Raw genomic sequence first — 144,179 nt, forward strand, 5'->3', positions numbered from 1 at the left:
GCCACCTGATTCCTGTTGATTGGAAAGGTATCCTCTAGCTTTCTACTTTAGCTTTGCTTTCTAGGTTGGGGGTTGGTCTTACTTGGGCTCTGTTTCCCCTTCATCACTTCACATCTCTCCTCTTGAGAGCAGGACTGCTTACGTCTGACTCATGGTAGTATTTTGGAATCAGTAACTTGTTTGATCTCACAGCCCATAACTGGAGGCCATGTTTGCTTCCACATGAATCACATCCCGATCTTAACCCTTTCTAGACCAGCACTGTACAGAGCAGTGCTCCCTAAGTGTCTCCCATAGTGTTTCCCATACAGCAGCCGCTGTTCATGAGTGACTGGTACAATTCAAGATTTAGACGGTTAAGTTTGCTCAACTTTAACTAAAACCTATAATATTAGAAATTGAAATGTTCCAGGGTTGATGGCTACCTAACAAGTTTGCTGAACTTTAGCTAACATTTAATTATTTTATTGGAAGTGTAAATGTCCCAGGGTTGATGGCCATCTGTTAGGCAGTACAGTTTCAAGTTAAGATGAAAATAAAAAAAAATGCAGCTGATAAATAAAAATAAAAATGGAGTTAGTATGAAGCAATATAGGGATTGGCTGGTTTGAGGCAAAGATAATCAATTATTATTTTAAAAGGAATACAATCCCAAATTATAAAACCGTGTGTTTCTAAATGTTGGAAATATGTGCAACTGTCCATGCATGCAGAGAAGAAATGGTTAAAGGGATGACAGTGGCTAATGCTGCCAATGGCCAGATCCATCCAGACTGATTGTGACTCTGAACACATGACAGAGTCCGACTCCTAACAAGATGGGGAAATGAAGCACTAACACACAAATCATGTCGTGTTGTGTTCTTGGTGTCTGGGTACTTCTCAGGTACAGGCGAGCCCAGTGCACCTGCCAATCAGGTCTTAGGTTGTATCAGCTCACAGAGGAGAGTCCAGAGTAGGAGGAAAACAGCCGTATCTCAGGACCTCCTGTGCATCATCCCTTCACATACATCTCAGCCCATAGCAATTTCTTCTCCTACATGAGCGTCTTGTTGACATGGATTTTCACAGAGCAGCATCAGGCTAATACTTCCCAGGATGCTCAGCATTAATGACTGCACACCTAGAGTGACCATAGATGACAGAACAAATTCTTGGGAAGTCTGCTGAATCAAGGGAAGACCTAGTTAAAAGGTTTGTTCTACAGCAAGTCCCATCTGGGAAGGTTTTGAGACCATTTAAGCATCAGAATAAAATTAAGACCTATGAACACCGTCTTTCATTGCTGCCTAACACACACATCACTGAGGACAGATAAACACCAGCTCATTCCAACCCTTCATCTCTGGAAAAGTTCGAATATCTTTATCTTGTTCTAGATCAAATGAGGGAAACAGCAAAGCCCCTCAGAAGCCAGGCAGACACACGCCCAATATTCACACCATGAGCCTTGCTGTGGAAAAGCCACAGGAATTATTCTAAGGCCTGGTGTTTTCCACATGAAGCATTTATTCAACATACAGTCTGTGCATGGCACTCTTGCGTGTATGCTGTACTGTAATGTTAAAAGAATCATTCAGCACTATGTCTCATGATATCCCTGCGAAGCAACTGAAAAAATACATAAATATGAGGTACAAAAATAGCTATTCAAAAATACTTATGAAAACATGTAGCTTGATGAGCCTTACCAAGAAGAAAAGAGGTAGTGTCAGAAATATCTCTATTTTTAAACTAGCCTCCATTTTTTTGCCTGAAGTTAGAAAAAAAATTACAGTGTTTGGGTCTGGGTGCTTAGTGGACTGGATTTTGGATTCTCAGATAGGCACCTTGGCTCACCTGTAATTTCAGTCTTTATAGACAGAGACATGAGAGTTCCCAAAGAAAGCTGGCTAGTGAGATTAACCATGTCCATGATCTCTGTGTTTGATTGAGAGACCCTGCCTCAAAATTAATAAATTGGAAAGTAGTGGAATAAGGTTGCTGACATCCATTTTAGACTTACACACACACACACACACACACACACCCCTATACACATGCATATATGAATCTACACTACAGACATAAGTGCACACACACATGCACATGTATAAAGAAGAATAAAAAGCAAAACACACAGTATTAGCTGAGAGCTCTTACAGATGTTTGAATAAAATGAGGAATATATTGAGTTGAGAATAGTCCCATGTACTAAGATAAGATTTAATAAGCTCTGAGATTTTAAAAAATCTCGAGACTAAAATCTCTTTCTGATTAGAGTTCTAAAACAGAGCTAAATGATATTTTAGGACCGAAAGTACATGATTAGGGCAGGAAACAAATGTTTTACCTGCTAACAACCCTTGCTTGGAGAGTCAGAATAAAGTAAATGGATAGCCTCCCTCATCTGCACACTAAGGAATGGCCTGAATGACAGTTTCTGGAAATGAGGCCTTTTGAGTTGCAAGTTGCCTCCCTGTGAGCAGACTCCATTTGTAGAGATGTGTGTGTGTGTGTGTGTGTGTGTGTGTGTGTGTGTGTGTGTGTGTGTGGCCAGGGCATATCTCCATGCACCAGGAGCCTCCCCAGCATTACAAGTACTGAGGTGGGACACAGGGTAGGATGAAGGCCAAAGGCTGATGATCTATGACTTTGTAACTCTCTCTTACTATTCTGGGGGCCAGAAACTAATGGCCTCTGGAAACTTAGCTCCTTCTTACTGTTCTGTGCTGGTAAGCACTGGTTTCTTACTCTGTGGCTCTGTATTTGTGCTTTAATAAGCACTGGTTTCTCCTCCCCTCTTTCCCCAAGGACTTCTTGCTGTCCAGGTAAGAGGCTTAGAACTCATTAACTCGTTGTGAACCAGAGATAAAAGAAAAATAAAAGAATTAAAAAATCTTTACACAGGCAACATGCACAGACACACACACTCTGGTCAAGCCCTATCTCATCAACTCCACAAATGTTCATGCATACTTACATACATACACATACACATATACTTAGTAGGTATGTATAGTCAAACAGACCTATACATATTTACATTTGATAGATGGATCAGAGACCCAGATGCTACCACATTATTTTTTATCTCTTCCCTTCTTATACCTTCTTAGACAAAAGTTCTTTGTAAAATTGCCCAAAATGAAAGTTTCAAAAGGATGCTGATATTAAGCTCAAAGCAGTGTTTCATTCTGCAAGCTCATTATAAGTTCAAAGCAACAGTTTCATACAGCCTTGCTTTATCATAGTGCACAGCTGTGGCCTCATCCTTGGACCTGACCTAGAATGAGTGTTTTCCCTTGATCACAAATCTGTCCCAAGCTTATTTCTCTTTTTTAGTGTAATTGTGAAAGCTCATGGTATTCCTTCCTATATAGCCTTTTCTTAATGTTCTAGAAAGGAAGGGTATATTCTATTCTTGATTCCAACTTTATTATATCTTTCTGGCAAAAGAATTAAAACCATCTCCTAAAACCTTCTTTCTAAAATTATTTGAATCGAATCAGGAATTTTATAAAATCATTAATTCATCTAATCAACATTAGAAGTTTATCTTCATGTTGATCTGCAGGAAATCTGCCCAGTAGGCTGGGCTGATGTTCAGAAATCATTAGTGTTAGGAAAAGGCATATCAACAGTAAGAAGCCATCCTGGGATGAAATCTCTGAAGGCCTTGCAAGTTAGAGCTCTCCCATCGCAGGCCAGGCAAAAACAGTAGGGGCCATCTCCAGAAAATTACACACACACACACACACACACACACACACACACACACACCATATATACATATGCAATTAAATCAATGTGTAATATAGTTAACTGTCACTTGTGTCTCTGCTCAGCCACACTCAGCACATAAAGGAAAGAATCCAGGATTCCATTTCAGAAGCCATTTGCTTGTCTAAGTTTTTTCCTCCCTGTTCCTACTCCCCTTCCACCTCAGGAGAACAGCAGTCTTTTGCTGTTTACAACCTACTTTTACCAGGGAATAGAATATCCATTTTCCTGACAGAGATCTCCAGCCTTCTGTGTTGAGATGCTAGCATTTGCTACCCTGAATTAACTGTGTACATTTAAAACACAAGGCCCAGGATTGAACTCAGCCTCCACCACTGCAGCTATAGAGATGGTCTGAGTGTGACTTTCTCCAGGTTAGTCTCCACCAGTCTCAATATGCAGCCTGTCCTTCAACTCCCAGCAATCCTCCTGCTCCTGCCTCTCAAGTACTGGGGTCATAGGTGTGTGCCACCATACCTCATTACATAGCTTATGTTTGTATGTTTTATGAAAGTATGTGTCTGTGGTTCTGTCTGTACAGTTACAGCTTCAGAGTTATTCTTTCTTCAATAAGTCAGCTCCTTCCAGGGATTTCTTGGAGCTAATTGGCTTTCTCCCCATAAACACTTGAGATAAGGAAACCGTAATGCCATAGGTCCCCAGAGTTGTTGTTTGTATAATTAGGTTTGTATGTTTTTTAAAATTTTGATGTTAATAGTTCAAATTGGTATATAGTTACACAACTTTTTCTCTTGTACATTTACTGAATTTTGGCAAATTGTTTTTCTATTTAATATGTTTCTTTGCACTCATTGGCCCAATATTTAGCCTAACACTTTCTCAGTATTTTATTAATGTCTACGAAGATCTTTAGTTGACCTCTCATGCCTTATTCACAATGGCAGTTACTTTCCCCCATTTACTTGTACTCTTTCTTACCTTTAATCTTATTATCTGCGTTTATATTTTCTAGGCATAGATCATTTATTGAATTGATTTGCTCTAGTTGTATTCTATTTATTATATAAATATTACTTTTCAAATATTAATCTTTGTTATAGTTAAAATTTTACTTATTTTGATTATAATTTGTTTTTCTTAGCTTCCAGGTCTGGAAGGTTAAAGGTTATATATATTATATTATAGGTTTTATATATATATATATATGTAAAGGTTATATAATATATATTATACACATATATATTATACATTGGCATTTTGCATGAATGTATGTGTATGCATTGTGCATGTACTTGAAACCCAAAGATATTAAAAGAAGGTATATGATCTCCTGGAACTGGAATTCCATGTGGTAATGAGACACCACATCAATGCTGGGAATTGAACTCAGGTCTTCTGCAAAAGCGGTAAGCAATTTTAATTGCTGAGCCAGCTCTTCTGGTTCTTGACATTTTATCTAAGTAATGAAGCAAAACACTAACTTCAAAGCATATACTTTGGTCTATACTATTCCTGGCATAGAAATTTTCACCCTAATGCAATTAAATAACATAATTTTCTTATTGCTTTGATTCATATGTTTTGAGTGGTTGAAAATTTTTTAAGCATTTCAAGTCCTTCTTATTCCCACTTAAACTTCCAGCCCCTGCAATGTGCTTCTGAAGGCTTTGTAATGGTATTGCTTATGTTGAATGGCATGTTAGAACAATCACATACCTTACTGTTTAAATGAAAAATGCATTCAGAAATTATCGTCTATGTATCTGTCTATCTATCTATATATCTATCATCTATCTAGGTATGTATCTATGTATCTATTTATGTTTGTATCTATGTATCCATGAATCTCTGTATGTATGTATCTACTTACAAATTTACCTACCTATCTACATGTCTCTCTTTTATGCTATGAAAGCTACTCTAATGGTCAAGTTCACTTCATCATATGGCTTCACCCTCACGTACTTATTCACAAGGTAATGACTTACGCAGCCTTACCTGTTCCATTCTTCAGTCAGGTGTTTCTGCATCAGTTGATAAAACCTTGTATTTTATCAACCTTCAATGTATTGAGTGCCCTGTCTTCGGATTTTCATAATTTCAAATGTGCTATGCATTGTACATTATCTTTTAGTTTTAATTTTGCCTCCTCTGCATATCTGATTGTTTTCACTTTGACTTGAGCATTTGTTTTTGTTACTAACATTTTTACATTTCCGGTTTGAATATTTTCGTGACTTCAATGTCTGTGCTTTTTGGTCTTACTGTGAGTTGTCTGTTACTAACTCCAGGCTGTTTCCTCTCTTAGTTGCCTCTTCCTAGGAGGCTTCTAGCTACATAGTTAGACTTTGCTCTTTTCAGAGCTCCCCCTTGCTTCTCTTCTTTATGTTTCATTGCTGCATTTTGGCATTTTGGACACTGCTCACTGGCCTCTCTTGTGTAGGTGGCTGGTTATTCGAAGGTGTGTAACCTCTGCTTAGCCTAAGGGAGAAACTGTCTCCACTGCTCATACTTCTGAATTTTTCTTCTTGGCTTTTTTAGACAACTAAGCCACCCAGACTCCTGGCTATTTTGGTCTCATCTTTTGTAAACTTTCTTGCTTTTTTTAAGGATGTTTTGCCAGGTCTTCATGCTTATTGTTTATGGTTCCTAAGAGGCTTTTAAAAGACAATTGTTTTGGTCTGGAGGTGGCTCTGAGATTAAGAGAACTTGCTCCTCTTCTAGAGGACCCAGACTCAGTTCCCAGCATCCATATGGTGGCTTAGAGCCGGAACTGTCCAGTTCTTCTGGTCTCCACAGGCAATGAAAGCATGTAGTACACTTACATACATGTAAACAAATAATCACACACATAGAATAATTAAATAAAAACAATTATTAACTCGCAACAGTTCTCACATCTTTGTCTAATGTTTCCAATTACTTATTTCTTTTTTCCTTTTTAAAAATTAAATTATTTTACTTATTTACATTTCAAATGTTGCCTCCTTTCCCAGAGTTCTTCACCCCATCCCCTCTCCCCTTTGCCTCTGAGAGGGTATCCACCTCCACCTACCCAACCCCACCTCACCCCTCCAGCATCCCACTTCCCTGGGGCATCAACTCTGTACAGGATTTAGGTGCATCATCTCCCACTGAGGCCAGACAAGCCAGTCCTCTGCCACATATGTACTGGGGTGGGGGTGGGGGCACAGACCAGCCCCTGTGTGCTCTTTGGTTAGTGGCATAGTCTCTGGGAGCTCTGAGGCATCCGTGTTAGTTGATACTGTTAGTATTTCTATGGGGTTGCCATCCCCTTCAGCTCCTTTAGTCCTTCCCTTAACTCTTCCATAGGGGTCCCCGACCTCAGTCTAATGGTTGGCTGTGAGTATCTGCATCTGTCTCAGTCAGCTGCTAGTAGAGCCTCTCATGCTAGGCTCCTGTCTGCAAGCACAACATGACATCAGTAACAGTGTCAGGGTTTGGTGCCTTCATGGAATGGATCCCAAGTTGGGCTGGTCACTGGATGGCCTTTCCTTCAGTCTCTGCTCCATTTCCCACCTCACATTTCCTTTAGATAGGAACAATTCTGGATCAAAAATTCTGAAGGTGAGGTTGGGGATTTAGCTCAGTGGTAGAGCTCTTGCCTAGCAAACGCAAGGCCCTGGGTTCGGTTTCCAGCTCTGAAAAAAAAGAAAAAGAAAAAAAAAATTCTGAAGGTAGGTGGCCCCATCCCTCCACTGGGGGGTCCTGTCTCTCTGCTGGAGGTGGTCTCTTCAGGTTCTATCTACCCGCTGTTGGGCATTTAGGCTAAGGTCATCCTCGTGGAGTCCTGGGAGCCTCTCATATCCTAGGTCTTTGGAACTTTCGAGAGGTTACCCCTGCCTCCCACCCCCTACCCCGGTGGCATATTTCCACTCATTCTCCCGGTCTGCTTTGGTTTCTTTCCTGTTTCCCCCACCCCATACCTGATCCTGCCCCCTTTCCCCTTCCCCGCTCCCACCAAGGTCGTTTCCTCCCTCTGCATAACATGATTATTTTGTCCCCCCTTCTATGAGGTATTGAAGCATCCTCACTTGGGCCTTTCTTCTTGCTAAACATCATATGTCTGTGAGTTGTATTATGGGTATTCTGTACTTTTTGGCTAATATCCACTTATCAGTGAGTACATACCATACTCACTGTTTTGGATCTGGGTTACCTCGCTCGGGATGGTATTTTCTAGTTCCATTTGCATGCAAAAATCCATGATGTCCTTAAATTTTTTCAGTATTTTATTCAAGTTTTATTTTAAGTGATGTTAATTAGAGCATTTGAAGGGGAGGAGCTAATTCCACACAAAAGGGAAGACTCTATAATGTACCCATTAAACTGCTAAAAATAGTGGTGCGGCTACAAGAGGAGTCCGTTGAGATCCCTAGTGTTGTCAGGGTGTGACCACAATCACCCACCCCCGGAGAACCCGGAAGCTATTTTATACTCTGGTGCAATGGCAAAAAAAAAAAAAAAGGAATTAAAAAAAAATAGAAGAAAAAAAAACCACACCACAACACAAGGAAGAATTAAGTCCTGAACGACTGGCTCCATCAAGCCCACCCTCTCCACCCTAAAATAGCACAAAAGAAATAGCTGACCACACCCTAAAGACTACTTTCGGTGTAAAACAGGTAACTGATGAGCTATGACGGGAACAGGGCATGATGGGAACAGGGCACGGTGGGAACAGGGCGTGACCATCTGTCTAAAACAAAACAAAACAAAAACCGTCCCTTTCACCTAGGTGTGTACATGCTTCCGAGCAGACAGGATCGGGACACCGGGGTTCGATGTTCAGGAAGTCAAAATTTCATGTGTGGACTGGATACAGATTTACAAAGGGTCCACACGTTCCCAGCTTCCACTTGCAGCCTGGCATTTCTAGAGGATCTCCTCCCCAACCCACCCTGACAGCTAAAAAGGCCCCTTCCTGGAATGGGGTTTCCGCTGTACCTCTGACATGGTAAACACCTTAAAGCCGAGTTCATCCTTAGCCTGGAGGTCTAACGTGGCATTTATCAACTCTCGCATCCCCAACCCAACATATAATATTAAAAGGTACACTAAACTCTGAAGGCAGCTATGCTGCAAAATAGTTTAAAATTAACAATTGTACAATACTCATTTATTCAAGTTTTATTAAGCCAAAGCCTGGTGAAGATATCCCTGGCGGACTTGCCAAGATCAGCGTATGTGGGAGGCACAGCCATGTTCTCGGAGGCGGTGACGGCGGGAGCAGCAGCAGCTACAGCAGGGGTTGCGGCGAGGAGGCTGGGAGAGCAGGGAACCGATGTCCTTATTTTTAGTAGCGGAATAATATTCTGTTGTGTAAAAGAATGACATTTTCAGTGTGCATTCTTCAGTTGAGGGATATCTGGATTATTTCCAGCTTCGGGCTAATATGAGTAAGGCTGCTATGAACACAGTGGCGCACATGTCTTTGTGGTATAGCAGAGCATCTTCTGGGTATGCACCCAGGAGCAGTATAGCAGGTAGAAGTAGTTCCAGTTTTCACCAGATTGATTTCCAGAGTGGTTGTACCAGTTTGTTATCCCACCAGCAATGGAGAAGTATTCCTCTTTCTCCACATCTTTGCCAACATGGGCTGTCACTTGAGTTTTTGATCTCAGCCATTCTGACTGGTGTGAGGTGGAATCTTGGAGTTGTTTTGCTTTGCATTTCCCGAAAGACTAAGCATGTTGAATATTTCTTTAAGTGCTTCTTGGCCATTCGAGATTCCTCTGTTGAGAATTCTCTGTTTAGCTCTGTACCCCGTTTTTTTAACTGGGAAAACATCATTACTAACCCTAGTTAGACTCCAAAAGACAATTACTAGTTTCCAACTTCAGAGTTTTGTTGGGTTGATTTTGCTCCATTCCTTGTTTCATGTTTTTAAATTTAGCTTGTTCATTTCATACATGGATATAATGTATTCAGATTATGTGCTATGTATATAATATATTTAGATTGTATACAATGTATATAATGTACTTAGACTGTGTGAATCCCCCTCTGTCTCTTTAATCCCCTCCCACTCTTTCTAAAGCTTGCACTTTCCCATGTCCTCTCCCATTCTCGCCCCCCTCTTTCTCCTTTCTTTCTTTCTTTTTTTTTTCTTTTTGTGATGCATAGTATTAGGTTATGATTGGCATGGCAGGAAAAATGGGAAACGCGGCATGCTGGAGGGTCTCGTCACTAACCACTGACCTCCAGCTGTGGGTTGTCCAGCTTTCTGTCTGAGCCTCCAGCACTGAAGTCTCACCACGGCTTAGTGCTCCTTCATCCTCAAGGTGTCTGCCTGTGAGTTCAGTTCTCACAGGAGAGCTTGTGCACGTTTTCTCCGAATAGAGTGATTCCCTTCATGGTTCCTTGCTTAGCCCCCTGGGAAAAATGCAAAGTGACTCTTTGTTGTTCTAGGGGGACAGCACCACTCTTGAGCAAGTCCTCTCTGTGGCTCTAGCTCACTCTGAGCTGTTCTCGCCCTTCCTGAGCTTGAGTCAGTTATGCTATTCTGTGTGGCACTTCTCAAGGGTGCTAGGCAGGAGAGAGTGAGATGTACTTGTCATCTTACTAGCCCTGCTCTGACTGATGCACAGACATCTTTTTTGTGTGATGCTCTTATCACGTCTTTTAGCCTTTGTACATATTAACTATGCTTAGGTATAGTCTTGATCTATCTTTCCAGTCGTTTCTTTGTAGTGTATTGAGTTCAGCTGCGCCTTCCTGCATGCCGTCTTTATGAATGGAAATTTTCATTGATACTTTTAATGCCTATTCCTTCCTCACGAAATTTCTTGTGTTTCTGTCAGGCAACAAAGGGGAGGGCAGCCGGTTTCTATCTTCCTAGAATTTGAATTGGATTTTTATTGTTTTAATACTAAACGCATACTGGTTCCTGGGAGATCAGAGTGAGCATGTGCGATGGAGGTGCTGGAGTGATGGGCAAGCCTTCACCCTCTGCGGACTCTGACTTCATTTGTTCCCTAAGCCATGTGAGCAGGCTGCCCCAGTATCCAGGCAATTTCATCCTCACTGAAGCTGATCGCAAACTAGTGGCTTGAGTGAGGAGAAAAACTTCCCCTAAGGCCCACCCACTCCTCCTGGAGTCTTCCACTCCGTCATGTTCTACAAATATCAAGTGTCTCAAAAACATTCAGAGGCCTTTTTGCATTCATAACTATACTAAGTAAACCCAGATATAGTATATTAATGTCTCTTTAAATGTGTGAGTATAATAAGTATACATTTATATGTGGGGTGTGTGTGGGGGTGGCTGGGTAACGCTGTCCTGTTCAACTCTTTCCATTCACAGTGGCTTTTTAAAAAATAGAGCCTACGCGCATGCAGGACTGCCTTGATTTAGTAGAGACAGACCTCATTAATTTGGCTCATTGGTGAGTCATATTATGATCCAGTCAGTCCTAGCACCTCTACCAGGCTGTTGCATTCACGCATGAAACACAGGGCCTCTTGACTGACATGTCACGCATGCTCTCTCGTGAGCAGATGGGGCGCTATGCAGTGTAAGTGCACCACAGGGATTCCTGCAGAGACTCTCAGAAAGTACAAACCTCATCGTCTCTTAACTCATTACTGTCTTGATGTGGTTTGCAGTGTTGTTCGGAAAGTCTGTCTATAATGAGTGAAAAATTGTTAATCTATCTGTGTTTTGTACTACTTGCTCCCCCGGAAAGGGAGTCTGGAGTGTACCTGAGTAATGGGAAGTTAAGTGAGGATGGCTGGTATAAAAAAATCCCTTATAGACTGCAGTATCAGTCAACAGGCAGCAAAGGGTCATTTCTGAGTCCAGACCTTGGTATAGAAGGGCGTACCCTGACTCTTAGCACACAATTAATGAATCCCCACCCATCATCAAAATCATGAGTGTGGAGTGGCTTCCATAGCTTCAATTTGGGCAAGATTAAGTCCTGTGCTTGCCGCGATTTTCTTACTTTATTTCCCAGAAGAATTATGTTAATATAGATAACCCACCACAAACCTAAGGCCTATGCTGCCTTAAAAATGCAAGAGCATTTTAAATGTAAAGGCAACGACTCTTAATCTCCAACACATATGTATTTTGAATAAGTTTATGTACTTGAGAAAGTCATGTTATATCTTGACTCAATAATCAGAGTGCCTTAGTAAAGAAAATTATATGCCATGCGGAGCGACAGAAAGCCATCTGCAGAAGAATTACTTGAAAGAGAGAAAATGAATGATCTGCTGTGTGAAATGAATTCACGGAATAATGCAGCCTTAAGAATCTTCAAGCCCTCTCATTTGCAGGTGGAATAATAAAAGTCTATGCTCACAGAGAGGAGTAAATGGCAGGGCCAGGGACTGGGTACTCTACTATTCCAGTCACGAGTCACATCTCTCAAAACCTCCTTGGAAGCCAACGATGAGCTGGTGTCGCAGCCCTTTCCATGATGGCCATCCTCCGCTGTCACACTTAGAATACATCAGGCTTTTTAGTCCTATAAATTGACATCTTCGTAAGGCCTTAAACCTATTCGAGTCAACCCAAAAGGTCTTCTATGTAAAGTTAGATTTGGTTCTTCCTCCCAGCCCCATGCTCCCAGAAAGAAGGCTCAGACTCGAAACATATTTACGAATACCTTGGCCATGTAGCTAGGCTGTTCTCTCACTAGATCATAACTTAAAATAACCAAATTATTCTAATCTATGTTCTGCCATGTGGCTGGTTACCTGCGCTCAGGTACCTTCTCCTCACGTCTTCCTGGGAGAATCTTTCTGTTCCTCACTCTATCCCAGAATTCTTTCTGTCTCCCAGATGTCTATCTTCTATTCTACCCATTCCCACAGGCCATAGATTTTTAAATTGACAGATGATGCATCCATATAACACACAGGGTATTCTCTCTACACTTCTATCCAAAAAATAAAGCTCACTGGTGGCCCAAATACCTATAGTTAAGGAATCACAACTTGTAAGTCATGTCAATGACCTGATGGAGAAAGGGCATAGTTTCCATCAGAACATGTTCAAAATGATTTTAAGTAAAACAGAAAACAAAAGCAATATGTTTAGGAACATGTCCAAATAAAAACACAATGAAAATAGGGTGTAATATGTTATTTATTCCATGTTTACACAAGACACGGTGTACATGGAGTGCCATGAAATCCAGCAAGATCTGCCTTAGTATCTGCCTATCACTACACTGTGGAGGATGCTGGAGTGGGGAGGCACATGCATGTGGTTCTCATACTCTTTTTGCTCTGCTCAGACATTGCTTTTGTAACAACTTTATTTCAATTGCTGCTGGCACTGTAACATGCTACCTATGGAAGCCAGCATGGTCATCATGAGTTCCGAGAGTCTTCTGTCAATGTCTACTATGTGAATGACATGATATATCTCAGGGACATCAGAAGATGTTCCAGCCAGTAGTCACCAGGCTGTAGTTATCTGGAGTCACTGAAGACTCTCTCTCTCTCTCTCTCTCTCTCTCTCTCTCTCTCTCTGATGTTGATCTCATGGTCATGTTCTGTCATTTGACTGTGGAACATTGCCAAGCCCTCCACCTATGATAGATGTAATTTCATCAAAATACGTGTGTCTGCATTGTGAGGAGGAGCTGCCTATACATAGGGATGCCGTAAGAATGTGTGTGTGTGTGCGCACAAGTCTCTGCTCTTCTTTTGGATGAACCCATTGATTCACAATCTGTCACAGTTGCAAATAACCACTAAGTTTCAAGAGTGTCACACTGCTGTCCTAGGCTGCCTAGCCGAGAGTGCCATTCATATTGGGATCTACATCATTGATTGTTTTTTCTCCATAAAACCTATTTCTTTAATGACATATAGCTTGTGAGATTGCGAGTTCAAATAACATTGCAACTGAACAATTTGCAGGCTGAGGCACTCTGTGTGCTTTGAAGTAGCACTGGAAACAACAGGACATGCATTCAAGTTCCTGCCCTGTTTCTGTGGCACTTGAGCTGGGACATAAACCTCAGACCACCATTCTTGTCTTTTGCTGTCCCATTCACAGTGACTTTGAGAGCAACAAGACAATGTCTCTATGTGTCTTAGTTTTCCAAAACTGTTTGTCGCAAATGTGATTTACAGCATCATTTAATCCCTCAATTCTTCCTGATGGCTGATAGGGGACATCTAATGTGGAGGGTTCGATATCTTCAAAAGTTGCTTGGGCCCTGGATTACACAGTATTCTTTACTTCTGGAAGTTGAGATGCTAGAATCGTCATGCCTAATAAGATTAGACAACCAATTTCTAACCACACAAGCAATTCAGAAAACCCTTGTAAAGAATGCTCCTCTAGAACTACTTGATATCAAATTACGTACAGTAACTGAGATGTTTGAGTTCTATGTGAGGATTTGAATATGTGCTTGTGGACATCATCACATATGTATATACAGAGTGCTGTAGTAAGTATAGGAGATTGGAGAATTTAGAGGTCCAAACATCTGTAGATTAGAGCCGAGGAAAGTCAGTGAATTTCAGCATGACTTTAAGTTCTGAAAACTGGGGAACCCAATAGTGTAAATCTGAGTGTAAAGGACTGAGAGTGTGAGATGAGATGTCCCAGCTTAGGCAGAGAGGCAATAAAACAAGGACAAGTTTCTTCTTCCTCTGATTTTGTTTCACCGAGACTACCAGATGACCGCAAGCCCCCCTAACCCCCACATGGGATAGCCTTAGTTTCCTGAGACTGCCAATCCAAATGTTCATCTTGTTGAGGGTCTAGGAACCTCCTCCTATACTCAGAAATGCAATCTTGGTTCTCTGTGTCCAGTCAAGTGGTACTCAAAACTCATCAACCCCACCCAGCTGGTAATTAAAAAGTGTCTCTGAAAAGCAGGGGTGCATCCCTGGTTCTGATCTCTTGTAGTATTGCACCACAAAGAACATGAACTTGACTATCACCCCCTAATTTTCACCTAAACACAATAGTATCCTAATTTCTTAGTGTTTTCTGCCTTGCATAGTCTTCTCTTCCTTCAGATATAAACACAGCATTTGCTAAAACAAAGGCTCCGTTTCCGACTGATGAGAGTTTCTTTCTGCAATATGACCATTCTCATTAGCTCACTGCTAGTTAATGAAAAAGACAATTGCAAATTCACTCAAGTGATGATCATGAGCCTTTTGCATTTTGAATATTACTCAATATTCAAGCACTCTGTGCTTGCTTGAAATGAAATTCCCATAAGAATTTATCTCCTTATTTGTCTGTGTGTGTGTGTGTGTGTGTGCATTTGCGTGCACACACACACACGTGGGTACATGTGAGTATATGGATGCATGTGTCCTTGTGTGCACATGTAAGTGGAATAATAAGAAGAACCTTGATTTTCATCTTCAGATACATCTTCCACATCCTTTGAGACCTTGTTAATTATGGTCAGCAAGTCATGCCAGGATTTTTATATGGGTGCTGGAAATTGAACTCATGTCCTCATGCCTACAAGGCAAGCATTTTACTAAGAGAGTTATTTCTCCAGACCCTCTCATTCCCCTCTCCTTTATGTCTTCATAAGGTTATTGTGGATGTTTGTTGGCTTCTATTGTATAGCCAGCTCTTTGGGGGGGGAGCGGTCCATGCTGACACAGCTGCCTATCTACAGAGCATAGCATTTCTCTAGTTACTAAACTTTCATATGGCAGCCTGATGTTTGTTAGAAACAACATGTATGTACTTCATTTTAATTATTTCCTGGTTAAAAATAAAATTTCCCAGTCTAAATACAATGGCAATCATGTGTGGACGCTAACATCTCAGCCATTACCCTAGCTCATGTTCACTTTCAAATTGCCATAGACATTTTTGGTCTTTAAAGTTGCCTGGAGTGCTTCATTATTCTAGGAAATATTTTCATTTAGTAATATAAGAAAGACAGCACAGATGAGACTACAATTAAACACCAGGAGAACAGTGAAACTATCAGTCCTAACAAAGGCAGACATACAACTATGAATCGTGTATGTCTTCCCAAGCAAACTTGAATACAGACGAGGTCTTCTTGGTCTGCCCTGTTTGTCCCTCAGCCCTGTTTGCTTTAGTGCCTCAGAATTGGGATCATGACAAATACATACAGAATGGAATTCATGCTGTATCACAAAGAGTCTCCATAGCTTAACCAAGAGTTAACCTAGATGTATATACATATAAACCATTGAACATTGCATATTGCAAGTTATTATAATTTCACGTGGAGATTTAGTGTTCATGCTGAGGACAAATTTGCCAAAATATCAGCAGGAAGCACAATTACGTAGACTTATAACTAACGTGAGTGGACGTTACTGACAGGTACGCCTCTAACCGAGAGCAGCAGAGTACAGTTGTTCTTCTCATACTGCCTTTTGTTTTCCTCGTTGATTCTGTTCTCCAGTTGTCACTGGGACCGTCCACACTATTTCATGCTATGTGCTGATGTATAGCGACTCAGCCCTCAGCTCATCTACCCTGTGTACTATGTCAGTGCCTTCCTTTCAGGATAGTGTGGCATGTCTAGCCAGTCATACTGGGAGTGGCTGCCCCCTGGAATCCCCATTAGAGGTAATGGTTTATGGCAACTTTTGACAATTAACTGGAAACATTCCCCCAGACTCCTTCCATTATATCCTAAGTACCTGCATTATGCAATGGGAAATGGTGTTCACATTTTAAAAATAGTTTTGAAGTTATTTTACATCTGTTGCTTGTGGGAGAGGCACAGCATGCTGTAGTGTGCACGCAGAGGTCAGAGGACAGCTTCCAGGCATCAGTTCTCGACCTCCACTGGGCAGATTCTAGAGATCAAACTCTGATAGGCCAAGCCCATGATCTTAAAAGCTTAATTTTATATTCTATGTGTATGTGTACATGTGTATGCCTGAGTATATCTATGTGTAACACCTATTTGCAGGCACCTTTAGAAATCAAAAGAGGACATTAAAACCTGATGACCGTGAGAGTTTGGGATGGGTGTAAACTTCCTAATGTGGCTGCTGGGAATTGAACCCAGGTCCTCTCCAAGAACAGCAAGTGCTCTGAGCTGCTGAGTCAACTTTCTAGCCCACAGGCCTGATTTTAATTTTTTAAAATGCATACTTATAATCAACTTACACTGTAAAAGGCTCAATCAGCAGATGACTAGGAAGCAATTTTGAAGAGTTGCAGAGATTTCGATTAAAGTCATCATGGACTTTAATGTTTGATGCATTCCATCAGGATGGTGTGTGTGTGTGTGTGTGTGTGTGTGTGTGTGTGTGTGTGTGTGTGTGTGTTACAAACCATGTTGGCTATGGACAAGGAGGATGGTTTTGAAACCTAGCTGAGATAATAACTAGCCCTGAACTCATCCTCAAGAGAAATTCAAAGACTATCTTGCATGTTATTGCAGAGCGTAATAGGACCAGGTCCCTTTGCCCTGTGGTTCTGTAGGAATAAACCCCTGTGCTGTGTACCTCACAGGCAGAGAGGTTTAGTCTCCAGACCTTCTTGGTAACCAAACAAACATGGCATTTCGGAAGCTTCTGCACTTTCTCAGTTGGGCTTCTGAAGAATCTATGCTCACGGGTTTATCAGTGAAGTTGGGCTGTAAATTTCGAGCTGATATTTTTCTTACAGGTTTAACACTATCATCAGCAAAACACTCTCAATCCAGTATCCTCCAGGGGAAGGAGCCAAGGCCAGTGAAAGTCCCCAGTGTGCATGCCTTGAGATTGCCTCCCTCCCTTTATTATCAGAACTTCTAGAGGCTTCTATTCACATTCACATGGGGATGAGACAAGCATAGTGGAATGTTAGACATGGATCTGTACAAACAGGAATCTTTACATCTCTGAAGAAAGTGGAGGGAAATGTCTATTCCTTTTCATTACACATGCACAAAAGTTTTCCATCTACACAACTCTTCCTGCTGCTGCTAGTCTCTGCAAGAAATTTATTAATTCACTAACATGCTAAGTTTATCTGTAATTTACTTACAAATTGATTAGTAAAAATACTCATATTACATCCTTGTTTTCTTTGTGCTAAAATGAATTAATGTTATAAGGGAGAACTCTATCTAAAGCAATTGCCTTGTTTAAATTAGGCAATAAAATTGGATTTCTTAATAGCCATGCAATAAACTCAGACTGCTTTATAATCTGCCAAGTGTCCTCACTTATAATACTGTATCTGATGCCCATACTGGATTTGTAGACTACGTGTGTTTGGTATGTCTGGTCTACAAAAGTAGATCAAAGAAGAGAGGATAAGACATTTATTTCTTAACCTAGTGCTGATGACTGTAATGTACATTCTGAGATTTTTGAATAAAAGCAGCTTTGCCTGTACCAGTTCTTAGGATGTTATAGATGTATCATGTCATAGTAAATGTCCCCCCCTTCTCCTCCTCCTCCTCCTCCTCCTCCTCCTCCTCCTCCTCCAAGTTCTGCTCCTTTCTTTTCTCTCACTTCATTCCTCCCTTGCCTCTCTTTCCATCCCTTCTTCCTTCCTCCTCCCCTCACCTTTTCTTTCTCTCTCTCCAATTCTGTGTGTGCACATGTACCTGTTAATGTTGGTGTAGGTAGATGCTTGTGAATGTTAGACATCCATGGTGGGCAACTTCCTCAGTTCCCATTCACCTGATTTTTTTTCTTCCTTTTTCTCTTTTTGAGCTAGGGACTCTCACTGAACCTGGAGATTATCCTTCAGTTAGGCTGGCTGGTCAAAGAGTTTCAGAGATCTCACTCACCCTGGTGCTCCTGCTACAATACATGCAGAGGGTGCTGAGGAAATGAGCTCAGGTCTTCCGGCTTCTGCAGCAGGTGCTTCTCAGAGACATCACTTCAGATCCTATTAGGGTTTCTTAAATTGATCACTCATTAAGTCACTGGTGTCTAAAGATGCTCACCAAGAGAATCGTACAAACTGTGTAGTCTAAGTTCTACTGGGTTTTTGCTCAGAGATTTTCAGTATATGTATTTATATGCGCCAAGTATCCTCCACCTCCACAGAGGTCCTGTGTTTGAGCTCTTGGTCTCTAGGTGGAGGGAGGGACACATTTAAGAGGTAGAATTTGAATGAAGGAAATGGGGGTCTGAGGGACCGAGTCTTAAAGACACTGTCTCCCTCCTGTTCCATCCCAGCCCTCTGCTTCCTGATTCACTAAGCTATGAAGGGTCTTTCCTACACGCTCCCAATGCAAAGAACTCTGTCATGCCATTCTTACCTCGATGGAATGAAACACAGCCAGAATAAAAACGGCTGATCCTCTCTCAAGGTATTTCTTTTAAGTCTTTATTCAGGGCAACTAGAAAACAAACTAATACTAAAACTAAAGCATATTGCTTTCCAGGTCACTTCTTTCAAAAGCTGTGTGACAAGTGTGGCTTTCAAGCCTGTAATAATATGTGCAGAGACAGCCAGTGTTTCTAGTGGGATACCCACATTCCCTTCTCTCCTCTGGTTTCTCTCCATGGAACTGGACTTTCTGATACACGCTAAAGCCTGACATCTCAGTTTTTCTTTATCTCTGTGTGATCTGCTAGTGCTAAACAGATCTGTATTATCGTTTGTATCGTGATTAAAGAATTTTTCTTTCTATCTCTCTATTCCCCATGTATCAAAGATATACTTAGAGGTACAAAATTCATTAAGTAATCTCACTCTTAAGTTATCTTAAAGTAACTATAAAGAGTTATTCTTTTTAACAAAGTCACACCCCCTTATTTTTAAACTGCATTCATTTTGGACTAGCATTGATCACAGTGGCTATCATTGATCTGATGATATTTTCTCACCTCCTTTCTCTGACTCTTTACTTCTAATTTGTGACCTATTGCTATACCAAGGTACTTCATTTAGGAAGATTTTTCTTTTGTATATATATATATATATATATATAATATATATATGTATATATGTATGTGTGTGTGTGTGTGTGTGTGTGTGTGTGTATCTGTGTGAGTGAGTATATGCCACATGTATGCTGCTCCAACAAAGGCCAGAAGTAGGTGTTGTATATCCAAGAGCTGGAGTAACATGTGTTTGTGAGCATCAGCACGCAGGTACTAGGAATAGAACTCTGGTCTATAAGAACAAGCTCTCCTGAATCCTAGATTCCTACTACATCAGCATAAGTCTCAAAAAGCAGCACATGAGATTGCCCTATAATGGTAATATTTCAGTACTTAAAAGATGGCACAGTGGATAAAGGGGTCTGCTGCCAAGCCTGGAGACCTGAGTTTAATCCTTAGGACTTACCTGGTAGAAGGAGAGATCTGACAGTTATTAGGTTATCCTCTGTCCTCTGACCTCCGACCACCACATTTGAATATGTGCATAGTAAATAAACAGATAAATAAATGAGTAAAAATGCATAATATTAAAAAGACAGTATTTCAGACATAGTTCAGCTTCTCCTTGGGCTTGAGTACAAGGCCAGACTCTGGAGGTAGGAACCAGGATTGAGAAACTGCGGCATACGCTGGCATCATAATTAATCAGTATATTCCCTGTGGTGACTATGGTGGCATGAGATCTGTTGCAACCTCCACGGGACCCTAAGTGACTACTGTGCCAGCAGGAATGATGGTGACCAACTGTGGGATGGAGTCCTCCTGGGGTGCACTGGAACACTTACAGGTACAAAAGGGCAGGCTTAGATTCCAGCTTCAGTCAGGTCTGAGAACCAAGGAAACCATCATCATAATACTTATAAGGCTCCCATTTATTATTTAGCTAATATCACTAAAAGAAAGCATAAAATTCAGTCATGTGGGTGGATAGAATATGATGCTACTTTCAATGTACCTGGCTAGCTTTCTTCTGTGAGAGATGGGCATTCTTTGGTAAGAATGGGATTCTGATATTCGAGACAGGTGTTAGAACCCTGGTGAAACTGGCTATCTTAAATCCATAATTTGTTTTTGTCTTGATGACCTGTTTATTGGTGAGAATGGGGTATTGAAGTCACCCACTATCACTATGTGAAGGGCAATATGTAATTTTATCTGTAGTAGGGTTACTTTTCTATGTCCAGCTTCTCTTTTGTTTAGTATTACTTCTCATCTACAGAAGCAACTTAAATCCTGTGTCCCAAAATCCTGCAACAACTTCCCCAGGGCACGTAACTTGAATAGTATCTTAGTTTGGGTTTTACAAGTGTGAAGAAATGCCATGACCATGGCAACTCTTAATTAAATAAAACAAACAAACAAACAAACAACAATGACAATAGGAACACCAAGACATTTAATTGGGGCTTGCTTACAGTTTTAGAGGTTCAGTCTATTATCATCATGGTAGGTAGCATGGCGTCATGCAGGCAGACATGACGTTGCAGAAGGAGTTGAAGGTTCTACATCTTGATTTTTAGGCAGAAGAAGGGGACTGTGTGCCACACTGAGTTTAGCTTGGACATAGGAGACCATAAAACCTACCTATATAGTGACACACTTTCCCCAACATGGCTACACCTCGTAATAGTGCTACCCTCTGTGGGACAAGCATTCAAACACACAAGTCTGTGGAGTCCATAACTATTCAGATCACCAGAAATGGTATACTGTTTAGCTATAGGACATTTCATAATGGTATAACAGAAGAATTGTGAATGGGTCCTAAGGGTGAAGACTAGAGGAGGCAGGAACCCTTGATGCAACCAAATTCGTAGATACAGACATACTTCTGGTGGGTGTGGTAGCTATTTCCCTGGCTCAGTCATCTAGACTTGACTCTTATATCTTGCTTCACTGGTTGACTGTGACATGAACCCAACTACCACTTACACTTAATGAGGTCAGAGCTTTCCTAGTATGACAGAGAAGAGGGAGTCTGCAGGGAGCCAAGTATAGTTCACTGCATTTACAAAATCAGGGTGCACATGTCTGCTGCCCTAAGAAATAAATTTTAATGAAAAGGTATAGAAAGGGTGAAAGTCTTAAGATATATACTGACATACAGTGTGAAACCAATGTAAGAGTCCACATTTTCTCTCTAGAAGATCTAGAATATTCTCTGAAAGTGACCTGCTATGAGATGGGACTGGACATATTTCAATAAATGGCTTTGTTTCATTTTCATTTCAATTGGAATAGGTTTTTAATACATTCTGTTTAAGGTTTTCTCTGACTCTTCCCATATCCTCCATTCTTCTCCATCCACCCAAATCTTCCCCCCCACCCCCGCCACCCCCTCACTGGATATAGACAGGTATCCAAAAATATCATAAAATAAAATTATATAAAATGAACCAGAATAGGACAAAGCAAAGAGCTAAAGGAAAAGCTCAAGAATGCAGAGATATGTACATTCACACACAGAGAAATCCCATAAAAACACAAAATCAGAGGCTATAATATATACACAAGGACATGTAAGCTGTCAAAGAGAAGAGAGGGTGGGGGTCCTGACAAGGTGCTATGATACAAAAAAAAAAAAAAAAAAAAACCTTCCCAAATGCTATCGAGTACATTTTGTGTGGCCTGCCCTTAAATGCTGTTTGTATACCCAATGAGACTTTGTTAGAGAAAACTATGTTTTCAATTGCAAGGAGTTATCAACTGGAGACGGCTTCTGGGTTAGAGATGTGGGCTTTGCTCCACATCCTCTCTCAGCACTGGAAACCTATCAGGCCCAGACCAATGTCATCCTTATGTGTGCTGCCATCATCTCTGTTAGCTCATATATATGTCAGTCCCACTGTGGTTAAAAAGCCTTGTTTGTTTAATGTTTAGCTCTTATAATCTTTCAACCTTCTCTCCTACAGAGTTCCCTGAAGAGAGGGAATTGATGGATCCAATTTAGAACCAAGTGTTCCAAGGTCTCTTACACTCTGCGTATTATCTGGCTGTGGGTTTCTGTATTTGTTCCCAACTGTTGAAGGAGGAAGCTCCTCTGATGTCTGATGAGTAAGACACTGATCTATGAGTTATAGCAGAGTGGCTTTAGGAGTTATTCTGTTGCAATTTTCCTTGAGTAGAACAGTAGCCCTTGGTTTTTCACCTAGTTCACTAGCCTACCTAGTTTTGGCTACCAAAGCAGTGTTGGTGATGGGTTCAATCTCATGGAGTTGACCTTAAATGCAGCCAGATAGTGGTTGGTTACCCCCACAGGCTTTGTGCCACTGTTGCACCAAAACATCTTGCATGTAGGCAAGTCACAATTATAGATCAAAGGGTTTGCATCTGGGTTGATACTTACCTTCCTCCCTTGGTAGCACACTGAGTACCTCCAGTAAAATGGACACTACTCATTATGGATGAGGGCATAGGCAAGGTAGGCACCAGTTCAACTTGTACATTTTTAGTGAGTTGTGTAGGTCTTGTCTTCAGCACTAGGATCTTTCTTTTAGTTTGTGGAGAGCAACCTATAACTTCAGTAACAGCCTGGCTTGTTCAGGGATTCCTATAGGAACTCTTTGGCCAACAATTAGATTTGATGGAACTCATTTACAATACTGAAGCTTCATTTGGTGGCAAGGGATGTCCAGCTGGGATTCTGTCTTCCCTAATATTTGGTAATTTACTTTAGATTGTCTCCATGTATGTGTATATTGTAGGAAGCTTCTACTGCATTATGCTTGCTCTATAACATGCCTCAATAAGCCCTTAGTTTCAGTTACTTCCTTCCTCATCTCCTCTTCCCTCCCAAACCCTATTTGGTCTTCCTGTTCTAGCTCCTCCACATGTATCTATTACTATCTCTTCTATCTCCCTTGGGTAGGGAGGTCCATCCCTCCTTCCCAATCATTCAAGTATAGTTAATCTATACCTAACCTCTGTGGTTATATAAATCGTAGCCTGATTATCAAAACTTAGCAGCTAAATCCACACATAAATGAATACATAACATATTTGTGTTTTTGAGTCTGAACTACCTTAGTCAGCATGATTTATTTTTCTAGCTCTATCCAAATGTCTAAGAATTTCATAATTTCATTTTTTAGTGGCTGAGTAATATTCCATCGTATAAGTGTACAACATTTCTTTTTTATCCATTCATCCATTTGTTCTGCTTACTCCAAATCCTCACCAATATGAGCTATCATTTGCTTTATTCATCTTGGCCATTCTGGTTGCTGCAAGATAAAACTCTAAGTAGTTTTTATTTGCATTTATCTGATAGTTAAGGATGTTGAACATTTCTTTGAATGTGGGGGGGGGGGGTGAGCAGCCCCAGCTGGGGTCTGCTTCGTGTTGGTTCTTCTTGAGGCAGCCAAGGGGGAAGAGCATCAGTGGATGGTAAGACTTTGTCTTACGAGATATTTAGGGTTGCTGTATAATAATAAGTTTACTTATCTAAGTCTAAGTTGCTATGCTACTGTTGCTGATTTACTTATCTATGTCTAAGTTACTATGCTCTGCTACTGTCGCTCACCTGCCTTCTGTGTTCCTCTGAGGCCAGAAACTGCAGTCTCTGGCACTTAGCATCTCATTCTAAAACAGCAGGAGATAAAGTAGAGGATTAATTATTAGAGCCTTTTCCCTTTTGTTCCTATGTCTCTTGCTTGTCAGGCTATGGGGAAGTTTGGAGCAATAAATTTCTATTGAATAAAGAGAAGTGAATAGCCCTTGCAGAAGGAAAAACTTTTACATAGGCAAATATGCATAAATTTATATAAGTTCATATACAGATTCATGAATGCATATTTATACATTTCACTCATATCAGTTGGGTTCAGCTTACATGCATTCTCACAATTACATTCTTACATATATACACACATACATACTCACAATTACATACTTACACACACACATCCGCACTTATATATGCATATGGAGCAAAAGATCAAGCACTGGTGCAGAAAGAACTCACTCATTCTGGAGCTCAGAAGAATGAGCTCCAATCTTTATTGCATAGAGAAAGAAAAAGGGTCTACCCTTTTAATGGTAAATGAATTAAATCCATTTGTAAGAAAAAAAAAGCTTATTCCTTTTCATAAGACTAAGTCTGCCTTGTTATTAAGAAATGACCTGTTCTATTCCATGGTAGGAGAAGCCTGCCTGCTCCTTCTGCTCTCTGCAACTTCTTCTTTTTCCTCTTTCCCTCTGCATTCTGCACATTGCTCTCTTAGTATTTTATGTTACCTACAGTCTCTACTCTGCCTTCTTCTAATCTTGCTCTCTTCTCCTGCTCTGGTGTCCCAGTAATGCTCTTACTCTCAATGTTTTTTCTCCCAATGCTATGCCTATACTTGAGTTCTTCTTGAGTTCAGTTCTGTCGAAAAGTGTTCTGTCTAAAAACTCCTCAGCTCAGTTCCTCTCTCAGCTTGTTTCTTCTCAGCTCAGATCTCTTCAGCTCAGTTCTGCTCAGTTCAGTTCTCCTTCACTCAGATCTGCTCAGCTCAGATCTCTTCAGCTCAGTTCTGACTCTTCTCTTTGTCCTCAGCACTTAAACATCATTCAGAATACACGATCACATGTCACAAAGTTCATCTCAAGTTCACACACACACAAAAATATCAAATCATAAAATGAAATAGAAGTTTACAACAGAATGTTTACATGCATATCCATCAAGAGTAATTATCTGGCTAAACACCCATCACCTGTCTCAGCTCTACAGGTTCATTGAAGGTTTAAAACCATAACTAAGTTATTAGTGAAGTTTGGTATAGATAAACCCAGTCAATATTTTATCCTCTGTCCTAGCACCTATAATAAATCATTAGTTCCCTTTTTATGACCTTTTAGAGGTTTAATTGTTTTACAACCTCTTGGAATGTGCTCTGAGTTGGAGAAAGTCTGGTTACCATCTAAGAGCAATTACCTGGTAACACTTGGGAGACTGGCAGAGTACTCACTGCAGCTTTGACTATCAGAAAGAGACTTACTAGCAGTCCCACTATAAAAGAGCTTGGTAATCACTGTTATAATTTTAGGAATTCTTACAGGATCATTATTAAGACTTAAAAAGTCATCACTACAAGACAGTACATCTTCATAGATCTGCAGAGATCTGCTCGAAAGAGCAGTTGTTATATGTGGTTAATAATAACAGGAAAAGCATCTTTCTGTAGCAAGAATCTTTCCTAAAGTGAATCCCTTACAGCCTTACTTAATATGGGTCACAGATTATATAATAATCCAAGGCAGGCCAGGTCAGGATGATCACCTGCCAGTTATTAGCTTGTCCAGTTATGGCTCCTGACATTTGAGTACATCTCAAAGAAACTTATTTTTCTTCAGTTAAGAATCTTCTTATTTGTTTAATTGATGTCCAGTTTTAGAGTTCTTCATAGATTTTAAGTATTGGCTCTTTATCAGATGTATAGTTAATAAGAAACTTTTCCCATTTTGTAATTTGCTGCTTTGCCCAAATGATGGCGTCCTTTACCTTACTAAAGCTTTTTTGGTTTCATGATGTCCCAATTATTAATTGTTGGTCTTAGTGTCTATGCTGTTGGTGGTCTGCTCAGAAAGTCTTTTCCTGTCCTGCTGAGCTCAAGATCAGCCCCACTTTGTCTTCTATCAAGATTCAATATATCTACCCTTAAGTTGATATCTTTGGTCCATTTGGAGTTGAGTTTTGTGCAGGGTGATAAACATAAATCTACATGAATCCTTCTATGTGCCAATGTCTAATTTGACCAGTACTATTCATGGAACATGCTGTCTTGTTTCCAGTGTATATTTTTTGGTTTTATTATCAAAAGTTCAAGTGTCCATAGGTATGTGGATTTATGTGTGGGTCAAGTCAATTCAATTCTGTTTTTATCCTAATACCATGTTGTTTCCATTACTATAGCTATGTAGTGTAATTTGAGGTTGGGAATGGTACTGCTCCAGTATTTCTTTCACTATTCAGGATTGTTTTCACTATCCTGGGTTTTTGTGTTTTCATATAGAGCTGAAAACTATCCTTTCAAGTTTTGTGAAGAATTGTTTTCAAATTTTGATGGGTATTGCATTGAATTTATACATTACTTTTGGTGGAATGACCATTTTCTATTATATTAATACTATGAAACCATGAGCATGGTAGATCTTTCTGGCATCTTCTTCACTTTCTTTCACCAGTGCTGTAAAGTTTTTATTGTATAAGTTTTTCAGTAGCTTAGTTAAAGTTACCCTAAGATTTCTGTGGCTATTGTGAAACGCATTGTTTCTCTAATTTTTTTCTCAGTCTAATTGGCATGTGTGTCTCAGAGGACTATTGCTTTTTGTGTATTAATTTTATATTATGCCATATTGTTGGCACACAGGCAGACATGGTGTTCAAGAGGTAGTTGAGGGTTCCAAATCTGAATCTGCAGGCAGCAGGAATAGACAGTTGAGCCACTAGGCCTTGTTTAAGTTTCCGAGGCCTCAAAGCCTGCTCCCAATAACACCTACAACAAGGCTACCCCTCCTAACAGTGCCAATTCCTATCAGGAATCATTTTTATTTAAACCAGCATACTACTGTTTTGTTGTGGTGGTGTGGGTCCCACTCACTTTTGCTTTGCTGGTCTGCAGTTATTTATTCTTTGGTTACTTTGGATGTGGTTATCCTCTTTAGGTTGAAGTTTTTATTCTATCACCTTCTATAGAGCTGAATTTGTAGTTAGATACTGTTTAAATTTCATTTTGTCCTAGAACATTATTATTTCTCCATCTATTGTAATTGAAAATTTGCTGAATACTGTAGTTTGAGTTTGTATCTGTGGTCTTTCAGAGTTCATAAAACATCTGTCTAGGCAATTCTGGCTTTTAGAGTCTTCTCTGAAAAGTCAGGTTTTATTCTAAACAGTCTGCTTTTTTATGTTACTTGGTCTTCTTTCTCTGAAGCTTTGAATATACTTCCCTTGTTCTATAATTTTATTGTTTTGTTTATTATGTGTTTTTCTCTGTTCTAGTCTACTTGGTGTTCTGCATGCTTCTTGCACCTTGACAGACACCTCCTTCATTAGAATAAGAAAATTTTTCTGTTACTTTTTTTTGAAGATATTTTCTGTGACTTTGACTTGGGTTTCTGTTTCTTCGGTTTCTCCTTGTAAAGTGTGTAGTGTTTGTAGTTTTCCATATAAGGAATTCTTTTAAATCCCTGAAAGCTATGGCTACTGGGAGTCTGAGTGAAACTTGTTTATAGATATTAGGAGTTGACATGCTGGACTGGGAATGAGCCAGAAGTGTGGGAGGCTTGATAGGGAGCACAGGAGAGAAGAAGGCTAGGCCTTAAATGAGGATATGTGGAGTCTACGGGGAACAGATGAAAAAGGAAGACAGATTTCCTGAAGGCAATCTGCTACAGGACTGTGGATGAGATTGAGGAATTGTGATTTGAGGACACAAAGGAGAGTGAAGGTTGCCTATATGATTCACTGTTTGGCATGAACAGTGGGTTTCCAGGGAGAGATTGTCATTACCAAGGCTGTCCTGCAAACCGGATGCCTCAGACTCCAGGGGGGCTGAGATTACAAGCTTGTACAATCACACCCAACTCTAAGAGTCTCCAAAAATCACAAATAATAAAACAGTAATCACCATTAAAAATATAAACAAAGCCACAGCTGTGTATTGAGACAGAGCACATCCCAATGTGATGGAAATTCAAGCTGTTAACCTCCCATCAGGATGATGGGATTAGTGTAAGGCAGCCTGTGACTGGAAAGATAAGGGAAATGTAACTTCAACATTCTCTTAGATTGTTCCTCCTGACTTACTTGCTCTGCCTGTCTTCTTATAGAACTCTTTACTACCAATCCAAGGATGGCACCATATATAATTGTCTGGATCTTCCCCTAACAATCACCAGTTAACAAGACGGGCTACAGCCAAATCTGATGGAAACATTTTCTCAGTTGAGATTCTCTCCTCTCAGAAGACTGTAGCTTGTATCAACACATAACAATACTTACATAACATTGGTGTCAATTATAAACACAACTGGTAAGCAAAGGGAGGGAGGTGAATGAAATGTATTTTGGTAAAGATCTACCTTTTGTGTTGTGGTAGAACAGCTAATAATTAAACTTAGGATTGGACTGAAGACAAGATTCCCAGTGTGGTTATGAAAGAAACTACCAAGGCAATGCACCAAACGCAAGGATAGGACCAGATGGGGAGCACCTGGGTGGCTAGAGAGAGTGGCATGGTTGCTTCCTCCTTGTGAAGAACTTAGACTTGCCAGGGATTTAAAAAGTAAAAATTTAAATTGTGTTAAAATATCTAGAGGCATGCAGTTTCATGCACAAAATAATATGGTCATTACTATAATGTCAAAGTAGCAGAGGCAGTTGTAACAAAATATCCCCATGCCTCTTTGATAACAACTGCACAAACAACAACATGTGCATAATACAAATCAAAGCAGGAACTCCAGCAGGAATTTGAGACACCAGAGTTCTCATGCCTGGCTGGTAGGTGTGTAAAGTATGTCAACAGCTCTCAGAAATGACAACAACTAAGAAGAATGTTAAATTACACCTGGTGTCATATCCATTTTTAGGGTTGTATGTCTAGGAAGAATAAACACACACACACACACACACACACACAGAAAGAGAGAGAGAGAGAGAGAGAGAGAGAGAGAGAGAGAGAGAGAGAGAGAGAGAGAATAGCTATGCAGCTTAATTCACAATAGCACAGAATGGAAACCCCCAAAACATCTCTCAGTGGGTTCTCTGTAGTGGGTTCCTTTTCAACATCAAACCCAAGATCTGTGAGCTGTATACAACACATACGCCACACCTGTGGTAATGGGCAGTGCCAGGGACTTTCTCAATCAATGGTGACTTCTATCTACTGGTGTGGGTCCTGGGAATGTGAATATGCCATAGTAAGCATTAAGAGCCAAAGACCAGCTTTGTACATTTGACACCATATAAATTATACCTTGATGAATAAAACAGCAAAAACAGAAAGAAATTATTAGACAAGTAGACAGAACCCTGGAGAACTTTTGCTGAGTGTACTATGTGTGTGATGTAGGATTGTATCTGTGGAGAAGTCACAACGCAGAGGCCAGAGGAGGATGTGAGTCTGCTGTTCTCACATTCTTCATCTTACTCCCTTAATATGGGGTCTTTCATTAAACATGGAGAAAGGCAGAAAATCCCAGTGATCCTCTTGTCCCCATCCCCACCCAATTCTGGAGTTGCAGGTTCACATGCAACCATGCTTGGCTGTTTTAAATGGGTGCTGGAGATTTGACATTGGGACCTCATGTTGATCCATCTCCACAGCCTTCAGTAAATTCTTATCATAGTTAACACAAATGATAACTTCTAGAATCTAAGACAAACCAAGAGTACCTGCAATTATTGGTGTCATATCCATAGTCTCCCAGTGCCAATTTGATCCCTGGTGAAATGGGAGGGCATGCCCATACCATTGTCCAGTCATGGAGTGACAGTGTGCTTTCTTCTTCCTCTTCTTGTTCTTGTTTTTCTTGTTCTTGTTCTTGTTCTTCTTGTTCTTCTTGTTCTTATTCTTGTTCTTCTTGTTGTTCTTGTTCTTCTTGTTCTTGTTCTTGTTCTTCTTGTTCTTGTTCTTCTTGTTCTTCTTGTTCTTCTAGTTCTTGTTCTTGTTCTCCTCTTCTTTTTCTCCTTCTTCTCCTTCTTCTTCTTCTCCTTCTTCTTCTTCTCCTTCTTCTCCTTCTTCTTCTTCTTCTTCTTCTTCTTCTTCTTCTTCTTCTTCTTCTTCTTCTTCTTCTTCTTCTTCTTCTTCTTCTTCTCCTCCTCCTCCTCCTCCTCCTCCTCCTCCTCCTCCTCCTTCTTCCTTCTGTTCTTGTCCTTCTTCTTGTTCTTGTTGTCCTTCTTTCTCTTCCTCCACCTCTTCTACATCTTCTTTATCTTCTTTGAAATTGTCTTCTTTTTCGTCATCGTCTTCATCTTCTACCCACATTTTCTAATGTCCATTAAAAAAGGCTGCCTTTGTGCTAAACAATATTTCCATATTAAAATTTAGAAGAGAGAAGATTCATCAGGATCTATCCTGCTTATTAGAAAATTAAAACCATTTCCTAAATCCCTCCAACAGATAATATTCCAAGGTCTAGGTATCTGAACAGTTAGGCCTGGATAATGGAAGATAACAAAGCACTATGTCTGAGAAAGACAGAGTAAAGAGTACCAGCCAGTTATATCAAAAGACACTTTTCTTTTTCAATCCTGTCTCTTCTGCCAAGAGACTGGTTTCCTCTCATGTTATTCAGATCCACAGATGGGAATGACCATGCCAGGGGATTCATCCTCACAGGAAACTAAGGCCATCACTTGAACTTTCCTCTTACCCCCATTCTGAATGTCTGGGAATCCTCTCATCACCTCACTGTTCCCTGGAGGTTAGATCTTTTAGTATGCCTCAAGCAGAGTGTCCTCTCAAGTAATGGGAATCTTGTTCTTGGTTTCGTAAGCTGTCCCAGCATGTTCTGAGGCCCCACTACACCTGAGCAGGTGTCTCCAAAGGAAGCTGACAAAGAATTCTGGTCAGATGTCATCATGGTGTTCTTCACCACAGAGATGTCATGAGGAAAAATGTTTTAATGTTTTCCTTGGAACAGAAAAACGTGATCCGCTGCCTGACACCTTAGCACCATGGTCCTTTTATTCTAGAGAATTGCCTACACATAATCTTAGATCCATTGACAAATTAGTTCTGATATCCTATTTTCCACTTTGGAAATAGTTAAACAAAAGAGAAAATTAGACATGAATATATACAGGAGGAACAAGCAACGAGGGTTCTTCTAGAGTGGAAATGAGGAGCAAAGGTCTCAGCTCATCTCTCCATGGCCCTGGGTCCAGAATCTAGCATTCTCTTGGCTAAGTCATCACTTGGCTAAGTGGTATGGATTTTAGTTCTGTATTTTGCTTTATCCCTTCTTCCTCTTCTTCCTCCACCAAGGATCTTTATGTAGCCCCAAGCTAACCTCAGGCTCATTATGGAATTTCTGACCTTCCTGCTTATCCATCTCTTAAGTGCTGTGATTACTAGCTTCCCCTGTGCTGGGCAAAGCCTTTACCAATGATTGATAGCACCCACTGGGCTGTTAGGGAGCTGTATCCCAGCTGCAGTATAAGTTACCACTTAAACTTTGTGTGTATCCCACAAAGATTGTGGGCTGGGTGAGGCTTGCAGTATTTGATTGTGAAGCACGGGTCAATAGAAAGCCAGTGCCGTGTAACTTTACTGTACCCAGTTGGCCGTAACTGAAGTTCCAGGGTTAGTTGTCCTCCAAGGCACACTGGCTGGGGAGGTGGAAACTGTGGTCCAACCTTGTATGTGTTAATTCACTGTTCATGGTGAACACAACTTAGACCAGATTCATGTGGACATGGAAGGTGAGCAGAGTTGAACTCGTTTTCCCAGGGAGAGGCGTCAAAGCATAGCAGGTCTCAGGAGGTGGGCTGGGAAAGGTTTAAATTAACTGCACTCTGCTTCCATGACCTGTCTCAAAATATACATCTGGAAGGTTGCTACTCTGAGGGCAGCAGAGTAGGAGACAGAAGGAGAACCTGTACTTAGCCTGTTACACATTCACTCTAAATAAAATCCAGCAACGTTTCCCAAAAGCTTCCAAAACCATTGAAGACCCAACTTTTATATTGTCAACCTGGAAAAAATGAGAATGTACATGGTGCCCAAGAGAAACTGCAGATGCCGATTGCTCACCTCATACCCACACCACAGAAAGCAACCCTTGCTGCCTTCAGAAACCTAACAGCAGATTTCAAGTTAATAATACAACTGCTGGTGTAAGGATTTTCAGCATTTGCAGAATCTACTTGGTGATATTAGAAGTAGAAAATCACTCTACCTGCTGAATCACTAATGGCTCTTGGTTCCCAAATTCCAAATGCAAATGTCATGCCTGTATTCCAATTGTGAAGCTAATTAGAAGCTGTAGGGCTCTGGTGTTCAGTATCTGAAGGTTTAAAGGACTAAGTCCCATCCACAGAAGCTGGTTCAATATTGCTTTTCAAAGGGAATAAAAGATCTTTTATAAATATTAAATAAAATACCATTTCCAGGCAGTGTAAACTAGATAACATGTAAAAACAATATTTAGACAATGACTCTGTAGCTATTTAAACAGAAAACATCTATCTATTATATTTGTTTATTGTGGAGGAGAACATGCATATTCTGTGACACATCTGTAGTGGTCAGAGAACAACATGTAAGCAGCCAGCTCTCTCTCCCTTGGGAGCTCAGGGATCATCCACCTTGGTAGTATGTACTTTTACTGAGCCACCTCCTGGTCCCAGGTATAATTATTAGATAATTACTTCTTAAAGATGTATCTAGGACCTGCAGAAAAAGTTCAGCCTTTAAGGGAATTGACTGATCTTCCAGAGGACTCAGGTTCTTCTATTCCTGGCATCTCTGTGGTGGCTCAGAACCTTCTATTACACTGGTTCAAGTTAATCTAATGCTCTCCTATGGTCTCCATGTGCACTGCACTGCTTGTACACTGTACATAAACATATGGAGACAAAAACACCCATATGCGTAAATAAGTTTAAAAATTAAAAACAACGTTTCTGTACACTTTATATGTGCACACACATAATATTACTTGTGTTGTTGTCTTTGGCTTGTCAGATAGAGAAATTCCACCACTTTAATTTTCTTACATAGAAAGTAAATGATGAAGCACTATACACCTATCAAACTGAAACTGATTTGTATAGCAATAAAACATTACAAATATAAATCTCATGTTTTTGTAATGAAGAATAGTTCTATACCATTCCATATTTTTGCCATTGTGTATATACGTACAATTTAAAACAACTAGTGATTGTTGGTATCAGTAACTGCTGGAGGTGAAATCAGTGACACTACTTGGTCACTGTTGCCATGGCAATGGCCATACATACTCCCAATATACCTTTGGCTTAGTTCCCACCTTCACCTGGGAACAGTTATATCATATTTCAAATAAAAGGCCGACATTTTCTGCCCCCTTCTCTCTTTTTCTTTCTCTCTTTTGCCCCTCTCCCTTATCTCGTCCTCTCATTAAAATCGCTTGATAAAACCATGTTGCCTTGGTGTGGTTGTCTGGATGGGAACCTCTATCCCACATTGGTGGCCCATACAGGGAGACTTGATCTCCACATGACTGTGCCTGGCCCAGCACCCCACCACTGTGCACTGGCTTACAGCAGAGCCGACAAAGGCCCTTCCCACCACATGCCTCCATTGCTGCCACGTGCACCACCCGAATTTGATCACAGTCACAAGTCCCAGTCTGCTGCTGCCTCCACCTCATATTCTAGGCCTCTGCTGTGCCGTTCAACCACCACCACCTGCTGGCTGCTATCACCCGGTATGGCCTCCAGGAGTCTAAGTTACAACTCAGACACCTGACCTGGCAGAGTGCTGCTTTTGAATTACCCACTGGGATGCTGGGATGGATAACTCAATAACTTCCCCCAAAGGGTAAATTCGATGTCTCCATTGGGATGTCTCTTGGAAAATTTCAAAACTCTAAAACTAACATTGCACCTGAGGACATCAAAACTGATACACCCTTGCAATAATGTCTGGGCTCAGTATTCATTAGACAATGGTTCAAAATGGCCACATAATGGCATGCTAGATTCCTCAATTTTACAGGATCTTCATACTCATTGCCAGCATCTGGTAAATGGAAAAAGGTTCATGTTCAATCACTTATCTACCTTCACTCCAACCCCTCTCTGTGTTCCTCTTGAAGCCTCGCCCAATTCCATTTAGCTATGAGACAGGCCCCAGGTGACAGTACAACCCTTGACCCAGCTAACAGACTGCCTCCTCCTCACCACAGGCCTGTTTCCATGCTTCCAAAAACCCAAGCTGCTACCTCAGTTTCTCCTTCTCACCAGGTTACCCCAGAGACTCCTTGCTCAACCTCTCTAGACCCCTCCCCTCCTGTGGCAGCTGCAGGATGCTCTAATCTCCCTGCATTGGCACCTACTTTCACTCCTCCTATCACCTGCTCCAAGGCCGTAGCCAAACTCCCAAACCCTTCTCTCTAGAGCCTCAGGGAACTTAAACCTATCATTTCTGACCTCTTAAGAAAAAAAAAAACCTCCTTTTTCTTACCTCGGCTCACTTTAACACCCCTATACTAGCAGTTAAGAAGCCTAATGGAACCCATCGCCTGGTTCAAGACCTCAGGCGCATCAATTCTGCAATGGTTCCCCTCCATTCTGTTGTGGCTAACCTTTATACACTTCTTTCTACCATCCCCTCGGGGACTTCCTGTTTCTTAGTCCTAGATCTCAAGGATGCATTTTTCTCCATCCCTCTAGATACTCTCTCGCAGACATATTTGCCTTTGCCTGGACAGATCCTGACACCCATGTCTCTACCCAACTTACCTGGACTCTACCTCAGGGATTCTGGGACAGCCCGTACCTGTTTGGCCAGGCCCTAGCTTCTGACTTGTCATCCTTGCCTCTCCCTGAATCTAAGATCATACTTTATGTAGATGATCTTCTCCTTTGTAGTCCTTCCTGAAAAACTACCAAACTAACACCTCTGTTCTTCTAAATGTCCTTTCCAGTTGAGGCTACAGGGTCTTACCTTCTAAAATCCAACTGCTCACTCCTCAAGTCAACCATTTGAGACTAACAATTACCCCAACCCATAAGGTTTTTATCTTGGATAGAAAGAACCTACTTCAGTCTCTAACAAGGAGGAGATCGCATCATTTCTACGAATAGCTAGTTTTTTACGCTCCTGAGTTCCTTCATTTTCCCTCCTTTCTCACCCCTTACGTGAAGCAGCATTAGGCTCCACCCACGAACCTCTTCTCAAACCTGTTACAAAGCCTTTTCAGAGGCTCCAACAGGCTCTCCTTAAGACCCCAGACTTACATCTCTCTGACCTGACTCATCTTTTTTCCCTTTATGTAACCGAAAAAGAGGGATTTGCCTGTGGAGTCCTAGGTCACCAACTGGGACCCTCCTTTATACCTGTAGCATAAAGGTACAATGGGCACCTTGTATTCATACCTTAGCAGTTGCTTATTTGAGAGTCAAAAAACTAATCTTTGGGTCGCCTATATCTGTCTTCTCTTCTTATAACCTGTCACAGCTTCTAACTTATAAAGGCTTACAGACTTTACCTCCCTCCAGGGTTCTTTCTCCCCAGGTAGCACTAATAGAAGACTCTACACTCACTTTCCAATCATGTCCGCCTCTCAATATTTCCAGTCTTCTTCCTCGACCAAATACTAAGCACTCCCTACCTCACACTTGCACTGAAACCCTAGAGGAACTATTACTTCATCCTTCACACATACAGGGGGACACATTGCCTCGGGCCATTTATACCTGGTATACAAATGGAAGCTCCTTTCTACATGAAGGGGCCAGAAAAGCTGACTACACCATAGTGTTAGACATGGACGTGGTAGAGGTTCAGGCCCTCCCTGCTCAAACTACCAATCAACAGGCTGAACTAATAGCCCTTTCCTGTGCCTTTTAACTGGCACAGGGACAACTCGTTGACAACTACATAGATTCCAAATATGCTTTTATATCCTCCTGTCCTACACAGCTATCTGGAAGAAGTGTGGGTTATTTATGACTAAAGGAGGATCAGTAACTAATGCAAACCAAATTATGGCCAGGCTAAAGGCCTCCTACCTCCCCACAGCTATGGGGATTGTCCACTGTAGCTCCCACCAGATGGATGACTCTATTGTCTCCAAGGGAAACAACTGAGTCAATGAGGCAGCTAGAGCTGCAGCCCTTAGGGACCTAGACTCATCTCACCCTCCCTAGGACATTCTTACACTGCAACCCACAACCCTACTTTCACCCCCAAAACTCGCCAAACTCTGTCCTATCTTCACCAACTCTTTCATCTAACAACTGAGTGTTGTCTTATTTGTTAAGACCTCCTACAGCCTACGCCTGAGGATTTGAGTTTCTTAAAGTCTATCACTGCTTCTTGCAAAATCTGTCAGCTGTCGGACTCTAACTCAAGATATCGTAGTGCCCCTTTCCCTACCCACCAGGCCAGAGGTTCTCTTCCTGTAACTGACTAGCGACTTGACTTCATCCACATGCCCACTGTCAAATATACCAAGTACCTCCTGGGCTTGGTAGACACCTTCTCAGGGTAGGTAGAGGCATTTCCCACAACTAACAAAAGGGTTTAGACAGTCTATGATCTCCTTTTCCAAGAGACCATCCCCCTATTTGGTGTCCCAGCCTCCCTCCAGTCAGACAATGGTCCTGAATTTACCTCCCAAATCTCTCAAATTCTGGCTAAGGCCCTAGACATCCTCTGGCATTTTCATATTCCATACCATCCTCAATCGTCAGGAAAGGTAGAAAGAACTAACTGCTCTTTAAAAAACCACTCTTATCAAGCTGTCTCAGGAACTTCATTTAGATTGGGTAAAACTCCTAGTTCTGGCTCTCTTAAGACTACGACCTCTCCCTAAGCGACCTCTCCAAGTTTCACCTTTTGAACTCATGTATGGACACTGGTTTCAACTCCTGGTCTTTCACCTAACTGCTCTCCCCTCCCAGACCATCTACTCACCCCATTGCTTTGCCACCTTTGTTCTCTCCTATGGAACTTTGCTGACCACCATCTACTTCAGCCACACATTGTCCCTTGTCTGCTGCCTATCAACATTAGAGACCAAGTTCTGCTATTCCCCCCAGACCATCAGCCCTCATCTCTCAACCCTAAACGACAGGGCCCTTTTAAGGTGATTCTCATGATACCTACTGCTGCTAAATTGGAGGGACTCCCTCATTGGGTCCACCTTTCTCACCTCAAACCTTTCACCCCTCTTCCTAAACATTATTCATACACATCGACCCTAACAGAACTGTGCTCTGTTAAGTTCCAGAAGACATTGACACCACCCACCTTGTCCCCAACTCCAGAAAATGAGATTCCAGCACTCCATCAGCTGCATTCAACACCACAGGACTAGACATGGGCTTCTCATCCTTCCCTTGCTGTTTGTTTCTATCCAGGCTAGCCCATACATCTGGAGACTTGAGGTTCAAGAAATAGCCACAGATAACAAACAGTCTTTCCAAATAGGGTCCAGAAAGTGCTCCATGGCAGGGTGCCAGGAACCGATCCTAATTGCTGTCATCCCTGTATCAAGCATCCCATCTAAGTATTATAATCTCTTGCTTTCTCTTTGACCAGACAAAAGATGATTGTAAAAAATGGCCAGATAAATATGGGGGCTGCCCATATTGGTCTTGTCAGATACATATGCTAGGATCACAGACCAATCGCTTCTTCTATTAACAACACAAGACACTCTTTTTCTGCATAGAAAGATCCAGGGAATCCCAGGGGGGAGACAGGAGTTATTGGTAAACTCTACCAAAAAAATCAAGCAGAGTCTCCAATAATTACTCTCCACATTCAGAGAAAATTTGTCTCAATTACCCAACCTCTAGATATCGGAAAAGTAGGGGAGGTAATCAAACACTCCTCTGAGGTCCTTACCTCTTTGACATCCTCCCTCATAAATGGCACCAACTTGTTATTTCTTAAAGAATTGAGTGCAGAAAACCTTACATAAATTAAAATTAAAATACATTTACAGGTGTCAATGCAAACGTTCCCAACTCAAGGCAAGTAACAACCCATGGTGGTCAAGAGAGAGAAAAAAAAAACAGAATGGAAAGAGGGTCCTAAGGCTCTCACTTTCCTACCCTGTTAGATTGGCAAGAAGGAAGTGGTAACTGGTTCAGGAACCCTTGCCAACCTCAGGAAATCCTGGAAGCCTGCTGTTGGTTAATACCCTGCACAGATCACTACATGGTGCTCACAGAGATCCACCAGGCTAGGGACTTCTCTTCCACAGTGTGCTCTCCCCAGCCACCAAGTGACTTAGCCACCTGAACTAAATGGACTGAATCAAGATATGCACAGGGTATTAAACATATACCAAGGGAACAGTTAATCTGAATACAAGGTCAAGAATCAGCAACAAGTTCTACGATCCAGTGCTGATATCAGATACAAGCTTCAAGGACAAATTTCTTTTCAAAGGCTTGTTCCCATTTCATGAATCTAGCATGAGGTGTGTACATTGCCAGGGCAAATCAAAACTTCAGAATCAGCTCATGCAGCAGATGCCTGGCACCTGCTCAGTCCACCTAGAAGCATTTGCCATGGACGATGGAGGGGCACGACTCGTCACAGTCCTGCTTGCTGATCCACGTCTTCCGGAAGGTGGAGAGTGAGGTCAGGATGGAGATGCCAATCCAAACTGAGTACTTGTGCTCAGTGGGAGCAATGATCTTAATCTTCATCGTGCTGGGTGCTAGGGCTGTGATCTCCTTTTGCATCGTGTCAGCAATGCCCGTATACATGGTAGTACCACCAAACAGCACTGCGTTGACATCAGGTCTTTGCGGATGTCCGCATCACACTTCATGATGGAGATGAAGGTGGTCTCATGGATGCCACAGGACTCCAAGCCTAGGAAGAAAGGCTGGAAGAGAGCCTCCGGACACTGGAACCACTCATTGTCGATGATGATCACCTGCCATGGCAACAGCGACCAGGCGGTATCACTGCTGGAGGCGAAAGAAGTTCCTGATACTCAGAGTGGTGAGATGCAAGACAACTTAGTTATGACAGGATATAAAAGATGAAATCTACACTATCTTGTGCTGATGAGTTATCATGATATTATTGCCTTGAATAGCTGCCTAATAAATAATTACTTTTTGTGGACTATTTTGAAAGTTTTTAAAAGGTTATCAGTCAGACAATGTCGCATGGCAAATAAATCGTTATTCGAGATCGTCAGAATAATTGCTTAAACATAGAGCATATGACACATCAGAAAATACAAATGAGATGATATAGTATATTTAAACACTTACATCCATATTTACAAGGAATCACAGATTTGAGATAAATTCTCCTAAACTGTGCACTAGGAAACTGTTGGTGTGAAGGGGGATTTACATGTGCGCCCACACAGCCACGAATGAAAAGGCCCAGAATAAACGCTGGGGTGGTTGGCAGAGTATCAAGGCCTTTGTTTTCTCTTTCCTCCTGTATTTTAAGAATATTCCACGTACTGTAGTATTCATTTTTATTATACATGCCATTTTGGAGGCGAGTGGGACAACACAGAGAAATTGGCAACCAATGGGGTAAAAACAATTATTTCTACAAAGCAATTTTGTGACATCCTGTGAAATTGATAAATATTAAACATTTGACCAGTGCCTTTCCTACTGTAGAGTTAATTATAGCATGTGAATAAGAAGGATTATTATATGTCTCCAGCTGAAAGTAACACTTAGAGAAATCCCAATTAGTGCGTACATCCTTGGAAATAATTCACAAATTTTAATCAAAACTTTTAACACATGCATAGTTACTTTCCCACTTGCTGATTTACAGACATTTATCCAAAGCAAAAAAATAGGCCATATGCATCCTGATTCTGGATATAAAGATGCTTACAGTAGGAAAAACATAAACAACAAATTATATTTCTATAATATTTTCAAAGTAGGTTTATATTAATTTTTAAAAATCAACCTCTCTTTGCTGATTGAAAACTATTATTTTTGCTTATGTTAAGTGATCTTTTAATCCAGTACAATTTTGAGATCATTAAGAGGTGAAGAAGATCCCATTTAATTGGAATTTTCCTAAATTTATATTTTTATTTAAAAACTAAGTTTGTAGTGCCTTCCTCCCCTGCTCATCTTTTAAAATGGGTGTACAACTAACTATAGGCACGGAACCCAAACATGAAGTGGTTGGTTACATCCTAACATCTGCTTCTCTGGAGGAAGCACATGGGTGGTGTGGCAAATGTGACTGAAATCCCAGGGTGAACCGAGTCCTCTTTTCCTGCTAAATAGACACTGTACCATCCTTCTGAGTTTGTCTCTCTCCCCACAGATTAGTGCAGCTCTCAGATCTCCTCAGAGAAGCTTCCTTGTGCAGTGGACACTGGTGAACACAGAAATCCAAAACTGGTTCAAGTATAAAGACCACGTGTCAGTCTCTGGGCTCAGCAACAAACGGAAGCTCTATCGCACGCCCCTTCCCCAAGTTTCAGGACCATCATGGAAGAGAGGTTGAAAAGATGATAAGAGCAGAGGTCAGAGGTCAGGATGACTGGAACAAAACACCATCTTCTGGAACATGACAGGACCTCTGCAGTCATCAACTCACATGTGCTTACATGCACATGATCAAGCCAGTAAACGCAAAGGACAGAGACCCTCATGAGCCCCTAACCCTGACTGTAGTACTATGGACATTTGATGGCTTCTGGGAAGAAGAGTTAGTTTTCTTTGTGAGCATGGCCACTTGATAGGTTGACCACACTGCCATGGGTGGCCCAATGCCCAGAAGTGAATGAATAGCACAAATTGGAGTCGATAAATTGTTAAATTCAAGAAACAAAGAGAATACAAATTAAGGACATTGTTTAGAGGGTGGTGGTGGATCTTGAAAGATCAGGGCTGCAGCTAGGGTTGAATATGATCAAAACGCAATTGTATGAATTTCTGAAGGAGTTAATTAAAATATTTCTATTACCATAAAAATGAATATAGAAACCAATATTCACCAGTTACAGAAGCCTCAATTCTTTCCCTAGATACTAACTTGCCTTTCATGGCTGGCTCTCCAGACAGTGACTTTATAATATAATGTAATCAAACCAACCCAATGTTTCTGTCTCAGAATTTTGACTGTCTCAACACTGCAGATATAGTATTACATTGCATCTGATCAATGGGAAATGTTCAAGGCATTTATATTTTCAATCATGTGTGTAATAAACAGAAGCAGGTAAGAATGTTAACTGAGATCTCGGCATCTAAAGTTAACGAGCTGTGATGGACCCTTGCCTGAGAAGAAAAGGGCAGTCAGAGGGTGTACAGCATTTAACACATCAGTGCCATGTCAACCTTTGTCTTTGCCAAATATAGTTAATCATCCCTGAAGGGCTGCAACTCAGTGTCTCCCCTTCCAGGAACATTGTAGACCCTAGGAGGTACAGTTATAGGAAGGAAGACTGGCGTCTTCAGTAGATCCTGAATAATAATACATTGATGCCAAACTGCATTCTAAAGTAAAATCTAGTCTAGTAAAAATAGCCTACAAAATGAAAGCTTTTATTTATCACAAGTTTCTATATTTGTGTGTATACATCATTATGCATACACACACATACATATGCACTAAAGATTATATGACTTGTGATTTTCATGTAAGAGTGGCTATGACTTCCTGGGAACACTATCTCTGGGTCACGTGACTGTGTTCCACTGAAGCTAGGGACAGAAGTTACTCTGTGCACTGTTCTCTAGTGAAACCTCATCGTGCATTAGTTAGAAAGCAAAGGTGTTTACTTAAGACATTTGAGAAATCTATTTACATCTTCCTTCAGTTTGGACAAATACCATGGTAAAATATTTAAACAGACTCTGTGCCAACACTATGTTATTGCTTATCCTAATATGAATGAGTCCTCTAGTCCCTTAAGAGGTTTCTAATGACATCTCCTTCACAGATGGCCCACATCTCTGTCCACCCATGTAGCAACAATCAACCACAAAGCACCATGTGCCACTGGTATGAAGTCAGAATCATACCCTAGCCTCAGTACAGCCTTGATCATACAGCCATTGCTATTGTGTGGAGTCTCTTCCTCTAGACTCTCACTGATATAGTGTTTGTGTTCTGAGTTATTGCTGCAGAATCATATAGAGAACATGGAATGTGCAAATATATACTCTCTTAGCCTTTGAGGTGAGGTCATCTTGTTGGCTCACTCTGCCTGTGAAGAAGTCTCTGTAACTAGGGCTCCTTCACTGAAGCTCCAGTCTGGCATCAGATGTCTGACTACAGTCCTGTGAGGTGATGTGTTGCTTGTGTTTTGAGATGAAACAGTTTGTAGCCACAGCAAACCAATGCATTTTCAACTGTTCTCAAATCCTCCAGTTGACAACAGAAGACTGTATCTTCATAGTGGAGATTGGGAGGGATCAACATCTTAGGTCATTTTGCCCAATCTACTTTGATCCTTCCAGTGTTCCTATTGTCCTTAGAAAATAAGCCTAGTCTCTAGCCCAGGCTAGATATTTTCTGTGTTATGGCTCCTGTGGACATGATTAGCCTTTCCACAGCTCTTTCCTGCTACTTGCCTATCATATAGGCCTCTTGTCTCTCCAAGGCCTGCTTTTCCTTTTCTGTGTTCTCTTCCCACACTGCCTTCTTGACTGAACATGGCTGTTGGTTCTTACCCCTCACTCCCAGAGTGATGTCTGTCATACTGAGCAACACACTTGATCTCAGTCCTTACTCTTACCATGCTCATACATATAAGTATATGATGTATATGTATAACTACACACACACATATATACATATAACTATATGGACATATATGTATATGTATGTATATGTATGTATATATATGGCTATATGTATTATATGTGTATGTGTGTGTCTATGTGTGTATGTGTAATTTGCAGGGCTGTAACTCCCCTTTATACTTCATTCCTGTTTATTACTTTCTGTAACTGACTTCTATCTATTGCCACCTCAAGCAGGATCCCAAAAATCAAGCCTTTCTTTGACTGCTCAGCATTACAGCCGCAGTAAAAGGATCCAGAATAGTGTGGGTAACTGAAAGTATACTCAGTAAGATCAGCAGAAATGAATATGGGCAGTAGGTATTCTGCTAATTCTTTGAGAGGGAAGGCTCTCCTGGAAGACTCAAACAAAAGAAAACGGCTAAAATACTCCTGCCAGCCAACCACCCCCATGTTTACTAACTTAGGCTGTGGGTTCAAGCTGCATGAAGTCAAATTAAGCAGCCTCATGCCTTCTGTGTGTCAAACCATCTCTCCTTTGTCTCTTAGGAAGGACAGGAATGTTGGCCTCCCATTCCTGAAGGACACACTAGGACACTGTGCCTTTTTTAAACCTGGACCCCTCCCACTGCATGCTCACCCAGGAGGATAATGGCCACAACCACTCATTCTGCTGTACACCTCCCATCTCAGCAGAATAGTCTGTTCTTTCTAATGCTTTCCAGGCAGAGTGGGTAGAAATTATCTGATGTGAGCTCAATGGTGAGCTCACAACACAGAGATCCGAGTGCCTTATCCTGTCCTGCAACCAGCATGAAGCGCTGATAACCCCATGGCTGTTGATAGGGAACACTACGTTATTGTTTGAGATCAGACAACTTAAACATCCTAGGACTCGCCTACATATACTCACCCCATTTCCCACAACCTCCCACATGCTGAGATCCTTACAGTTAGCAGTAGTTCAGATACACTTTCACTGTAGCAGAAAATATGGCTCCAGTCAAACCCTCCTGCCACCTACCCCACACTAAAGGGCATTCTTCATTCCCAGGCAGAGCATTTTGTAAATTGGAAGTGTATCAGTGACAATTATCAAGGAATGGTTTCTAAAATGCTTTCCTTCCTGCACAGCCTGGCAATCCTTCTTTCAAAAAGACATTAGCCAAAAGCAATGCTCTGGAAATGTCACTTGGAGCAAGCGATTGAATTAATTTATTTGTTTTACGGTATGTTACGGTTAGTCATGTCAGAGACTTTCACTTTATTTTTTTGTCTGCTCATTTAGATAATGCTCTATCTGCCATAAATCCCAAGGAGGCTGAATACGGTATCTTCTAAATATACCCTGCTAATAGCGGCTGGCCTAACTACTCATTGCAGGTTTCCTCCAAGCACTTGGCTCCCACTCCAAAGGTGGCATTTTTGCCAGGTCGGACTAGCATTGTACAATTAATCTGCAGGTGAGAAGCAGAAGCCTATTATAGGGAAGACCACAGCTGGCGAAGTGCATCTATGGTGAAAACATAAAGGAAAAGCCCTGGGTCTAGCCAATGCCTTTTATTCTGGGCTCATCATTTATGTTTGATGGGACAAGGGAAACCAACAGAAGAAAAAAGAGCCCTAGGAGAAGGCACAAGATTTGGAGTGCCATGATTTACGCACTCAGGCATCCCACAAAACTCAAAGCTGTAATGCATATGCAGAGGACCTGGTTTAGATCGAGGTTGGCTCTGCACTCGCTGATTCAGTCTCTCTGGGTTCATATGAGCGTTGATCAGTAGATTTGGAGGGCTCTGTGCTCCAAGACTCAGTTTTTAGGTGCAAGAGATGTGGACAGTTGGCACTCCATTTCCAGTCTCACTCATTATCGGGAGACTCACTGGGACAATCTTTAATCCTAATTTTGGACTGTTTTCACTGTACTAGGATTTAGGAAATTAGGATTAGGAATTTGATACTTCTCTATTACCCATCAAAAACCCTTCAATTCTAGCTGGCTCTCGCCCCATTTCCTCCTTTAACCCTACTTCTCCCCCCACACCCAAACCTGATCCTCCTGTTTCCATCTCTCCATCCCCAATCCATCCGTCCAATCTCTCCCTCTCTTAGAGAACCTTGCACCCCACTTAATCCTTCCCTCCCTGGGGCTGTGGATAATGCCTTGGTTGTCATTTACTTAACAGCTAATAGCCACATACAGGTGAATATATAAAATTAATATCTATATAGAAGTGAACGCATAGCATATTTAGCTTTCTGCTTCTTATCTAACTCAGGATTGTTTTTTCTAGTTTCATCCACTTGGCTGAAAATTTTACAACATCGCTTTATTTAACAATTGAGTAATAATACTCCATTGTGTAAATGATCTGCACTTTCTTCATCCATTCTTCTTTTGGGGGGACATCTAGGTTGTTTCCAGTTTCTGGCTATCGTAAACTGAGCATGGATAGGGCAGTAACGAACATGGTTGAGCAAATTTTGATGTGGAAGGATGAAGTATATACTCATGAGTGGTATAGCTGAATCTTGAGGTAGATCAATTCCCAACCCTCTGAAGAATATCCACTGGCAATGGAAGAGGGTTCTCCTTGCTCCATGTCCTCACCAGCATGGGCTGTCATTTATGTTTATGCTCTTAGACACTCTAACAGGTGTAAGATGGGTTCCCCAAGTAGTTTTGATTGGCATTTCCCTGATGGTTAAGGATGTTGAACATGTCTTTGTTTCTCAGCCATATGAATTGCCTCTGTTGATAGTGGCCTGTTTAGATCCTCACTTCATTATTGTGTAGTTTGGGCTTGTTTGGTTTGGTTTGGTTTGGTAACTAGTTTCTTAGGCTCTTTATATAATTTGGATATTAGTTCTCTCTCAGTTGTAGAGTTGGTTAAAACTTTTCCCCATTCATTCTGTAGGCTGTGACATTGTCTCAGTGACAGTGTCCTTTGCCTTACAGAAGTTTTTCCATTTTATAAGGTCTCATTATTAATTGTTGATCTTAATGGCTTTGCTAATGTCTTCTCTTGTGCCAATGTGCTCAAGGTTTTATATATATATATATATGTATATATGTATATATATATATATATATATATCCCCACTTTTTTTTGATCAAGCTCAGTACCTATGACTACCCATGCAACAAACCTTCATAAATCATTAATATAAATGTATATTTCTAGTTGATGAGGGTTATCATTTTCATATCTATAAAGCAGTGGTTGGTGACCCATCGGCCTGAAGAAAGTCTTGTTCATAATTCCCTTTCCACTGCTTAGCAGGACAATCCCAGAGGTTCATGTTCTCTCTTAGGGGTTCCTACCACAGTTGGAGCCTCCTTTTTTGATACTATGTCTGATAGTTAAGATCACTAGCTTGAGCCAGCTAGAGTCCCCCTTTCTGGAGACCAGTCAGCCCACTGCTATATTTCCAACCCCAGGCACATTCACATCCTCCCTGAGCATGTCCACCCCTGCATCATTCTGTAGATACTTAATTGTATCTTACATGCCAGATGTGAGCAAGGGTCAAAATAATGAGGTTATAGCAATGATTACAAGAGATAAAAATCCAGTCTTCATTTCAATCCCTTCTCAATCTATCTTTATCCTCTCAAAAAAGCTCCTACCTAAGATTCCTGAGTTTCTTAAAAAAGTTACCCTGAAATGCTATTAGAAATGGTATCATCAAATGTGAAATATAATTTGGAGGAAGGTTACAGTTTAAAATTCACCATCTTACTTTTTATGTTTTATGGCCCTCTATAAAACTCCTGTCTTTTTGTGTGTTTGTAGGTTATTATACATTTTATTGTATGTTCTACTTATGACATTTAATTTTCTAATATTTTAAAATAGACTTCTCTTCATCTTATAAAACAAATGAAATTTTATTTAATATATGTCTAGGAACTCTATGTGCATGACTTTTAGGAATAATACTTTTCACAATGAAATCAATAGATAAAATCATATACATACAACTTTTTCTGAAATCTAGAGCTGTAAAGACTACCATATACTATTTTTAGTTTAACCAGCATTCATTTTATTTTGAGTGAGAATGACATACATGCTATATGTCTCTCTGACATGTATGCTCTCTGTATGTGTTGTATACTCACATCGGTTACCTCTGAGCTGGTTCTGACATCTTCATGCATCATATCTATGTGTTCTGTATTAAACATTCCATGAGACCACTTCTTCTTTGTATGTGTGTGTGTGTATGTGTATGTGTGTGGGAGGGTTATATTTATTAAGCAGGTGACTGATTTATTTCTACCACAAAAATTTCATACGCACAAAATTCTGTATGTGTGAAATGGTTCATATCTCTTAAATGTTAGAGATTATGAAGTGCGAAGCCAGTGGTTTTTAGTATAGTCACAAGCGTGCAGCCTGCCCTGTTGACCTTGAGGGCATTTTTGTCAACTCAAAGGAGATTCACATCCTTCAGCTATTGCCACCATCTGCTTCCCCAGCGTGAAGCAGCCACTTACCTCCTCTGAAGGTTTGCCTTTTCCGGACATGTCACATTATAGAATCATTGCTTTCCTTTCCCACAGTAAAATAATTATTTTACCACTTTGTCACAATCATGGTCACTGGAAACCATAAATCCACCCTATAGCTTATCCTCCCCAGTTTGGGAGGTAACTGAAGTCCGTTAGGATGAGGAAAGAAAGCTTTAGTTTTCTTACCTCCTTTGAGTTGTCCTCAGACACAGCCATTCGAGATAAAAATTTACATAAAAAGAATGTTTTGATTCAAGTTTTGACATGCTGACAACCTTAAAGACATGACGGTATGAGGAAGTCACAGGAATCCTTGCCCTATGTGAGTTCTCTTATGTGACGATGCCTCTGCTAAGGGCAGTTCAGGGATGCTTTGTAAGGCACTCAGGAATCTTACCTGGGAGCTTATGTGAGAGGAAAGAGAGAGACTTGGGAGGGATTAAAATGAAGGCTGAATTTTTATCTCTCACAATTATTGCCATATCCTCACTATGGAGTACACAAGGTCCACGTAGTTCACAAAGTAACCTATTTAGGCTCTAAACTCTAATCACGATTTTCCAGGATACAGGCAAATTATCATATTCTTTCTCCATTCAAAATTTGTAAGAATCAAACTTTTAAAAACTGGGTTTTTTTTTTTGCTTTTTCTCTTTTAATTTTGTTTATAATTTTCTACTTTGGTTTTCTTAAACAGGCTTTATATTTGAACTTTTGACTAAATTATTCTTCTACTTTACTAAGGACTTTATTAAACTTGGTTTCATAGTTTTAAGTATTAAGCTGGTTCTCTCAGACACACTAGTGTACCAAACATCATCATTCCACTCACATGAAGGCAGGGCCCATGATGGTGTGGGTTTCTGCATCTCCCTGTGTCTGTGCCACGCTGACCCATAGACATCTTCACAGCCATAGGACGAGTGTTCACACAACTGAATAATTAAGTGTCTGATCTGTGGAAATCTTTGTCCTGTCAGTGAGGCGCCGTGGTCTCAATAGTTTCTAGTTGACTGAAAAACCCCCCTTTTGTGTACCAGTGGGCATTGCATGATGCACTTGAATAATGTCACTCCTAAGCATGTTGATGTATACTTCATATGATGTGAATGTCACCATGAACTGTAGGACGGAGCTTGGGTTCATCCTTATGGGTCTGTTTTGTAGGAGCCACTCACTATTGTCCACGCCTTTGACCCTCCTACTCATAACTCAGGTAACTCATCTCATTTGTGTCTTGGACACATTGGGGAAGCCACATCATGCTGGGTAAACATCTCAAATGTGATACTTTCTGTGGCATTATTTCCCATTGCTCTTTCTGACCCTTGTATCCTATGAATAGAAAAGAATTAATGATGTCTGCCTGCCGCCCATGTTCAAGGATCAGAAAGAACCGAAGCATCACTAATATCCAAAACGCCCTTCACCTACACCTGGAGAAACATTTCACAACATTTCAGCATTCCCGGGACTGCATTCCCATATGGATTCACACTCTCCTGAACTTGTCTGTCAAATCCTCTCCAAAGGCCCACATGGTTGGGAACATTAGTTTCCCAGAACCCCCTTGACTCCATACTGATTTAAAGTACATTCCTACTGAACAAATATCCAGCCCAGGCCTTCGTTCTTAGTTCACCTTTTCTTCTCACTTTATTCCGTGCTGTCAGCTCCTACCCTCTTCCTCTTCAAGGTTCCTTCCACTCCACATATGTGCCCAGTGCACACACCCCTTATATTCCCACTTTCCTTGGCTTCATGTTTCTGAAGATTCTCTGAATATTCTGCTTCATCTTTTCCCCATACTGGCTCATAAACTCTGGCTTGGCAGCGGTAAGCTCCAATGAAAGGCTTCCTTAATGCCACAACCTGGTGACAGGAAGACCACTGACCAAAAAATTCTACCTCGCTCAGTAGCTACAAAAAGGGAAATGGCGTTGTCCACCCCTCTTGAGGCGTAACATGAGTTCTATGCCATCTGCTTATGTAACTGTCACCACTCTCAGTATCCATTCACTGCATTAGCTATCCCAGAACCATTTCTCCAAAGTCCAGCCTGCATCTTTGTGAACAGTACTATTTACTGAATATTTATGACCAAAGAATCATACTATGTGATGTGATTCCTCTTCATGGTATCTTTTATGAGTAGGGGAATATAATGAGTTCTTGGAAGATAACAGAAATCAAATAACTCTCTGGTGCTACCAATTAAAGCCATTTGCTATGTCAGTTCCTCAAACTAGTTGACTTGCAATGTTCATCTGTAGCAGGCATCTCAATAAGAATTAGTGAGGTCATTAAAATGATTAAAATTATGTGTGTGGTGCCAACATCATAATTCAAACCCTTAGCTATTTGTTTCAACTACACAAATTCTATACTTATTAATAAACATATCCCTCAATACTTTAGCACCAGAATGATTTAGTAAATATAAATTTACCCTATGCTCAAACTTAATAAAACATAGTAATTGTAAATATATTGATTATTTGATTAATTCTTTTGAAGGTTGATAATTATGTAAGATTGGATTTGATATTTCTATACCTATTTCTAGACTATTGTAAATTTTCTGTATTATCTTTTTAAACCATGTCAACTTGCAAGGAGAGACATGTATACACATTGTTTTTAATTATATCTACTGCTCAAACTTCTAAGTAATTATAAATAGCTAAGTATATTGATGAACACAGTTTTTGATTATCGAAATAAAGACTTTACTCCACAAACAACTAAAGCGTGGGCTTGTGCTCCTTGTCAGTTGTGGGAAGTTTGCCTTTGGAGAGCAGAAAGGCATGGTTCTTGTTTTGTATTTCTAGCATTTCAAAAGCTTCTTGGGATATAGTTGCACCAAGGAATCAGTTCCCTGCTTCATTTCTACATATTTCCAATGGTGTACTTATTGTTTGATATATTCCTATGCAAAATTACCCAGTCCTCTAAGCAAGAAAGGAAGGCAAGTTGGCACTCTTTTAAATTGGGTCTACTTTTATGGCAAAGTACCAAAGAGTGTTGGTAAATGGGCTGCTCAGATGATCATTCCTTAAGGTTTAAATGAAATATTTTAAAACCATACAGCAGATGAACCAAATCTGTAACTCATTTACCTGCTTGTTATTTTTTGAAGTTTAAGGAAAAAACTCCAAAGTCTGTTAGCATAGAACATCTTTTGAAAGCATACTTACTGTTATATTTAGATGTGCATTTGCTATCTCTTAGGAAGTAATAACTTTTGTCCCAGTTGAACTTTGTGGCTCTGCTAAAACCCTCACAAGAAGCAATGGAAGGGAGTAAAGGGTTTGTTAGGCTTACAAATCTCCACCATAGTGATCACTGAGGGAGGTAAGGCAGGGTAGGAATGCAAGTAGGAGCAGAGGCAGCAACCATGGAAGACTGTCTGGCTCTCATGGATTAAAACATTGTTTTCTTTTTCTTTTTCTTTTTTCTTTATTAACTTGAGTATTTCTTATTTACATTTCGATTGTTATTCCCTTTCCCGGTTTCCGGGCCAACATCCCCCTAACCCCTTCACCTCCCCTTCTATATGGGTGTTCCTCTCCCCATCCTCCCTCATTACTGCCCTCCCCCCAACAATCACGTTCACTGGGGGTTCAGTCTTGGCGGGACCAAGGGCTTCCCCTTCCACTGGTGCTCTTACTAGGCTATTCATTGCTACCTATGAGGTTGGAGCCCAGGCTCAGTCCATGGATAGTCTTTGGGTAGTGGCTTAGTCCCTGGAAGCTCTGGTTGCTTGGCATTGTTGTTTATATGGGGTCTCGAGCCCCTTTAAAACATTGTTTTCATGCACAACCCAGGACTGCCTGCCCAGGTCCACCTGCCTATACCGAATGGAGGCGATTTCTTAGTTGACAGTTCCTCTTTCTGGGATGACTCTAGCTTATGTCAAGTTGACAGACACTAACCAGCATAGCTTTCAACCTTTGAAAAATGCTAAGGCATTCTATACTTGCCCTACCCCTGCACCCTGTCCGACTGCCTGTTCCCTGTATGCTACAACACTATGATGCTTCCATAACTTTCTGATGACTTAATAGGTTTCAAAAGAGCTAATTTTTGTACTCTTCAGAATGGCATTAATTGTTGGAAGTAGAACAGCTTTGATGAATGTCAAGTCTTAAAAAATCATCTAAAAATGTCCCAGGTGCTTAATGATCATCAAAGCAGCACAAAACTAACCTAGAACAAACACAGTGCGCCTTTCACCACAGCCAGCGATATCAACTCCAAACGCAGACCTGGGTGAACATTTGCATCTCTAATATACACATTTTTATTTTGTTTTGTGCAGCCTTTGACACCAAGTCTCACGCTGACCTGGCTGACCTTGAACTCGGGAGCCTCTTAACTCTATCCCCCAAATGCTGGGACGGCAGCCAAACCACAGACCTGGCTGTAACACTTTGGGTCTGTCTTACATAGTCAATTGTGGAACTAGGTCGCTAACCATACTGTCATCGATGAAACATCATTCCAAGCTTGCTGTCATCCTACCTCATGAAATACTCATATTTTATGATCATCTGCATCCAGGCTACTGCCTGACTCCTTACTGTTAATACGTAAAGGCTTTTAAAATCACTTCCCAGGCTCTAGGCTGCGAGTATCTCGTAGAAGCAGCCTCACCTCTTTTCAATTCTGTAACCGAAATTCTAAAAGCTTCCCAAACCAATGACGCCAATTGCCATCCCTGTTTCCAGCGGTTATTATAAATAAGATTGAACAAGGCACACAGTCACAAAAGTGAAGGGTCACACACATCTGAAGTCAGTGCCGAGGAGGAAGGGCAAGCCTCTGCATATGCAATCCAAGAACAGCAGCTCTCTGAAACTCCGACCTGCTGGGCCCATAGCTCCCTCTCTTCTGAAGATCTGCTCTTCCTTCAAAGCAGCCATCAGCTCTTTGATCACTGCCTGCAGCCAGCTTAGCAGGGCTGCCCAGCTTTCTGGGGGGTTGGGGGGCGGTGGTGGAGTGAGGAGAAAAGGTCAGAGAAGCAATTTGCTGACTATGGAAGTCAGGGTAATGGTGGGCTTGGCTAATCTTAGCAGCAGACAGTTCATTTCTAAAGGAAGGCCAAAGTCCTGGAGACTTGCCAGGTTTGGGGGAGGATTATTTTGCTCCTTTCCCTCTTCTCTTTTATTCCTATGTGTACGTAGGGTATGTGTGTAGGATGCACATCTGTCCGCGTACATATGGGTGCACTTGAGTGTATGTATGGGTGCACTCGTGTGTGAGTACACGTGAACAAGTTTGGATGTGTGGGGCTCCAGATATTGACATCAGGAATCATAGTTCCATCTGACTATTTTGTCAGCAAGTTCTTGCAATAAAAACCAGAACAGCCCTTAATGTCTAGCCAGGCAGCTTCCCCTACGGATAGCCCTCCTTGACTTCTGAAGCTGGAATTATAGCTGTACCACCACACCCACCTGGCCTTTGGGCTCAGAGGATCAGAGCTCTGGTCCCCTTGCTCACCTGGTGAGCACTTGTAACTATATTCAGCCAGCCCATGTTGATTTCGCACCATGTTCGGGTATAGTCCTTCGATTACTTAGGGGTATCATTAACTACAACAAAGTGAGCCTCAATGTCAATAGCACTCAACTGAGGGAAGAGGTAGCCACACAGAGCGAGTGCTCTGGTTAAGCTGACATGTGGCACGCATAACAACAGCTAAGACATGAAAAAGTTACTATTTCCCAAAAAGAAACTATGTGGGGTTTGTTTGACATGCATTCTTCAAGTTGCTTTCAAAACCACACCAGGCCATGAAACATGCACAGTTAGGGGCTTTGGATGATAAGAAAAGAGACCTTGTTTTCTAGATGAACCAACTACCTTTCCTTGTTGGAAAATGGTAAAAGCCAAATTTTGCCTCCCAACTACTCTTTTTTTTTGTGGTAGCTGCATATTTATTTTATTGTATTTTTTAAAAGTAGGAATTTTTTTATCTTTATTAACTTGAGTATTTCTTATTTACATTTCGATTGCCATTCCCTTTCCCAGTTACCGGGCCAACATCCCTCTAACCCCTTCCCTCCCCCTCTATATGGATGTTCTCCTCCCCATCCTCCCCCCATTACCACCCGCCCCCCCAGCAATCACGTTCACTGTGCCTCCCAACTACTCTTAAGTCTGCCGAGTTCCAGGACAGTCAATGCTTACGCTGTGCTTCCCGGGTTCTTTAAATGGTTCATCCTGGTGGAAAACCAGTATTCAAGCCTGGTGTTCTCAGACTCAGAGAGGCTCTCATAGGGAGAACATGTCTGTTACCTCCCACTGTAGGTTCATTTCAGTAGAGAACGGAAAGGTGAAAATGAAGGCTCTTTCCATGTACCAAGGATTCCATGTACAGGGATTCTGTGTCCTCCATTGTCACTGGACTTGCTTTCATTGCTATGTTATCTGTTTCTTCTGGAAAATCTACAACTGACCAGAAACAAAAACAGCACCCTTGGGCTAGGCTAGCAAGTCCAATCCAATAGAGATTCCATTATCTCAGTGCACACTAACTCCACTGAGGATGGGAGCAGTTTGCCATGTGATTGTTCATGAACAGGATGCCTTTGAGGCAATTGGTCCCTCAGAGTCCCCAGCGTTCCTCTCTCATTCTGTCCCTTCTCTTAAAACTTTGTTTCCTTTCACTCTTCTATACCTGCTAGTCTTCCTTGCTTTTAGTATTCACAGTTTTCAACACTGTAAATATTATCACCTGAGGTAGGAGGATCCATGTGTCTAAATGAGAGCACATATTGTATATGATGACCCCATATACTAGGTCTGCAGACCTGGCCCATTGGATCATATCATAGGCTACATATGCATGTATGGGAAGATTATTGGGGACACACACATAGGAAGGATATGTACATACGTAATTATAATTTTTAGATTTATTTCACTTTATAATATATGTATATATTGATTGCATGTATATCTATCTGTGCACTGTGTGTATCCCTGGGACCGTAAGTGGTCAGAAGGGGACATCAATCACTAGGAACTGAAGTTTGTGAGTCATGATATGGGTTCTGGTTACCAATCTGGCCTCTCTGCATGAGCCACAAGCACTCTTAAACAATGAGCCATTTCTCTGGTCCCAGGGCCTATATGATTAAGTGAATGTGAACTATGGAATCTTTGTTTCCGGACAGTCCACATATAGATATAGAGTCTAAGTAGCTTTGATATATTGAAACAAACCTTCACAGTTTTACAATAATTAACCACCTTTCATTTACTAATCTCAATGAAGCCTATATTATTTATTATCCCATTTGGTTACTCAGTTTTCCTCTCAAGTGTAAAGAGAAAAACATGAATTATTTGGCAGTATTTTTCCATTCCGTTGTGAGGAAAAGTACATGAATGCAGTGCTGGATCGTTTTGTGTCTATGTGACACAGCTAGGAGGAGCCTCAATTTATCTAGCTGTAGGGCATTTTCTTAGTGATTGATGCAGAAGGGTCCATCTTATGGTGATGGTGTCATCCATGCGCAGGTGGTCTGAGTTCTATTAGAAAGCAGGCTGAGGAAGCAATGGGAAGCAAGCCACTAAGTAGCACCGCCTTCTGCCCTCCATGTCACCATGACCTCTTTATTAGCTCCTGCCTCCAACTTCCTGTCCTGTTTGAGTTCCTGTCCTGGCTTCCTTCAGTGAAGAACTAGAATGTGGAAATGTAAGCTAAATAAACCCTTTCTTCCCTAGCCCGATTTTGTTTTGTTGCACTAATAGAAACCCTAACTGAGTCACATGGCCTTCTAACTTTTCATATATGCTAAGTGAAATACAAATTAACAAAAAGGGCTTCACTGACTCCTGCAAACCCTATGCTGTCCCTGTCTGCTGTCCCTGTCTGCTGACCCCTGAAGTCTCCATGCTGTCCCTGTCCCCTGTGAGACCCATGCCATCTCTGTCTACTCAGCCTTCTCTGTTTTACACAGTAGTCATTCTCTCTTGTTCAGAGGAGAGCTGATTCCCAGAAGCCCTTTGTCTTGGGGTCTGCATCAGCTTGGGGTGGGATTGTTTCTGTCCTCAGTGCTCCCATTTGTCTTGACACCATCCTTCTCCCTTTGGGTAAAGGCTTGAAGGGACACAGTCTAGGAAAGCGATTGGAAACACGCATTCCGCCTGGACAATCTCTATACATACTCTCATCCTTAGAATCAACATACTACTCTGAGCAATATCTCCTGGGAAAGTAACCATTGGTTTCAGAAGGATGAATCCTCAGATCCTTGCTGTTGTCTATGCCAGTGTTTGCTATACACACATTAGCTTTCTATAGCTTCTTTCTTCAACTTCATTTTTCTTATGCCAATTGTTTGAAATATTGTCATGTTCATTTGATCTTCCAGGTGGTTAAATGCCCCATATGTAGTAGATGGGTCTGCTTGTTCTTTTTCTTACTTCCACCAAATCCAACCTAATACCGAGTACAGCCCTATAACTTCATCGTTCACCCTTCTTGCTTTTAAGAATTTTAAATCTCAGTTTTAATTATGTATATGTGCGTTGGGATGGTGGTAGTATGAATGCTGGTGCCCATGTAGGCCAGAGATATTGGATCCTCCAGAGATAGTTGTTGGACACACTTTCTCTGAGCGCTGGCAACCAAACTGAACTGCTCCACGCTCCACAAGAGTGTTACATACACTTAACCACTCCATCGGCTCTCTGGTAACACTACAAGAAACCCTGAGGGCATTGCCTTGAACCTCAGCAAAGCCATAGTTCCTTGGGTCTTCTCTTGTCCTCCACACACTGAGCTACTTATAAAGCTGCTTGCTTGTCCAGAAGTCTCTGTGGCCTCTCTTCGCATCTGAACCTCTCCAGAAATTAGTCATAAACAGCATCACACAATGAGTCGAGCTACCTTGCCTTTGCTAATGCTTTTAGAGAAGAAAGGCAATCTTGATTTATGAGAGAAGGACAGAGGGAGGGAAGGGGAGAAGAAAGGAAGAGGGAGAGAGGGGTAAGGGAGAGAAGGAGGGAGAGGATTACAAGAGCTTCCTAAAGATAACAGTAACAATTCAGCAGTGATAAATGAGGTTTTCGAGTCTCAGTGTTCAATTCCCTCTTCTTCCTGCTCTCCTGGCTGGAGCTCGTGTCACAGGCTGGCGAGTGTGCCAGAGGCATGATGGGAAGGTTTTCTTCCTGGAATGACCAATCCATTCCCGCAAGACTTTTTAAATTATGCTCACTGCTGCTTCTCCCCACTCCTTGAATAATGTAACCTTTCTCGCTTTCTTTTATCCATTAATATTTTGCTCTCCTATTATTTATCATTGGCTGTTGTTTAACTTTGTGAGGCCATTCATCCCACTCACATGACTAATGCTACATAAAGTAAAGAAGCAAGCTCTACACCATAGATTAAGGCAACCTTCTTCATAATCTATGATTAACTGTAAGCAAAGACCCTTTCGATAATAAATTAATACAAAATGTGCTTCATCCTGTGTTATGGAGACTAGTAAGTCATCAATAGTTCCTTGCACTTAGCTTCAATCAGCATTTTCTACTAAGTTGCTTTACCGTCTGTGGTATAATTTCAAATTATTTTCTTGGCAAGATCATAAAATTCTTCCTTCAAGTAAAACAATTTAATATTTTAATCTTAAATATCACATCTAAAGTGGCAGTAAATAAAAGTTAATAGAATTTTTTTTCTCTCTAATTATTTTGGTCATCTCTAGGCAAGCCATTTTGTTTTGTAAATCAAACTGTATCTTTAATTAGGAAAAAGTTGATGGGGAATATTACACAAAAAGACAGAGTTTCAAACATTGACTCTCTGAATTCTACTTCTAGTACAACAAGCAAATGCCAGAGGTTCCTTGGTTGACAGGGGTTAGTGCTTCTGTGAAGGAAGAGGGATACCCCAAGCCACCTCCATGCCTAAGGGCCTTGTGTAAGTAGCAATATGGTTATGGCCTTGGGATCACACTGCACTTTTCGAAGTATTCACACATGTACATGTGCACACACATTCCCAAAGTCTGAAACTTAATTCATGAGCACCTTCCTCCACATGCTGTCAGTATGCCTGGACTTCCATATGACCCTCTGAGAAAGAGCTGAACAATTGGACCTCTTTACATCATAGTCAGGGAAGGTATTGGTCACCCTTTCCAATGTCCTTGACTCTGATTCCAACGCCAGAGAAAAGCTCTGTGCTAGGTGTTTGTCAGTGTAGCTCCAACATGCTTTTCCCAACTACTCCCAAGGTCACTCCAGAAGACACTGGAAACTAGGTGATCCACTAGAAGCTATTCTGCTTGTCTGGCCTCAAGTGTTTAATCTCAGCTCACTAGGAACTGGGCCCCAGGTTTGATGATTAACCAACCTTGAGTAGGCTTCTCTCTGGGCCGGGATCTGTCTAAGCATGGGACAAGCTGAGGTCTCTAGCATTTACACTGTTTGAAGACTATTGTGAGTGCATGCCAAGAGCAGCCTGTATTGTGATCCTCTTAGAGCCCCCTCCCTAATATTTTAGGATGCATCCTCAAACTCTGGGTAAGCTCTTACTCTGCCTACAGCGGCTGTTGGAAGCCTCTGCACACGAGCGCTTTTTTTAAGGGCACTATTTAGATTTTGAAACTTTTGTAAGGTTCGGACTCTTAACCTGTGAAATTTAAATAAAAAGATCAGTTTAGCTGAGTTAAAAGCGAGCAGGACTTACTGGAAAACTTGTAGTCATGAATATTCAAGAGGTACTCTGACAAGGCACTGGCAAAGACACCCTCATTAGCCACTCTAAGGGCTGCACCTAGATGTATTTAAGGGCCCTATTTTCTCCTGCATTTCAAGTAGAAAGGCCTAATCCCAGAACTAAGTTGATATTTTTCCTCACACACAGGTAAAGTGGAAGTCTTTCCCCAGTTCTAAATGCCATTCATTTCTACGCTTTGAAAAGGTTACAAGCAAGTATGCACCCGTGCATGGAAATTGAGCCTCCAGCAGAGCAGGGAGCTAAGAAACCAGAGCGTGGGACAGGCAGCAGACAAGGGACAGCTCCAGGCAGCTGCAGTAGAGGGGAGGAGCCAGCAGACCAGCCAGGAGGATGAGGACATGTGACTTGAATAGTATTGATTTTCTCTTCTCATTCTTGTGCCCTTCCAAGTTTTAAAAATTAATGCTTTTAATTCTCCTTTTACATTTGAACTTTTAATGGCCATATAAAATAGAGCAGATTGAAAATACAATATGGAGACAGCTTAATGGGAGCGTTTTAAAGCATTTTCTTTCTTTCTTTTTTTTTCCTTTTTTCAAAATAAAATGCTATGAAACTTGGAGAGACTAAAATGGTGGTGCTGAAGCAAGTCCAGCTTATGCGTCTCTTAACGATGTACTGAGAGATCTTTCCAACCCTGGCAGGAGCAGCCTCTTGCAAGCCACCCCATTGATCTATCTCAGAACAATCTCCAGGCTGCTTAAACTGTATTTTAATCAATATTTAGTTTTAAAATGATGGTACAAGTAGCTACGTGGTTATCTGATGAAATACTTCCCTTTAAAAAATATGCTGTGCTTTGTAGCTTTCTGAACAGGATGCAAACATTACAGCCCCGTGTGCAGCCCTTGGCAGCCCAAGGTCCCACCTGCTCTGTGGGAAGCCCCATGGGCTGGTGCTCATTCACTCTCTACTGGAATTGTCCGGACAAAGGTGTGGATAGACTTACTCAGTAAAGCCATCCTTGCAGGCCTAGATGATGACCACAGGGCTCAACTAGTCACAGCAATATGATGACAAAGGTCCCTTTAATGATCTATTTGCTTTGAGAATTAAAAACAAAAAGTCAAAACCACACTTATTTTTCTACAGCAGCTCAAGCACTAGTGTTTTCATGTAACATGTAGAAGGTCTGTTGTGCTTTGTGCCTGGCAGAGTGTATTCAGCTGTGAATAGCTACTGCCTTATCATAGTTTCTTTGTACTCATTTAGAAACTTTGGCTATTAGGCAAATTTTATGATTAAATTTATTTTAAATTATATAACTACCATATACAAAATCCTGACAGATGGTCTTCTAAGTGCTTCACATATAATGATTTGTCTGCTTCTTAAACAGAGTCTGTATCTGACACTGTTCCCATTTTATACAGGAGACGAAGGTGACATAGAGACTTGGCAGGAAAGCTAAGACCATGCCACCATGAAAATGCAAAGCCAGGGGTAATAGCATCAGCACCTAGGTTCTCTGGAGAGACAAGTCAAGAAAGGGAAGGAGAAAGAGACAGAGAATAAGTAGATAAATAGTAGAAAATAAATATTCATGCATGCACACATACATACCCCACACACATAGATATGTAGAAATAAAGACAGACATACTTGAAGAGTTGGGCACTACCATCATAGAAGAAGACCCACGGCAGAGCATCTGCAGTCTAAGGGACTCAAGGATGCTGTTAGCACGGGCCAGAGCAAATGGGATAATTATTGCTCCTAGATCCAAAGATCTGAAAACCCGGGAGAACATTTGCATGGGTTCAAACATCTAAGAATCAGGACTTTGGGTGCCAAAAGACAGAAAGGAGAGTAAGAGCTGAAGCCGACCAGGAGACACACGATGCTTGTCTTCCACACTCAAGGGACAACAAAGGGTGGGAAGTTAGGGAGAAGCACAAATTGCTGTAGGCCTTTTTGGGATGGTGCTCTCAGGACCTTTCTCTACAGGATAACATGGACTTTATATATGCTTATAAATGGACAAGACACTTGGCAAATGCCTAGTCTCATGGGAGCAAGGCACAAGGTGGCCAAGTAATTTTTCATAATGGTTAGATAGATTCTCTCTCAGGTCTTCTGGGGTGAAATCAGGGCACATGGGAGCCTCTGAATCTTCTTGCCAGCTTCCTAGTTGGTGGAATTCATTTGTCAGTAGAGGCATGGAGAGCCCTGCTTCTCATTGGCTCTATCTGAGATGGTTCTCATCTGCAAGAAGCACCTGTCTCCATATACATCCCACACCCCACCCCATAGCACACTCATGCTCATTCTTCTGAGGGACTGCAAGGAAATTCCACACTGAACTCTTCTTCCCTGCGTGGGCTGTGGGAACTGTGATAGCCTCGCCCAGATAATCTTTAAATTCTAAATTCCCTTGACTTGGCCATAAGTCTGGTCTATATAGCTCTTCCCAGAAGTCTCTAGGTCAATGTCTGCTTGGCTAACTTGGGGACAAGAACACTGAGGTCACTTACCAGAGAGCAGTTTCAAGGGTGGGTTTGAACTTCTCTGATTCCTGCTTCTTCTGGACTTTGGACATAAATGTTGCCATCTTTGTCCCAGGCCACTCTGTTTGAGCATCTGCTAGCTAGATCTTCTTTCTAATTTCTCTAAATCCCCCTTTCTTAGCCCCAGTGCCACTCCTTCATCCCGTCCTAAGCAACCAATATAATACTGGAAATCCTTTGTCCCAGGAATCCTAGATATATGTTTTCCCCAGGACATTTTTGGGTCTTTGTGACACTTAAATAATTAGCACTTGGATGATGTCGCAAGGTTTCATTATTGTGAAGAGTCATCATGACTGAAGCAACTCATACAAGGTAAACATTTAATTGGGGGTGGCTTAGAGTTTCAGAGGTTCAGTACATTATCATCATGGTGGGACATATGGTAGCAGGCAGGCAGACATGGTGCTGGAGGAGCTGAGAGTTCTACATCTTGAATAGATGTAGGAGGAGATTCTCTTCAACACTGGGTCAGGACTGAGCATAGAAGAAGCCCTCAAAGCACACCCTACACCCCAAGTGACATATTTCCCCTAACAAGGCTACACTTCCTGCAAAAGGCTATGCCCCCAATAATGCCATTTCCCATGGACCACCACAGAATATAACCTGTGAACACGTGTTGTGGCTTCATAAAGATGAGCTCCCTGAAGTTGTGTAAAATAAGTAGTTGTTATCTACAACTATGATTTAATCTGAGCTGTCCAGGGTAGACATGAGAATTTGCCACATCACCACTAAACTAGCATCATCTTCATGTTTCTAAATATTTTCCTCTACTACTAAGCCTCTCCTATAAACATTGGGACATACTGGTGCTATGAGCCACATAAAGATATTACACATCCATTTCACTGAAACTCGATGCAAAACAAGTCAAGACAGCATAAAAATCATGAGGAAAAGGTAGACGAGCTTTTGTTCACTGCAGGCACTAACTACCAACCAGCCACATTAGCTATCCAATCTTTAATACATTTGTTGGGCAGATACTACTTTATGAGTGGACACATTGGGGTTCAAAAAGATGAAGAAAAACCCTCACTTCTGTTTAGATTTGAACTTGAGTACATCGGCTTTATAGCTGGAAATCTTACTGTGATTGTCTGCTCTTTGATTCAGTTTTCTCATCTAAAAAATAATTGCTAATGATCCTACGTGCACAGGGGTGTCCTAAGCATGAATTGGAGGATGTCAGTGTGAGAGACATGCAGTAATTGCAAAACAGCGCTTGTCACATCTGATCTGTCATAGCTTCTCTCTAAAGCACATTTTGCCCAGGAAAAGGGTATGAGATTTCATAAACAGTACAATCTGTGTTAATGAAGATCCAGTGGGAGCGGGAAATCAATATATGACATGCTTTTTTCATTATGATATGATGCTTCTATTTGCGATATTTCATGGTGGACAGTTAGTTCAGGGCTTATCAGAGTTGTTGGAAAGGCCCTCTGGGACTGCTAATGCTTAAGTCTCTTCATTAACTAAAGATGAAAGCCTTCCACTGGGATCTAAGTACATCTCAGAAACTCGCTCACAAGATTAGATCACCTCTCTTTTTTATTTTGTGACACTTGAGGTTTTCACTGCAATGACTGAGAGAAAGGTATTTACTCTGCTCATCAAGAGACTTGCTATCACGCTAGCCCAACAGTACCTCAAATAAACTAACCAACCAACCCTCAATTTCTTACAACCTACCCTCTACAGGTCACTCTACAGGTAACTCTACAGGCTCGTGAGAGCTATTGGGTCATCCTGATAAAAATAACCTTCTCCATAAAACAGCTCCCTATGCATATCCTGGCATAGCTAATATCACTAATCATGTGCTCATCCAGCCATCTTGTTGGTGGGTTTTATTTCTCCTTTTACCTCATCTGCAAGGCTAAACACGAAACATGCATATTTCATCTAAGTAGTCCTGGAGCCCAGTTAATCTTCAAAGTCCATATCATCACTCTCTTGAGTCAGGGTCTCATTAATCCCGAGGCTACTGAAAGGACTACCTTATTGATTGGCATGCCTTGGGCTTGACCCCTACATTCAACCTCCCCTTGCTCCAAATGAGTGCTATTGGAGGGATTCTCCTGAAATACAGATGAGCACAGCACTCCACTGTTAGGCCAGTTCAATATGCTCAGCAGATCCCTCGGCAGAGACAAAAGACTTGTTCAACACTACTTTGAACTGAGGGATGTAGATGGAGTTCATTTAAACTTCGTTCAAGGCTCAGTTTAGTCATAGAAATACATCTATGTGTTGCAGAAGTTCATAGAAAACTCAAGGGTAGAGGTCTAGGCTTGTTATTGCTCATCTGTGGGCAGAAATCACAGCTACCTCAGAGAAGGTGAAGGATAAAGGTGCTACAAGTGTCTCAGTTAAGAACAAAAGCAACGCCCTCCACTAGGCAGCAAAACATTCACTACTTAATTCTGAGATACCATATTATAAACCTGTGGATTTGGTTTTTGTATGTAATATGTGATTAACTATGTATCAATTCATTTGACTGCTCTCTTATAAGCTATTGCATGCTCAGAAATATCCCATGTCTTGGCTAGGAGCTCATTATAAGGAACTGATAGAATCTAGGCTTGCTTCCTGAGGGAAGGAAGTGTTAGAACTTGGTGGACTGATGGTGTATTTGAGAGTGCTATAGATGTTAGCCTTCCCACCAGTTGTCCATGAAGAGAATCAACTCCGCTCCAGGCAACAAGTTTATATGGTACCAAGGTGAGTGTGGCCCTGCTCTCCTGGACTTAACTGGAGAACAAACTGTGTGCATCTAAAACCAAAACAACAACTGTTGTCTGTTGTAATAAAAGTTTGGACAGAGACTGCACAGTCTAAAAGGAAATGATGTTTATGATAGAACAGCAGGGAGGGAGGGAGGCCTGTAATATGACAAAGAGTTCACAATGACCTTCTTCTCTTACATTTGTTATTCATGTAACAAATGCAAGCACACCAAAGCTGGTGTTCCGGGTTTTGATAAACTGAAATATAAATGATTGTTGATATAATCCTAAAACATTTAGATGCTATCATGTAGGAAAGAGTGAAATGTCAGGGGAATGATAATTGTTGGATAATTACAAGTACTAAAATCAAAATAGCCGTGGAAATAAGATGAGAGCAAAGGAAATCACATCCAGTTGTAGAAGTACACCCAAGGCCTCACTGAGAATACAGCTTTTCACCAAATGGCCTGTGTTAGTTTTCCATTGCTGCGATAATGTGTGATCAGACCTGTTTTTCTCTAAGACAAGATAGATTGATTGGCTGAATGCTGTAAAAGTCTGAATAACCAAATGAGTTTCATTAGACTAAAAGCTCAATGTCCCAGAGGGACGTTATGCCTTCACCTTGCCCAGCTTCCATGGGCAGCCTACATTCTCTGCCTCTTGATCTATATGCAGAATAGGAATTTTACAAAGTTGAACTCATGGAAACTTAGTTGGTTGTTGGGATAACCCACACATATTGTATCAACTGGCTATGAAAGTGTGTCCCTGTATTCTCAACTGTTAATTGCTATGCCTGTGGCTCCAGGTTAATAGGATATGTAAATGTTTGTCACTTCTTTACCTACCTTCCCCAAAAAGGCAAGCTGCCCTGGTGAAGGTCACATAGCCCTCAATGCCAACTGGATGAATAAGGACTGTGGCTTTTTGCATAATAAAGAGCTGGTGGCTAGAGCTATGGCAGAAGGACTTAGAGAGGGACAGAGGCAGAAGACAGAAAGGAGACTAAAGAGAACAGGGAGGTAGAGCAAGTCATGTGGAGAGACAAAATGGTTGGGTTAAGGTAGGGGCTGGCTGAGGGACTACTGCAGCAAACAGGCCAACAGCCTTATACTATACAGATGTCTCTTCCTGTCTTTAGAAGATGGACCTGTCTTTAGATGTCTTTAGAAGCAGGACCCCTAAAGTCCTGCAATAGTTTGCAGCTAACTGAGGGTAAAGGGGTAAGGGAAGTAGGAGCTGGGGTTTGTTCATCAAAGGTACAAATTTTCTCATAAACAGGCAGAGTGCTTGGAGCTTATGGCATAGGAAGTGACTGCAGTCAATAACAGCATTGCATGACTCAAAATAAGCAAGGAAGTACATTTCAAAATCTCCCTAAAAATTATAGGTTATCAAGATGATGGATATGTTAATTAGTTTGATTTAATCATTCCATATTGCACACATATATCAAAACATCATGGCATCCTATAATGTATATTATTTATGATGTGTCAAAAATAACGTAGGCATCTCTGCATCCAGAGGAGATTTGTTCCCAGAGCCCCTCTGGGTACCTACATCTGTGGGTGTCACAGCCTGGCCATGAAATTCAACAGCATTTACATATAGTATCACATGTTACCTTCTCATGATTCATGTAAGTGCTATGGAGTAATTGTCATATTGAGTACACGGACTCAAAGGGCTATATTCTTAAATGCTATATTCTTAAAATGCTTTTAACTTGTGAGTGGTTAAATCCATGAATGTGGTACCCGCAGTGAAGGGGGAACTATATGAACAAAAACAGGGGCTGGGGATGTGGCTCAGCGGTAGAGCGCTTGCCTAGGAAGCACAAGGCCCTGGGTTCGGTCCCCAGCTCCGGAAAAAAAGAAAAAAAGAAAAAAGACATTCCGTAAACAAAAACAACTATCTAAGAGAAATGGTATTTGTACTGAAAACAAGACTGTAGCGTTGAGAGCTGTCTTTATATCTCTGAGGTTCTATAAGGAGATCCAGGTTGGAAACAAAGACTGGAGTGGAGTACAGAACCAGAGGATTAGATAAGTTCATCTAGTCAGGAGAGTGAAGAAACTGATGTGCCACAAATCCCATATAACTGGTGAGGGACAGAGGAAAGACCTGGGAATGCAACCACACAGGAAGTGTGAGGGACTCAGGTATCCCGAAAGCCAAATGAAGAAGGGACAAAGGCAGGTAAAGACGTGCATCAGGCTGATGGGCTGAGAACAGCAGGGCCAGTGGGAGTTTGGATAGCCAACTATTTCGAGAAGTTTAACTCCAAAGAACAGTTACAAAACAAACAAATAAAGCAGTAATAGGACCCAAGTGATGTTAAGTAGCTTTTTTTTTTTTTTTTTTATAAATGTGCAAGAGATGGAGACTACAAAGACTTGGGACAATTGATCATAAAGGAAGGACTGACCAGGGAAGTGGAAATGGTGCCCTTGAACAGACAATGGAACCTATCTTAGGGTACAACGCAGTTCACATCTAGGAGCATAGTGGGAGCTCAGTGAGAAGAAAGTGAATGAGGGAGGGAGGGAGAGAGGGAGGAAGGGAGGGAGGGAGGGAGGGAGTTGGTAAAACTGAGGGCATCTGGATCTTAGGAATTAGTAGGAGACCTTTCCTACACCCATCCCCCCTCCCTGACACACATATGAGGAAACAAAACCATTAGCTGATAATGAGGACATTTGATGATGCTGAGTTGAAAAGACATAAGGTACTTACCTGGGAGCATGGGAAACAGATGAGCCCAGAAATGCCACGTAAATAGTTGGATTAATGGTTTAGTTTAATCACTTTTTATTGATTTAAAGTGAAGAGAGTGAGCCTGGTAGGTGGTCATCTACTGCCAAAGGCACAGGTTTGCAAAACCTATGGCGGGCTTTGGCAGGCAAGACTGTATCGACTTATAGTTGGAGGTCACTGGTATTTTACTCTGCTCTGTCTGTACTAAAAGGATGGATTGGGACTATATATATATGACTTTTCAAAGATAGACAGGCTGATTCCAAGAGAGCTTGATGCATTTTCACCAAACCTTTGCTAATTTTTAGAACCCTACCTCACAGAGACCATAAGGTTGATGGGCTTTGCCAAAAATGATAGGCCATTGATGGGAGGATGGACTCTGAACAGAAAGCAATGGTAAAAGGAGAATCCATTGCCTAAAATTTAACAACATCATTGATAGGAAGGAGAAGTCCTTGGTCCTTCCAAGGTTGGACCCCCAGTGCAGGGGAATGGGGGGAATGGATGGGGAGGGGAACACCCTTATAGAAAAAGGGGAGGGGGTGGGATAGGGGGGTCTTATGTCCGGGAAAGGGAATAACATTTGAAATGTAAATAAAAAGTACCCAATAAAAGAAAAAATATTAAAAAAAAAAAAACAACTTCATTGAGAGATGAGACCAAAATTGGTAGTAACATATTTACCAATAAGAAGGCATACAAACAATTTCACTCTAGGAGACTGCTTAAGATCTTATCAAAGTAAGGTGCTTGGCTAAGTTAAGAATCTATCATAAAAATAGAGGGGTGATTGTTGACAGGATTGAAAGCAGTAGGTATCAAAACATGTTTTCTCTTAACCTATAACCTACCTTCATCCCATTTCTCTCTCTCTCTCTCTCTCTCTCTCTCTCTCTCTCTCTCTCTCTCTCTCTCTCTCTCTCCCCCCTTTCCTTTCCTTCATTTCCCCTCCCCTCCCTCTGTCATGTTTTGTTTTGTTTTTCCAGATGGTTATACTGTGTATACTGGCTATCCTAGAATTTGTTCTGAACTCACAGAAATCTGCCTGCTTCTGTCTCCCAAATACCAGGATTAAAGGTGTGCGGGACCCTGTAATTATTCTTAAGGCAGTAAGGTGATGGTTCAAATCTTGCTATTACATCACCTTTCAACTAATGATCTATTTATTTGAAATGGTATAATATGCTTGGGTGATGACTCATAGAGCAAAGTCCCTGACACACACATAGGAGGACTCTGGCTTCAATCTCCAAAGTCCATGTAAATGCCATATGTGGTAGCGTGTGTCTGTAATCCCAGAATTACTAATGTAAAATGGATGATAGAGACAGGAGAACCTGACTCATGGTCCTGCTGGCTCTACATGCACAGTGCAGCACAAACAACCTAGAGACCCTGTCTCAAGCAAGGTGGGAAGCAAAGACTGTCTTCTGGGTGTCACGTGACAGCTATATCGCAAACTCATCTGTGCATAAATTACAGACACCTATCTACACAAAAATAAACAAATAATTGAATGAAGCATATAATGTGTCTTTACAGTAAGTAGCTTGTTTTTCATAAGAACAATTCACTTTTGGAGGCTGGAGAAATGGCTCAATACTTAACAGCATTGCTTGTTCTTGTGGGGGACCTGGGTTTGGTTCCAAGCACCCACACAATGGCTCTCAGTCATGCATAAGTCCAGGTCTAGGGAAGCTAAAGCCCTTTTCCTACTTTCTTGGGTATCAGGCACACACAGGAAGCTCATATGTACTGGCACACACAACATTCACATGAGTAAGAAATAAATAAGCAATAAAGAAGAAGCATTCATTTTCTTTGGGTGGTCAGTTATTTGTAGGTATACAGCACTTTGGCAGAATTGAATCGTGAGTCATTTACAGAAGAAACACTCTATAACGTCAGTCTGAAGATGGACTTGGAAAGATGGCCACATGAAACCTAGGGCAGTTTCTCCATACTGACCCTGCTCCACCCAAAGAGGGGTGTGTGTGTGTGTGTGTGTGTGTGTGTGCGCACACATGCGCGTGTGCACATATATGTGTGTATGTGTATATGTGTGTATATATATGTGTATATGTGTGTATATATATGTGTATATGTGTGTATGTGTATATGTGTGTATGTGTGTGTATATATGTGTGTGTTTGCGTGCATGTGTATATGTGTATATATGTGTATGTGCGTGTTTATGTGTATGTGTGTGTATGCATTTATATATATAGTGTGTTGTGTGTGTGTAATGTGTGTATATGTGTGTATATATGTGTGTTTGTGTATGTGTTTGTGTGTATGTGTATGTGTGTGTATGTATATGTGTGTATATGTGTGTATATATGTGTGTGTATATGTGTATGTGTATATATGTGTGTGAGTGTGTGTATATGTGTGTATATATGTGTGTTTGTGTGTATGTGTGTGTATGTATATATGTGTATATGTGTGTATATATGTGTGTGTATATGTGTATGTATATATATATATGTGTGAGTGTATGTGTCTGTGTGTGTATGTGTCTCTGTGTGTGTGTGTATGTGTATGTGTGTGTATGTATATATGTGTGTATATGTGTGTATATATGTGTGTGTATATGTGTATGTATATATATGTGTGAGTGTATGTGTGTGTATATGTGTGTGTATATGTGTATGTATATATATATGTGTGTGTGTATGTGTGAGTGTATGTGTGTGTGTGTGTGTGTGTGTGTGTGTGTGTGTGTGGTGTCTCCCATCCAGCATCTCTGCTTCCTTCTTCAAAAGGCCTTATGCTGTGGCTTCACACATGCATGCTACAGGAAACCATCCTTTCAACAGTCTAAGTAGCTAATGCAGATTTTAAGCCATAAGTAAAATTTAAAAGTAGCAGACACCCTTATTTTCTATAAATTCTGATCAAGCAATTCATAAGTAGGACACAGGTAGAGTGAATTCACACAAAAAATAAATGTTTGACTATAAACGACAGAAGGAAGCTGTCCTTAGATTTTAACACATACAATTTTATTGCACCTTGTTGTATTAGAGTTGATACTAGTTTCCCACTAATTCATCTAGCTGCCCGTGGTGTCACATCTACTTAATTCAAATTTACATCCCAAGGAAAGTATTGGGTCTTGGACTAAAACACTCATGTAAAAATTGAGTGGTCTTTCCATAGTGAATTGTGGCACAATGGAGATACTACATGCCTGTTGGCCTCACAAATATCTCCTTTTCACCTCTTATAGCACATGCATGTCAACTACAGATGCTGATGTCCCTGGACAGAAGAAATGAGTTTCACTGGCTTATACACTGTGACAAATTTGGGGCCTGCTTTCAATACTCTAGAAAAAATGAGACAGGTAGCCTCTGAGAGGGTCCTGTGGCATAGGCAAGTTCCTTTGTAATGTTCTACAGGATGTGTGAATGTCAGGATTCCGTGTGTGGAGTGAGCTGAGACTCAGCTGGGTCCAGAGGAGAACAGGGTGAGTTAAATCAACAAGACAGATTCAAGCGCGAACCTCTTCTCAGAACTGAAATTTCTAACAATGTTTCTAAGTCCCCTATAAGAAGGAGAACATGGCCCTTCACTGTGCTTTAAACGTTGTGTTTGCTGTTACATGATTAGCTAGCATGCGGTGACTCAGTCAGTGGATGGGACATTTATCTCTTTGAATAACTTGAGTGGTCATGTCTCCACCAGCAGTCACTGCCGTCTGTGTATGATCTGATAATTCCCTCAGAAAAATGGGCCTTCCAGGTATGGCCCAGATGAGGCCCAGGATGTGCCCTCAGCAACTAGATCATTACAGAGAGCCCTGCAGAGGGAGGTGACAAGCCAGTGATGCCAGGCCATGCATCACGCATGCACTGGCAGTGAGGGAGTCTTCCCCCCCCTCCCCATAGGACTGATTTACACCAAGAGAAGCAACCTCCCAGGTGCTGGAATTTATACCATGATTTTTCCACAGCTCCCACAGATACAAGAATCTTGTCACAAAAGTCAGGAGCAAAGGAGACTGTCTGACAGAGGCGGTTGGGAGAACTGTGCTTTCACTCCTCGTGCTTGGGAATGCAGAAAGCATTTGCCTAAGGAACCCTGGCATAAATTCAAAATCCAGCATGTCTGGTAATTTCAATTTTTAACAGCCAAGTCCTTAAAGAGAAGCAGGACTGGACTCAGGGAAGAGAAGGAAGGTAAATTTCAGATGCAAATGACATCTAGCTGTGGTAGGCTGGGGAGAGCATCTTAAGATGAATACACCCTTCCCCAGAGTAATTTATGGTGGGTCACTGCAGGCTGTTCTCTGGTCTGGGAGAGTTCTCCATGCAGACCCTGGGAGTGATGAGGACACTGTCTGAGTGTCAGTAAAGGGTGTCCAGTATTTTCTTTTCAGAATTTGCCTCATTAAGCCTAGTTTTATTGTTCACACAAAAACTGCAGCTGGTGGCTCAGGACGCTAGAAGATGCTTGGAGTCAGGGCTAATTAGCCAAATTGTGAAGTCTGGGATGATTCATACAGCAAGCATGCAGGAAGCTGAAATATTGCCCCAGGAGGAAGAATAGCCATATCCTCTGCAGGCCAGAGGGTGGTGTGACTCAGAGCCTTCTCTGGACCTTCCAGCTGACGGCCTTTTGGATCACCATACAATAGGAACGGTCACATAAGATTCAGGAACACAGGAAGCACACTGGGGACCTCCATCAAAGCAAAGCAGGAGGAGGCTGTGTGGAGGGACCCAATACAGAGCAGGGTATTCAGAAGTCTTATAGGTATTGTTGGCGCATGCTCATTAAAACAATAACAAACAAAACCAATAATATTCCCTCATAGAGAAGAGCAGAGTTCTACCCAAATCCCAGCAGAAGCAAGCCCAAGCCAGCAAGACAGTAAATGGACCCGGTCTGATGTTGAAGTAATTGGTAATGAGCAATATAATTTAATAAAATATCAGACACATATTATCAACTGAAACCAAAGCAGAAAGAAAAAGACTGTGAGCGCAGTGTGGGAAGTAACTATAGTTGATTAAGCAGCAGACTTCCTCTGTTCAGGAGGTTGAAATGGAAATCTTAAGTAAAGGAAGCCACTCTGCCCCTCTACAGTCAGATGTTCAAACAGAGCCTGTGGCAATCACCCGTACCCTGCGGGATGCTGGAAAAACTGAGAGGTTCCTCCTATATCGAAAAAACCCCAGACTGAGGTGCAGTTCTCAGAGTTACAGGAGAGGGTGTTCCTGGGAGGCATTTAGGCAGTAGAATCATCGCGCCCGGTAACAGAGTGATGTAAAGACCGAGAAGGAGAAGACGAGGCTCACTTGGAGTGTCCTGTACAAGTATGGCTACAGTGAGGAAGAACAGAGTTGAGAGAGACTACCCAGTCAGGACACTATTTGAGTTTTCAACAGCCTAATTTTAAATTTAGTGCTCTGGGTGTGGTGGTGTGGTGGTAGGCATCAGCATGGAGGATACAGAGGCAGGGGGATCACAGCAAGTTTGAGACCAGATTGGGCTACATAGAAGCGCCTGTCTCAAAGAACAAACAGACGAAATGAAGCAAGTGGCCAGGCTGTGAGATGGATGGATATGCTTGGTAAGGAGTTGAATTATACTGTACAGTGAGCTATTAGATAGCAAGATAGAAGAGAAAGGGCGGAATGAGAAAGCAGAAGGCATTTCTGCTAAGGATCTGCACTGTTCGGCGTGGATAGATCTGCCTTAGCTCTCCCACTTCTCTGGGGAATTGTGTCCTCTACTCCTGGTCCCTGAGGGAAGGATAACTCCCTGGCAGTGGCTTACCACACATCCTTCCCACAGATTGGATCGGTGTCTACTTCTTTTCTCAAGAACACAGATTGCCCCCAGTGCCTGACTCTGTATCACATCCCTCCACAGCATCCTGTTTCTCTGCTGTGAAACAGGGAGATCAGAGTAATTACTTAGCAGGATTGCTGTGAGCGTCAACTGAATCCATTCATCCAGGGGCTTCCAATAATGCCTAGAGAACAGTGACATAGAGAAGGCTAATTTAGTGGGCTCCAAAGACAAAAAAAAAAAAGTACAAGTTAACCTACACTGGACAATAATCCAAGGCCATATACATTATAGGAAGTCAATACAGAGCCCTCTGTCAAATACAACAGAAGGGATGCCCAAGATATATACTGCTATCGATCCTATGGCCATGGAGTTAACACAATTAATTTATCTGTTTATAAGATGAGTACTTTTCAGATTTATGCATTCACTGTGAATGTTAAAGGGATTGTTTCTTCCGGTAGTTAGTGGATCGGCAGCACAGAGGGCCTGTGTAACTGTGGCACTACATTGAGCATCTCAGATACGTTTCCCTGAGAACACTATCTGAAGTTTTACCTACTGTTAATTTTAAAGATTGTGCTGGGGACTTTCGAATGCTTGTGCATTTCAAACAGGAATCTTAGTATTGAAATCCAGGCTGGTCTAGGACATAAGATCCTCTCGCCTCTGCTTCCCAGGTGCCGGTAATGTGGAGATGAGACATTTTGATGACATCTTAGGAAACTTGCATAACACTATTCTAAGGAGGAAGCTGTGTGGTTGATTTTTGTAATGTCATTTGGTTTTGTTTGTGGGTTTTGTGGCTCTGAAGGCCAGGTATTGACCCAAACATGGGGGGTTAAGCACATCCCTCTCTTCCTCTGACCAAGCTAACCCAAATATCTGCGTGCTTTCCCTGTGATTCCTAAAACATCTGTATGCGTCTCTAATGTTTCCTTAGGACACATTTCAAGTATTTATTATTCATTCATTTATTATTCAAAGCTTTTGGCTCCTGACACTAAAATGGCATCCTTTCTATATGACTTTCATGTGTTTGATATTATCATTAAAAAAAACATTTTGATAAAACCATAAAGCCTTTTGCTTTTTTAAAAAGTAATATGATCTAGTATTTCTAGATATTGTAAGCTGTGTTAGGTATTTGTCTTCCGTTCTTTTGCCATTGAAAATGATCGCCTATACGTAAAACATACCATGTTTTGACAATTCCGATGCTTTTCTACTCTAGTTCTCCAGGAACATAAGGATCTTAAATTTCCCAGGCTTAGTTTTCAAGTCCTCTTCTATCTGTTTTCTAATGTTTGGACAGCAAAACTCATTCTCACTCTTTTACATATTTAATCTCCCACTTACGGTTTATCTACTTTATTTTGTAGACAGAGTCTCACTGTGTAGCTCAGGCTGGCCTAGAAACCACTACGGAGATCAGACTGGTTGTGAATTAACAGAGATTTCCCCATGCCCCTGCCTCCTGAGTGGTGAGATTAAAAGCTTGCTCTATTTTTTTTTTAATGTAAAATACTCAGTAGGTTTCGTTCTTTGTGACAGAGAGCATTGGCTGCCCCCCCCAAGTTATTACATCATGTGATTTTCCAAATATGTGAAGAATTCTCTTCTCCAACAGGAAAACAAAGGAAAAGAAGGGAGGAGAAGAGATAGAGGTAGAGGTGGGGAAGGGAGGGGTCAGAGAGGTAGAGGTGGGAGAGGCAAGGAGAGGACAAGCAAGCCCAAAGGTGACATAGATCCCAACAAATGCTCCTTTTGCTGATTGCCCAGGGGCCACCAATGGTCATCCAAACTTCCACCCTCCCTTCCTCTGAGTATTTCTCTTTTCCAGCATCGCATACATTCTCGAGTCCAATAGCAACCTCCCAGCCCTGTCTCCATGTTCTGTGTCTCTGCTGCAGCAGCAGCAGCAGCATCCTTACCTCTGTCTCTCTGTTGGCAAAGTCAGTTATGTACTACCCTTGGCCACCCTGTCTGCCAGGTTCTGATTCTGCCCTTTCAGCAATTACAGCTTCTGCCACTGTTGTTCAGAGACCAATACTTCACAGAAACTAGTATTTCCCACATGGCAGTGTGCAGATATAAACTGTCCTGAGAAAACTCAGATTCTTAGAAAACTCTTAGATGTATTCCTACCAAGTTCCATTTGCCCTAGGTTAGTTTTTACTGCTATGGGTGTTGGACTTTCATTAGCACCAGAACAGAGCACCTTCCCCATGAGCTCTCTGGAGACAGCCCCTTCCCTTCTTTCAAACAATGACTTCAGGAGGATACCTCTCCTCCTTAGTCCTACTCTTGGCTCTGGGCACAGAGCAACCTCTAAGGAATTAAAACAGATATTTCAACGTTCAGTCATGTAGCAGACATAAAAAAGATGCCTGTAAATTTTTAATTAAGACTTGGAAAGTGTTGATCTGAACAAATTTCACAGAAAGAATATCTAAAATTTATTATTTTATATATTTCCTTGCTGTAAATGTATAACTCTTATTAATAAGAGCTTATATGCCAAAACCTTTTGCTTTGGTTTTAGTTGGTAAATGTTTTTAGTGTGAACGCTCCTGATCTGATGACATGATTATGAATTAAAAATGTATTTAGTATACCAGACCTACTGAATGCCCTAGCTCAGGGGTGCAGAAACTCGAGCGCACTGGCTTTTTTTCTCCTGGTCACATGACAGACTACAAGACACATTTCATACTGCCACTCAAGAGTGTATAAGTACCCCTTACCACATGTGGCCCGGGAGAAGAGTAAACTTCAGAGCTCATAGCTTGGAATCTACTGAACACATTGCAATTTTAATCCCATGTTTAAAAAAAGAGAAAACAAAGCGAAACAAAACCCAAATTGAACCTGAGGCCAGAGTTAAGTCAGAGATCATTGTTACGGCTTCCTTATTTAATCAAAGCTAAAGCTCTACAAATCACCCTATCCTGTTACCCATCTGGGGATGTCTTAATACCATCCTTTCCATTACATGTAGAGAGTAATCATTTGGGTGAATGTCAGTTAATTTCTTTAAGTGTTGTAGACACTATGACAGCACACACCAGGCATTACCGTAACACTGTGAGGGCTGTCGTTGTCAAGGACCAGCCTCAACTTGGAAAGGGGTTCCTGAGAGAAGGGGTGTTTGAAAGTGGCAAAACAAATAACTTGAAGTCAAAATAGGAGTTACAAGCTGATGAATTGTGTTCTACTTGAGACAACTTTCTAGACAGCTTTCTCTTGAATTAAAATTTCTCTGGATAACTTATCTCTTGCAGACCAGGTGCAGACTTATTTACATATCAATTCAGTCATCCATCCCAGGTTACCTTTTGATTATCCCATGAATCAGCATCCCATGACCCCAATCTTCTGATTCTTAGAAAGAAACAGCAAGCACATCGGGGTTTTTTTGTTTGTTTGTTTGGTTAGTTGGTTTTTCTTTTTTAACATTGCAAAAGAATTCAGAGATCTGCCTCCCTTTGTTAAACACAAACAATAAGCTAGCTGGGTAGAAGCCTGCCCTGAAATTACCATTCCTACCATGTCTAGGCCTGGACTTAAATTCCCTCTGTCCCAGACTGACCTTGAACTCAGATTCTGTCTGCCTTTTTATCAGCCTGTCTTTGTATCTTTCTGACAAGTTGACTCATAATACAGTTGCATCTATTCCTTTAGATCTGTGAAGCTCCTTATACAATTAATACTGCATTCTTATATTTTGCATAATTGAGAAATTTTATAGTTTGAACTCATATTTTTAGAGTTCTTTTCCTTAGCCTTGTTGTCCTGGAGGTCTCAGCAGTCATCATTTTGCCGAAACATTAGTCACACCCATGTCTTCTGGACTTCTGCTGTCTCTGATTCTCATGGAATCATTAACCTTGGCAAGGAGAATAATTCCTGAAGGAGGAACATGAAGTAATCATGTCCAACAACCATCTACACTTGTGAAGGCCCATGTCCTGTTATGTCTTTTCCAGAGGCATGGATCATCTTGTGACATCCCTACCATGGCCAAGTCAGATTTGGCAGGCTATGACTCTCAATGAATACATTCCTTTTGGGACGTACTGGGAGGACACACAGCAAAACACAAGAGCATTTGAGAGTATTGGTATGTGTAGTCTTGCAAGCCACTTGGAAGGTAGCCAGAAATGAAAGCTTGAAAGTCACTTAATGTAAAAGGGTAAGGGGGCAGGACCACAGATAAGAGTTCTTTAATAATTCACAATGACTTTGAAAAGTGGCTTACTCATTAGGATATGGGGACAGTGTGAAGGAAATAATGACTATCCAAAACAGTTATGAGTCTTCCTGTAGTAACAGCTTCAGTGGTGAGCAGCAATCAAGAGCTTAGCACCAGCTTGGAATAATGTTTGTACAAAAACATATATTTGTTACTATAATGTCTGCATCACAATTAAAACCCAATCAACTCAACCAAACCTGCTATGTTAGAATCAATAGCTTCTTTGAAGCCACAGTCCCATTTAAATAAGGTTAAGATTCATATGCAGAAATTTGGTCAGTTTAATTAAGCCTCCAACTTTCTCAAATGGAATTACAAAAAGGTAAAATTGTGTTTCTCATAGAGATGCAGTACACTGAAATCACAAACACTGAAAGGCAGTTAGGAATATTTAGTCCTGAGGTACTAAGGATTCCAGGCATATCAATCAAAGATTTGTGGATGTGTGTGATGTCACCAACAGCAGCAATTATAGGCTTGATGAGGATTTAATCCTCCGTCTCCATAAAGCCAAGCTGCAAGTGACAAGGGGTAGTAGCTTTTCCTTGAACTCTTCAGGTGTATTTCCTGCCAACTCAAGAGCTTCTGGGGTGAGATATTCTACAGACACACACCAAACAGCGACAGTCATGTCCTCACCGTGGTACCTTGATACTGTCTTTGTTTTTGTCTTGGATTTTTTTAGAGTCCTTTTTGGCCTTAGCATCAACAATCTCAGCTACACTGAAGCTCTTATAAGCTAGGCAGAGATGAACTCAGGCACTTGGTGAGATCCCAGCACCCATTCCTCCCCAGTACCATGAGTCAATCTGTTCAATCCCTCTTCCTAGATTTTAAAATCTTCCAAGTCTTACTCTAATGTATTTCTGATTTCTTAGGTTTGGTTTCTTGAAATTTCATACACACACACACACACACACACACACACACACACACACACACACACATATATGTATGTATATATATATATGTATGTATATATATACATATATATATATATTTGGTGGTATGCTGTCTTTTCTGCAGAGACTGTCTTCATTTTAGAGTCCATTAGGATATGGGCTTGATGGGCAGACATTGTGGACACAATACCTTCCCACGTGCCATCTCCCTGCTGTGTTCCTAGGCCCAGAATCTCCCTGCTGTGTTCCTAGGCCCAGAGTCTCACCTTTTGTTCTACTGCTTGGCCCAAAACAGAGGTTTAATAAATAGCTCTGGCCAGAACTGACAAAAAGCAGCTAACCTAAAGGAGGAAGGATTTGTTTTGGCTCATGTATTAAGATACAGTCTACTACCAAGGAAAGGCATGGTGAAGTGTGGAGCTGCTTGTGACCAAGAAGCAGAGATGGAAAGTTCAGGTTCTCTGCTGGATTTCTCCTCTCTGTCTGGAACTGTGGTCCATGGTATAACACCATAGACCTTTATTGTGGTCATCTTTGCTCAGTTTAACCCTTCTGAAAGCTCTTCACGGACAAACTCAATGGTATTGGGATCCAACTCAATCAACATCAAAAGGAATGGTTACACCAGGTGAAGGGTTAAGGTGAGCACCTAGAATGGACATCCCACTTCCTTGTCTTGCTTGCATGTGTATAGGACCAGCCCCCCTACCTTGTTCATGTCCTATGCTCTTGGCTCTATCACACACACTTGTGTTATAAGAGTATCTCAATGTCTCTTAGTCTCAAATGTGTTAGCCATTTGGTTGTTGTTCCAAGGTTCGAGAAGAGGATAGTTTCTTTTCCAATGCCAGTGTTCTGATGGCCTTCAGCATTCTAGGTGACTCATGGGAGAAACACTTCAATTTCTGCTTCTCCCTCACTATGCCCTTCTCTTTTACATTTATCTAGCTACTTGAGCCTGTACATTATAAAATCTCTCCATACACATGGGTTCTATCAGCTATGAATAAAAATACTGAAAGAAATCAAGTTTGCATTGAGCACATTCAGACTTCTTCCCTCTGATATCCTGACAATTGTTTCCACTGCATTTACATGGCATCAGCCATTATATGCAATCTAGGGATGATTTGAAGTATATGCTTGAATTAAGCATGTGCAGGCAATATATGCAAATACTATCATTTTAGAATTCCACGTCAATATCCTTCAATCAAGAAAGATACCACCTAGTGCATCAGGAAAGGCATGCATTAGGGCTGTGAGGTAGCTGATTGTATTGTGTCCACAGTCAGGAAGCTAAGAGTCAATAGGAAGTGGGGTACTAAACCCCAGAGCCTGCCCTCAGTGATCCACCAAGCCTCTACCTCCTAAAAGTACAGCCTTCCAAACCAACACCACAAGCTGGAACCAAGTGTTTAAGCATGTGGAACAGTGAGGGGCATTTCTCAATCAAATCACATGGGCAAAAAAATCAATATAACCCCCAAGAAATGGAATGAAGGAATTATATAAGAATATATGTTTCCAAAAATATTTTTCTATCACAAATAGACTGTTTAAATGATTAATAGATTAACTTCTACAAAGATATTATATGTGTGGGATATATTATTAAGAAAAATCAGTACTATATAGCTAATTATATATGTATAATCAATACATCCTCTTAATATTTTTCTTCCCAATAGTTAGCGTGTTCAGTAAACTTCTATTATTAGGCTGTTTTTCTCTCCAATCTTAAAGCATTACTTAAATGGAAAACAGAATATAATCTAATAATAATTACATCACACACAGGCACACAGACACACACACACACACACACACACACACACACACACACACACACACACACATCCTTATATATCCTTATTGATCTGTAAGCAATGGTGTGGCAAAAATCACTTCCCTGCAAGATTTCCTGCCATGTCATCACAGTCAAAGTAGGTGCGGCCTTAGCTCTTGGAAAGGGTTTCTGGGCCTCATGTTCACTGTTAAGCTGCTGTTCATTTTCATCCTCAGCTGATCCTGCAGAAGCATCTCCTATCAGCATGACCTTTGTTCAGTGTAATCTATGACATTTTTCCAGCATGTTACAACCTTTGGAGAGTTCACTTCCAAGCCATTCGTGACTACCTGTGACTGTTTTCCTACAGGACCTGCCAGATTGCATCATCCCAACACACTAACTGCTAAAGACACAAAAGTCTTCCTCTGTAGCAATTTGAAAATTATTTGATTCTATAAAATCCCAAAATGGACATTCTAACATTGATAATTAAACAGAAGTGATATATTATTGTTCTGCTTCTACAGAAGTATAAAATGAATTTGTTCTCTGATCCAGAATTCCATTCCAGATGTTTATGCTGAGGAGATCTTTGGCCTACTGACCTAAAACAGCACTCAGCATTGGAATTATGAGGAATAGTCAGGGTGGATCAACAACAATGACACCTAATCCACAAAACACCTTAGAACCTTAAAGCCTGGGACTCTTCGTTCTCAGTTGAAATATCCAAAGAAGAAAGAGTGCCATCTCTTTGTGGGTTCAAACCTGTATTTAGTGCATGATCCTGGAAGGGACAGATAGCTTTTTCACTAATGACTCCACCCATGTTCCTGATCTATAGGAACAGAGAAGAATGCTAACCCTGTGTGTAAAATGTTAAGTGAGTTGGAAAATGTCCAGTTAATGATTCTACTACTACTATCATCGCACCTAGAGTTTTCTCATTATGTTATAAAGATGACATTTATCAAAACAGTTATCAACAAGGGTCAGTCAAATGGTTTATTGATAGCCAGACCTTGAAATTCCATGCTTATTTAGTCTAAGGTAATCACCTTTAGTCTTAGGATTTTAGTCCTAACTCCAATGGAAAAAGATTCCCACATACCTCTGGCAGAATGAAGCAGTGCCTGCTATACAGAAGTTTGCTCTCATTCAATATGAAAAAACAATTCATAAAAGCAATCATCAACAGAATGAAAATCAGTGGCTCTGGTCAAGAAGAGTGTGTATACTTGAATAGCAATATTATTTTATTAAACTTTTCTAGAAATTTTATTTTCATATACATATACATATACATATACATATACATATACATATACATATACATATACATATACATATACATATACATATACATATACATATACATATACATATACATATACATATACATATACATATACATATACATATACATATACATATACATATACATATACATATACATATACATATACATATACATATACATAATTCAACAAATACCCTATATTGGCCTAGATGGCCAATGCTCTTTTAAAATAATATTTTTTAATTCTTTGAGAATGTCATATGCTAGATTTCGATCACAGTCACCCTCCTCTCCCAGACTAATTCTCTCTACCTCCATTCCCTACCAACCAACCTTTAGGTTTTCTTCTTTCTTTCCTATCAGGACCCATTTTGCTGTCCCACTGCTCTTGAAAGTTGGGCCTGCCTTGGTGTGTGGTCAACCTACCGGGAGTCAAGTCATTAAGAAAAACTGACCCCTTTTCTCCCAGAAGCCATAAAATGCCAATAGCTCCTTGGCTAGAGGTGGGATTTTATTCCCACCTCCCATGCAAAATGTGGAAATACATTGATTTTTCTATACATATTTATATTATAAATATCTTTTAATCAGTTGTTATTTTAGTAGATCTTTTTACTGATTTACATGTAACACAGTCTCACTATTCAACATGAAGGATATCTGTCTCAACTGTCTTCAGAATCATCTCTTATCTTCTGCTTTTCATAACTTGGGCTTATGGAATTTTTTAGGGAATAGTTGGTATGAAACAGAAACACAGTTGAATAGTTCATTCATCATATACAATAATGTCTGCTATAACTACATAAACACATGAGTCCTCCTATTGCAAATAGATATTAAAAAAGAAAAGACTCTGGAAATAGAAGATACTAGTTTTCAAGTCAGTGCTTCCCTGAAGACTTCTTCCCAATTCTTTAGCTAGAGGATAGGTCACCCCTGGCATCCCTCAAGGTTGCATGAGTAGATATGACTGTGACTACAAAAGGATTCCCGGAAGAGAGCCACCAAGTCTCTCTCTGGAGGTCTGGGTTATACCTGGCAGTCTTACCAGACAAGACTTCTAGCCTTTGAGAATTGCGATAGAACTTCCTCAGATTGGATGGAATCATCAATCAATGTAGTAAGGTCCTCTGGGACTCCACAGGCATCTGATTTGGGAACTAGAGTGTCTTTCTAAAATAAGGGCTAGTCATCAGCCTTAAAGACAACAGGAAGTGTCCTAGTTAGGGTTTCCATTGCTTCAAAGAGACACTATGACCATGACCAAGTGAACTTTTATAAAAGAACAACACCTAGTTGGGCCTGGCTTACAGGTTCAGTGGTTTAGTCCATTATCATCAAGGAGGGAGAGCATGGCAGCATCCAGGCAGACATGGGGCTGGAGAAGGAGCTGATAGTTCTACATCTTGATCCACAGGCAGCAAAGAAGAATTGTCTCACACTGGCTGGGGCTTGAGCATAGGAACCCTGAAAGCCCACCCCTACAGTGACACACTTCCTCCAGTAAGGCCACACCTACTACAATAAGACCACACTTCCTCATAATAATATTCTGTATGGCCAAGCATTGAAACACATGAATGTCTGGAACCAAACCTATTCAAACCAGCACAAGCATGTTAATATAGTCTTAATGAAGGCTATTGGAGAATAAAATAGAATAAAAATCACGAAATTACCTCAATATTAGCCCTATTATGTGAAAACTATAAAACTGTTGTATATTTCACATCATTAAAAGGAGATACAATTTTGTGAATTAAATAGATACTACACTTGATCTTAGCCAAAAGGCCGAGAAGCGATTTGCGAATTAAATAGAAATATCATTAGGAATGTGGAAATGTTTAAAAGAGTCAAATGGCAAAGTTAGAAGCTCAGTGTTCAAAAGCTGTGAGGACAATGACTGGATGGTTTTAGCCTCAGGCTGTCTATGGCTAAAAACTAATATTCATCAAATTTATACAGATTCAAAGAGTTTTAAAATGGCAGGAGAGAGGGTAAAATAGACAGAGGGAAAACGGTTAGAGTGACAGCCTTGTGAGATAATATCAACACCTCACCAGGTGTACAATCTGGATTTCAGAAGAGTACACGATGACATGCTGTTAAAAATATAACAAAAACTTCCCCAAATTGGTCAAAGAACCATCAGTCTAGAGCAGTAAAAATATATCAACCTGAAGCAGGAGGGAGATGATTAAAACCACTTATGTGTAAAACTGAAACTGACAAGACAAAAGGAGAGACTGCGAACCTCGGAAAACACTAGCATCGGTGTAGGCTTTAAAATGCTTGGGAAAACAGCTATGTCTCTGCTTGTAACCCCCAGAATCCCGTGTCACCAACAGCTAATAAGAAGCAGACGGTTATAATCCAGAAAACCAGAGTACCTAGACACCCAGAACACAGGCTGCTCTCCCAGAGGTCTTTGGTTCCATAACTAGCATCCACATGGTGGCTCACAACCATCTCAAATTCTACTTTCGAGGGATCTGATTCCCTATTCTGGTCTCCATGGGCAACAGGAATGCACATAACACACCTGCAAGCAAAACACTCATGCACATGAACATTTTAAAAAGTGATCAGGAGTAATAAATAACTTAATGGTTTACTTCCAATTTCTCAGGAAAAAAAAATGAGGAGTCAAAACCAAAATCAGCAGACAGAAATAATAAGCTGAAGGGCAGAAATTAATGACATGGAAATTAAAGGGATTGTGCAAAGATTGGATGGCACAGAGTTGGCTCTTGAAAAGATAAACAAGGTCATCATAGCTTTAACCAAGGTAACCGAAGTTGGGAAAGACCTAAGAAACCCATGTTAATAAGGTTAGGTTTTACAGATCCCAATGAATTCAGCAAAATACTAGGGGACAGGGGTGGGGGGCAGTGTTTGAAGATCTGTATTGCAAAAGAACCAGAACTCTAAAAGAGATGGATAACATCCTTGGCAGTCGCATGAGACTAACCAGGGAAGGAAACATGGATGATATTAGAAGTTGGAAAAAAAATCTTTCATGCTCACGATCAGCCATATTCTTATTATGAAACTGGATATATTACCAAAAGCCACCACTGCATTGTGAATACTATGTTGTGCTTAATAGAATTAGAGAAAGCAGACCTAAAATTGACAAGCACAAAAGACTGCAAGTAGTCGAAGCAATACTTAGCAAAAAGAATAATTCTGGATATATCACAGCGCCAGTTTTCATTAATCCTGCAGAACAATCAGAACAAAATCAGAACAAAAATAGCATGGTGCTTGTGGTTTGATTGGGAAATGTTGCTCAAAGGTTCTGATATTAAACCACTGACTCCCGGAGGTGGTACTATTTCAGAAGAGCATGGGCCGGTGGGAAGAGGTAGACTTACTAGAGGAAGTGCATTTCTGGGGAGGGACCCTGAAGGTTTGTAGCTTGTCTCACTTCCTGTTCAGAACTAATTCTGGCTATATTTTCTCTCCTTATATGGAGTGTGTGCATGTGCGTGTGCATGTGTGTGTGCATGTGTGTGTATGTGTAATTTGTGTGTCAAGTCCGGCAGCTGTCATGAGAATGCCTTCCTCAGTGGAGTCTCCTTTATTTATTTACTTATTTTTTTGAGAGATCTCTCACTGAACCCAGGACACAATTTCGGCTGACTCACTGGCCCACCAACCCACTCAATGGCTCTTCCTTCTGGGAGTGCTGCCAATCCTGATTCGGATCTTATGCTTAGCCACAAGCACTTTATGTGCTGTGCCCTCTCAGGAGTCCTCCCAGGACCACTTCCCTGCCTGCCCTCTGTGGGCTGGGCCTCTCCAGGTTCACTTCCGGTCTCTCTTTCTAACTTTCCTCCATGGTGCTTCGGTGCGGTTGACGAGTGCCTGGCAGATCACCAGAAATCTATCAACACTGCTAAGGGAAGGGATTGTTGCACCTCCTTTCTTCAGCTCTGTCACTAGAGAAAAAGCAGAAGCAGCTGTTCATGCCACAATATTACTGCAGCTCTGGAGCTGTGAGAAAGGCTCCCTCCATCTTCACATCCATCCTCCAAACCCAGGAGAAGGGAGTCATGATAGTCTCAAGGGCATTTACTAGGGATTGACAGTTATTTCCACTCTGACTGGTTATTTAAGTAATGAAGCAGGCACTCTGTGTTTATTTAGTGGGCTCATTTTATTTTATTTTATTCTTTGCTTGGGGATGAAGTTTCAGTTTTGAGAAGGAATGGTTGGGCATTGCAAAAAATATATGGAAGGTGTTGTTGTTGCTGTTGTTGTTGCTGTTGTTTTTGCTTTAATAATGAATAGGAATTTGGCAGCCATACAGGGAAAAAAAGGAAGGAAGGAAGGAAGGAAGGAAGGAAGGAAGGAAGGAAGGAAGGAAGGAGCAAAGGCAGAAAACAATATAGTAGAGTCTAGGAAATATGGTAGCAGAGAAGAGATTAAGACTCTTACAGACCAAAGCACTTGGTTTGCATTTAAGTTGATTCAGTTGTGATGTGAGACCTCAGAGCCCTGCACCATAACATGCAGCGGGACATGCCTGCTTCGTTTGGACAAGACTTCTGGCTTCCTTGTGCATATTTGAAAGGGAATAGAGAGCAGTGACAGTTTGAAGCTAGCTTCACATGAGAAGGCTATGATCATAGCCCAAAAGATCTCAGAAAATCCATGCCCAGCAGCCTGGGGAGCAGAGAACAGCTCCAGGGTACCCAAGTTGTTGCTGATAAATGTGAGTGACAGAATAAGTTAGCTTTGTATAGAGTGGGAGGTTGGGCACAGTCCATGGCAGTCACTAGGGACAGAATCAAACTTAGATCACAAGTAGAGAACACACACACACATACACACACACACACACACACACACACACACACACACACACACACACGCCCGCACGCACATTTTTGATAAGAGCACAATCTTGTCCTTTCCTTCAATTTTATGAATACCAACTTCATTACATCCTAATTATATGTTATAGAGGTCCACACACTGTCCATATAAACATTGTAAATGCATAAGCCATACTTACAATAAGGGCAGTTCACTTTGATATATTTAAAAATGTATCAAAAACCATAGCTGGGAATTTGGGGTAATTTCTGTCAGTACATTTTCCTCCACAGTGAAGATAAAGACTCACTTGAATTGTAAATGAACCCCATAGACACCTTTTCCTAATCGTCTGAATGTTAATGATGCTAATGTAACTCTTTCAGAGAACAGAAAATTCAAATCTATGAAAATCAAAAAAGCCAAGGCACATTTTAATTATTCATGAGCTGCATTTATTTATATTGTGAGATTGCACATATTTCCTCCCACAAATCTGTTATTTTAAATGGCTTTTTGTTATATCAATATTTTCAGTTAAAAGTTAAGAAACATTTAAAAAATATGTGAGACGGTCTTTACCCAAAAATATTACCCACATCTGTTTCTCCAAGTCACTTCTCATATTTTAATCTCCCATCCTATGTATTGAAGAGAGATGAGGCCATAGGGGATGTCTCTCGCCTTCTGTAGGGACACAGCTCTCAGGACCACATTGTCAAGTTGGGTGGTTTACAAAGCATATGGTTAAGATAAGGGGGCCTCTCTGGGGCTCTACCACTGCCTGGATTTGCCATAAGACACATTGGCTATAAAGGTCCATTTTTCCATTCTTATATAATCATTTGTACTAATGCATAAGAAGTGGGGGGTTAGAAATGTACAGGTAGAATAGCTCTTAAGGACAGGAAGGTATGAGGAGAAGGTTTATAATGTGATGATAATAATGATAGCGCCCAAGAATGGATTTCCAAACATTGCCAATTATTACGTAAAATCTGGATTCTAAGATACATGGCAGACTAAAGCAGACTCACGATTAAAGTAAAAGGACAGAGGAAATTCTACAGCTTAATAGTGTTGGGCCCTGCTGCTGAAGGCCAATTCCCCCGTGTCCACACAGCTCTCTTGAGCTTGGTGCAAGATGACATGGCTTCTTCTTCTGTACCCAATCTGGGGAGCCCAAACCCCATATCCTCTACCTGCAGCCTGTCAGGTATCCTTGGCAAGATTATAGGTTCAAAGTCCTTTCCTCTGAAAAGAATTCCTGGAATGCCTGTCCATACAAAGCAGGCATTCTTTCTTTACTACCCTAAGCCAGTGATACTTACCCACCCTGGAAATCCCTACTCCCCTTCCCAGAAACTATAGAGCCCTTTACTCACTCTAAATAAAAGAGCTGATTCTCTGGAGCTGATCCCAGAAGTCTGTCATTTCTCACTCACAAACTGTCCTAACCCTTTTCTTCAACTCTGTCCCCTTTATCCTCGTGGGCCAGTGGCCAACAGGCCACCTCCCCTGGGGAGAAGGGAGGACCACATAACATAAGCATTATTAATCTTCCAGGATCGTTAATGATAGTGATGATGATGATGATGGTGATGAGGATGAGGATGACAATGACAATGATAAAAGTTTCAAGAAGGATATGTCATCCTGTTTGCGAGGGTTATATCTGACTGGAGCTACTGGAGCGATTCAACACACTACACTGCTGGCTCTGCCTTGTAGGTCAGAGGCACTTGGAAAGCCGAGCTTACACAACTTATCAAGCACAGGTAATCACAGATGGGGGCTGAGACTCACATTAACTGTTAGAGGGGGCTTCCAGCTCCAGCACAGGGATGGGGACAAAGAGAGTGGGTTAAGATCTGTGAGTGTGGTGGTGACTGAAGCAAGAACAGACACCAGCAGCAGAGCTTACGGAATGACATCTGCAAACTAAACATAAGATATAAAGTATACTGACCGCTGCTGGACCAAGAAAGGAGAGGATCAACAGGGAACTGAGAGTTGAACAATGGAGATGTTAGGGCTCTTGCCCAGGAAGATGATCAGAGTCTAAGTAATCATCGTTTATTTGTACAGTAGAATTTTAAGTGTGGTATTATTAAATCTCCACCATTCTCCTGATGCTCTTTCCCACCCTCCCACAGCCAAAAGGGTAAAATGGATTAGTAAAATCAATTCCCCATGGTCCAGCAGCATATAATGAAGCTGGATAATAAAAATAAGTAATTAGGCAACGGTTGTTTCATTCTTTTCTCTCCTCCCTGCCAAATCAAGAAAGACCACCGAGAGTGGGCAGAGGGGAGGCAGAATTCCTCCCAAAGCAATCTGGGCAGCCCAGTGCTGCAGATAATAGATGCGTTATCAACCCCAAGCCTGCAGCGCTATTAAAGGAACTCAACTGCAATAGCAGACAAGTCCGTCATTAAATGTATAATTAATCACCCCGTTTTAAATCAGAGTACCAATGATTTTCTTCTGGGAGCATGCACCTTCATGGTGCATGATTGCACCCCTCCTAGAGGAGAAGAGATTCTGACTAGAATATTTTGCATTCTGTGAGAAATTCCTGGAAGCAACCACACAATGCTTTAAGCTGGAATCGTGCAGATCTGGGCTAGAGAGGAGCCAGAGTCATCCACCAGAGCGGGGGCGGGGGAAGTGGGGCAGAGCCTTGGTCTCCCTGCAGCCACAGCCCAGGTAGAAGACTTGTAGCTGTTCTAGTCACAGAAGTGCTCTTATCCAGGGGCAGCAGAAACAGAAGTCAGAGCCTAGCAACAAGAAATGTGCACCTGGGGCCCTTTGTGATTGCTCTGCTGCTGGGATTGGAGTGCACATCTTTATTTTCTGTATCTCTGTAAAGCTGCTGTGGGTAGAGTCTGGACTATTCTAGTCAAGCAGCTGCTGCCTCACAGGCAGAGGTGTTGAAGATGCTGCTTTGGGCAGAAGGGGGCAACCTCTCCTGCTATGTAGGGCTGTTACCTACTCCTCCCAATGAGTAAACTGCCTCCTGCAACCCAGAGAAGGTCCGATCTGTAACATAGGACTGAGCAGAGTGGCTTTTACTCTACTGGGCTCTCCTGCATAGTTTACCTCAGCTTCCTACCATGGATCTGCAGGTCACATTTAGTGATAACTCAGAAGATTCTCTGAACCTCAAGTCTTTATATGCAAAGCTTGCTGCTCTCTGCAGATATCCTAATGGCATAGATCACAATGTCTGAGCTGAGACTCCTGTGGTGGCTTCTCAAGTACTAAAACTGGTCATCTTGACGGTGTGCACCTCTTGGCTATTATGAGGGCTAAGACAACATGAAAAAGTCCTGCTAATATTCTGTGTATTTTTTTTTAATGTTGATTCTGCTTAGTCATTTCCATGTTTGAAATTTTAATGTTTGTGTAATCATTTACAAAACTGAATTAATTACACTTATTTATTACTTTGGGAAACTGGGAAACAGAGTATTGTTTCAATCTCATCTATACATTCACCATCCACCAATCATTCATCATCATCCATCACCTATCCATCACCTATCCATCCATCATCCATCCATCATCCATTCATCAATCCATCCCTCACTATCATCCATCTCTCTAGCCATCATCAATGTATCCATCTATCTACCATCCACCCACCATTCATCATCCATATATCTACCCATACCATTTATCTATCTATCTATCCATCGTCCAATCTAAACGGTTCGAAGTGTTTTCTGTAAGCTTGGGAACCACCTCTGCCTCTCCCTGGCCCTGTCTGTTCCAGGTGATTATATTTCTTGTCAGAGGTGTTATTCCCAGCTCTGCCCTATCAACTGGTCTCAAAGACGTGGCAGCCATTACAATTCTTCTATGTCCTTGCAATTGAGATTCTAATGCTATGTGTCAAGGCCTCTGCCTAAGATCAGCCCTCAAGGGCACACAGATTCCCAAATGTCAACCTTTTCGCACTAAGTTTTCTGATGATAGCATGGCTCATGATTCTTGTGAATTACGGTTCTGGCTTTTGTCTCCCTTGGCTCACAGCTATTTCATAAGTCTTTATTTGCCTCTGAAGATAGTAGGTTTCTGTTTAACTATTAAAGTTTTGTTCTAATATATCCCTGCCCTCAGTGGATACTGGAAACTGCAGGTACTGCCAACTTAGTGGGATCTAGATTCGCCTAAGAGACAAGCTTCCAGGCACACCCTAAGACAGCCTCTGACGTGCTCAGGCTTGTATGTCCATATTGCTAGTCCCCTCTTGGCATTCAACAGATCTTTAAATAAGTTTAAATTAGTATATTAGCATTTATGTTTATGTTTAAATTAGTATATTTCCTAGCTAGGTCATCTTATCACCTTTTTAAGGCCATCAGCCTCTGTCTGTATTTTCCCAGTGTACTACCTAGCAACGTTCTCATCGGAGCGGAATTAAGAATACATTAGAAATTGCTAGAAACAATATGGCAGTAACAAGAATGAACGTTTTAAACTTAGGTTGTAGTAGAGCTTACTTTTTTTTTCTTCAAAGCTTGGGAGCAAATGCAGCACCTCAGGTTGGGGATTTAGCTCAGGGGTAGAGTGCTTGCTGGGCGATTGCAAGACCCTGGGTTCAGTCCTCAGCTTGGACAAAAAAAAAAAAAAAAAAGATTGCAAATGCAGCACCTCCCGCAGGGAGTGCCTTCTCATCTAGCTACATCTCCAGCCAGAAATTCAGTTGCATAAAATACCAACACTTTCTCTCCCTGCTTCACATCTACTGAGAAAAGGAGAGAGTAAGTAATATGTTTATGCAGTAAGGGAGAGCTGTTGGGAGCTTCTAGAAAACAACCCATGAACAATACAACTAAAACAGCCCCAGTGTCAAGTTGCACAGGCCTTCTCCAGAACCTGTGATAATTCTGATCATTTGCGTTTATCTTTTTTCCTCAGGTAAACATTTCTCCAGGGATGATTTAATTTTAGCAGCTCGCCCTTCTCCCGAATGGCGATTTTGTTGTTATTTCAATTAGACCGACATAAAAATTCTTTTGTCAGCATTTCCTCCCCCTGCTTTGGTGGGGAGGCTGGGTGGGGTGGGGAGGGAGGCTCTGCAGCTGGTTGGGGGAGGGTGTTCATCCACTCGTTGTTGGAATCTAGAATTTCCTTGTACTCCAAACACCCCATTGACACTTAGACTCTGGAAATAGACACAGCGGCGGCAGGCATCAGGGGATTAATTGTAGTTGCTAACTTCTTTTGAGTACATTTAACCAACTACCAGAGCGCACTGCCTCTCCTGCGGGTCCGGGTGCCTGCAAGGCACACACTGTTATAATACCCCGGAGTGGGATGAACTCCTGAGAGTTGCAAGAACAGCTCATGGAGAAAAAAATTACCATTTTATATTTATTACTTTGGCTAGCTGAAGTGCCACAGGAATCAACTCTCTGACGCATTAAAGAGCAATTCCCTAACAATTCGATTCTGTTGCTTGGTAAACTATTTTTAGGGACCATCTCAGTGGGCTTTTAAAGGACACGTGCCATTCCAATTTCAAAGATTATTTTAATGCTTTGTCAAAATGATATGAATAACTGACGTTCTCTCCTCAGATTAGAGAATTATGGGACATTCTGTGATGAAATTTGTATCCCCGAAAACCAAAAAAGCAGGGGTTTTCCTGCCTGGTATTTTTCATTGCTGAGCTCTCTTGCAATTTCCTATCTTTGATATGATGCTAATCTCAGGGTTTAGCTTTGCTTAGTTACATAATCAGATAATAGGATTTTCTTAAAGCCACAACTTGGAAGACAGCCTGCACTTCTCTCTGGCAGGGTTCTAGATACCGAGCACATTTTGTTTGGTGGATTCACCGCCAGGTCATCTGCCTGCAGGAGGGCAGAGCTGTATTAACCATGAAGCTCTGCAAGAGCTTTCGTCTTGACCTTCCTTGGGTTGACTGAGTGTGAAATGGCTCCAATTTCATGTCCCACGTATCTTGCACATGAGTGTGTAGGCATTTTATCTGTTTCATTAGCCAAAGAAATAGAAGCGACCATTGCAGGGTTCTTTACCCAGGACACATTCCTGGAGAGGCAAACTAAAATCTCAGAGTACTCTGCATACTAAACCCAAAGAAAAGGCTTTGGGTGGTACAGGGTCCCTTTGCTGGGTAACCAAGAATGTGTCGCCCTCAAGAAATCCCACCACCATTCTTGTCATTTGTATCACTTGGAGTCTCGTCTCCGGTGAGCTAATTATGTGAAGTTCACCATAATGTGAAATCAACTAAGGCAGGAAGTTTCCTTCAATTTTTCTTATGCTTGCAAGATGTATGGCCTTTTAAAAATGTATTCAAATAAATATATTCACTCGAGCACAGAATTAATGTGGTTCTGGAGCGCTGCCTTCATGATTAATTCTTCCCTCTTCCTCAGAATAAATGGCCTGGATATTTAATGTTGTTCATTAATCTATAACTATTACGTAGCACTGCCAAGATGTTTACTATGGTCCTTGCATTACTGTGCCTTGAAAGGTGACTGCTTTCAAACATGCTAGATGAAGAAAGTTGGCTATAAATTCAAGTAATAGGCAAATTAGACTTGGCTGTGGGGCTGGCCAGACGGTGGCTCATCCCCTGAAAACATGCAGAGATTACAATTCTTGTCAACTAAGAAATTAAATAAGGGATGGAGAGATCGCAGGTTTAAAAGAGCTCTCAAGACTCTAGCAGAGGACCCAGGTTTGGTACCCATTACCTACTACCTATAAGTACAACTCCAAGGGATCCAATCCTTCTTCTACATGTATACACTACATCTATATGGTGTAAATATGTACATGCAGAAGAAGACTCATACATGTAAGATTATAAAATAAAAGTAAATACATCATTCAAAAGGATACTGTATTTTAGCTGTTGAATGCATATGTCTGCAGGTAAGGCTCTTATTTTTCTTTGTATTCCAAGAAAAAAAACGATATTACAATTAGCTCATAATCAATGTTCAAATGTTTCCTAGATTAATTAGTAGATGACTGGTGGTGAATGATTAGGACAAAGATGTATTTTCTTTATTATAAAAATTACTGGAAATATTAAATTATATATGATATGCAGACACTAAATTTTCTTTCTAAATAGGCTTTAAAGTGCTTCTTAAAGGTTCTCAACTATATGATGATTCCTTAACTAATAAACTATATATTAAGTTATGTATTAAATAAATAATCACAACTAAATCTTGTCTTCTTTTGGGGTGGGGACCTGGGGACCGAACCCAGGGCCTTGTGCTCGCTAGACAAGCACTCTACCACTGAGCTACATCCCCAACCCCTAAATCTTAATATTATAAACTCAAAACCAAAACTATATTATCATTGAGTGTCATAGGTCACTAGAGTTTGAGATCCTCTTTTCCTCCAGGTGTACAATTATATGAGGCCTCTTTCCTTTCTCTTACTGTTTTTGTCTTCTTTTCTTTCCCTCTTTTGTGTGCAGGCCCATGTGTATGGGAGTGCATATATGTGTATGCCCCAGAAGTCAGCTTCTGAATTTGTTCATCAGAAGCTCTTTGCATTGGTTACTGAGTCAGATTCTCTCATCTAGCCATTAGGCTACTCAGGGTTGCCAACAAGGCCTAGAGATCTCCCTGTTCCTGCCCAGCTCCCGACCTAGTGCAAGGATTACAGGTGCCCACCACCATGCCTACCTTCACATAAGGATTAGAATATCCAACTCAGATTCTTGTGCAGCAAGCCTTTGACTAACTGAGTCAATGCCCAGCCTACAGGGTCATCTTTAAATATACAGTATACGCTGAATATTCTTAATTACCAATTTTATTCAGGAAATCAAAAACTATGTCAGATACTAAAACATCCACCTAACATAGTAGCATATACATCATAAAGCTTATTTGGTCGAAAGACAAGCCTTCACATAAATCCCGTTTCAAGGTAAGGCCAGTTCTGCACTGGTATTCAGAGGTGTTGAGGATCTTGATGCTTCTCCACTGCCTGGAGTAATAGTGAGAAAGTCAGGGTTAAAAACAGTAAGATACAATGAAATGTAACTGGAACACATGGGTTCCAGTTCAAATATTCTCTTTTGAAATATTTAAACACAGATGTATCTCCCGAGACATAGAACAAAGATGGGTCACCTAGAAAACTGGCTCACTAGTAACTTCTAACCAAAAGTTTCTTATAAGACTTCAGATAAATACTTTGAGACTTCTAAGCCTGACACATGTCGCCTAGATAGCACTCAATGAACTGAGCTGATATCATGTCAATTTTCAGGTTGCTTGCCTCTTATTATCTTGTCACAGAAATTAGAAAATGACAACCATCTTGCTCTCCTGTGGATGATTTATTAAAAACCCAGGATGAAGAGCCTCTGTCATTATTCCTTGTGTCGTTGTAAATAAAGGCAGTGCCCTGATATTCTCCCAAAGAGCCGTGTACACCAACACATTAATAAATCAATCATCCCAGGCCTCCTTTGTAGCAGTTCCCTGTCACTTCTCCACAGAAGACATGCTCAAATTCTGGCCAAGCTGGTATTATATGTGACAGAATGTGACATTGCTTTAATATTCTGTGTCCATAAATATACACAGCAAATGGATGGTGATTACTTACTTCCAAGATATACTCACTGGATTTTCAGACTCGAGTGACACTCAAGCAGAAAGATTTCATCTGAACTGACTTGATATTGAAACCTGCAAATGCCCTTGCTCTCAAACTGTGGAACTTGTTTCTCTAGGCACTGTTTTCTTACTTTAAGTTATAAAGGTACTTTAGCTCACTAGTTAATTCCTCACTGAATGGCCGCCATCTTGAGGCATTATCATCACCATTTCACCATCATGTCAATGTTTTTTCTCTTGCTCCATGAGTTTTACTCTCCCATTCTCCTACACTGTACTTGAGATTCCTACAAGCATGAGAATGACTGACACAAAGACATTTCCATTGTTTTCTGCTGCCACACCAGAACATCACTTGGGTAACTGCATCAATGTCCCCTCAAATTCTGCACTATGAGATCCAAAGGCTAGGATCCAGCATTTGGTTATGACCCTTCTTACTGCTTTACCACATGGTGGAGGACATCGAACACTAGAAATGGCAAAAGTGCCAGTTCAGGAGTCTTGTCTTCATCTTTGAAAGCCACAAATGCCATCACAGTGGCATCAATCTGGTCATCTCATCTAAGCTTAACATCTTCCAACATCTGCTCACCAATGCTTTCAATATCCATATCTGAAGAAAACAGATTAGTGTTTAAGAAATCTATTGACAGGAACTGGATGTAGATCTCTCCTGAGAGACACAGCCAGAATACAGCAAATACAAAGGCGAATGCCAGCAGCAAACCACTGAACTGAGAATAGGACCCCATTGAAGGAATCAGAGAAAGAACTGGAAGAGCTCGAAGGGGCTCGAGACCCCATATGAACAACAATGCCAAGCAACCAGAGCTTCCAGGGACTAAGCCACTACCTAAAGACTATACATGGACTGACCCTGGACTCTGACCTCATAGGAAGCAATGAATATCCTAGTAAGAGCACCAATGGAAGGGGAAGCCCTGGGTCCTGCTAAGACTGAACCCCCAGTGAACTAGATTGTTGGGGGGAGGGCGGCAATGGGGGGAGGATGGGGAGGGGAACACCCATATAGAAGGGGAGTGGGAGGGATTAGGGGGATGTTTGCCCAGAAACCGGGAAAGGGAATAACACTAGAAATGTAAATAAGAAATACTCAAGTTAATAAAAATAAATAAATAAATAAATAAATAAATAAATAAATAAATAAATAAAAAAGAAAAAACAGAAATCTATTGCAATCATGGCAACCATGGCAGACTTAAAGTCATGACCTCCTGCACTGGCAGTGGACTGGTGTTTCAGAGAAAAAGCATTGAGGATTGTATGAGAGAAAGCAGTCCTCTTCCTCTCTCTCTTTCTCTCTCTTTCTCTCTTTCTCTCTCTCTTTCTCTCCCTCTTTCTCTCTCTCTTTCTCTCTCTCTCCCACTTTTCCTTCCTCCTTCCACTTCCTGTTCAGTTTACATTTTTATTCATATCTTTACATCGTTTTTATCCTCCCTTGGTTGTGTACTTAAGTCAACTGCTCTTTGTGTATTTTTATACTTGACTTCCATTATGTATTTTTCATTATAATAAAAGCCTCCTTGAGGACACAAAGTGATTCGTGCCTCTGTATGAGTAAGAGAACTTTCCCCAAACTCACTTTTGAGCCTAAATTTAAGTCTTGATACACTGTTTGCAATGAGTTCATAATCCGTGGTACCACCCAGTAAACCAAAGCAGAGAGAAATGAAGAGATGTGATTTAGTTGGCTTGCTTTGCATTACAGATCACATACTTCTTCAGTCTTGGGAAGCTGTCTGTCAAGGATCTCACAATGATTCAACAATTAAAAGAGAAGAAATATGGTGCAGGGGACAGAGTGCACCTTTAGATTTCTTTTAAAGACATGATTTATGTTCCACTAAGAAAGGCTACCACCATTTCTTCTCTGTGCTGTCTGGTCATCTTATAGAGATAAGATGCCTAAGAATTCCCTACAGACTAAACAAGTCCCTATCAGATTATAGGCTCCTGGGAAACTTTCTATTCCCAATTCCTTTGTCTCTTTGCCTTGTGAATATTTCTGGGTTTTTTTTGTTTTTTGGGGTTTTTTTTGTTTTTTGTTTTTTTGTCAGACACATCTCCCTCCCATCTCAGGAATGCCTCCGTTGAAAAATGGGAGAGAAAAAAAAAAAGAAAGAAAAACGGGAGAGAGAAACAGAGGAAAGAACTGTATATGAGAAGAAAATCCATTTTCAATAAAAGGAAAAATAAACATTAAAAATAATTACTAAATATGTAGAGCTTAAATACATGTGTTTAAGCAGAAAGTGTAGAGGTAATCCACCAATATGACTGTTCTGGCAAGGGATCACATACAAAATTATGATCTGACTAGAATGTATACATGCCCTGTGTTACAGTATGATCTTGCTGGAATACAAACACATCCTCAGTACACATCTTTAGTCCCTAACAAGGAAGGCAAAGTTAATTTGTACAAGAAAGCAGCCATGTTTGAAACTGATATCTAATTAAGTGGCAGACAAAGTGATAAATCAGAGAAAGATTTGACAGAATGAGTCAGAGACAGGATATACCAAACTTGCATGATGAGAACAACATACAAAGAGAGGCTACTTAGGAAGGGGGGGGAATGTAAGAGGCCAGGCAGAGCAATTCAGTCAGAAGCTGAGAGAAACTGAATTGAATCAGTCAGCTTGGAAGATTATATTGTACAGAGGCTAGAAGCTTCCAGGCCTAGGTCTAGGGAGAGTCTGACTAGAGAAGAAAACAGTCTGGGCTCAGCCCAAGCCTTGTATTTGCACAGCTTGGGTATGGCTCTCATCTGATCACTTCATCTGTGGAAATAAAAGTGATATTGACAAGGAAGAAAACAAAAAGAAAGTGGTTATGGAGAAAACCACTACCATCAACTTCCAGTCTCTGAGGGAGGGGGAAACTGACTCTAGCTTTGATAAGCAAACACAGATGATCTCAGCACATTGATCTATCTCCCCCTATATTCCTCAGCACTTCATTTTTGCCTCCAGTTGCAGTAGACTTGAATGCATTACTCTCCTTTGATGTTTAACCTCCCTGTGTAGTTTTTGTGTTCAATCTTAGTGTTAGAAGTTCTTATTGCCAGTCGGTACCTGGAGCTGACCCTATGCCACAGCTCTCTCTACCCAAATCCTGCCGGGAGAGAGCTGGACTCCCAGTAGTGCTGACACACCTGAGAGCACCACATCTGCCCAGAGGGACCCATCTAGAGCCCTCAGGACACAGGAACCGAGGAGCAGTCTGGGACAGGATCCTTCCGATTTCAGGCTGCACCCGGAGCTGACCCAATGCCACACCTCTCTTTACCCAAATCCTGCCCAGGAGAGCTGGTCTCCCAAGAGTGCTGATACACAGGCCTACAGGAGGGTCAAGCCAATATCAGAGACAACAAGACCAGCTAACACCAGAGATAACCAGATGGCAAGAAGCTAATGCAAGAAACTGAGCAATACTTAGCATCATCAGAATCCAGTTCTCCCAACACAGCAAGTCCTGGATATCCCAACACACCTATAAAGCAAGATTCGGATTTAAAATCACATCTCATGATGTTAGAAGGACATAAATAACTCATTTAAAGAAATACAGTACAACACATATAAACAAGTAGAAGCACTTAAAGAGAAAACACAAACATCTCTTAAAGAATTACAGGAAACATAACCAAACAGGTGAAGGAATTAAACAAAACTATCCCTGATCAAAAATTGAAATAGAAACAATAAAGAAATCAAAAAGGGAGACAACCCTGGTGATAGAAAACCTAGGAAAGAGATCAGGAGACATAGATGCAAGCATCACGAACAGAAAGTATTGAAAGAGTTGAAGGGGCTTGTAACCCCTTAAAAACAACAATGCCAACCAACCAGAGCTTCCAGGGACTAAACCACTACCGAAAGACTATACATGGATTGACCCAGGGCTCCAACTGCATGTGTAGCAGAGAATAGCCTTGTTGGGGCACCAGTGGAAGGGGAAGCCCTTGGTCCTGCCAAGGTTGGACCCCCAGTGCAGGGGTATATGGGGGCAGGGGGCAGTAAAGGGGATGTATGGGGGGAATACCCATATGACGGAGGGGGAGGGCAGGAGATGGGAGCTTATGGACAGGAAACTGGGAAGGGGAATAACATTTGAAATGTAAGTAAAGAATTATATCTAATAAAAAATTTTAAAAAAGAATACTAGAGATAGAAGAGAGATTCTCGGGAGCAGAAGATACCATAGATAACATTGACACAGCAGTCAAAGAAAATGCAAAATGCAAAATACTCCTAACCCAAAACATCCAGGAAATAAATCCAGGACACAATGAGAAGATCCAGCCTAAAGATAATAGGTATAGAAAAGAGTAAAGGTTCCAAAATTAAAGGACCAGTAAATATCTTCAACAAAATTATAGAAGAAAACTTCCCTAACCTAAAGAAAGAGATGCCCATAAACATACAAGAAGCCTACAGAACTCCAAATAAATTGGATCAAAAAAGAAATCCCTCCTGTCACATAAGAGTGAAAACACAAAATTCACAAAACAAAGAAAGAATATTAAAAGCAGTAAGGGAAAAGGGTCAAGTAACATATAAAGGCAGAGCCATAAGAGTTACACAAGACTTTTCACCAGAGACTATGAAACCCAGAAGATCCTGGGCAGGTGTCATACAAATGCCAACCCAAGCTACTATATCCAGCAAAACTCTCAATTAACACAGATGGAGAAACAAAGATATTCCATGACAAAATCAAAATTACACAATATCTTTCCACAAATACAGCCCTACAAAGGAGAATAGGTGGAAAATTCCAACACAAGGAGGGAAACTACATAGTGAAAAAAAAAAGCAAAAAAGTAATCTTCTTTCAACTTAACCTAAAAGATAACCACACAAACATAATTCTACCTCTAATAACAAAAATAATAGGAAACAACAATCATTAGTGCCTAATATCTCTCTACATCAATGGACTCAATTCCCCATTAAAAAGACATAACTACCAGACTGAATACTTAAACAGGAGCGAGCATTTTGCTGCATACAGGAAGCACACCTCAGTGACAAAGACACTTCCTCAGAGTAAAAGGCTGAGAAAAAATTTTCCAAGCAAATGGTCCTAAGAAACAAGTTGTAGTAGCCACAGTCACGCTAATATTGAAACATATCAACTTTCAACCAATAGTTATCTAAAAAGATAAGACAGGACACTTCATACTCCTCAAAGGAAAAATCTACTAAGATGAACTCTCAATTCTGAATATCTGTGCTCCAAACGCAAGGGCACCCACATTTATAAAAGAAACTTTACTAAAGCTCAAAGCACACATTGTACCTCACACAATAATAGTGGGAGATTTCAACACCTCATTCTCATCAAAGGACAGATCATGAAAGCAGAAAATAAACAGAGACACAGAGAAACTGACAGAAGTTATGAACCAAATGGATTTAACAGATATTTATAGAATATTCTATCCTAAAACAAAAGGATATACCTTCTTCTCACCACCTCATGGTACTTTCTCCAAAATTGACCATATAATCGGTTATAAAGCAGGCCTCAACAGATACAGAAAATAGAAATAATCCCATGTGTCCTATCAGACCACCACGGGCTAAAGCTGGTCTTCAATAACAATAAGGGAAGAATGCCCACATATACGTGGAAATTGAACAATGCTCTACTCAATGATAACCTGGTCAAGGAAGAAATAAAGAAAGAAATTAAAGACTTCTTAGAATTTAATGAAAATGAAGGCACAATATACCCAAACTTATGGGACACAATGAAAGCTGTGCTAAGAGGAAAACTCATAGCTCTGAGTGCCTTCAAAAAGAAACTGGAGTCAACATATACAAGTAGCTTGACAGCACACTTGAAAGCTCTAGAACAAAAAGAAGCAAATACACCAAAGAGGAGTAGAAGGCAGGAAGTAATCAAACTCAGAGCTGAAATCAACTATATTTTCTTTGAGAAAATCAACAAGATAGCTAAACCCTTAGGCAAACTAACCAGAGGGCACAGAGACAGTATCCAAATTAACAAAATCAGAAAGGAAAGGGGAGACATAACAATAGAAACTGAGGAAATTAAAAAAATTATCAGATCCTACTACAAAAGCTTGTACTCAGCAAAACTTGGAAATATGGATGAAATAGACACTTTTTTTTGACAGATACCAGGTACCAAAGTTAAATCAGGTCAGCTAAACCATCTATCAGTCCCATAAGCCCTAAAGAAATAGAAGCAGTTGTTAAAAGTCTCTCAAAACAAAATAAAAACAAAACAAAACAAAACAAAAAAAGGTTAGGACCATGACTTTGCCATGTTCTTCTGAAGTAACAAGTGTAGGACATAATTAGGGACAGAATGGACATAGCTTCAGAAGTGATATATGACAATTGTTTCAAGCAGTCTTAAAATGTTAATGTGAAAAAAAGCCTTGAATTCAACCAAACATCTCAGAGTCAGCTGCTAAATGTGATACACTGTTTACCTTATTAGTAGTAAGTCTCTCTTAGATTCCCATGAAAAGTCCTTCCTCATGTTCCCTGGGGTTTTAAAATATTATTTTGTGGTGGTAAAGCTTTGTGTTGGTTAGAGTTTTACTGCTGTGAAGAGATATTAAGTCCAATACAACTCTTATAAAGGACAGCATTTAACTGGGGCTGGCTTACAGGTTCAGAGGTTCAGTCCATTATCAAGGTAAGAGAATGGCAACATCTAGGCAGAAATGGGGCTGGAAGAGCTGAGAGTTCTATATCTTCATCCAAAGGCAGACAGGAGAAGACTAGATTCCAAGAAGCTAGGAATAGGGTCTTACAGCCCATACTCTCAATAACACACTTCTTCCAACAAGGCCACACCTCCTAATAGTGCCACTCCCTCGGCCAAACATATGCAAACCAGCACAGTAAGTGGTTTCAATGAGTTGAGACCAGATTGTTACTTCTACCCAACATGCCCAGGATCTTATCTCCATAAAGGAGTGGGATTGGAATGAGACATAGCAAGAAAGTGTGTGAACCTTTATTAGGACCAAGGGTATCAATGGGCTTCATGGCAGAGAACCACTTGCGCAGAATGTTAGATAGCTCTCAGAAACTCTAACGAAGAGGAAGCCAGTGTCTGGAATCACCAGGTAAGCCAGAGAATTCCAACAATAGTTTGGGGAGCAGGGGGCTCCTGGGAAAGGATAATTTGATTTTTATTGTGTCTTTCTATGGGGCTTCTGATGAAAACAGGAGACAGAAAGTAATCCCATAGGGCACTGACCACAAAGCTACAGATCTAACACCCAGCACCACTGGAGACCAGAAATGCTGGAAGAGAGGTCTGGTTCTTGGGGCATTGTGATCTCTGACCCTGACGCAAGTAGGGACATGACTGGAAACGCAAAGAGCATGTGGACGGCTCAGCCAAGTCCCCAGGATTCATCTTAGTTCCTGCTACAGTGCTATAAAAGGCTTCTAGCCTAGCAGCTCAATGGCAGCCCATCCTACAGACTTACCACACCATACAGGACTCTGCTCTCTCTCTCTCTCTCTCTCTCTCTCTCTCTCTCTCTCTCTCTCTCTCTCTCTCTCTCCTACCTATGGTACTAGAATAAACATCTCTCTAAAACATACCCTTTATGATCTATAAGTTTTACTTTTCAAATTCACTAGACAAGAACCCAACATCATTGGTTTAGTGTGGTTTTGGTGGCTACCCAATTTTCTGGCCCCCTAAACACTCTACACTCTCAAGCTAGGCTCACCCAATATCAGAGGAGAAAACCTCTTCTGATCCCAGAGGTACTAGAAAATTCTCTGTATCACTTTCAGACAAAGCATGTCTCGGAGGCAGGGTTTATAAGACTTACACATGAAACTTGCACTTTTTCCATGTCTGGCTTCTAATCCCTATCAGGGCTCAGAAGATGAAGCTAGAGTCTTCCTTCATTATCTCACATCTGGATCTTTTCTATGAGGCAGTCCAGGGATGTCTCCTTTCTGGGCTAGGTGGCAGCTCTTTAGAAGCCATCCTTATACCCAATGAAGTATGTTGAGGAGCCAGCTGGGGCCAGCTCACACTGTCCTTGTCTTCCCGGAGGCTTATCTTCCTCTTACCTAGTCTCCTTGGTCATCTCATACCCAGTGGCAAACCCTCATGTTTTCTACCTTTCCCAGTCTTCCTGGCCTCATCATGTCCACCCCAATGTCCTGTTGGTCTTAACATCTGTTCTCAGGACCTCCCTGCTCAGTGGTCACATAATGCCCTCTGCACCATAGGTCTATAGTTCTGTCATCTCTAGGCAAGCATAGTTTGGCACTTGTTCTCCATATGTTTGCCCAACATATTCAAATAGGCATCTGGACCACAGTTTTCTGAAGTATGTAGATCCAAACATCCTGTTCCCCTAAATAGAATATTGTGCCTAAGTGACTGTGTTCTAACTGGGGCCACACTGTGTCTTCTGCACTTTGTTGGAGACAAGTGCTACCATCTACCCTGCTGCCCCGGACAGCATAGAAAAGACACCAGGGGCAGGTCCGGAACATTTTTAATCCTGCTTATGTTTGTGGGTCTTGAATGGTTGGTTCCGTGACAAAGTCAAAGCATGGCTAGAAGGGATGCTTGATGGTTAGCAGCACTTGCTGTTCTCACAGAGGGCCTGGGTTCAGTTCCCAGCACCTACATAGTGATGTACAACCTAAGACCTTAGTTCCAGGTGATCTTCTGGTTTCCATAGACATTGCAAGCATGTTATACATATACATAATACATACATACATACATACATACATACATACATACAGACAGACAGACAGACAAAAGCAAACAGACACATGAGATAAAATAAATATCTAAAAATAAAAACGCATTGAATTCTCCCTCTTATTTGATTTCAGGTTCCAGGTGATCCAACAGCCTCTTTTGGCTTCCATGAGTATTGTAGGCGCATGATACATATGCATACACACACACACACACACACACACACACACACACACACACACACACACACACACACGCACACACACACAAGCACAAAATAAAAAAAGTTCAAAAAATAAAAACCAAATCCAATTTTTAGTGCATTAATTCTCCTTCAAACTTATTTAATTTCAAGAGAGTTTCATAAACTATACCTTGATGTCTACAAAATTCTAGGAAACATTTCTATGTGTACACGGGAATATATATCTTCCTTTAATTTTGTATGATTTTATAATGTTTTAAATATCAGAATAAAGAAACAGTGACATGTGAGAAGAAGGCATCATTACAGTTGATCCAATCTTCCTAGAAAGAAAGCTGGCAATATGGCACTTACAAGCTTCAGTAGCTTTCTGCTTTAAGTACAATGTTGACTTCCCACAGCCTACCCAGCAATCATCCTCAACGTGTGGGCCCTTTTGAAAATGCAATCATCATGGAAGCCCATCGATACCACAGCATAAAGACAGGGCCACAGCATCTAATTAACTCCCAGGATTTTTCCTTCAGAAAGGGCATTGTTTTAAGGGTAGCAATTACAAGCAGTTACTGCCTCCTCATTTACTCCAGTATTTCTGACTCTCTCATTGGGATTTAAGAGGGAACAATTAGGCTTGGAAAAGGGCAATGGTATGGTCCTTGCATGCCACCCCAAGTCCAAGTCACTGTGGTCCCAGAAACCCAGAGACAAGGATTGGATGGGAGTTTCATTGTATTCTTTCTATTGCAACTTGAGGACATTTATCTTTGACTCACATCTGTCTGCTTTTAATCCAAAATACCGTTTCAAAAGCACACCTACAGAATGTCTCTCCATGTTGTTGAAGGTCATGATCAAAAGAACTCTGAGTGAAAACTCATCAAGAGTCCAGGCAGGCGCTTCTGATGTTTCCATCTTCCCACTAAGGCTGTCTTTCTCTTGCCTAATGTCTGCCTCCTGTAGCTGCTGTCCCTATTCCAGTGGCACCTTGTGCCTAAGCTACCCACTTGTTTATACCATTTTCAACTCGTGGCTTACCTAAGTCCTGAATTCTCAACCATTTCAGTCTGTTTTGTCATTGATTATGCCTCATAAAATCAATTCTCCTTCTGATCTCTGTGGCACCATAGAACTATTTGGATCTTTACCTGCCCCTCCATCAAAGGGCTCTTTAAGAGCTGGCATATTTGGTTCAAATCGAAACCTTCACACTAAGTAACCAAAAGGCTCACAATTCTTTTACATTTTTTCCCCTAAAATATCAATAAGCTCAATTCTAAAATGTAGGCATGAATATTAACCTCCCAAAGCTGATGAGGTTGAGAACGACTCTTCTTTAAAAATACATTGCCAAAAAACTCAGGGATTTCTGTCTCTGAGCAGGTCTGATCAGAATGGATAATGGTGCCTTCTGCTCCCCCAGCCCTCAGAAAGCACAGGCTTTGGGCTGTCTTCTATTAGTCAAATAAAAAGGAAAGAGTCTATAGTTCCAATAGTTCTGCATTCTCAACTGTGCATCCAAAATAAACAAGACAAATGTCATAGCGACTCACCAGTATTATCTACTGCCATTTCCTTGTAGAGAAAACCTTTGGCTTCAGATCCAATGTGTGCACTTTGAGGCTCCCAGGACCCACAGGCTGTCTGAGATGACCCCTGCAGTTCCGGAGGAATGGAGGTACGATTAGGAACAATCATCTGTAATTTAACACAATAGCCAGGACAAAAGTAGAAGATGGGCCGAACAAGTCACAGCAGTAGGATTACAGAATACAGCCAAATGCCTAGATTTACCCGAGAGGGGTGAATACTGCCCTTGTTCGAATTAATTTCCCCCCTGTGTTTGTGATCCTTCAGGTTTGAAAGCTAGTGTGATAGACTTTTTGTGTGTTAAATGGGGGTAATTTTTTTACCCCATTTAAAATATTTTTTTCTTTTAGATTTGTTTGGTTGTTGTTTTGGGGTTTCTTTGGGTGTTGTTTTCTTGTTGTTGCTAATAAACTAAAAGGAATCTTTATCAACAGGAGAGGAGTTGGACAAGAGTGTACAGGTCTAGTACTTAGAGGACATGCTAAGGACTGAATGATAAAGTGAGATATAGGTTGTCACAGGCAGTGCTACTGTAACAGTGAGAAGGCCAGAGAATACCTCAAACCATTTCCAACAATGCTCTTCTTTATTTCTTTTCTTCTTTCCTTTTCCTTTCTTTTCTTTTCTGAGAGTCCCCTGTTATGTAGTCCAGGATAACCTAGACCTTGATGTGTAGTTTAAATTGGCTTTGAACTTGTAATACTCAGACTCCTGAGCAAGTGCTGGAATAAGTTCACGATACCCAGTTTATTTCCCATATGTTTCTCACAAAGAAGAAAACAAAATGTATTTAGAGCAAACTTTGGATTCTGCAATAAAAATCCCACCTTAGCTTTTGCCTTTCATTGTGAAATAGTGTCAAACTAAAGATGGCCTAATAGGTTTACAATCCTAAAACTTCTGCTTTCAGGGGCATAAGCAGCAGTTGGGACAAGAGAAGTAGAGTACAAAGGTTCCAAAGCTATGGCGCAGGCGCCAGGAGGATAAAGTAGCCTCTTAACTGTCACGGTCTATCTCTCATTCTACTAGGGGACAGAGAAGCAAGCATTCCAATGTGGTCACTGGACACCAGGCTGATCTCGTGAAAGGCCCAGTAGAACACACTTGGTTCAAACACGAAAGAACAGATAATTTACTGCCATTCAAGTCAAAATGGCTGCCCTGTACCAAAGAGCTACCTCTCTTTACTGTTTTCTTTTTTGACACAAAATAGTGCCTTTTGGTCTTGAGTTTTTAAATATCAAAGAAGGAAGTGGCTGCAAATGTCAAGTGTGTATATACACTGCACTCGTCATATCCAGCCGATAAAGCAAGCAGAGTGAAGAGCATCAGCTATCACCAAGGAGAGAGGATCACTAAAGAGAGAGGAGTAACAAAAGGGCAATTCAGCAACAAGGAGCAGAATCCAGGTGTGGCTCTCTAGTGATGGTTCAGAAAGCAGAGCCTCATCCAACACTAATCCAAGTGGTTCTGGTAAAAGAAGCTGGCAGTCCCATCCATCCACAGGGCAAGCCCCAGTGCTCTCATACTACAAGAAGACCTCTTTTTAGAACTCCTCAAGTCTTTTTTCTTTCTTTATTAACTTGAGTATTTCTTATTTACATTTCAATTGTTATTCCCTTTCCCAGTTTCTGGGCCAACATCCCCCTAACCCCTCCCCCTCCCCTTCGATATGGGTGTTCCCCTCCCCATCCTCCCCCCATCACCGCCCTCCCCCCAACAATCACGTTCATTGGGGGTTCGGTCTTAGTAGGACCAAGGGCTTCCCCTTCCACTGGTGCTCTTACTAGGCTATTCATTGCTACCTATGCAGGTGGAGCCCAGGGTCAGTCCGTGTTATAGTCTTTGGGTAGTGCCTTAGTCACTGGAAGCTCTGGTTGCTTGGCATTGTTGTTCATAAGTGGTCTCGAGCCCTTTCAAGCTCTTCCAGTTCTTTCTCTGATTCCTTCAACGGGGGTCCTATTCTCAGTTCAGTGGTTTGCTGCTGACATTCGCCTCTGTATTTGCTGTATTCTGGCTGTGTCTCTCAGGAGAGATCTACATCCGGTTCCTGTCAGCCTGCACTTCTTTGCTTCATCCATCTTGTCTAATTGGGTGTCTGTATCAAGTCTTAATAGGTCTGGTCAGTGCTATCTGCAGAAGGAACCTGTTGTTTAAGACCAAGCTATGGTAATCTGATAACAATAGAGAACTGCAAGAACTGGGATCAACTACCACATCCAGGGTTGGGGAGGAGAAATACCTAAGAGATTCATGGAGAAAAAGGGGTGGGACATTATTTACTAAAAAGTACTGAAGCTCAGGAGTCATCAGGGGCAAGAGGATTGAAAGAATATGAGTTAGAGGCAGTAGATGACCACATCAAATTAGTATTTTCCAGACCCAACAGTCTAGTCATCATCGTGACAACAGCATGCATGTGATATAATATACACAAGCCTTGCATAAGATCATGTCAAGCAACAATCCAAACATGAGGAGAAAGATGGCCATAGAGTCTTACCCTATTCAGTGAACTATTGGCAATCGATGGCTGTTGAGAGAGGAAGAATAAATATTCTTTTAAGAGTGTGACCTCTGTAGGTTGACCGATGGATCACTCCCACACCTGGAAATATATGGATAGCACAAATTAGATTCCATGGGTTTAACAAAAAGAGGTCATAAAGTTAGGAGGTTAGAGGAGTTGTTATAAGAAGTTGGGATTAAAAGGAAAAGTTGGGGTAATTACAATCAAAATATTTCACATGAAATTCTAATGTTTTTAAGTGCAATTAACAAGAAGCTCAGATCACACAGAGGTTTCATAAATGAAAACATTGCCTTCTGTGTTTTATACCTGAGCCCATCACCTGAACATAATCAGAGTCTGATCATGGAACCATGTATCTGGCATGAGATTCATTGTCAATGTGTTTGAGAGCTCAAAGCTCTAGATTTCAGATTTCTGCAGTTTCATCCTGAGAATGCAGTGTTTACTGATCAGTGGGCTAGGCCAGCATAAGACCTGGTGTTCCTACCCAGCAACCACTTACAGTATCTGCTTCTGCCCCTTCTCAAGTTTGTCAGAGCACACCACTTGTTTAGAACACTAGCTACCGAGGGGTGCACAGTCTGAAGAGTCTGGCGACCATTTGAAGAACTGCTCAGCCTACAGTCTATAAAACTAAGAGTGTCCAGCAAAAGCTTCTGGTGTGTGAAGAATGACAGGGAAGACGTCAGGACTCTCTGATCACTGGATAAATAGTCTGGGTTCACAACAGCTGAAACAGAAGGAAAGACAAGAGTTCTAAGTCTCAGCTAAGCCCTTTCTACCTGACTGATGCCAATTTTACAGGATTCAGAAAATAACCACTCCAACTCTTTATCTTTTTATTGGTTTCCCCTTTACTATTTTTACTATACTTATAATAGGATTTAACTTTATTTTTATTTTGCATTTTTTCTCTCCTTACACGTATATGATTTTGCTTAAGAAAAGTTTTTCAACAACTTTATCTTTTGCTCTCTTTCCTCTTCATAGCAATCTTCTAGGCTCTTCTCTTTCATTCTTTTATTAAATCTTCTCTCTTTTTCCTCATTTTATTTATGTACTAATTTTATTTGTAATCTAAATATATTTTAAATTCTTAAAACAATCGACATTACTGTTGTTATCTTCGATTCTATGGTTGATCTCATTAAGGGTAGTTATACATCATATTTAATTTGGAGTTGCTGTTCTTCCAGCAATTCATTTCCTTTCTCCTCTGTTTGGGGTGATGAATGGGTATTGAACCCTCATGAATGAGTTACTCACTAACGAGATTCCCCAAATATATAAGAAGAAATATCTAGAATAGCATACACATAAATAACAGCACAGCAAAGAATGCATTTGGTGAAAGAATAGATAAAGATAGGGGGGTATAGAAGAATTACATTCAGTTTAGTGAACAAGTAAGCCTCTAACAGAAGCAGGAGAGAAAGAAAAAGCAAACAAATGTTTCACTATCCCAGAAACTCATCCACCAAATTATAGGTAATGGTTATGACTTTCACTTACGGTGTTAAAAGAAAATAGTAATGACTCCAGTTAAAGGACACAGAGTAAGTGATTGGAGTATCAACAGAATCCATTTACCTACTGTTTACAAGACATACACACCATTGGAAAGACACGAATGTACTGAAAGTCAAGTGTGGACATGGAAATACCAAGTCAACGGAAGTTGAAAACAAATGAGTATCCAGATTTATTACTAATAAATGGACTTCAAGATAGAATTAGTAAAATAAGATGAAGGTCATTAGATATTACTAAAGGGGAGGAGCCATCAAAAAGTTGTAATTATTTTCAACACATGTGCCAATTACAGATGAAAGAAATTTCAGATTTAAACATCATCATACTGTGCATCAAATAGATTTAACAGGCTACTATAGAACATACCCTCCAAGAACTATGCAATACATATCCTTCTCAGCAACATAGAGAATTTTCTCTAGAGACCAATTTTAGTCTAGAAACAAAGTCTTAACAAATATGAAAAATCAAAATAATGTATTATATTGTATAATATCTTGGAGGTAAGGGAGAGTGAGAAGGACATAGCAAGAAAGGGAAGGCAAAAGTGGACTCCTTCTTGTAACTCTTGATTGTTCCCAGATGACAAGGCAGGAAGGCACAAGGGAGGCTGTCTAATAGAACCAACAGGGGAAAGGGGAGAACCTTAAGACCCTATAAAACACCCAAGCCAGGGTCTGGCTAGCAAGCTGCCAGTGTTGGGAACCCTCCTATCTTGTAAGGAGCTGTCGTTTTGCTTTAATAAACTGTCCTTGATGCTTCCTCCATAAATTAGTCCTCTGTCTTTCCTAGAAATTCAGCTCTTTGCCCTTTATGACCACCACCTCCTCTATTAGAGAGAAGAACAAAACAACAAAGAAGACACAAATATATGAAGATTGAACAATACACTCTTGAATGGTAACTGGAGAGATCAAGAAAGAGGTTAAAATTTTACTAGCTACAAATAAAAATTGGAGAATAATATAATTAATTATTCTTTGGGATACAGCAAAGGGAGTGTTTATAACATTGAGAGCTCATGCTATATATCACGATGATTTTAAATAAATAACTCAATGATGCACCTTAGTTTTTAGGAAAAAACAAAAACAAAACAAGCCCCAAATCCTTAAACAATGAGACCAAAATGGTCGGAGTTGACAGTAACTAACTGCAGATAAAATCAATAATGCAAAGAAGCAATGATCAGATAGCTGAATGTTTGTGACAAGAATGATGAACTCTTAGTTAAACTACCCAAAAGAGAGAGAAAGGGAAGGATATATTAGTAAAATTAGAGATTATAAGGGCACATCAAAACAATGGAATTTAGAGAAATGTTAGGGAATAATTGAAAAGTAATATTTCAAAACATGGGAATTTTTTAAAAAAACTAGATTTCTAAACATATTTAACTTATTAAATTAAATCAACAGACTATAACCAATTCAAAACAGATCTATAGTGAGGAATAAGATTAAAGCTATAATAAAGAGTCCCCCAAAGAAATCACTACGTATCAAAATAAATCACTATACCAAATAAATCACATAACTATATATCAAATAAATCACTATACATCGACTTGTATAATAATCAATTCAAAATTCAGTATCTTGAGACAGAACTGGCCTTAGTTCTAGGACAGCCTGGGCTATAATCTGAAGATCTTTTATCAAAAACTCCAGAAACTAAAAGATTTTAAGATCCAAAAGTCTGAAATTAATCTCTCAGGGGAAAAGACAAGAATATACTTGGAAATACTAGCAAAGCAAAGAATTCAGAGTCCAGCAGCTTAGGAAACAACAGCGAGAAATGACAACTGAAATTAAAAATCTGTTCACAATAAGAGGAAAAAAATAATAGAGAGACAAACCTCAGAGTGGAAAAGATTCTTGCCATTGATATTTCTGACAGGGTGGTTAATATCTGAGAAAGAAAATACCTCAAAATCTTTAAAGAAAAATAATTTCCAAAATTGGCAAATAAGTTGAAAAGATAGTTCTTAAAATAAATATAAATTGTCAACACACACACACACACACACACACACACACACACACACACGAAAACAGTGTCCCAGATCCTTAGCCATTGAGGGGTAGGGGCAATTAAAACTCCATGGAGATTTCTCTCATCATACTTTGAATAGTTGCCATCAAGAAAACAAGTATCAATAAACATTGGTGATTGGAAGGAGCCTATATAGAGCTAGTAAGGGTGGAAGATGATATAGACACTAGGAAATCCAGTATGGAGGATCCCCAAACACACCAAGGCCCTGGCCCAGAGGAAAAATAAGTCTTCACACCACAGAGCTACATGTACATCTATGCTCACTACGGTGTTATTCATGGTCATCATGCTATGGAACCAGTGTAGGTGCCATGAACAGACAGCTGGATGAAGGCAGTGTTCTGTGCACACTAAACACTGAGTGACTTGCAGAAAAAAATGGATGGAGCTGGAGAACACCACGTTAAGTGAAACATGCCAGACTCAAAGGGACACTTATCACATGTTTTTATCTCATGCAGAATCTATTTTAAAATATGTTGCGTCTATGCTCATATGAGTGTACGTGTGTGTGACTATGGCTTAGAAGGAAAAAAAAACAAAAAAGGAAAGATAGAAAAATTAAAATAAATGTCAGTTATCAAGAGCTTTCTCTCCTAAGCTGAATCTAGATTTAAAAACCTACTAATTATCTATCAGTCAACTTTCTATGACCTTAAAGTTGAAGCTGATTTTTGTGGGTAGCCGCGTCTGTAGTTGCATCATGAGGTCAGAAGAGGGAAAAATGAGAATGTGGCAGAAGTGAGGGGGTGGGGATAAATAACAGGAAAATGAAGTGATGCCTTCATGGGAATGGGATGGGGGAAACCATTACTTTACACACTAATTAAAATGTAATTTAGAAACCATACAAATAAAAAGCAAGGCTGCAGAGACCTCACTCCAGGCTGATGGATATTTTTACCAATCATCTCTGGGGCCCTGCCTTGTAGGTACCTGAACTCTCTGGGAGCCTCCAGTGGTCACATGCTCTGGTCTCATTTTCTGGCTCTCTTGCAAAGGAAACCTCTAGGGACAATGTATGGCCCTGGATTCAGAAAGCTTTATTAACTCAAGACACTGAAAACTGATATCCCAGCAGCCACTGCAAAGTACTTTGATTTGAAATATATCACTTAAATGGCTCCATCCATGCTAAGCAAACAGAAGCCAAGGGCAGTATTTTTCTCTCTAAAATCCTCTCTTTTTTTTTTTTTTTTTGATCCAACACATGGAAACAGAGAACAGAGAAACATTTAAGCTAGCATAGCATGCAGAGAACTCCTCCTTGAGACCCTAGGAAGTAGTGAGCGTTTCCTCCATTTTCACCAAGAGGTACTTAACTCTCCCCATAGTACAATGATTTAGAGGATGTACACCTTGCCCTGGACTAGATCTGACATTCCATTGCTAGTGAGACGATAACCACCTCTCTGCTCTCAGACATTTTTTGGAATGTACACTTATATATTTTGCTTGTGGATTATGCCTTTAGTCAATACCCAAAAGGAAAACAGCGGGGCAGAAGGATTAGAGCCATTTTCTCTCAGAACACTGCTTCTTGGATGCAATGGCAGCTCTGTGAATTGTAATAGTCACTTTAAAATTAGAATTCAGTTGAATACAACTTAATTTCAACATTTCTCATCCAATGACCCCAGACTTTCTATAGAGTGCAGGGAAACTACAAATGACTGATGTTGACAGTATCAGTCAGAGAGATCAGATAGTCATCTAGTGTGATGATGGCTTATTAATGCCGAAGAATGACAGCATGGTAGAGGGGGTCATAGGAACATGTGTGGTCTCATCAGAGAGTTTGGAAGCGATTCTCTGTGTCTAAGTTCATCTAACTCTCCCATTGACATGTACTCAAGCTGATCAAAAAGCAAAGAGCTATTGAACTGAAGGAGTCAGGCTTGCTTCTCTGCATAGGAAGCACGAGAAAGGGAGGGAGGGAGGTAAGGAGGGAAGGAGGGAGGGAAGGAGGGCAGGAGGGAGGGAGGGAGGGAGGGAGGGAGGGAGTAGAAGAAAAGGTAGAGACAGACAGTAAGAAAGAGAGGACAGAAACAAAGAAGAAGGAACACATATTTCACTTGGGTGCTTTTAAAAAGTTATAGACATTACATATTATACATGAATAATATTACATATTATGCAAACTGTGTATCACGTAATATATATCTGTGCACAAGCACCGGGGGCAGAGCCCTATTCTATCAGTCTTCATCTTATTCACTTTATACAAGGTCTCTTACTGAGCCAAGCTAGGTTAGTAGCCAGCAAACCCAAAGAATTCTTTTGTCTCTACCCCTGACAGCAACCTTAGGGTTACAGGATTAGGCATGGCTATACCTGGTTTCTATGTGGGTTCTGGTATCCAAACTTAGGTTTCCATGTTTGTGAAGCTAGCACTGTTACCCACTGAGCCATCTCTCCAGATCTCTTTCTGAAATGGGGCAGGGCTTCTATGGAACACAGACACACAGTAGCCTTATAGAGAAGGAATTCATGCAGCCAATATCTACCATTAGGTCTGACAAGATTAATCTTGACCCAAGTGGGAGTTTCCTTGGTAGGAGACCCCCATTTATCATTCATACCAAAACCCCAAAATATTTGTAGTTGGATATACCTGACACCCTCTAAAGTCATTTCAAGTACTTGTTAGGTTAGTACTGTGTAGCATTGCCTCAGAAAAACAGCCCACTCATGTTGTGCCCTCCCCACTTAAGTTCCTTCTGGGAAGAGCCACCTTGAAGCATACATATTTTGAAAAATAAGAAGCAGCCAGATGTCCTGGAAACTTGGATTATCTAGTCCTTTGAACTAGAGATGTCATTTCCATCTTCCCATTGTCTTGGAGAGGCACCTAGGCAGCCAACCATGCATAGCTCTTCTTCAGGGACTAATGGAAAAAAAATGAGTGCTACATCTACCCTCCTGTTGCCACAAGATCAGCCACATACCAGCTGTGGAAGCCTAGACCCAAGGAGACCACCAGGTCTTAGGTACACTTCCTTCTGGTTCCGAAAAGAAGACTAGACAGTCTGTTCTTGGAAGTTAAGGATTCTGAGACCCTGAGGAGCATCTGAGTGGCCTTGTTTGTCCTGGAAGTGATTGAACAGATCGTCATTATCAGTTGGAGCCATGAACACAGCACTTAGAAACTGGTGGACATCCCACTGGCCTTGCTGATTGAGACTTGACTTCTGACAGACACATACCATGTCTGGCTTCCAAGTAGCCTATATCGCTGCAGTGATCCACAGTTTGGATGGTTTCTGGAAATGGATAGGCATCGTATCTCTGCTGCCCCCATATCTGCTTCTCAGCCATGCGGACCCACCATAGAAACTTGCCTCAGATAATTTATCAAAGATGATGGGCATTCCACGTAACAGTTGTCCATCCCAGGCATAGCACCACAGAAATGGCTCTTTTTTTCTCCACCCTCACAGGCTCTAGAACCCAAGTTATGAGATGCCAACAATGTTTAGTATAGAATTATTGCTGAGATAGCTACACTGACAATACATTAAAGTGACACTCATATATCTTTTTAAATTAAATATTTTTAAAGATTTATTATATATGAATAACTGTAGCTGTCTTCAGACACACCAGAAGAGGGCATCAAATCTTATTACAGATGGTTACAAGCCATCATATGGTTTCTGGGATTTGAACTCAGGACCTCTGGAAGAGCACTCACTGCTCTTAACCACTGAGCCATCTTTCCAGCACAATTGACCTAGCTATACCGCTCCTAGGCATATACCCAAAAGATGCTCCAACATATAACAAGGACATATGCTCCACTATGTTCATAGCAACCTTACTTATGATAGCCAGAAGCTGGAAAGAACCCAGATATCCCCTCAACAGAGGAATGGATACAGAAAATGTGGTACATTTACACAATGGTGTACTACTCAGCTATTTAAAACAATGACTTCATGAAATTCCTGGTAAATGGATGGAATTAGAAAATATCATCCTGAATGAGATAAACCAATCACACACACATACACAATCTCACACAAACCCCACACATGATATGCACTCACTGATAAGTGGATATTAGTCCAGAAGCTCGGATTACCCAAGATACAATCCACAGACCACACGAAACTCAAGAAGGACAACCGAAGTGTGAATGCTTCAGTCCTTCTTAGAAGGGGGAACAAAAATATTAATAGGAGGAAATACAGAGATAAAGTTTGGAGCATAGACTGAAGGAAAGACCATCCAGAGACTTCTCTACCTGGGAATCCAGACCATACACATACAGCCACAAAACCCAGACAATATTGCTGATGCCAAGAAGTACATGCTAACAGGAGCCTGATATAGCTGTCTCCTGAGAGGCTCTGCCAGAGCATAACAAATACAGAGGTGAATGCTGTAGCCAACCATTGAACTGAGAACGGGGTCCCCATTGGAGGAGTTAGAGAAAGGATTGAAGGAGCTGAAGGAGTTTGCAACCCCATAAGAATAATAATACCAGCCAACCAGAGCTCCCAGAGACTAAACCACCATCAACATGGACAGACCCATGGCTCCAGCTGCATATGTAGCAGAGGATGGCTTTGTTGGGCACCAATGGGAGGAGAAGCCCTTGGTCCTGCCAAGGTTGAATTCCCCAGTGTAAGGAAATGACAGTGTGGGTAGATGGGAAGGGGGTGGGTGGATGGGTGGGGAAACACCCTCATAGAAGAAGGGGGAGGGGGGGAGAGGATAGGGGGGGTAGTGGATGGGAAACCAGGAAAGGGGATAACATTTGAAATGTAAATAAAAATATCCAACAAAAATGTGTGAATTTTAAAATAAGTAAATTACCAAAGGTAAAAAATCAAAATGATGATTATATCAAACTCAATGAGATATGAGAGAGACCAATGGTATAAGTGATATTCATTGGAGATTATGAAAATGATTTGAGATTAGAGAGCTACAGAACACAATAAAGGACTTTAATAATGTAGTTAAGAGACTGGATGAAAAATGAGAGAGCCAGATGGGCACCAGCATTCACTGTTCTCTGCATCCTTTGGATGTGATACAACCAGCTGCCTCCCATCTGCTGCTATAACGTCCACAATGGACTCAATCCCCTGAGCCATAAGCCAAAATTAACCAAGCCCCTTCAAGTTGCTTCTTGTCAGGCATTTTATGACAGCAACAAGATGAGTAACTAATGCAGAGAGGCAAGACTCCACAAATTCAAACCCTAGGAGAAACAGATACATTTCCAGATATATACAACAAACCAAACTGAACTATAAGGTGATAGAGAGCCTGAACTGACTAATAAAAATACTAAAAACAGTAATAAAATTCCCTTAACAACAGCCAAAGCACAGGGCCATGTTTGTCATCAAATTAAAGAGTTCACACCATTATTTTCAAAGAATTTAAATAATTCAAAGGAGAACCTGTGTCATTAATAAATGCCATCATTTTTTGATCCCTAAGCTAGACACAGACATAATGAGGAGCACTGGAAAGCCCACGATATGTGTGATGATTCATAGAAGCTGAAACTTTGGAGCTCTTTGCAGGCAGCTTGACAATCAGAGTCTCCTCCCCATCAATAGCCCTTCCCATTTATACAAACTTCAGGAGAGGTGGGTCTTGTGAGTCTTCTAAGTTTCAGAGACTTTCTGAGACTTGTGAATTGTTTACTTCCTAAGTCTCCATGAATAGCCCCCAGGATCTATATGTTTTAAATGAGAATTGCTAAATAACTATGGAAATTCATTTTTTTACTATCTCTTATCCCATTCTATAGTAATGACAGTTAATCCCACCTCCTCTGCTGCATTCAGCAAATGTCTTTTATGGGTTCCCTCTTTATCTAATTGATGTTCTCCTCCCTCTCTTCAGCCAAGCTATGAAATACTCAACACTTACTGTTTCTCCTGAATACATCATCATTTTGTGCCTACCTTTCCTACTCTACTAAAAATTCTATTCCTCACTATAAGTATTCTAATAACTAGAATAATTGGTGGTTTAATCCTTTACTTCTTGTTTATGGCATTTGAAATTAATTTCCATTTATATTTTTTAAATGCCTCTTCTCTCAATCTTCAGGAACAGTCTGATCTCTGACATTTCTTTGCCTTTCTCCATCTCTAAATTACCTCCAATGAATGTATCAGATTCTCTGCTCTGTTGTTTCAGTGAGACTGCTACATATTATGTCTGTGTGGAAAGAATGTCTGATGTTCGGGAGATTAAACAAGTCTATTGATTGGACAGACCTCCTTCCAGTACAGAACCTTAAACTTTCAGAAATTTCCTCTCCAGGTCTGCAGGACACATGGGATGAGTCAGCCTTTGAATCAGGAGCCAATGAATCAAGAAAGCTAGGAGAATGAGGACTATATACTGAGGGAGGACAATGAGTCCTTACAATCACTGAAGGGGGCACTTGTGGCAGAGGGGAGAAATGACAACCAGACCACTGACGTGATGAATAGGAGAGTCTCATCTCAGGCTGGAAATAGATTAAACAAATCATTATACCAAGTTCAGGTAGAAACAGAGGCTAAGAGCTGTGAAGCCTGGTAGTAAGTGTATATGTGGGAATATCTTAACTGAAACCACACATCACTATGCATTGGCTCAGAGCACAAATAAACTGGAGACAATGAAAATGTTTATAAAGAGCAGGAAGAGACTCAAGCAAAAGGAACTGTCATGCTAAAGCCCTAACATGGGACATGTGCTCACACAGACGTTATTAGATGTGGATATGATGGACAGGAACATGAGCAGGTCATGGGAGAAACTGGGGTTGGGTTTTATGTGCTACTGTACTGGGACATTTGTACTGCTTTTGGCTGGGGATTGATATCTGAGAATATCACTCTGCATTCCACAGGGAAGAGGAGCTGAGTGGCCAGTTTGTGTGGTCAGCACTAGTAGAGTCATTAGGATGATGGCACGGGACTTGACTCTAGAAACATCCAGGAAGAGTTGATAACACTTGACTCACATCTCATGAGTCTGACTTCTGAGGTTTGGACCTCAGCAGTCTGGTATGTTATTAGTGACATTATAGAGATTATAAAATCAGAGCATGATATAGAGAACATTACAGTGATTGATTGATTGATTGATTGATTGATTGATTTGAGCATGCTTGCTTGGATGTGTGTTGGATCATGAACAGCAGCATAGGTCAAGTTTTGGATGTGGCAGTAACCAAGGAGGAAAGAAATGTAAACCAGACAGTCACTAGGCAGTGAATTGTTACACAGAATGGCTTTAAAACTAGACACATCACCGCTGAGATTCCAGAAAGAGAAAGGGGAGAGAGAAGAAAAACCAGGTCCTATGAATGAAATATTGGAGAACAGGGAGTGTCGCTGAGCGTCTTCACCGAATTCACTGCTGGATGTAGAAGGATGGAGGGTGTTGGTGTACTTGACAGGAGGATATTAATGGAACAGCCGAGCTCACAAGCTGAAGCAGAAGAAAGAGAATAGGAAGAAGCAAGAGATGAGAGGAGACCTCCCAGGAAGGAGCAGGCACCAGAGAGCAAGCAGTCTATGAGAGGAGCGAAGGCCGACCTAGTTACGTGTTTGTTTCACTCAGAAGGACGTGCTTATTGAATGTGATCTCATGTAGGGACAAAGTAAGGACTCCGAAGGGAAAGAGGTAAGTACAAAAACAGAACCCCAGGGGAGGCAAGAAGGATGCCCCTAGCAAGACGGGTGGGATTTGAATGCCCAGGAGCCACTCATCCATTTTAGGAAGACTTAGGGAGCAGCTCAGGAGGCACCTTGTTGGGCTGAGATTTTTTTTCCTGTAGCTTTTATTTGCAGAGAAAGAGGTGAGGGAGGGAGGGAGGGGAAGGGAAAAAGAGAAGAAGGAAAGGAAGCAGGGAAGGAAGGAGGGAAGGAGGGAGGGAGAGGAGGAGAGAGGGAGGGAGGGTGAGAAGGAGAGAGGGAGGGAGGGTGAGGCCATAGGAGATAATAGTGAAATGGAAGCAGTAATATTGGATATTTGAGTGGGGAAAGAAAATGTAGCCGTGTCAGAGAGTAAGATTGTAATTTAACCACAGAAATTTACAGGGCTGCCAAGCCCGAGAACTATGGCAATAAATATCAAGAGCAGCTGGTTGACACAGTGACAGGCCACTCTTTGCCAGAGCAGGGACTGTGATTACTTTTTCTATGTAACTCCTGAGGTTTCCGCAGGAAGTAGCCAGCAGCTGGGAGGACAGACAGCACTGTGATTAGAAAGCGCTTTGCTCGTAAATATGCCTCCTCCATTGGTGCAAACAACACAGATAACCCAATTCACCACTCTCTCCAACTTCATCCTCGTCCTTATTCAGTATTTTACACATTGTAAAGTCTTTAATGTTAGGATGTGTTAGAAAGAGCTTCACTCCATGAGGCCCCTGTGAAGCGATCATGGCGATCCCATTTTGAGTCTACGCGGCGGGGGAGGCAACACAGGTGTGCTTCCTCATTATGTATGCACACATCTGGATTCTGTATGGAACGGTTGTTGGCTGTGCAAAGTAAAATATATGACCCAAACTCCATCTATCCCTGATTCAGTCAGTAAAATAAAAAGAAAAGTCAGTGTGTGTATTTCATATGTCAAGTTCAAAGGGAGTATGCATTTAGGGAGGGTTCCCTGATGTACAATGTGTGGGTGATATCGAGAACAAAGCCTGCAAGTATCACAGACTAGGAGGCTATGGCAGAGTGATTGACAGAACCCCATGACCAGCTAGGAAACTGGGCATAAACCGAAGAAGATGCTGCCTTCTGTTATCAGTTAATAAATAGGACAGGACTGAGCCCTGAGACAGTACAATTGATGTCATCTCTGAGAGGCTTTGAAATCTTGACTCCACAGTAGCATGAGGGGAGAGACATTTGTCTTTTCCTGTTAATTCATGTTTAACTTTTCCTAATCACTTGGAAGCTTCGATATCATAACAGAACTTCATTTCCTTCTATCTTGATCTCCCCACAACATTTTTCTATTAGAGTTTGGATATATGTAGCAATGCCCCCACCCATCTTAGATCTTTCTTTTGATTCAACCTTCTTCAGCAGTTTGAGATCAGCAATGTAAAATATTCCTCTGGTCTTTGTACCTTGTCCCTGTCTGACTTACTACTGTGTTGGCTGGAATTGCCCTTAAATTACAGACTGAAATTGAAGGCTACAAAGGAAGGTGACTTTTTTTCCTAGATATATTCTTCTCTGATTTTGGCCTAGCTTTATGTAAACTAATGCCAGTTTTATTGTCAGAATTCACAAAAGCTACTTATTTCCTACTGTGAAATATATTCATTTGAACCTTTGCAACTGCGTAGAATCTATTTTTGTGTGTTCCGTGGTTTAAAAATAAAACAGAACCCTGGCAGTATTAGTCATTATTATAAAAGACAAAAATAACAATAAACAATGATAGCTTTGAGTTTTCAATTTTGCATTTGCAGAGAGCAGTAATGTTGGCTCTGCGTATAATTTCTGTTCTGAAAGGTGGTAAAATTTACATTCATACATGGACACACATGTATTCACACATGCACAGATTCACATGCATGCACAGGTAGATACACACAGTCACATGTGGATAAAATTGGGTAATATATTATGAAAGGACATATGCAATAAAGGTTTACCAAGAAATAATAAAAAGTATAATCAGGACAAATATTTATTAAACCAAGCGCCATGCTTTCTGTTACTTGGTTTATGGACATTTTTCATGACTTCATTTGTCATTAGCATTGCATCCACCAAGATTATATAGCTTTTAGAATACTATCTTCATGAGTAGTAGAGGTTGTACACAGGAGCTGGAAAACAGCTCTGTAAGACAAAGCACTTTCTAGGCAACCATGAGGGCCTGGGATCAGATCTCTCCAGCACCCAGGTAAAAACCTAGCCCCACATCTATAATCTCAGTGGCTGACAAGGCAGAGAATAGGGAAAGAACTGCTGGGGTTTGCAGCTGCTAGTCCATCCAAAACATGGCTAACCCACGTTCAGTGAGAGGCCCTGTCTCAAGAGACCGAGGAGGAGAATAGTGGACAAAATGCCCAATGCTTTATTCTGGATACTGCATGTGCACATAGGCACATATATCCACACAAGTGCACACATATACACTTTACACAAAATTTAAAAACAAATGCTTATGTAAGAATATTTAACAATATACTGACAGACAACTTCGATCCATCTAACACCCGGTTTCTTACTGAAGAACGATCCTGAGACTAAACAGATTCTCTGTCAATACCAATAGCTCCAAGCCATTCGAAAGAAGAATTCCTCAAGCGCCATATAGGTGCCTCACAAAAATGATTAAGGAAGTGATATTAGACCATTATGAGTTCAAAATAGGAAATTCAGCTTCTGAGAAATGGAATAGAAACTTCACCGTGGAAAAATATTAATCCTGAGATTCTTGAGAGAAAAACCAGTTCCACAATTTTGAGCCAAATTTGAAGCAATCTTTACACTGGACAAGAAGATGGACTCTTGCCAGGACCACCTTTGGGCTCCCAGGGAATGCCTATGAGTCATGTTTTACAGGGGCTTAAAAAGGCAAAACCCACTATTCACTACATTTTTCCATAAGGTCCAATCAGGGGCAAGCATACAATCTACTTCCTGCCTATGTAATTCCCACCCACTTGTGATAAAGCACATCCTGTATAGACATGTCAAACAAATTTATTTAGGGTGATAACATGTGACTTGTTATTTCCCAAGACTACAGCTCCCAGCATTCCACTTGTCCTTTGGCAAGTGGGACTTATGGGTTAACTTTGGCTCTTACAAAAACATGAAAATTCCAGGAAGGTGGAAAGATAAAGACAGATTTTCAGGGATCCAAAACAAGTTCAGTCAAGAGTTTCATAGATTATTTTTTGCTTCACATAAACCCCAGAGTTGGCGATAAAGAGTCAGAAACTCAGAACATTTATGTGTAGAACAAGCCCTGGGAGACTTTTATATTTTAGATGCTAAAAATAAAACAAACAGAAACAAGGAGAGAGCCAGCTAAGAAAAGCAGAAAGTTTTGAAATCCCAACGTCTTTACTCCAGATAAATGACAGAATAACTCATGGCTTCATCAGAGTCCAACCAACAAAGGCCAAAAGAGGAGCTTCAAGGCATTGGTGCACTACGACTTAGATAAATTTCCCTAGCATTTTAAAACATAACTCACATCAGCATGAAGTAGACAGAGTCCTCCCCATGGCCATTGAGGAGACTAGGTTATCTTTGTTAATACTTCCAAGAAAATATTCTTCCAGTCCTGGATGTTTTGTGGGAATATCCTACCAAATGTCATAGTCCCAGACAACACGGGTCTGCACAGCCTCTTTCAGACATGAGAAGAGGGACACCGAGAACTCCACAGGCTAACGTCATCCTGATTAAACTCTAAGATGGTGAAAAAAATCACAGATGAACACCTTCCACAAATACAGACAAGAATCACCAGTGAAATAACAACAATAGAACTCTATAATATACAAAAGAATAATGAGCTATGAACAAGGAAAGTTTATTTCAGGGATCGAAGACTGGTAAGGTATTTAAAATTCAATCAGTTACTCCTCAGAGTAGACTAAACCAGAAATGTAACACGAACATAATAACTGATAGCACAAAAATCATCATAGAGAACGCAGCAGATTCACAGTGGGAAAACTCTGAAGCAGGAAGAAAGAAAAAAAATGCCAACTTATAAAATATACACGAAACATCTAACAGCCAAGATCATATCTACTGGTGTAACTCGAATGCTTTCCTCATAATGTGCAGAACAATTCTTAAGTGCGTGCTCTGATCATGCAGTGCAGTGTGGTTAGAATTTATAGATTGTGCATAAAGTGAGGGTATGAGATGAGAAAGTAGGCAGCCTGAAGAGATTATTTGCAGATGATCTGACTGTTTAGACAGTCTGAACTCTATAGAAAAAGTCCTATGTCTGGTAAGGAAATTTAGCAACATTTTAGGATCACTACACGCCTCTGGAGTAACCTGTACTTTGGTCTACTTTCAACAGACAAATTCATACTGAAATTAAAAAACCTTTCTATAGACATGTTCACACTGAGATTAAAAACAAGATGATGACATTTAGTATGACTCAAAGTATTATAGTTCTAGTACGGAACAAACCTCTGAGAAGCATATGCAGAACATTTGAGAAAAGTGTACCATGCTAGTAAAAATGGAACCAAACGCATACCAAATGACATACCATGCTCATGGGTTAGAAAATCATAAAGGGCTGTCAATTTTACTAAAATTGATATTCAAGCTCAATAGTTAACATTTAGCTCTTCAAAAACATTTATAGTTACAGGCACAGACAATTTAAAACTTAGATGGGGAATAAAAGGATCTAGAACACCTAAAGTAATTTTTGAAAAAGGACAAAAGGATAAATTGCTTATCACACAGCTAAATTGAGAGTGTGCAGACAAAACAGAAAAACACTGAAACTCACACGGGCCGGTGAAGCCACATAGAGAACTCAGAAGTAGACTCTGTGACCTGCCTGACTGTGGCAGAGATAAAAGCAAGTGGAAAAGAAAAAACGATGGTTCTTGTGCCACCCGACATCCACACAGCGTAAAGAAAGCAATAGTGTAGAAAAATATTGAGGTCACACATTATAAAAAACAAAACCTCAAATGGATCGTATATTCAACACAGAAGATAAAATTTTAGAAAAAAATGATCATAAGCTAATATTTCAGGATCTAAATCCACAAAGATTTCACAGAGTTTTCATTGAAAATGCCCTATATGGAGAGGAAAAGGAATATAAAAAGAAATTGTACAAAATCCCTTCTGCAATTCTTTCATTTTAAAGCCAAGAGAAAATGATAGAGAAAGAAAAAAAAAAACCACTTTACTGTCCAAGCTAGTCATATTGCAGGTATAATTTGACACTGGAAAACAACACATGAAAACCAAGTGCCAGACACATTTCTCCACCTGTGCCTTAAGGGTGAGCAGACAGGCAGACCGACAGACAAAAGGATGCGCAGAACACAGAGCTCTTCAGGCAGCTCCTTGCTCCAGATGGACAGGCCAGAGGGTTAGAAGGATGCCTTGCTTCTGAAAGAGGAACTGCCCGAGAGCTGCCAGTTCATCGTCTTTGCTTACAAGAGCTGATTAGAAGAGGAGAACACCAGTAACAGACTGAAGACCTCTGGTAACCAAGCCTTAGCTGGCAAGGCAGAGTCCTTCTGAACAGTGGCAGGCACACAGTGATGACTCTGGGACTCTTACGGAAGAATAGGAGGAAGAATTGCTGGTCCCGGCGGGGATGGACTTTACTTTAAACCCATGATGTATGGAAAAGACTGACAGATATATGTTAGCATGCAACTATAAGTGCATATATATGTACATGTGCTTTCTTATTAATTATAAAATTTATCAGAGACTGGAAAGAAAAGGATTATATGATACTTGGGAAATGATCCAGGCTAACAATCTTGTATCAACAGAAGTATATGACCTTATGAGAGTATATGTCTTATGAGAGATAAGAAAGTACAGTACTTAGAGAGTCCCTGACCCCTTCCGACCTCTCAGAGGACAGGCATCCAATTCATCAGGCCCCGGTCTTTGTGACTATTACAATGTTATTCACATAGAGCTGATGGTTAGTGTGTGAACAGGGGATAGGAAACTGACCACAGAGCCTCCCTCTTAACTTCTGGTCGAGTTGTGTTGGCAAAGCACTCATAGCCAGAGGGAAAACTACAGGGCTGTGGGAAGTAATAGTGGGTAAATGAGCCTTCAGAGTGTGCATCAGTATGTTGTCAATGTCAGCCCCAGTCAGAGTGTGCCTTGGTACAGTGTGTGCACAGGGGTGTCAGTGTCAGCCCCAGCCAACCTTACACAAGACAACTATGTAAAATGATGGTGGAGAATCAGATGTGGATGGATTTATTGAGTCCTGTTGAAAGATGGTCACCCTCAACACAGATGTGTTATCTGTGCCCTGAGGTGCCCTGTGGTCACCCTTAGGAAACGGTGGGAAAATGTATTCTTCTGTGGCGGAAATAGGTAACTGACAATAGTTGATTCGCATTACTGAGATGGACAAATGACAATGAAGAAGTTGAGAAATGACTAATATTTGCCTAGACGTTTTAAAAATAGGATTGCAGGTGGCCCAGGCTAGCTTCAGGCTCACTGTCTAGCAGTGGATTTCTGAACTGTCTGTCAAATGCTGCCATAACAGACATGCATCATGGTTTTCTAAATTTAATTTACTATTAGAAAGTGGGACATTCATCTTGCCATTATTAAGACTAAAATCTTTAATATTTTTAACCTTTTCTGTTTCAGTTCCATATTTCATAACAAAAATAAAAAAATATTCAGGGAGTATGCACTTTATCAAAAATCATGCCAAAGTAAAAACACAACTGTGATGTTTTATGTAGATGAGCAAAAGATAATTCTTTGAACTCTATTTGAGTGATAATAAAAATTAGTTTTAGAGATGAGAATGTTACTCAGAGGCTTTCTAGAATATTCAAGACCTTGAGTGTAAGCCTCAGTCACAAAAATATACCTTAATAAGATGAATAAAAAGAGATTTGAATATAGTTAAACCCTAAAGTAACTATAAGCACATATGCATACTCATATCAAATAATAATAATATGAAGTTTATAATAATCACTAGTATCTAACATGAAAGTTTTGATAGGAATGTGATATCTTAATTTTTAATCTTCATAAGTAGTATTTGGGGAATTATGAATCAGACTTTTAAAATGCCCATTTTCAGAAATACAGTAGACATTTCTAGGTAATAAAAGCTGATTTTCAGTACGTCTTACTGTTTGTCATTATGTGTATTTAAAGAGCTCTATTGAGAGGTAATGTTCACACAGCCAAGTCTGCCTCTCTTAAAGAGTAAAAAGTTTTAGTAAAATTATGAAGTCTGGCTCTCTTGCTCCTCTCTTGCTCTTGCCTTCTTGCCCCTACTCTCTTTCTCTCCATGTGCTCAAGGCCAGCCTCTAGTTCTCTACCTCTCTCTCTCTCTCTCTCTCTCTCTCTCTCTCTCTCTCTTTCTCTCTCTGTGTGTGTGTTTCTCTGTCTCTCTCTCTCTCTCTCTCTCTGTCTCCCTCTCTGCCTCTCTGTCTCTTTCTATCTGCCTTTCTCTGCCTCTTACCCTCTTAACCCCTCTCTCCATGCCCTAAATAAATTCTATTCTATACTAAAAAAAATATGTAGTCCTACATACAGCTCCACAATTCAGTTCTAGAACATTCATATCCTACTTAAGCACACCCTCAACTTTTCAGTTAATGTCTGCTGTGTATACAAGTCAAGCCAACCAGGAACCTTTCTATGTCAGTATTTTTATATAAATTTTCTATACATCTCACATAGTATGTGTTCTTTGCCTCTTGACTTCTAGCATGTGTCATGCTTGAAGGGTGACCCAGAGCATTCTGCAGTGTGTGTCAACAATAGTCCTTCCTTTTTTGACATCCTCCAGTGGATATGCCAAATCGTATCTTCCTTCCATTGATTAATGGGCACATACATGGTTTCAGCTCTGAGTTACTAGAAAAGACACCACCATCATCCTATGTAACATTTCTCATTTTTTCCCACATTCAAAGAAACAGCATTGTTTAGGACTTTCAGATGATTTACATATAACAATGTTATGTGTATGTGCGTGCGCATGTGTGTGTGCATATATGTACACTAAAATATTGCTACCTGTGGAGAACACAGGGGAACATTGGATCCTCTAGAGTTACTGATGGTTGTAAGCAACCCTCTCTGGGTACTGGGAATGAATTCTGGTTCTCTGTAAGAGCAGCAAGCGCTCTTAACCTGTAAGCCCTCTTTCCAGTCCTCTGTTTAACTTTAAGAAATGGCCACATTGTTTTTCAAAGCACCCACAACCTTTTATATTCCATCTAGAATTTTGAGCAGAGTTCCAGATCCTCTTTATGCTGGTCAGCATGATGTCTGCCATTTTCAACACAGCCGTTCCAGTCAATTTAAGGCAGAATATCAATGTAATGTTGAGCTGCTTTTCTGAAGTACCTGGTGATACCTGAACAGGTTTTAGGGTACTACTGATCAATATTCTCAGGTTTTTAAGTGAGGCATCCATTTAAATTGTTTCACTTCAACGGTATCACAGTGTTATGTTACTGAGATATTCTTTGCATTGTCTCACTATAAGCTATTGGGCAAACTCTTAGCAATTATTGCTATCAATGCTTCTCATATTCTTAGCAATATGGTTATAAGTGAAATATTTTCATTTTTTAAAGCCGCAATTTGCTTTCTTTTCTTTTCTGAATCATGCTATTGGTCTAGTATCTAGTTCCTTTTATTTTAACGTACTCACCTTACATCCGGCTCACTGCCCCCACTTCTAGTCACTCCCTCCCACAGATCTTCCCCCATCCCACTCCTTTTCTCCTTTGAGTGGGTAGACTCCCCCCCCGTGATGTCCCCCGACACTGATGCATCAGGTCTGTGAGGCTAGGCACATCCTCTCCCACTTAGGAAAAGACAAGGCAGCCCAGCTAGAAGAACATACCCACATACAGACAACAGCTCCGAAACAGCTTTTGGGGCCCCACTCCAGTTGTTCAGGACCCACATGAAGACCGAGTTGCACATCTACTACATAAGTGCAGGGAGGCCTCATATTCAGCCTGTATGTGCTCTTCAGATGGTGGTTCAGACTCTGAGAGCCCCAAGGGTCCAGGTTAGTTGACTCTGTTGGTCTTCCTGTGGAGTTCCTATCCCCTTCAGGGCCCGCAATCCTTCCTCCTGTTCTTCCTTAATGAACATAGTCATGAAAATTTTCATAGCAATGCTTTGGCCAATAGTTCCTTCTCTAGGAGACACTAGTGCTGTCTTCTTTGCAAATGGGGCAGAAAGATTTAAATGAGAACCCACATCACACGGTACGTGACTAACAGGCCAGGATACTGACGCCCCGCTCTGCTGACGTCAGTTCCTATGATGTGAAACAAATGGGAGACTGCATTACTCCTGTGTTACTGTGCTGTGTCCACACCTAAGCCTCCCTCAACTCTAACACGTAAATAATCATTTACTTCCCGATGTGTGCAGGTGTGGTGATTAGATCCCAGCACAGAAAGCACCCAACAGGGTAAGCCTGACCCTGCACTGAAGACTACCCAGGACTTGTTCAGAACGGGCATTCCTCTCCTTTACCGCGTTCCGTTTTCTGTGCCTGCCCTACCCGCTCTCCTCAGCCTCTCTCCCTCATAGAGCTATGATTTTCATTTTGTGTGGTTCACTTTCACTACAGCTCTGCTTTCTTGTTTGTACAATCCTATTGCTAATATTCTGAAATGTGAATAGTAGATCACCAGCAGAGTTGGCTGGAGGAACCGGGTTTAATAGCCAGGAACTATAATCTAGTCGAGAGGACAGATGTTGCTGTAATAAGCCTCTTGGTTCTAGTCATCATTTAATACTGAGTGTCCTCCCAGATCTAAGATCTGTGATTATAAAACGTGACCTATAATAAAGGTACAGTATACAGACAGCAGGAATTGATCTGAAGTAGAAAGACCCCCAAATACCTTTTTGAGGGGATGTTTGCCTTTGATGGGCACTTGGAGCCTCTTCTATTACCGTTAAGGTCCATTTCCATCTAAAGACCTTGAAAATGCTCAAAGCACATCACCGAGAACGCTGAGGAAGCGCCCTCGTGGCCTGCCTTTCTTGCTTTCCAAATCTGTAACTAGATTAACGGCTTGATGGATCACCGAGCTTTAGCGATAAATAATAATAAAGTCCAGCTATCTTTCACTCATCTGAGCGCCTTTCCTTTAGGCTCCCGTTTTCCTCCCACTCAAGGTAAAGGCCAATTCAGTGAAAGGTCAAGCCGACTGGTATGGATTATTATAATATTGTTCTCAGCCTGTCCAGGGATCAATAGCAGGTGTCATCATCCATTTTCCTGAAACACGGATGCTAACTTCATTACCGTGATGCAGGGAAGACAGCAGAGCCGGAAGCAGCACCAGTCTGCTGCTTCTCACGCTACCATTTAAACTCAGAAGAGCAAGTGGTAGGATGCTTGCCTGTGACTCCTCGCTGGCGCTGTAGGAGGAGAGAGGAGCCAAGCCTCTGACTGATTAGGTGGGCTTGTGGGTTCTGCACATTTATCTTTCAAAGAAAAGGGCAAACCACTGTGCCTCACTAACTCTAGAGAAAAAGAAATTCTGTAGCAGATTCTTTTCCCAAGCCTCCTGATTTAATGGAAAGGTGCCATCGTCGTCTTACTGGCACTGAGATGTGCCCGCAGATAGCTGCTGTCCTGTCATAAATCCTATAGTTCTTCAGTTCTAAGCAGGTAAAGCAACTTGGTAGGCAGGACACACGACAAGGTAACGGTGTAAAACATTTAATCCATGGTTGTTTCCCATCACACTGAGCAGGCGTCAAGCTTTAGTAGTTCTATGGCAAAGTTACTACCCAAATACATTTAGGAAACACCCTTAGTATGTCTTTATTATGTTGGGTCTGATCTAGTTTGCCTCTATGTGAAGAAGTCTGTTTAAGTGCCTGGACAGCACACAGTAGCTGTTCACTCAGGTGAGACTTTCTGCTTGAATTATACCTCAGGAGTCACAAAGTCCTTAACATCTCAACAATACAGGGCCAAGGGGTCAAAGCAGTATGCAAATGACATTTATGGAAAACATGCTGCATTTGAGAGTAAAATTTTAAAAATAAGTCCAACTTCAGCAGGCCATGATACATGCTCAAAGTTCTTTCCCTGTCAGAGAGAATCCCGGCTTTGGTTATTGAGCCACCAGAAAATATGGCAAGAACACAAAACTGTGAAACCATTGAGACCACACCACCATTAAATCACACTTAGCACAAGAGAATCTCTTAGCACAAGAGAATACAGTTAGCCTTCACCTAGGAATGAGCTTCAAATCTGTAAATGACGACAGCGATCAGCCTTCAGCGATTAATCACCTTGTGAACCAATGTGTCTGTGTTCACCATGATTGGGACTTCTTGTCACTAAGTTTAGTGACCCTTCAGTCTGTGACATAAACATAGGTCTGCAGGTTTCAATGAATGAATTAGTTAACCGACTCAGTAAATTAATCTCAGAAACACAGTACATATTAAGGAAGGTGATGTCTGCAGAAAATTAAGTCTTTCTCCTGTGATCACTAATTTTGACATACACAGACATACACAGACACACACCACACACACATACACCACACACTCACACACACACACACACACACACACACAGAGACAGAGAGAGAGAGAGAGAGGGAGAGAGAGAGAGAGAGAGAGAGAGAGAGAGAGAGAGAGAGAGAGAGCGCAGTGGAGATGAAATGCCATGGGACTATGGAGGTTAAAAAGAAGCTTGTAAAGATTTTCCTGAAAATGCTGGTACTCCCAGTGATGGGCATTATATACTTTAACATGAAGATTTAAAAAATCAGAATCCATTTGGGATACAGCCACGATGAAACCATGCGAGTTTATGAAAAGACATTTAAGTGTTTAATTTGTAAAACAGGAGAAGAAGATGACTTTGGGGAACTATGAAATGTGATTTATATAGCAGTGTAAGCCCCTGCTGATTCCTAGGAGGACACCCCTCATAGAGTAGAATTTAGGAGTTTCCTTTTATCAGAATGCACAGACTTCATACACAGAGCATCGGTGGGGAGACACATTATATCAAGCTCTTGCAGTAAAGATAGAGTGGATATGGTTTTTAAAAGATGAAGCTGAGGAGACAGCTCAGTTGGTGATGAGTCATTGGTGCAAACCTGGGAGCAAGAGTTCAGATCTTTATGATTACAGATGAGACAATGGTGAGGGCACACATCTGCCATGTCACCACTAGAGAGCCAAAGGTAAGCAGATGTCCTCAGTTCACTGGCTAGCCAATCTAACCAGTGAGGGTTGGGGTTCAGTGACAGGTCATATGGGAAATGAAGGGGATATGAGCATCAAAGAAAGGTATCCACTGAGAGACACCCAAGATTAACCTCCGGACTTCACACATCACATAGCACCTGCACACACAGCACCTGCACACTTACACCTGCACACTCAGCACCTGCACACCCACACCTGCACACCCACACCTGCACACCCACACCTGCACACTCAGCACCTGCACACCCACACCTGCACACTCAGCACCTGCACACTTACACCTGCACACTCAGCACCTGAAGATCTACACATGCACACCTGGACATGGCCTGTACATTCATGTGCATACCCATTCGTTACACCTACACATGCATATACACACCGGCACATGTGTGCACATGCACACACACATACTCACACATACATGTAAAAGAGGGATAGAAATAGAAGCTTTCCATGAAGTATTGAATTTTTGCTAAGCCATGGCCTGATTCATGATTGTAATAAAGTATTCGGTGGGTAGAGACATGGCTCAGAGGTTAAAGGCACTGACTGCTCTTCCACAGGTCCTGAGTTCAATTCCCACCAACAACATGGTGGTTCACAGTAATGGGATTCAGTGCCCTCTTCTGGTGTGTCTGAAGACAGTGTGCTCATGTACATAAAAGAAATAAATAAACCTTTTTTTAAAAATCCTTTAACAAAAAGAATACAGTATTTTATTCTTCTTGTCTCCAGCAAAGTCCAGGAAATTGAGTGTTAATGAAGTGCATTTACCAAAGAAATATCAGGTGAAAAAATGAGGCAAGCGCCCACACAGTGCCCCACCTTCAGTTCTTGGCTTAGAACTCCTACAGACCCTGCTAATCTCAGTGTGCCTGGGCTAAGTGCTGAACTGAGCTGAGATGCTGAGTGTCTCCTGTCTGGTTTGTTTGGAGAGGTAAAGCTGCTATGGGAGAGCTTTCTTCTGTTTCACACAACTGAAAGGAAAGGAAAGGAAAGGAAAGGAAAGGAAAGGAAAGGAAAGGGAAGGGAAGGGAAGGGAAGGGAAGGGAAGGGAAGGGAAGGGAAGGGAAGGGAAGGGAAGGGAAGGGAAGGGAAGAAAAGGAAAGGAACACATAACAGACATATTCTCTTAGTTGGCAGAAGAACTGGGGGAACTTGGTAGATTCTGTGATTTAACCGGCAGCTTCTTCATTCTGTAGTTTAAAAGATGTGACCTCCCACTAAGGGTTTCATTAAGAGTCTCTTAGAGGAAGTGTGCCACTTAAGGGCCATGCACAGTCTTTCTCCTCGGTTGCTCTTAGAGGCTCATAGTCAGTGTTGACCAGTATGGCCCTTCACTGAGAGGGAAGCATCCACTCCGGAGTGTGAGCTTTGTTAAGGAGTGGCCAGAACTCGGCTCTAATCAATCCCCTGGGCTCAGATTTGGAGGGAGACCGTTTAGCCTGATGCTTTCATTCCAGTGAACACATCAGGTTCTTTCGTGTTAGCACTGTCCAGACTTCTTAAGTTATTATCTAAAGACCAAAAATATTGAAGGTGGACTTTTACGTTTTTGTGGGATTTTTTTTTTTCACTGAGTCATGAATAAGACAAGTAGAAACACAAACTCATCAATAAAGAGTGTCCAAAAATACTCAGGACACAGGTAGGCAGGCCAACCCAGAGAGTGTCTTCTACAACACACAGGGACTAGTTCATTCACTACAATAAGCGAAATCTAATCTTACTCCAGTGCAACCTCCCTTGAAATAGCCTGAGAAGATACATTTTAAAAGACTTCTTTTGGTTGTTGTTCTTTAACTCATGGGGAAGATCAGAGTGACGGAATCATTAAGAACAAGTGTGCTGGGAGCGTATTCCCTTTCATTCAGTGGTATTCACACCCACAGTCACCATGAACACTGGGAAAGTTGCAGAGGAAACAAAGGTGAAGGCAGCCATGCTCTCTCACCGCATTAGGTGAGCAGAAAAGGAACTGTCTTGAATCACCTTATTTATAATGTAGTAAACCGGAGAAAAATCAAAGGACACGTTGCGTTGTAAATACCTCCTAAAAAGAAGATGTCTTTCTAATACTACATGAACAGGAAGTTAAGAATGATCACCGTGGCCACTCTACCCTGGTGCTTTACTCTAACTGCAAATAGGTCTTGTTTTACACTTAACCGGATCAAGGAAAATTAGAAACAGAATCTGCCTTGATGTTAAAGGTTTCTTCCTGCACGGATGGGGATGAGGAAACAACTTCCTTACTGATAAGTTAGTGAGTTAATTTAGGAGGCACTGGGAGGAACTTGTGGCACAGGAAGGGGTTGAACTGCAAGCACCAGCCAGTTCCAGGAGATGCCATGGCATTCCAGATTCAATTCCTACTCAGCAGAGTGTGTAACTCAGAGATAGAAGTAAATCTTACGCCCATTGTGTTGTGAAATGGGGGCAAGTTTTGGGTATAACATTTTACAACATTCCTTTCATGAATGAAATCATGAAGAATTCAGATCTGGTTGACATCAACAAGGATGAGAGAAATCTATAAGACTTGGAAAATCCTGAGTCTTTATCTGGATGAGCCCTCATCTGCCTCAGCCTCTGGTCACAGAAAGATCTGGGCTAAGGGGGACCCCGGGAAACATCTCCAATGTGCCAGAAGTCCAGCCCCCTTTCCATATCACTTTATGTCAACTAATCATTAATTGTTTTAAGCCATCAACATGGTCCACTTTGATTCACACATGGATGTATGATCCCTTACCTACATGTGATGGTTTGTATATGTTAGGCCCTGGGAGTGGCACTATAAGAAGGTGTGACACTGTTGGATAGGTGTGTCACTGGGTGTGGGCTTTAAGATCCTCATCCTAAGCTGCCTGGAGGCCACTCTTCTCCTAGCAGCCTTCAGAAGAAGATGCAGAACTCCCAACTCTGCCTATCCCATGTCTGCCTAGATACTCTCACCTTAATGATAATGGACTGAAGCTCTGAACTTGTAAGCGAGCCCCAATTAAACGTTGTTCTCTATAAGACTTGCCTTGGTTATGGTGTCTGCTTACAGCAGTAAAACCCTAAGACACTACACAAAGAGTAGCCCTGGGTTAGAGGCTAGAAACTATTTGGTACTGTGCAGTAGATTGAGTCCCAGACTATTCCAAGCTCTACTGCCTCAGACTCCGAATTTTACTGAGACTCTGAATTTTGCTAAGGCAAACCCTTCAGTATGTCTGACATGGGGAACACCAACTTAATCTAATCATTATATATTGTTATGCATGCATGTAGAGTTTTAATATATATGACAAAGATGGCATCAGGATTACGTAAGTAGATGAGACATAACATAAAATAAGCCATCTTGATATATACAATTCTTCACCTACTGCTGGGTTTTGGACCTGGGTTGAGTTGATTCACAAGTGGTAAGTTTTAAAAGGGCTTTTTGGTAAGTGGTTCATGGCTTGGCACCTCTATAAAGGGCTGGAGGGAACCAGCCTTGACTAGTTCACTCACCCAGCCTCTACTATACATTGCCCCCTTCCCCCTTCCACCCTCTGCCCTGTGAATGCACCTACAAGTGCTGTCTTGCAGAATAGACAAGAGACCTACTAGGGCCTTGATCTTGTGCTGATTGGGCCTTGCAACTGCTAGAAAGAAACTCCTGCGCTTTACAAACCACTCAGCATCAGGAATTTTGTGGTAATAGCAACTGCAAGCTGAGACTGTATCTTACAAACACTGAGTGTCTACTGACCCCCTGTACAAATGGTTTATACTTCTCCATTTGTTCAACTCATTATGGACCATTAAATGTGCTGCTTGCAACGTAAGATCCACATCAATTTCACCTATATCTACATCTGTTCCTAGTCTATCTATAGCTACATATCTGTAACTATATTGCTGGTTTATGTTCACTTTTTGATGCTTTCACAAATGGCAGCTTAAATGTTTAATCTATACTTACTGATCATATATATAAATTGGTTACTTTAGGTATCAACTTTGTATGCTGTCTTCTACCATACCCACTTTTTAAAAAATGGATATTTAGTGGTGTCAGTCGGACTCTAAGTCTTTGTAAGTTACTATAGCCTTACATTTTTCCTCCCATCACCTGACAACCCAGACACTCTGGGAAAAAAAAGCAAAGACAATCAGAAGGAAGGGTGGGGCAAGGATAAGATCGGAGCTCTCTGATGAGGTAAACTAAAACAACAGAACATAAGGAAGAATGGCATAATATAATAAACTGAGGCTGCTCACATGGACAAGGTCTCTGAGAGAAGCACCTGGAAGTACATTCTGCAGCCACAGGCAGTGACAGTCCCCTTAGCTGTTGTTATATTGAATATGTTAATTACCTCTGAGACCATGCAAAGGTTCCCCCCCCCGGGGGGGGGGAATATAAGATGTCGGGGGTGGGGTGGGGGTGGGGGAGACTCGATCAAATAGAGGAATAGAGAAGTTCTGCATTCCTGAACGAAATTAGAAACCACTGTAAAGTGGTTTGAGGGGGAGCTGAGTCCGCCCCAACCCCCATCCCCATTCCTCACCCCCAAATCTCCTGTCTTCTCTGCTGTGCAAGGACAAGGTGCTCCCTTCTTCAGGAGACAGACTCAGCCATCTAAGGAGTGCATGCGATCCTGGGGCCCAGAGCTTGCTTCCCTGACCCTGGACTCTTAAGACCAGACTGACCCTGAGGACGTTTATGCTTTGTTCCAGTTACCCAGTAGCCAGTATTTTGTTGTTTCTACCCAAATGAACACATCCAGGTACACTTTGGTGTTCTCTGTTGATCCCACAACGTTTAATTCGGGTTCAGGGTGGATGTGTGCAAATCCAGCTGCCCTAAAAGACTGGTTAGTTAGAACTTGGCTCTGAACATCCTCATCATCTCCCCACACAATCCGGTCCTTAACTGTTTTATTCATTGTTCTTCCAACACCAGAGACCTTGAACCCTGTTTATAGCGGGAGCTAAACTCTTTTCACGTGACCCGGGTGCGTCCTGAGCGATCTTTTTACACACGCAATGACGTCTGCCGCTCCCTATGTGCTATAGCACCACGCCTTCCGCTCAGTTGTTCAGTACAAATTTGAATTAATGGAACATATGCTCCCCAAACTAGAATTTTTTTAATCCCTTGGGTTATCTAACTGATAATAAAATTGATTTGGTGGTAATGAAGATTGATTTTTTTGTTTGTTTGCTTGTTTGTTTTGTAAATAGAAATTGTATTATGCTCATGCATAGCTGCACTGTGAGTGGGCCGTTCCTCACAACGGTAAAGCAAATACTGGAGAGCTTACACACTGAGGCTAGGCTCTACCACCTTGCTGCCTCCAAATGAGCTGGGTGAACGCATCTCTGTGTGGAGACCTGCATGATTTCCAGTGCCCACCCTGAGCTCTGCTTTTTCTTCCCGGTTGGCTTGTATTTTAAATGTCGTCAATGGGCAGAAACAAGCATGCCTAAATCCCACAGAATATGCATCTCTCCCTTGCAGCTCCCTGTTTGTTAACTTAGCGAGATGTGCTGACGTTGTGGAATCACCAACCATCGCGTAAATGACGCATGAAAATGAGATGTGAAACTGGAGCTCCGGGCAGAAAGCAATCCCAACTGCACTCCGCCGTGCTCTTAGTCATCACGCCACGGAGAACAAACACGGTGCGCAAAGTTCTTCTCATCAGGAAAAGGAAAATCCACAGATGAGTAAGTAAGCGGTCCCGCAGACATTTCCACCCAACAGCAGGACTTCCGGTGTCCGCGGCAATCACAGCCACCACAACAGGGCAGAGAGGGGGTACATAAAACTGTCTCTGTTTCTACCTGTTTTGTTCTTGTCTGAGACCAGGGTCTCATGTCACCAGAGCTGGCTTTAAACTCACTCAGCGGAGGGGATTTGTGAATTCCTCATTCTCCTGCCTTCCCCTCCTGAGTGAGGCAGATGTGTGTGACTACATCTGGCCTTTATTTCCATATCTAAAATACTGCTCTCAAATCTAGAAAGAAGTATTAGTTAAAGACAATTCAATTTCACCATCAGCAAACTTTCAGAACTTTTCCTTTACATAAGCCTTGAATATAGTTCGTGACAAAAGTCACCATAGCTAATGTGGTTCCTCCGGAGTTCTTATTTATACAGTTAATAATCAAGTTCAGATAATAGAGACCAATGGGGCTCAGTCTGTGAGTCCGCCATCCACCTGGGCGATGAACGCCTGTTTCACAGGGATTGCCTAAGACCATTGGGAAACATAGATATTTACGTTATGATTCATAACAGTAGTAAAATCACAGTTACGAAGTAGCAATGAAAATAATTTTATAGATGGGCGTTACCACAACATGAAGAACTGTATTAAGAGGTTGAGAAGCACTGATAGGATTGTTCAGGGAGATGTTTGCAGAGAGCAAACTGGAAGTTAGATGAGTTCGTGATGTACTGCAGAATTATAGAAAAGGCAAGATAGATGTTTTATTTCAAATAAATGAAAAATCTCACTTTTAAGAACACCAAGGCATAGGATTTAAGAATGCAAACAAAATCTCAACAGTACTGAGTAAACATAAGCCTTCGGATATGTATTTTTTTAAAGATTAATTTATTTTACGTATGAGTGCAGTGTCTCTGTCTTCAGACACACCAGAAGAGGACATCAGATCCCACTACAGATGGTTGCGAGCCACCATGTGGTTGCTGGGAATTGAATTCAGGACCTCTGGAAGATCAGTCAGTGCTCTTAACCATTGAGCCATCTCTCCAGCCTCCCAGATACATATTTTAATTCCTTCAGATCCTATAAAGAAGGTGAAAAACAATACTTTGTAGGTCAAATGACTTAAGCTTTTTTCTAGTGTGCCTTTATCTTTTAGCGGGAAAAAAAAGGTCCGAATTTTTACTGAAACCCGGCTTCTGTTGGACAGAGATGGGTCTCCCTCCTTGGATAACGCTTTGTTCTTATAATGTCTATAAATTACAGTTAGACTTAGTTCTCTGGCTCACTAGACTGCCAGGATCTTTACCTGGATCAAGGGAAAGGGAGATGGTGGTGCAGGACCTGATTTACAACCACACACGACACACGACACACAGTTTACCTCTTGTCTCACTGTAACACCTTTCTCTCCACATGACCAGTTGCAAACTAAAGAAAACATTTGGGGGCTGGAGAGATGGCTCAGCGGTTAAGAGCACTGGACTGCTCTTCCAGAGGTCCTGAGTTCAATCCCCAGCAACCACATGGTGGCTCACAACCATCTGTAAGGAGATCTGATGCCCTCTTTTGGTGTATCTGAGGACAGCTACAGTGTACTTATATATAATAAATGAATAAATCTTTAAAAAAAAGAAAACATTTGATGTTTTTGATGCCTGTGATAGTAAGGAAAGTCAGTAGGTGGATAAAAAAACTCAAGAATTAGTGTTTATAGGCAACAAGGAGATGGCTCAGCAGTTAAAACATGGTCTGCTCCTGCAAAGGACATGGGTCCTATTCCCAGCAACCACATAGCAGCTCACAACTGATGGTAACTCCAGTTCCAGGTTGGTCTGATACCCTCTCCAGGGCACCAGGCATGCTTTACAAACACACAAGCAAACACCCATACACGTGACGCATAACTCACAATTTAAGAAAAACCACCAAACAAACTGGGGTTCTAATTTAATTATCAACGTGCTTCAGTATCCGGAGGCCCATCACTATTTCTTTACCATTATGGAGGGAGAAGAGAGGCAGGGACACCTTTCATTAACTCTCTTTCTCTTGAGACTCACAGCGTGGCTGAAAGTGAGTGTTTTAATCTATTGAGGTCTTGCTCTGTGCCATTTTAAGTTTTCACAACGCCCCACCATCACAGAACATTATAAATGCCAGAATGAGAAAAATATGATCTTGGCAGATTGGATGACTGAACAGAATATGAACAGGCAGGCCAGCCATATTCTACTCTGTCCATCCCCAGAAGTGCTGGGGACATTGGGGATGTGTGGTTATAGATTTATTCTCACTTTGCATAGTCATTTAAAGCTTTCGAAACATAAAGTGGGAAGATTTTACTTATTCTGAATCCCCTATTGAAGTTCTTTCAGGCAAACCCGTCCTGTGATAAAAGGCTGTTTCCTGTACAACCCACCATATCTCACATCATGATTACTAACAGGAAACATTCTGACACTATGACCTTCATCCGCATATACTTTTGACAGCCTTACTCAGCCCTGACTATTATATCTTTTTCTCTGGTACCAGGAACATGGTCAGTTCCTAGAAAGGTTTAACGCTGATTCAGAACAGAGTTTTCTCAGGCGAGCTGTCTTTGTGTTATACTGTACTGCCACACGTACGCAGTTTCCCTAAGGTCTATTCAGGTAGCCTAAGAAGGAAATGTTCCTTAGACTTCAACATGGCCATTCACGACATTTGGATGACTGGGCTGCGGTTTCTAGGCCCCCTTCCCTTTAGCTTCCTTAGCAACTCAGTTACTCTGCTTCCTTCAAGCCTTGGTTTCCCACAGAAGCTTTGGATGCGATTGACAGGCTTCTTCTTCCCAAGTCTTCCTCTCTTGTTCTTCTTTCTACCTTGGAGGTTGATGCATTTCCTGATCAGTTCCCACAAAACTATGATCCTAAGCCACTTGCTTATAAATCCAGGAGCACAATGGTCTCCATCTCAGTGTTCATCCTCACCTGAAGGGTCTGAAAGCTAGTATGTCAAATATGACTTTGTCTATAAAAATTCAGGTTGCTTATTCATTAACATGTCTGGGTGCCTTCAGGAAGTCAAACTATACCGTACTTAACCTTTAGTGCCTCTTTCAGTTTCTCCTTCAAATGTGTTCTGGTCATTTTTGTAAGTTAGATCAAAATTGGTGCCTTTGATGGCATTTCACAAATGGCTTAAAGCCATTATAAAGCAAAAACAAGGCAAATCAATGGGAGTGAGTTGAAACGGTTTAAGGAAGAATGTTTGGGTCTCCTCAGAAATGCACACCCACAGTTCCGAATAGGTTGGTGTGAGAATTCTGAGTCTGTCTGTTTCTTACCCCACAGTGCTTGGTCTCAGCTCATGGTATGTATGTTTAAATATGCTTTTTTGATAACGATACACATGAATGATAACAAGTTGGTTGGGATGGGGAGGGTGTGGTCCATCAAACCTCAAGCATTATTTCCTTCCTGATAGATCAGGCAATTGGCCACACTTTTTTTTTATTGTTTTTGTTGGCATCAGTTAATAAATATGATAAAGTCTGTTATAAATTGAAACAAAGGTATATAATGAGGATAAATGTCATCACTTTCCTTAAATAGTTTATTTCCAATTGTCTATAATTATGACTCTTTTGAATAATATCAAAGAAATTGTCATAGATACCCAGAACGTATTTGTGTTACAGATTAAAGATGTAGTTTGGAAACAATTGATTATAACCAGGAATTGAGGTCAAAGGTGAGCAATGTCTTCAGGGTCCTACACTTTGAACAGAGCTACCCTTCCCATTCTGCCCGATGGAGAAAGGGTGCTCTTCTGCCTGCTGGCTTGGCACTGAGATAGCTTATGGAGCAAACAGGGCTTGTTGTCAAAGTCATTCAAAGAAACACACAAATGATGTAAAAAGGAACTGGCTGGAATCACCTGGGTCTGACCAAACACTATTGCCCTTGAACTGACTAATTAGGCTGGGACCAGGATAGGAGAGAGCACAGAGGGTGGGGAGATGTGAGGCTTTCTATATATTCTTTCCAGACAGATGAAAATCTGCCCTTCGTCCTTATCTCGTACAAGATGCCACCTCTTAGTAGTCTACCAAACATATAAGAGGCCAGCGAATCATCAACGAAGAAGGAAAGCCACGCAAGAGGATACAAGAGAGGAAAAAGTGAGCCCAAGCATAATGGACAGACACAGCTGCTGGGAGAAACTATTAGCCAGGGCCCATCACAGAAATGGAAACAGTTGAATGTGTAAATATTTAGGGAAGGATTTGTTATTGAGGAATTAAGTCAAAATATAATAGTGACTGGCAATCCCAGGCTGTGGCCTGGGCAAGACTCGCAGGCTGGAGACCTGGAAGGAGGCCCTTGCTCATAGGAACTCAGGTTTTGGCTCCATCCAGACCTTTAATTGACTGAACGAGACCCACAAATGAGACCGAAGGCAATCTGCTTCACTGGGTCTACCAATTCAAACCTTGACTTCATCCAGAATCAAAGGCAGAGAACTATCCAGCAGCCCATTTGGCAACATTGGCTGGGCACTGTGACCCAAACAACTTGGCACACAAAACCAACCATCACAGAACCAATCAATTCGACACACACAGACACAGAGAAACATAGGATGAAAATGCATTAAAAAGACATGATGGGATTAAAAGGAAGCATGCATAGCTTGTCTGCAAAGAGTTCATTAGAGAGTGGAGTCCAATGATGGTTATTTTGAGTATCTGCAGTAAGGACTTAAAACCTCTCATGAAACTAAAGTTTCAGAGAAAGAGCACACATATACATTGATGATTATCACGAGGTTGTAAGATAGAAGTTCTTGGGAAAGAAAAGACACATGAAGATAGTCAGTGCTGATACAGGGAACAGAGAGAGGAACCCATAAGTTGGGTGAGTATTTTCATTTAAAAATTTAATGGATTCTTCTAAGTCCACTGAATTAATGACAAGAACAAATTTGGTCTCCCATCAATTTTAAAGTCCAGGATTCTAGATAGAAAGTTCAAGTTTCTTTTAAAAACAAACAAACAAATGTTACATTGGCATCATAGGTCATGTCCACAACATAAAAATTCAAAGATGTTGGAAGCACCCATGCTTTCTGCACAGAGCAAGGCTGAAACCAAGGCCACTGTCTCGTGGCCAGGTGGACGATGTTGCCAGCATGCACCAGCTGTGCCGTTATCCAAATGGAAACCCAACAGCTCACCTAATGAAAGAAAGTACTAATGAAGTCTTGAAGCAATGAGTTCCTATCACAAGGACTATTCGAATTAATATTTAAACCTATTATGGAAAGGGTCAGAAACACTAGCACATGTAAATGTTTGGGGAAAGAGATGTGTTAAGGAGTTGGATATTTCAGAGAAGGCATTGCAGAAAACGAGAGGCAAAGGGTGTGAAGGACTGATAGAAAGTTAGAAAGGACATGAAGAAAATAAAAACCATGTGCCACCATGTTCAGTGAGTCACATTCATTCAGAGTCAGTGAGGGACCTGGCCACTGTGGAAACATCAACGAGTTCTTCACACAATCCCAGCTGTGGCCATCAGTCCCTTGGCATGGCTTCTGCACGGGGTCCACAGGGTAAAGTGGAGATGTGGGAGGGTGCTTTCCGTGAATGCTGCATGCTACTTAGCAGTGACTACTTATACATCTGGTTATTTGCTAAAACAGCAGTGATAGGTATGGTGCAGGGGATGCATAAGCCAGCAGCAGTCAGTAAGCGTTGCCGGGCATTACAAGCTGTGTACAACTGTTTCTTACACACTGGCTGCGAAGCAGCCTTGCTTACTGTAGCCTCCCTCAAATACAGAATAAAGTTCTGAGTCACAGCCTTGCCACAGTTGTGACATCAACCAGCAAGCTCTGATTTCCCCTGTGATTTCATGGCACATTCTCTATGCAGTCTCGTTGGCCAAAACATTATTTTGCGGTCCATGACTCCAAGTGTGTGTGTGTGTGTGTGTGTGTGTGTGTGTGTGTGTGTGTGTGCACTCATTAGAGAGTGTGTATATATGTGTATGTGCATGTGGGTGCATATCTGAGTGGTTGTGTACTTGTGCATGAGTGTGTATGTGTACTCATTCTTGAGTGTGTGTGTATATGTGCCTGTGAACATGTGTGCATGTCTGTGTGCATGTGTGAGTGTGTGTGTGTGCATGTGTGTGTGTACTCATTAGAGAGTGTGTATATATGTGTATGTGCATGTGTGTGCATATCTGAGTGGTTGTGTACTTGTGCATGAGTGTGTGTGTGTGTGCTCATTCTTGAGTATGTGTGTACATGTGCCTTGCACATGTGTGCGTGTCTCTTTGCATGTGTGAGAGTGTGTGTGTGTGTGTGTGTATGTGTGTGTTCGAGTACATGCACACTAGCATGCGCATGAATTTGAGCATGCGATGTATGCCCATGTGCTTTAGAAGAATATGTGCTGTAAGGATGTGCTAATGATAGGAATAATAAAACAAATGATGGAGGTAGATAATTGGATGACCATAAATAAGTACCTGGGAATCTACAGGGGCAGATGGAAAGACAGAACCTTCCTCTTGGAAGCAGCTAGTCTGTTTGAAAAGAAGAGAAGCAGGCTCTGTGCTTAGAGGCATTGGGGAAGAGAAGGTAAAATTAATGAAAAATATCATCAGTTTTATAAAAATGTAGAATGAACCGCAACTTGGAAAGTCAAGGAAATATGAAGAAAATTGATAGAGAGACAAAAATAAGAAGAGAGAGAGTAGGAAACGAGTCAAGCATAAAACAGTTTTGCAGGAAAGTGGCAGAAGTAGCCGCTGATACTTTTACACCTTTCCACGGGCTGACATCATTATAAATTAGCTTCCATTTCCTAGTAAAATTGAAATGAAAAGAAATGTCTCACCAGTCGGACAAAGGCGCAGCTCGCTGAGCCTCATGGGAGGAGTGCCAGGGCTGGACGCCACCGGCTCTGCTCTCCAAGCCAGCACACTGGGGTCACCTCAGGGGTGCACACAGAGGGGAAGCTGCTGAGAGCTCACTTAAAATTGCCCAGAACTGAGGTAAGACAAACAGCAGAGAAGACTATCAAGGTCAAAGAGAAAAACTACAGAACCCTGAGGCGAGCCGCTGAGATTTCATGGCTTCACAGAAGCAGCAGAAGGGAGAACACTCTGTGTCTGTTAGGCAGCAAGGTGGGAATCACATACAAATGATCAACTACAAAATAAAGGCAAGATTTTAATTAAAAGAAAAATTATTCTGGTGTAAAATACACTCATTTACAATTAAAAATATGCAAAATCACATGAAAAGAATATTGGTGGAAACTCAGAGTACTAATGCAAGTCATCTAAACAAGACACAAAGAATGATCTGACAGGAAATTACCACATGATTCATAGCAGAAACCTACCTATAGGATCTCTCCAGAAAGAAATAAAAGATTAACATATGTTTTTACAGGTAAAAATAAACTAGAAGGAGTAAGAGCAAATTAACATTAAAGTCACTAATAGCAATAGAACTGTAAGGAGAAAAATGGTTGAAACATTTGAATGCAATCAAGGGATCAAATTAGATTCACAAATAAAGAAAACACACAGAGCTTCTGTCAAGGCGACACAGCCTATGACCAGTGGGACTCCCAGAGCATGGAAATTAATCAAGGGAAAGATAAAGAATGGGGCCAAGGAAACCTCCCTTTAATATGGTTTTCAAAATAACTGAAATTAAGACGTGAAAACAGATATTGTACTCCTGATAGCTATTCTCTCTTGTCAACTTGACTACATTTGGAATGAACTACAGTCCAGAAAGGGAGGGCACACCTGTAACCCAGATCTTGAGGCTCGAAGACACAAACCTTTAACCCAGATCTTGAGGCACACCTTTAATCTGGGCCAGACCTTCTGCTGCAGGTCTACACAAAGACAAAAGAAAAAGGAACAGTTCGTTTTTCTTTGCCTGCTTGCAATTACTTGCCAGTACCTTCATTGGAGCCTACTTCTTTAGGATTCCAGCTTATACAGA

General features: G+C 41.1%; 2 pseudogenes; both read right to left on the reverse strand.

Annotated features, from left to right (window-relative positions):
- Positions 1–38,779: 38,779 nt before the first annotated feature.
- Actb-ps4 (actin, beta, pseudogene 4) lies at positions 38,780–113,800 on the reverse strand (annotated as a pseudogene).
- Positions 82,025–82,149, reverse strand: LOC120100334 (U2 spliceosomal RNA; annotated as a pseudogene).
- Positions 113,801–144,179: the final 30,379 nt, after the last annotated feature.

The sequence above is a fragment of the Rattus norvegicus genome, chromosome 1 (assembly GCF_021556685.1).
Source record: "Rattus norvegicus strain SHRSP/BbbUtx chromosome 1, alternate assembly SHRSP_T2T, whole genome shotgun sequence".
Lineage (NCBI taxonomy): Eukaryota > Metazoa > Chordata > Mammalia > Rodentia > Muridae > Rattus > Rattus norvegicus.